Source organism: Glycine soja, chromosome 4 (genome assembly GCF_004193775.1).
Source record: "Glycine soja cultivar W05 chromosome 4, ASM419377v2, whole genome shotgun sequence".
NCBI classification, from domain to species: Eukaryota; Viridiplantae; Streptophyta; class Magnoliopsida; order Fabales; family Fabaceae; genus Glycine; species Glycine soja.
Window position 1 is genome coordinate 14,176,308 of NC_041005.1, and position 117,793 is coordinate 14,294,100.

Genomic DNA, 117,793 nt, shown 5'->3' on the forward strand with positions numbered 1-117,793 from the left:
AATTTAAAATATGCTTACTTGGATGATAGCAAAAGTTTTCCAGTAATTATATCTGCCTCCCTTGCTTATGAGCAAGAGGATAAGTTGTTATCAGTTCTCAAGAAGCATAAGAAGGTTATAGGCTGGACCCTAGCAGACATTCCTGGTATTAGCTCATCCACATGTATGCATTGAATAAATTTAGAAGATAGGGCTAAACCAGTAAGACAGCCACAAAGAAGACTCAACCCGGTGATTCTTGATGTAGTGAAGAAGGAGGTAACCAAGCTTCTGCAAGCTGGAATCATTTATCCTATCTCCGATAGCCAATGGGTGAGTCCCGTCCTGGTAGTCCCGAAGAAAACCGACCTCACCATCATCAAAAATGAGAAGGAGGAGCTAATTCCTACTCGGGTGCAGAACAGTTGGAGAGTCTACATCGACTATAGGAGGCTGAACCAGGTTACCAAAAAGGACCATTTTCCCATGCCATTCATTGACCAGATGCTTGAACGCCTGGCAGGTAAATCTCACTACTGTTTCCTTGATGGTTTTTCTGGTTATATGCAAATCACTATTGCTCTTGAGGATTAGGAAAAGACCACATTCACCTGCCCCTTTGGCACTTTTGCCTATAGGAGGATGCCTTTCAGCCTATGCAATGCCGCTGGTACCCTCCAGCGGTGCATGATTAGTATTTTCAGTAGGGGTGGAAATGAGCCGAGCAGCTTGTCGAGGGCTTTCGGCTCGGGCTATGTAAGGCTCATCTCGGCTTGACTTGTTTACTATAAAGGCCAAGCTCAAGCTTTTTAAAATGCCTTTTTAGATAAAAAGGCCAAGCTCAAACCATAAAAAAAGCTTGTTAAGTTTAACAAGCCGGCTTGTTTAACTACTAATAATAATAATAATAATAACTTTATTTTATCAAATCTTATCTTATCTAGATTTTATTCTATCTACATTTTATTTTATTCAGATTTTATTTCGTACAGATTTTATTTCATCCCATCTTATCTTATCTTGTCCAGATTTTATTTGATTTCGTTTATGGACTTGGACTTAAGATAGATTTGTAAGCTTTGGGGCTGAGGACCTATATAACAGCACCAAGGTTTTAGTTTATGAAGTTTTTTTTTCGGAGAAAAGAATAATTCTAGGATTTTAGAATTCCAGTTTTTATTACTGTCCATGCACACTGTTCACGTAGAATAAAATTCATTTTCTACAAATCATCTCTAATCCATACATTTTTTAATATTATGCTCTTTTTATTTTCTTTTGATATACTTTGTGCTTTAACGACTTGAATTCAATATGATTTTATTTATCAATTATTTTTGGATTTGTACATTACTTATACGAAATTTTATAAATTTCTTTTTTTAGTTAGTATTTCACTAGGTTTTAAAATAATTAATTAATCAAAGACGTCTTTAAGCAAACTTTTAAATAGGCTCGTGGGCCAAGCCAGGCTTTTATATAAGCCAAGCCGAGCCTTAAAAAAAAGCCTATGACAGGTAATGAGCCAAGCTCAAGCCTTACGTATTCAACTCAGGCCGAGCTCAAGCCTAGTAAAGCTTGGCTTGGCTCGGCTCATTTTCACCCCTAATTTTCAATGATTTTTTAGAAAACTGCATAAAGGTGTTTATGGATGATTTCACTGTATATGGATCCTCTTTTGATGTTTGCTTGGATAGTCTGGAAAAAGTTTTGAATAGATGCATTAAAACTAACCTTGTTCTAAATTTTGAAAAATGTCATTTTATGGTTGAGCAAGGTATAGTTTTAGGTCACAATATTTCCAATAAAGGCATTGAAGTAGATCCTACAAAAATTTATGTTATTTCACAATTGCCTTACCCCTCTTGCGTGCGAGAGGTGCGATCTTTTCTTGGGCATGCAGGATTCTACAGGCGCTTTATAAGAGATTCTAGCAAGGTAGCCCTTCCACTATCCAAACTTGTTGCAAAAGGAGGTGGAGTTTGACTTTAATGATAAATGCAGAGAGGCTTTTGATTGCCTCAAAAGAGCACTGACTACCACCCCCATCATCCAGGCACCCGACTAGACAGCCCCTTTTGAGCTTATGTGTGATGCATCAAATTATGCATTGGGGGCTGTCCTTGCTCATAAAATTGATAAATTGCCCAAGGTGATATATTATGCTTCTAGGACTTTAGATGATGCCCAAGAGAATTATACTACTATTGAGAAAGAGCTACTAGCCATAGTTTTTGCTCTTGAAAAAATTTGTTCTTATTTGCTGGGTACTCGCATTATTTTTTATACTGACCATGCAGCTCTAAAGTACTTGTTGACGAAGGCTGATTCAAAGCCTAGGTTGATCCGATGGATGCTCTAGCTCCAAGAGTTTAACTTCGAGATCCGTGATAGGAGCAGAGCACAAAATTTAGTTACTGATCATTTGAGTCGGATCGAGCGTGTGTCTAATGAGGACTCACCCATTCGGGATGATTTCCCGGATGATCATTTATATATATTGTATAGTATTTTTGATTCTCTTTCTACTCCCTGGTTTGCCAACATATTCAATTATTTAGTTGCTTCTGTTTTTCCTCCCTTAGCATCAAAGGCTCAAAAAGATAAAATTAAAAGTGATGCTAAGCATTTTATTTGGGATGACCCCTACTTGTGGAAATTGTGCAGTGATCAGGTCATTAGACGATGCATTCCAGATCATGAGACTGACTCAGTCCTGAGGTTCTGTCATTCTTCCACACCGGAAGGTCATCTGGGTGTTCAAAGGACAGCTCGCAAAGTGCTTGACTGTGGCTTTTATTGGCCCACCATCTTTAAAGATGCGTGGAAGATTTGTAGCACTTGTGAGCAGTGTCAGAGAGTAGGAAGTGCACTTACATGGCGACAACAAATGCCTCAGCAACCTATGCTATTTTGTGAGGTGTTTGATGTTTGGGGCATAGATTTCATGGGCCCTTTTCCTGTCTCTTTTGGTTATGTTTACATTCTCCTTGCAGTTGATTATGTTTCAAAATGGGTGGAAGCCAAGCCCATTAGAATTAATGATGCTAAGGTTGTTGCAGATTTTGTCAGATCTAATCTGTTTTGCATATTTGGAGTACCTAAAGCAATCGTTAGTGATCAAGGAACCCATTTTCGCAACAAATCAATGCATGCCTTGCTTAAAAAGTATGGGGTTGTACACAGGGTATCCACACCATACCACCCCCAAACCAATGGACAGGCAGAAATTTCTAATAGGGAGATCAAGAGAATTTTAGAGAAGATTGTGCAGCCAAGCAGGAAAGATTGGAGTACCATGCTTGATGATGCTCTTTGGCACAAAGCATACTGGGCAGTGAAGACCTGCAACTTCTCTATCGATCAAGCTGGTGAGGAAAGAAAGTTGCAACTGAGTGAGTTAGATGAGATCCGCCTAGAAGCATATGAGAATGCCAAGTTCTACAAAGAAAAGACTAGGAAGTTCCATGATAGCATGATAATTAAGAAGGACTTCATGGTTGGGCAAAAAAGTGTTATTGTATAATTCTAAGCTTGGACTCATGAGTGGTAAGTTGATGTCTAAGTGGATTGGTCCTTTTGTTGTTACTAAAGTTTTTCCTTATGGTACAATTGAGATCAAAAGAGACTCCACAAACAAGAGCTTCAAGGTCAATGGACACCGACTTAAGCCATTTCTCACAAACCCTTCTTTAGTGGATGTAGTGGTGGAAGAGACTTCCTTACTCCACCATGACTTAGGGAGTTTTTCTTTTCCTATCTCCTTCTTTACTTTTATTACATTTGTCCGACTCTATTTGATGGTTTAATTGCTTTTAGTCTTTTAATTGTGCCACATTAAGGACAATGTGTTGTTTAAGTATGGGGGGAGTGTTCTTTGGTTTTGCTAGTTTTGTTAGTTTTGTTAATTTTGTTAGTTGTGTTAAATTTGTTAACTTTTTTAGTTTTGTTGGGTTTCTAGTTTAATATTTTAGGTCAATTCTGTTTGCATGTACAACTTTGCATATTTTTCTTTGAATTATAGGATATGTTCAAGTAATGGGTAATTGTTTTGAAAATAAAAGTTGCTTGACATTTTGTGATTTGAAGTCCTTGTTTTTCCTCTACATGTCATGATAGTTTTGAAAGCTCAATTTGAAAGTGATAAGTTTACCTTTGTGAGAATTTGAGCCATCCATCATCATAATATTTTGGTGTGTTTTGCCCCATTGATTGCTTGCACAATAGCCTTGGCTTGATTCTTGTTGATGCTTCCTAATTCACATGCATATTTGGAAATGATTTAGGCAATTTTGTTCTTATAAGCCTCTAGCCAAATGGACTTACCTTGAATTAATTCCTTTGATAGCCCCTTTGAGCCTATGTTCCCCTTTCTTTGTTTTGAAGCTCATTACAAGCCTTAAGTGAAAAACCATGATCTCACCCTAACCTTAAGGAATTTCGGAGCTTTGGAATTGTTTTGGGAATAAGTGTGGGGGGGGGGGGGGGGGGGGTTTGTTGGATAACATGTTTTGTTGGCTATGCTTCATGACGTATTTTTGGGCCATACTGATGTACATTGTATATGGGTTAAATGTTGGACATGCTGTTGAATGATATGCTAGTTCTCAAATGCTACTGTTCCAAAAAAAGGGAAAAAAAATTTAAGTTGAATCAATTCGAAAAAAAAGAAAAGAAAAAAAAAAGCAATAAAGTTGAGTGAATAAGATCTTAGATGGAAAAAGAATGACGAGACTCTTGGCTCTACTCTTTGCGTTTAAAATTTTATCTTTAGGTTTTCTTATTTTTTTTTCTTAATATGCACTTATTCCCCATTGCTCCTCTATTCCTTTGAGATTTAGCTACTTATTCCATATTTTTCCCTACCTTGTCTTTGGCCCCATTACAACCTTAAAAGACCTTTTGATCCTCATGTGCTTGTGTTTATGGGTTGATTGTCAATTTTAGAATCTTGCCAAGTTTATGTGGTGTTGGTTTTCATGGGTGCTTTGAGGGTAAATAGCAGCCTAGACACTTGAGAGATAGAGTGCATATCTTGTGAGGCTTTATCACTTTTCATTCTTGAGCTGATTAACTATTTTGCCATGATTGGGTTGCTTGGATGATTTTCATGAATGTCTTGACTCTTTGGATCTCTTCATGTTAGATGTTACCCATTCCTTGATGTTCATTGAGAAATATGTAAATGTTTTTGTTTGTCTCTCTTTGATATCCTTGGATTTTGTTCTTTGTTTCATTTTGCCCAGGAGTGCAAAAGGCTAAGTATGGGGGGTTTTGATGTGCCATTATTTTCTCCTATTTCTTAACACTTTTTGCACCATTTTAATTACTGATTAGTCTTAATTGTCAAATTAATTATGCAGTTTTATCATTTGGGTCTATTGGACTAATTTTGTGTTTTTAATTTAATTTCAGGAGAATTATAAGCAATTGGGCTTGAATCTAGAATTGAACTTGGATTTGAAGAGAGCAGACAATTTTATCAAATCTCATCTTATCTAGATCAAATCTTATCTTATCTAAATTTTATCTAATCTAGATATTATTTCATCTAGATCTTGTCTTATCTTATTTAGATTTTATTTCATCTAGATTTTATTTTATCTTGTCTTATCTTGTCTAGATTTTATTTTATTAATGGGCTTGGACTTAAAATAGATTTGTAAGCTTTGGGGGCTGAAAATATATAACAACACCAAGGTTCTAGTTTAGTCTTCTCTCTCTCCTCTTTCGTTTTTAGTTTTTAGATTTCTCTTCTCTTTCTCCTTTTTTCGTTTTTGGCAATTCCAGTTCTGACTTTTAGTTTTATCAATAAAATTTTGTTCTTCAATCTATAATTTCGTTCCCTATTGATTAATGGAAGGCTAAGTCCCCAACGTTGTTTTCTCTTGAGAATCAAGCACAGTTCTGTTTGAGGTTCTATTATTACTGTTAAATTCTGTTCAGTTTTTCCTCTTCACTAATTACTCTAAATTTGTTGCTATTAATTCATGCATGCTTAGTGCTTGATTAATTGTCTCTACGCTTAATTTATGTTCATGCTTAATGATTGTTTATGAGTAATTGGTGTATGTGTTGCTTAATCACATAATGAATGCCTTATGTTAAATTTCGCTTAGTAATTTAATTTAGGGTTGGATTAAGTGGTTAAACTGATAAAGGATAAATTCTCGTAACCTAGGATAAGAGACTTGCTTGTGAATCAAGGGGAAGTAACGTATTTTAATTCTGATATTTTCTAATTCAATCTCTTCAACACAAAGAGGAAAAGTTCTTTCTCCTTCGTCACTCATGATTGCCTTGAAGAACACAATAAACCACAAAACACCCTCGTGTCAAATAAACGTATACATAATAAATGGATGAGCATCAGAAACTTAACCCTAAAACAAAAGGAAAGCACTTATCCAAGATACTCAAGAAAACTATTTTGACCCAAGAAACATATGTGAGAAAAAAGGAACCAAACCACAGTTGTAAGAGTGAAAATTTATTATATACCCCTCAATATAGATAGTTATCATACACCCCTCGACACGACAAGTTCACAGTCTCTAAAGCATTCACTTAAGGAATATTGTGACGGGTGAAAGAAAATGCATCGGAGAATATATGAATTCCAAGGTTAAAAATAAGAATAATAATCATAATCATTAGACCATCCACTCTTGTGAGAAATAAGAATAATAATAATCATAATCCCCAAAAGCTGGCCCAACATTCTTTTGTTCCTATTAACCATCCACTTTGGTGAGAATGGAAAGGGTTGCTATCATTATGGACCATCGTAGTAGTCCCATTGACAACTTCATTAGCCAAATCCTTTGTCTTCCCATCTTGTCTTCACTACTACAAAAGCGGTTATTTACGAAGCGCAATCTACGACGGTTCTGGAGAACTGTCTTAGAATATGGAGCGGTTGCAATTTTGTAATTAAGGGAATAAAACTTGTTTTTTACATCGTACATTCTAAGATAGTTATAAATAACCATCTTAGAATGTCTGCTGGTGGCAACCTTGTAATTACGATAAATTAAGACACCGACGATTTTGACCTAGAACCATCTTCGTATAGCATATTCATTAATTGTGACTTTCCGCTATGAAGAACGACCTAACATCACCCTCCCTCAAACATTATCCTCTGTTGTTCCCTTACGTTAGCCCTCAACCATTGTCTCCCTCAAACCCTGTTTCGCTTTGTTAGCTTAGCAGCCATCGAAAGTGTGTGTTCATGCGCCTTCGTAGTTAGGTCATCATACAGGTAATGTCGAAAACCCTCAGTCTATTTCCCGTTTTAGTTAGTACTATTGTGAGGCATGTGAATCTCCTTCACGTTAATTTTTTCATAGATTATGCGTTTTCCAAATAGTGCATGTTGTCGTCTGTGGCGCATTTTCATGTTTCATGATCTGACTGGTATTGATGTAAGTGTACTTAAAACACAGAAATTTTGTGTATGTATCTACGAAAAACAGGGGAGATTAGTGGCATATTAGGGAAGACAATTTTGCTTCAAATTCCTCTTCATCCTTTCGGGGTCTTTCAGATGTTTTGACTTTGGTTAGTATTGTTGGTGTTGGTTTTGCTTCAAATTCTAATTCACCTTTCTGAGGCCTTTCAGTTGTGCTGACTTTGGTCAGCATTGTTGGTGTTGGTTTTGCTTCAAACTCCTCTTCACCCTTTTGGGCTCTTTCAATTATTTTGACTTTTGTCATCATTGTTGGTTCTAATTTTGCTTGAAATTCCTCTTCACCCTTTTGTGATTTTTCAGTTGTTTTGACCTTGTTTAGCATTGTTGATGTTGGTTTTGACTCAACCACCTCTTGACCCTTTTGAGACTTTTCATATGTTTGCATTGTCGCTACCCTTGGTGGTGGTGTTGGTTTTAGCACCAATTCCTATTTCACCTTTTGATCCTTAATTGGTTCTAAAAGGATTTGAAAATCCATTTTTTGTTGTGCCTTTAAGTTAGGGCTTGGTGGTCAAACACTTTTCTTCTCTTTAATTACTTCTTCCACTTTACTAGTAGTTGTTGTAGGTTATGGTGGAGTGGTGTCTTGTACATTTTTTTGTGGGCTTTGGTTCACCTTTCTTTTGGGATGTTCCCACTTATTGTTGTTTAGGAGCAACTTTAGAATTTTTTTGATTTTGGCATTGTAAGGGTGAGAATTGGAATCTGAAACTTGCCCTGAAGTGCCTCAGGCTCACAATAGTCAGGAATGGGATATGATTGGTCCATTCTGTCCCATCTGTTGCCTTGAAGTGGTCTAGGAATATCTTGTTTGATATATTGCAAAAGTAGTAGTGCTTTCTGTTATTTGGTGTCTAGACCTTTCTCATTTTGCACCTCAAATATGCTATATATATATATATATATATATATATATATATATATATATATATATATATATATATATATATATATATATATATAACCTTTGGGTATGATGAATGATATCAACATGCATTTTGCACCAATATAAGTAGCTTAGTATAGGAGTTCACCTTGTTCTCAAATACAAGGCCCTCACCTACCTTTAGTTCGTAACAGATTCCGAGTTAGAGCAGTTTTAGTTGCCATAGTCACACTAGAAGTCACTTGACTATGCAGCATAGTATTTCTCCTTTGCTCCTCACTCTTGACAACAACAAATGCATTGTCTAGATTGGGAAAAGGTTTCGTATGAAGAATATCACTTCAAACACGATCATACAAGTCATCCAGACTAGCTAAAAAGATGTAAACACATTCTTCATCAATTTCCTTTTGTTGAGCTTGATTGACATTAGGCTGAGAAAATGTTATTGGCTTGCGATACTCTAATTCTTGCCATATTGCACGCAAGTTAGGATAATATATGGAAACAGGCCTACCATCTTGGCTCATTTGCATTACTCGTCTAGATAAGTCATAAATAACTGACCTATCAGTCCCTTCATAATAAGTCTGAGATAAAGCAGTCCAAATACTCTTTGGTATAGGCATAGGAACATACAAATTCATCAAATCAGGTTCCATAGCCCCAATGAGCCAACCTTTCACAATAGCATTCTCCATACTCCATCTATCATATGAAGCATTATAAAGGAATTAACATTGTAGCTACTTATGGTTGGTTATATAAATTCTCTGATGTCATCGTGATTGCAACTTTTTCCATAAGTAGTTTAGTTTTTTTTTCTATTGACAAATATTAGTTTATTAATTTTATTAAAATGTCAACGGGAGAAATTCAAATCCATGATCTCTCCCTCCCTTTTTTTCTTCACCCTTTAATCCTTCAATTTCCAAACATCAAACTAACCTTATATCTCCTTCCTAAATAGTTTACTGAGTAATTATTGAAGAATTACAGCAAGATAAAATTGAGAAAACTATTGATGGAAGTCCCGTCTAGTAAAAAATATTGATGGCAGTTGAAGGCTTTTTTTGAGGCATAATATAATGTTAATTTAATGTCCCGTTTAGGTTGAATAAGCTACCAATAAAAGCTTACCTTTTCTAGTTCTTTGGGTGTAAGGGCTCCTTTAATGTCCCATATATTTGTTATGTTGTATCAGTAACGATTCACCAGATAGCTTCTGTCATATGAAAATAAAAAAATAATGAGATTTGAGAATACTAGTAGTTGACAAACACTCAAAGAAGAAGAAGAAAAAGAAACAGTAATTATTGAACATCGCAAGTCAGTAATAGTAAGAAATACTTGAAGCTCATTTTAGTAACCCAAAACAAATATCTTAAGTGTTAAAGGAGAGCAAGTACTCATGATTGTTTTAGTACTATTATTTTAAATATTTCTTGTATGTAGCAAAGGAAGCAAGTTATCATAATTCATAAGGAAAGGAAAGCAACTACAAATGGAATAAACAGGATTTGATGCCCTGCATCCACTAAGGACTAAAAGTCTAAATTAAAACTGTGTTGTTTGTACGAGATCTATAGAAAGAGATAGATCAGAGAGATGAAAAGGTGGTAGCTATAATTGGAATTATATGCAAGACACTCTTTTTTGTTGTACGTATAATGTGGTTAGTTAGTTAATTGAGAGTGTTCTTTTTGTTCCTTCTTCCTTTTCCTTTCGGTCTAATAATTTGGAAGCATGCATGTGCAATGATCTATCCAACTTACCTGGCTATGCCTGGCCTTGTATTTGACTCAAATATTAAAAAACAACACTTAAAGCTAGATTTTTGACTATCACAGGCTTTGTTCTGAAAGAACAGTCAAAGCATCCCGAATCACGTGGCGATTTGACCATCCTTCTCAATCACATTCTTCTTGGCTGCAAATTTGTTTGTTCTGTTGTTAACAAGGTATTTTTTTCACTACTATATCCCATCATAAACACTCGACTAGGTAGGGAAAACCATGTTAATATGTTATGTTGTCATGTTTTGACATTTTCTTCTCAGAACATATTTTCATGACCGCTTTTTATTGGTAGGCGGGATTGGCAAAACTCCTATGCTGGAGAGACCAATGTTAAAGTGAGTTCTTTATTTCTGATTTCAGAAATATTCATTGATATGACTAAAATAGTGTTTATGAGTAGGGCCAATTATGACTTTTGTCTAAACTGAGTTAGGTCCAAACTCAAATTTTAATATGATATCAAAGTCTATTCTTAAGATTGTTATTAGGCTTGTCGAGACATCCATTATAAGGTTGCTATCTGCATATGCTCAGTCCTATAAACTTCTTGCTTGAGATTTCACATTGACTAGTATTATGACTAAAACAATATATATAAGTTGGACAATTGTCACTTTTTGAGTTAGATTTTTGGGATGATCTAAATACAAAATCATACGATTTGTTTTTCTATATACACTATTATATTTTAGCTTTGGTGTTTTCTCATATTTGAAGTACCTTTTTGTAGGGTGTGCAGCAAAATAAATTGGATGTGCTTTCAAATGAATTATTTGTGAAAGCCTGAATCATCTTGATATGAATTTGAGTTTGATTCATATGCAACCCTTTTGTGGATGCAGCCTTAAATTATCTAATATCATCTTCAATAGAAGATATAATATACATTTCATTCTTTTTCTTGTGATATCTAGTAAGCCAATTCACTAATGGTTCCTTTTGTTTTGAAAACTTAATTATGTGTGGCTAAATTGAAATATATCCATGCAACATGAAACTTTGTGGTTGCTTGCATGTTGTTTGAATTGATTGTGGATAAACATAAGGTTTTTGATTTAAGTTGTTAGAAATTTTCCTTTTTCTGAAATTATAAGTGGGAAAATTATATATATAGAGTCAGTGTGAGGAGCAATACATTATTAATGATTTTGATTCTATTGGTTTTGTACTTTTCAGTCTCATATCATCTTTAAACTGGTCTGGATCCCTCCCTATTGTTGTAATCTCATCTCTACACCTTTATTCAAGTTGGTCTCTATTCAAACTTGATTTTACTTTGCTTATGTGAATGCCATTAAAAATCAATCGATCAATTCCTGCTGCCAAACTTCTCCAAACCCCAACAAAATCCTTACCATTCAAACTTACTTCTACCACTGACATTTTGCTTTAAAGATAATCCAAGGCTTCTATTAGAGTCTTCGACACAGTCCATCCTTCTTCACCCTCTTGCCATTGCCTCTTGTTATTCACATAATCTCGAGAATGACAATCAAAACCCTTGAAAATGACTAGGGAAATCTTTTCAACCCATTGTGTTCTGAAATCTTCTAACTTTTTGATCTCATCATAAAAAATAAACCTTATGGAACTCTCTGCCAACAATTCACCATAATTATTTGAATTATTTTCCATTTCTGGTTGATCATCCTCATCCATTCCCATCTCAAGGAAAATGACATCCTTAGACAATTCCTTTAAAACATATTCAAAGTAATGAACAACATTAACAGAAATGGTAACTTTTATTACTTTTTCATCATCGGTTAAGGCATTCAAACCTTTAGCTTGTTGGCAGCAGATAAGTATGGAATAAAAAATATTTCATATAATATGAATACATGCAAATCTAAGAAATTTTGACCTCAAAAATACACTAGGCAATGATCGGCATCGATCAATGACAAATGCTAGATGGGGAAGAAAGGCATTAGAAATCATAGGAGACTTGTGATCCCAGAATGGTCTACCAAAGACTTAATCCTTTTGTCAAAAGCAATCATCAAATCAATAAGATGTAGCCATGATACTATAGCAGATGACTGAATTCCTGTAACTCTCTCTTCATCTACTTGACTACTGTAACTAGGGAAAATTTCTTTTGCCAAGTATGTGGTTAAAGAGCTTACCATTGTTGAGATCCATTCTCGTCTACAACTGTAACCAACCAACTTTGCTTCATCAACCAATGGCTGCAACAATTCATCCATAGAGTCAACATAATCCTTTTGGAAAACCAATTCATTTGTAGGTCAAGTTGTATAACTAAACAAATACAAGAAGACAAGTGTCAGTATCTCAATCAAGGAAAGTACAACTGGAACTATGGAGAATGTGTACAAAGACATCATAAAACTGAGGGGACCTCATTTACTTTTGGCAGCAATCTAACATTATTGGCCTAACATGATGAGAAGCAATCTTCATCATTCAACTTAGTGCATTATTTATAGGCAACAACCCATATCCCATAGAAACTTAGAAACTTGGTTTAATGAAAAGTCTAGAGTACCCCCTCAAACACTATTCCACTAGGCATACACATATGACATAAATTTAGACAGATTTAACAATATACCATACACTAAAGCAAAGAATAAGCATTTAAGTATTAAAAAAAATAAAATTCTATGATTTATTGGTTTATATAGTTGGATAAGAAAAGGATAATAGAACTTATCTGTCTAAGCCTACTAGGTAATCTTAAAAGAAAATAAAAAAATGGATCATGAAAGAGACAAACACATCCAAATAAGATGTCAAAAGAATTAACCCAAATTCTCATCAAGGGAGAGGGACATTTAACTTGGTAAATGAGATGAATCAATAGGGAAGCACCCCTGAAAGCTAAGTCAGATTGTAGATACCAGCAAATCTTCTACTGAGTGAATCTAAAAGCATCTCACCGAACCATCCCATAACAGCACAGTTGTACATAAACACTCAAAGATGCTCCTTCACACCAAGTACTTTCCAATCTATGGTTCCATTCCTGAACCCTATCCTTGGACGCCATCAATTTAGCATAACAGCTTCACCTTCTAGACCCCTTTGTCCACTCACAACCAGAAGTTGCTCTCCATAACCCTTGAAAGCCAGGCCCCATCCATTAAAAGAATCAACATGTACTGGAAGCCTTCCCATTTCACTCCAGGTGTGCCTTTCCTTGTCATATTTATTCACCATGTTCGTTAGATGCTCTTCATCATAATACAACTGGTTATCCACGACTACCACAAGTGGAGGTGCCTAAGCACCCCCATTAACATATGGTTACATACCCTCTATTTTCCACCAATTTCTAGTCTTAACATCATACTCGTCCCCACAAGTCAATGAAACAATAAGTGGATACATGCCAGGAATCACATAGAATTTTCCATCCATAAAAAAACCAAAGCACAATATACGTGGTGCATGCATGTTTGGCAATAGTTCCCATGTACCTGAATTTGAGTCATACAAATTTGTCGATTCAAGAACATTTCCATATTTATTAGTTCCACCAGGAACAGCAGCAATTGAACAAACATTGCCACATCTTTACCCAATTGCAAGAAATCAAATTGTACTTCCAAATGGCAAAATCCATCAATTCCCGACCAAAAACCACCATTTCACTCCCCATAGCCGAGGACTCCTTGTCTGGATGATTAAAACAATCATGACAAGGTATCTTAGATAATGTTATCCATCTATTTCTCTTAGGGTTAAATACCTCCCACCCTCTTGGATCACAAACCAACTAAACCAAATGTTGTATCTCCATAATCCCCAGCTTATTCCTCAACTCAGACAGATACCTCCCACCCTCTTGGATCACAAACCAACTAAACCAAATGTTGTATCTCCATAATCCCCATCTTATTCCTCAACTCAGATAGATACCCGCTCCTAATCAGCAAGTTGTACCTTTTATTTATACATGCTAGTGAAGCATAATCAAATCTACTAGCCTAAGCAAGACAATTCTGCGCAACATCATCAAAAAGACCAGGAAGAAGCGAATCATTTGCTCCACCTTTAGGAAAACCATCATTCACTCCTTCCTTTGAATCCAATTCAACAAAGCTATTATTCACTTTCTCTACATCCTCCTACAAGGAAGAATCCTTATGTATTCTCTTAGTCATGTCAATAAACCTTCGGTGAATTATAGATAGAACCTTCATAAGAAACCCACACCCACAAAGTCCATCCCAACAAAGTGCATGGCACTAATCTCTATCTCCATATTCTTTCCCTCAAATCTATGAACTTGTTTTAAAATCTGTAATCACCTTATACTAAATAATCATCCCTTCACTAGACTTACACCCATTTGGTACATTAATTGTAAAACCATAACCTCATATAAAATGAGAGATAAAAATATAGCAGAAGAAACATATATGATAGAAGAACATGCCAAAGTTGACGAGGGCCTGCTTTTGTGCGTTTAGATGTTGCTATTGCTCTCAGATGGGGACAAGCAGATGCAGAATTAGTAATTTGTTTCTGGAGAAGCCTGCAATAGTTGATCCACATAAGCTAAGGCATGTCATTAGTCCCAAGATATTTCCATGCTTGCCCTTTCATCTTAGCTCCAATGTCTCCTTCAGGTAGAGCTGCAGCACCAACTTCTCAAAAATTATATGCTTTCATGCCTTGTGAATTTACAACATGATCACTGTATTAAAATATATTTGATATACAAAATAAATTTCTGAAGCAATTTCAGATGGGATAAATTATAAAGAATAAACAACAGTGGCCATTAACACAACACCTACACCTATAGATCAAAACCAAACATAAAATATTAATTACCTATGAGCTTTCAATGATGATGGCTGTTGCTTCTTAAGTCTTAATAGCATATTTAACATACATATTAGGTTATTAATAAACATGCAATCAGTAGTTTTAGAGCCAGATTTCTTTTCTTAAGTTTAGGTAATAATAATTTAGCAAAATTACTTCCATGTGAATGAAAATTGGTTGACCAATAATTACACGCTCTTGTGTCAATGATATATGAAAGACACTACTGTTGCACCGGTTCATTCATCAACATCTATTTGTTGATGACATATACATATATCATCTGTGTGTTTGAATAAATTTTGTTTACACAATTGTACTCACTTTGGTGTTAAACATACTGTATTGTTTGTAGGTGGTACTATTAAACCCTCTATCGTCTATTAAGGATACAAGGTTTCTACTTGTTGTTTCACTAAACATTCACTCATCTAATAATCACCGGAGTTACCGCAACCTAAGTTTTTGTTTGTAGAATCTATCTAGGTATGTATGTCATTCTGACACTTATGTCGTTATTTATTAAATTTGTTGTTCACATGTGACTATTGTTTAGTATTACATTTTTGTACATTGTGAGCGAACCATAGTTCCCCATTTGAGATTGAATACAACAATTAATACGGACAATTTGTATTAATTGTTGTATTCAATCTTGAATTGTCCGTTTGGACAGTTTGAGAAGACTAATTATTTTTACTTAATTCTTACTTATAAGTATGTTGTGTTATTTTTTACTAAATTTCGGTTTAGTGCATCTTGCTTTGTTCTCTGGGTCCATACATGATTGGGGTGAATTGATGTCACTGCTTTCATGTTGTGTACTTGGAGACCAAAGTGAAATGTTGCCGAAATTTCGTCAAATTTAAGATAACCGTCTTAACTTGTTTGTTTGAATCAAGTAAAAAGTTGTCTTCCCAAATGGGATAGGGTCACACTTTTTTATGAAAAAAGAGAGGTTGTCATGCATATCGGGGAATCTACCCCGTATGACAATACACCAAAGATGGATCGAAGTTGGATGAAAAAAGCACGCATAAGTCACCAGTATGAGAACAGCATTGAGGATTTCTTGCAATTTGCCCAAGAAAATGCACCAGAAATGGGTGGAGTATATTTATGTCCATGTGTTAAATGTTTGAATGGGCGACGAAAATCATTGGATGACATTATAACACATCTTATATGTGATGGTATCAGTCCTACTTATACAAAATGGATATGGCATTGTGAGTTACCACAAATGCACCAACCCCTCTGACTGATGCAGTTGATGTACAAGTCGGTGATCGTATAGAAAACATGTTACGTGATCTTGGACAAGAGGTTTTTAGGCAAGCACATGCACCATATTGTGAAAAATTAGATATTTATTCTAAGAAGCCATTATATCTCAGATACATAAACTACACACGGTTATCAGGGGTGTTAGCTTTGGTGAATTTGAAGGCAAGATTTGGGTGGAGTGACAAAAGCTTCAATGAATTACTTTTGTTATTGAAGAATATGCTTCTTGTAGATAACATGTTACTGAAGAATCATTACAAGGCAAAGAAGATATTATGCCCCGTGGGTATGGAATACCAGAAAATACATTCTTGCCCTAATGATTGTATTTTGCATAGAAATTAGTTTGCTCAAATGTGCAACTGCCCTACATGTGGGGTGTCACACTACAAAGTGAAGTCTGACGAATGCACTGATGATGCAAGCACATACAACGATCTTCCAACAAAAGTGTGTTGGTATCTTCTAGTAATACCAAGGTTTAAGCAATTGTTTGCTAATGCACATGACACAAAAAACCTAACATGGCATGTTGATGGGAGGATAAATGATGGATTGCTCCATCATCCTGCTAATTCTCCTCAATGGAAGACAATTGATCAGTTGTATCCAGAATTTGGACAGGATCCCAGAAACCTAAGGGTTGGTCTCATTTCCAATGGAATGAATCCTTTTGGTAACTTGAGCTGCAACCATAGTTCGTGGCCTGTTTTGCTGATCATTTACAACCTTCCTCCTTGGTTGTGCATCAAGTAGAAGTACATTATGTTGTGTATGATGATAGCCAGTCCAAGACAACCAAGAAACGACATTGATGTCTATCTTGCTCCCTTGATTGAAGACCTGAGAAAATTGTGGGTAGAAGGGATTGATGTGTATGATGGGAATCTTCAGCAGAGATTCAGGTTGCGTGCAATGATATTTTTCACCATTATCGACTTTCCAACGTATGGGAATTTGAGCGGATATAGTGTCAAAGGCCACGATGCATGTCCTATATGTGAGAAAGACACAAATTACATCCAACTAAATCATGGAAAGAAGACAGTGTATACAAGACATCAAAGATTTTTAAAACCTTATCACCCATATCAGCGAATGAAGAAAGCATTTAATGGGACATTTGAGATTGATAGTGCACCAAAGCCTTTGTTAGGTCAGGAATTTTTTTATCAGGTGAAGGGCATCATAACTATGTTTGGGAACACACGAAAAAAGGAAGGGTCTGACAAGAACATTTGGAAGAAAAAGTCAATCTTCTTTGATCTTCCTTATTGGTGCGATCTACATGTGCAACATTGTTTAGATATTATGCATGTCGAGAAAAATGTGTGTGATAGTTTAGTTGGCACTCTTCTTAAGATTAAAGGCAAGACAAAAGATGGTTTGAAATGTCGTCAAGATTTGGTAGAAATGGGAATACGACAACAGTTGCATCCAGTATCACAAGGTCATCGAACGTATTTGCCCCCAACATGTCATACCATGTCAACGACAAAGAAAAAAAAAGTTTTTGTCATTGTCTTAAAAATGCGAAAGTCCCACAAGGATACTCTTCAAATATCAAGAGCCTTGTATCTATGAATGATTTGAAATTTGTTGGGTTGAAGTCTGATGATTGTCACATTTATTACTTGTAGTCATTCAAGGTATATTGTCTGACAAAGTTAGGGTTGCCATAACTCAATTGTGTTTTTTCTTCAATGTGATCTACAACAAAGTCATCGACCCTCGACAGTTGGATGATTTGGAAAATGAGGCTTCCATTATCATTTGTCAATTGGAGATGTATTTTCCACCAGCATTTTTTGACATTATGATTCACTTAGTTGTTCATCTTGTATGAGAGATACGGTTGTGCGGGCCAGTCTATCTGCGGTGGATGTATCTGGTTAAGCTGTACATGAAGGTGTTGAAAATTTATACGAAGAATCAATATCGACCGGAAGCAAGCATTATGGAAAGGTATGTCGCAGAAGAAGCTATTGAATTTTGTTATGAGTACATAGAAACTGCTACCCATGTCGACCTTCCTGAAAGTCGTCATGAGTCCACACGACAAGGTAGGTGTCGCAACCTACCCTTCGTCGAGAGGGCGACACGTGACTCGCGGGTGCATCTTCCAAGAAAGGAATACGCGCGGAGTCGCCACCAACATTTATTTGAGGAAAACGTCGGAAAAACCAGAAAAGACATGGTCTACAAACTTTAAGTGAAAGGTTCGGGAGTTGTATTTACGCACGGGGAAGGTATTAGCACCCCACACGTCTGTCACAAGAGACGGCAGCCTTTAATCAAATGTGCAAATATGACTTCAATTTTATGTTATTTTCCCTTTTCTACGTTCTTATGTCTTTTACGCACCCTTTATATTTTTTATCTTTTTATGGTCGACGAGGGTGTTTCCCTTGCTCCTACGTATTCCTCAATTGTGATAAGGAAATCAGACCTACGTAGTTCTTTGAGAACCAAACGGTGGTTGATTTGTCTTTATCTTTTTTTGCAAAATATGTTTTTATTGAATGAAAGGTCATTTAAGGCGTTGGACCATTAAACAATCTTTCGATTCATTTCGAAAGGAGAGAAAACATTAAGGCATTAGACCATTAATGATCTCTTGTTATTTTTTGAAAAGAGGTAATAAAGCTACGTGTTGATTTTAGGCATTTTTTAGAAATCTACGCTTAACCAATAAAGCGGAAAAGCCCATTTTAAGGCGTTGGACCTTAAAAATGGCTTTTTTTAGGTAATGACAAAAGTTTGATTTATGGATTGATTTTAGCCTTAGTTTCACTTTGGTTATTAGTCAATTCGATTAAGAAAGAAAAATCCCAAAGAAAAACGTCCGATTGATTTTTTTGATTATTTTACTAAAAGATATTATACTATTATTTTGCCTCTTTTTTAGTTTTAAACATGGTTACGGCATGACCGAACGGTCGGATTTCATTTTAACAGAAATTAAAGGGTATTACAATACGAATGATCGGTGCAAATTTATTTTATTTTTGATTAGGTGAGAAAATGACTTAAATAAATTACTAAAGCACGTCAAAAGGGGGTACGAAAAGTAAATGAAATGAAAATAAAAGCACGCGAAACAATTGGGGACCACTAAGGGTACATAGAATGAATTGAAAATTTTGATTTCAAGAACTTACCGGTTGAAGACCGAAGAACGACGAAGAACGAACGAAGAACGACGAAGAACGGTTGAAAATCTTCGCGAAATCACTCACGAAAACATCTCGGAAGCGTTACGGAAGCGCCTCGGCTTGGATTTTCTTCACGGAAACAATTTTTCTCACTAATTTTAAGTGATTCTGAGATACCAGGAGGGTTGAACATTTTTTTTCTTCCCTCCTTCCCCTATTCTGAGATACCAGGCGAGCTAGGTTGCTTCCTCCAGAAGGCACCGCCTTCTAGAGAACTTCCTAGAAGGCCCAAGTGGGCCTGGTTGCTATTTGCACCCCCCTATTTACTAAATACACCCTCCTTGCCTTTTTTTGCTGATTCTTTTTCTGTAACGTTACGGAATCTTACGAATTACGTAATGATACTTGTTTTCTTTCCATAATGTCACAAAACCTTACAGATTATGCAATCATCCCTTCTTTGGCTTCGGGAATGTTACGGAACTTTGCAGATTGCGCATTAACACTTCCTTTTGACTTCCTGCACGTCACGGAACTTCACAGATTGTGCAACAATGCTTCCTTTTGACTTCTGGCATGTCACGAAACTTCACGAATCGCCTAAAAATGGGTGCCGAGTACCTCGAAGTGGTCAAACGAGGGTCGCATCCCAACAAACAGATGGTCCCCGGACGAAATTAGGGTATGATAGTAGGGGAACATGAAGATTCAATGTTGTAACCGTGGATTGCCAACAGGTATCACAAGCGCATCTATATGTACTCAACAACACAATAGAGGTTATCCCATACATAGATGTTCACAAAGAAAATGTTGCAGCTAGTCACCCAAACATGAATATGATGAGGGTGTTGCAAGAGCACAATAGGACTTTCATTAATTTGTTTAGAAAAACAATATTCGCTAATGACAATGCTTCTAAAACATTAAGATTGTTAGTTGTTGGCCCAAATCTCAATGTCCACACTTGGAAGGGATATGATATCAACAACTATTCCTTCTACACAAAGTCACAGGATGATAAAAGTACCATGCAAAACAGTGGGGTGATCGTTGATGCTCATTTGGATCACTTTAGTAGTGAATTGGATAACAATTCGATTCGAGCGTCCATGCCTTATTTTGGAGTCATTCAAGAAATATGGGAGCTCTATTATGGTGAATTTAGAGTGCATGTCTTCAAGTGCCAATGGGTTAATGGAAATGTGGGTGTCCATCAAGACAAAATGGGCTTTACTTTGGTTGACCTTGAAAGGGTTTGTTACAAGGACGAGCCATTCTTCATGGTAGCACAAGCAAGACAGGTGTTTTATGTTTAAAATCTGAGTGACTCAAGATGGTCAGTTGTTCTACAGGGGAAAACAAGTGGTATCCCTTATGATTTTGATGCTTCAACCTTTGATGTTAACAAGATGCCCACGTTCTCCCCACAAATGCCTTCCACAAATGCTGAAAATGAGAAGGATGATGTATATGCAAATCGTATTGATCATGATGAAGGTTTATGGGAGAATACGGCTATGTAATTGCGATATATACCCAAATAATGTTTAACATGTTGACAAATTATACTTTACAATTTACAATTAATTGTCTTTAATTATAATTTCATACTTACATGTTGTTCTAATTAACTTGTGTTACATTTTTATTTTTATTTTTGTCAGCGGCCATGGCAACACCCCCAAGTTCCCCTCCACCTTTAGATGCTCTAAGCGCAACTACAAAAAAGAAGACTAAACAAACTACCCAGCTCAGAAGATTGACTGGAAGAAATTTCGATCAACCACGACCTACTGTCAATGTGAACCCTATTACTAGTAGAGGATCTGGCCCTCATAAAGAAAAATTCCGTAGTTACCTGGGGGTAGTAGCATGGGAGAAAATCCCTATTGTACATTCAAGTTGGAAAGTTGCCACCGAATCTCTAAAAGATCTTATATGGGATGACATTTTGGTAAGTGCACTTAAGTAACCATTTTGGTTTAGTTTATGTTTAATTAACCTGCAAAGGTCATTGTTGACGAGGTGTTTCAAAAAAATTTATTATTGTAGGGTAAATTTGACATCCCTGAAGGATCAACTACCAAGAAGAAGGTCATGTCGACGGTTGCGACGAGATGGAGGCAATTTAAGTCCTTCCTCACCACTAAATATGTATATGCTGACAAAGACGGTGAAAATAACCATGATCCATCTGCTAAGTATGGTTTGGATCCAGAAACTTGGGAACAATTTGCAAAGAGTCGACAACCCCTAATTGGCAAGTTTGAATTAAAAAAATTTTAGACAAGATTTGAGTTAGGTAAGGTTTGTTAAACTCATTATTTAGTTGATATTGTTTTCACATCTTGATAGGGAATACGGAAGTTTGTATAAGTCTTTTTTCTTGTTGTTGTCACAAGATGATTTACAGGAAGAAACGACACAGGGAAAATTTATGTCGGATAGTCAACAGGACGTACTCAATATTGTGCTTGGCCGACTAGAGCATCCTGGTCGTGTTCGTGTCGTTGGACAGGCATCGCATGGCTCCAACACTTCTTTGGAAACAATCACCCCATATCAATTGGTGGAAATCATAGGAAATCTAAAGGAAGAGTGGAGGAGAGAGGTAGAAGAGGAAAATAGACGAACTATGGAGATAATGAAAAAAGAGTTGAAGGAGGTGATCAAAATTGAGTTATCCCAAATGGCCTCGCAACACTCACCCCCTATAGACGCGCCTGACCCTGACATATTGGCTACACGTGTTAGCACCAAAGGAAGTTGTGCTGAAGCTGCTGAAAATGTTGTAGCTGAGGAGCCTTCTGCTATTGATGTCACTACTATGGGCTTATATATAGTTGGTGACAATTGTTCATGGCTAGTGGCCTTGGGAAAGGTGTTTGATAGTGTCGGCATGATACACAAATGATGTGGTCAGGGTCAATGTTATAACTATTTACGACGGTGACGCCAGGGTCCCATTTCCCATATTAAAGATTCAGTATGTCAAGGAGGCCATTAACACATTCATTGGATGGCCGACACATCTTGTGAAACCTATCTCTGATGTAAGTAAATTCATTTTCCCTCTGCTTGTTGTGGTTGACATTGCATTGGTAATACCTACTTGACAAAATAAATGTAATTGTTATTTTATTTAACCATATAGGATTCAGATCATAATGTGCTGAATCCGGTAAGACGTGTTGATGGGTGCAATGCAGGTGTTGTAGAGGATCCATTGGGATAATTGATGAAGATATTTTATGACGTGTACCAGAATCCAGTGGAACTCCCATGGAAGGCGACTAAATTTTGGCTTCCAAATGTAGAAGCAAAATTTTTCATCACACATCCTGATGTAGCTAAAATAATATCAGGTCACAAGTGTTTAAACATATCTATACTGCAGCTGTGGATGATGTAAGTCATTTCAATTACAAGCTTTCATTTTTATTACCTCGTAATGAAAATTGTTTCAATGTAATAGCTTAACAATAATCATTTGCTTCTCTTCGAAATAGGTTAATGGATAAGTGCGGTAGAAGCAGAGGTCGTGGTTTAGTGTATGGTTTCCTTGAGCCTCAGTCTATACACAATGCTAAGGATAGACATCAACAATGTGAACATTACATTCAAACATGGGTCAAGGAGTCGCAACGACAACTGTACTTAGGAGCTTACTTGAATCAATAAGTTCAACTTTTGTAGTAGATTAGGAAATTATTTGCTTGATGCGGTGGCTAATTATAATTGTCGACTTTAGGTCACATTGGAAACTATTTGTTCTATGTCCAAGGAAAAACATTTTTGTTTGGTTTTGTTCTTTGCAGAAGAAGCCTGATATTAACATAAAAGCTACAATTAACAGGTTCTATTCAAATTTATAAATGATGGTCTTTGGAATTGTTGTTTAATATATGACAATGTTTTCATGATATAAATGGTTTTTTGTAATTTTTGTAACAAGTGCAATGAAGACAATAACCAGTACTTTCGAAGGTATGTCTGATAAAGTTGTAGCTTGATGGATTGAACCAAAGGTTAGAAATTATTTAATCAATAGGTGTTTGCAAACACAATACATTTGTATCTTTATATAGATTGAATGTTAAATATATTTTCACTATTAAATTTAGAGTCATGTTCAAACTGGAGGCTATGAGTGTGGATATTATGTTATGCATTGGATGTGGTGCATAGTTACTGGCGGTTTAAAGGATGATTGGAACAAGGTATATTTACTAACACAAATTTCAATTCTTAGTTTGGTTAATATTTGTTAAGCTATGTTTGCGGTCGTTACTAATAATGTCATGGGTTATTAATTTTTTAGTGGTTTTCTGATGGATCAGTGTTAGACGTGCATGCCATCACAACACTTCGCAAGAAATGGGCAACATACTTTTTAGCTATTAGAAAAAAGGGATGTTAAAAATAATAATAGAAATATAGGACGTAATTTTTTCTTTGATGACACGCTTTGATTAATAATTGACATTTTTTTAACCTCACATTTTTGGTTGGAAACAACCCACTTCATGGTTTCGTCAGTAGAGTGTAGCTGAAAGGCACAATTTTCTTCCATTGTTTATGCTGAAATTGTTTGAGTTGTTGGTTTTATTTTATTATAAATTATAGATGTTAATAGGATTAATTCCATTATTGGTTCATTGATTCCCTTTTACTTTGTAGATGAAAATGGTATGACATTTTCCTTGGTTATTTGAAATCAATTGTATCTCTACAGTTTTGTTACTTCATTGTGATTGAACTGTGCACATTAGAGTAATTGAAGAACACGTTGACAATAATTTGTAGTAAGATCAAAATGACTTATGTTGCTTTAGTCTTTTAGCTTCACTTAAGCAAAGCTTTGGAAGTGATTCACATACAATTTTGGCTCCATTGCAGATACATTAGCTTTGGTAGCCATTCATCACAGCCAAGTATGAAGGTGTCTTATGACAGTGCATAGGGTTCATAAAGTTGAAGGAGATTTGATTGGACAGGTTGTCATTTTCAAATATTATTCGGTCATGCCACATCACTGAAAGTGGAATAGGTATTTATTACTTCAGGTTTGATTTCAGCCTACTAATATCTAATATGCAGTGCTACAGACTCATTGATTGCTATGCGGATTCACAACTAAAGGCATATGTTATTGATATAAAAAGAAGCGGGTGGGAAAAGTCATATTGTTGTACATGCATGTGTTGTATACTTCCAGGTAATTATAACGAAATATGATATATGTTTATGTTACCTTTTGTTCTAGAAATTGAGGATAATAGTCTGCTTAGTAACTGCCCTACATTCCATGAATATAAACTCATGCAACACAAGAATGGTACATCTATTTTTGTTGTTGAGAATATAGTATTTGAACATGGAATATTCTCAGTTCAAGTGGTTGGTGGACATCTTCAAAGCTAAGATTGTGGAGATCTCGCAACATTCAGTGACAATTGAGGTTATTGTTGGACAATAAACATATGTTTTAATTTTTAATTTCCATGTTTTAGTGCATGCTCTATATTCATATGTACTCACAATCAATTGGATTGTACTTCTAAAGTGGGGAAAAATATCATTGTTGTTTCATTAAGATAATTATTTACTATTGGAGGTGAATTGTGTTTTGAGAGTGGTACAGTGCCTTGTAAACAGCTCATTTTTGGAATATACTATATGTATTGATATACTCTTTCCTTTCATTACATAAATAGTAATGGTATAATTTGGTCACTAAGGTTGGAGTATGATTGTATTGTGGTTGACTTGTTGAACTGGTTGTTTTTATGTTATTGTTTTGTTCTTGATAGGAGTCTTTCATTTTTACACAAATAGGATTTTGCTCATCTTTAAATAATATCAGGAATAAATAGTGTGTTGATATGAGCTGGGTAGATATTTTTAACCTTATTGTGCAAGTGTTTCTTTCATATTTTGATTATTGTATTTTCTATCTACATACTACTTAGTCACAACCATTACCATCATTACTTGTAATTTGTCGTTAGATACTCTTGGAGATAAAATTAGGTCATAATTTTGGGTGAATTTTTCTTGCTAATGTGACGGGTCACTAGAGATCCCAGGAACATGGTTGTGGTTCAAAGAAATTTCAACAAGTTTGGAATTAAAGAGATAGCCAAAACTGGAAAGGTTGGAAGGTTCAATTGAGTACCCAACAAATTTCCTTTACTTTTGTATCTTGTCCACTTTGTTGAGCATTATATTGTAAGGTTGTGCGAAGTTTACTAATTTTTTATTATTAGATGATGTAACTATGCTTAGATTGCATTAAGAACGGAAAAGATGGGTGCATCTACTCCATTTTTCCGGTATTTAGCTACTTCTTATCCAGATCTTGAAGGAAGAACACTTGTTTTGCCATTATGGGAGCAAAAAATATGAAACCTGTTGCCAAACCTGATACACCTGTGGGGGTATGATCTTATTTACTTTTTAACCTAATGCAAAATGGTTTTAACACTTATGCATATCTCAAAGCCTAATGATATTACAGCTAATGGTCTTTTCTACTTAACACCATCTGTCCCATGTGCTTTGGATTATATTCTTGTTAGATTTATGTTGTCTTTGGCTCTTTTCTTAACATCAATGGTTCTAATATTTTGGTTTATAGAATTTCAATGATTGGATAAAGCAGAAAAAATCAGTAACTATTGCAATGAATGAAGCTAAGGTTGGCACAAATGCACTCCATTACATGTTTGATATTTTCCCTCCCTTCTGTTCTTTGATTTATTTGCTCATTAGTAAAATCAAATATAGTATGACTTGTTCTTTTGACATGTTTGCTTGTGTGAAGGGAGATGTTTATCCTATAGAGCCACCAGATGGTTTTACAGTCAATCACGTACTTGATGCTCACTGGGGTGTCCTCAATGAACAAGATGTAAATGGTTTGTAGTTGCTTATTGTTGTTAAATGTATCCCTTTTCTTATTTCCTTCTAATGCATTGTACATATACATATACTATCTTCATTTGCAGTTTCTGTTAGTGTTTTTTTGTTTAATGTTTCCCCTTTAGAGTTTGATTTAAATAGTGTTTCATTCTCTTTTATCTTTCTTCCTCCCTTAATACCTAAATCCCCAAAATTCAAACATGGTATCAGAGAGGTACCATTCTCCCTCTCCTGTGCCTTCACTACTATGTTTATTGTACATTAGCATGTAATCTTCGTCAATTTTCTGAATGACATGCTTGTGATTGTTTTATTGTTGGTGGGATAATGCCTTCAGACTAGTGGAATTCGATCACACACTTTATCCATGCTTTTGAACGATGCGCCTTGAGTTATAAACTTTGTTACAAGAGTTTTTGCTAGAAGAGGCTATAACATTACTTTTTTATTTTATAATATTTGTGTACAAATTTCAAGCACACAAGTCCAATCTTTTTTTTACCAGTGACCTTATTTTCAGCTGGAACAACTTTAATCTTTCTACTACCATAAGGTTTTAAACCATCATGCATTCATGCTTATATATTGCAAAAGTACAAAATGTTGATAAAAGGTTCACCACAGTCAACAGATGCCTGCAAGGTATTTTGGTCTTTCTTTTTTACCATGTTATTTGGAATATTATTGGCATAAATTAGTTGTATGTTATGAAATTTTTTTTTTTTTGTGGGTGTTAAAGTATATGTGTGTTGTTTGGTAATGTGGTAGGTAGAAGATATTATTCCAAAAGTCAAGAATATGCATGTTTTACAAGAAGTGTTCCCTTGAACCTCATCATATGAAAAGCTCATTTTGCATTGTTGTGGATAAGACAATGTATAACTCGTTTTATTAATCCTCATTGTGGTTATCAATTTTTATTTTTTTTATTGGGAAATGCTAGTTTGCTAGTTTTGTTAGAAATGCCAATGAAAGAGATTCGAACCCGCAACCTCTCCTTCCCCCCTTCTCCCTTCACCCTTTAGCCCCCCTTCCCAACCATCAAACCAACCTTATATCTCCTATTGTGGTTATCAATTGGTTGCAAGAACCTTGTTCATGAGAAGAAAAAAAGCAAGAAGGAAAATAATTACAAGACGAGAGTATCGAGTGATCTCTTAAGAGCTTACAGAACACTGAAACCTGCTCCATACATCAATCACTTGCCTAACCAAAATCTAAAATTGGACAAATGGAAATAGTAATATGTTTATTATTCCTTAAATTTTATCATAACAATTTATGACATAATAAAATTTTCTTTGATTCTTTTAGTTCCCCCCATCATAACTTTCAAGTATCTGTTTCTTCCTTTTTTTATTACTGACATTTATCCTAACAAAATTGATAGGAAATATTTCAGGATCACAACCTTTGCCTTGTCCATTGACTTCAAGGCTTGACTAGTTTGAAGAATTTGTACTTATAAGAAAAGAACACAGCTGGAGCTTCCCAACACTGTGTTTACTGCAATGTTTTGAAAACTAAATTCAAGATTCAATTGGTGACGTCTCTGGATCATGGTTTCATTGTTTCAAGCTGGTAATTTTTTTTATTTAACAATCTAAAATTGTTTGAGGCTGGTTCATGCTCCAACAGTGCTATTGGTTCTTTTATTTATTTTCTTCCATTGATTCTGTTATTGCTGGAGAGTGGAGAGGCTGGTCTCTTTTCAGAAAGTAATTTCACATCCCGTTTTTACCACTCACATACAAGTTATCTATACTTTAACTGGATAGAGAAGCATAAGACATTCGAAAAAGGTTAATCATTGGTCTGGAAATTATACTATCCTAATCTCTTTTTGATGGGAACCGATTAGGGCCAGTTATGATGTGGAGAGCAATTCAGTTGTTTACACCTACAAAGATGATTTTTAAATGTTGTCTCATCTGTATACATGAGTATTATTTATAATTAGACATTAGAGTATGAAGGGAATTTGTCATAAGTGTACAAATACTCCTTTTTATAAACTCATTAACAATAATGCAATTACAAGAACATTTTCAATTTCTCTCTTCGAAAAATATGGAAACAAGTAAAAGCAGTAACTGAAGGCCATGGGTTGCCAAGTTTCGTCTAGCACCTACCATATCTGACCTTAATATTAATTTTCTGCTTGAGCTAACTTTTGTGATTGAGTTAGGCTACTCTATTCTCTATTATAATTAATAAATCTCAATGTGTATGATTTGTTGTACAATTTATTTATTTATTTATTTTATAAATTATGAAACAAATCTTTTATTATCTCTAACATGACTGCATTTTAATTAAATTATTTCCATTTTATTTTTCAATGCAGGCTCTTGGTATTGTCGAAAAAATGTGTGAAGCTAGCTTTACCTTGTCAACTGAGGTGTTACAATGCATATTACAAATCTGTGAGGAATCTTATGAATATATTCTGGTATACTACATCTTCCTTGGTCTTTATGCCAGCTCCCCTGTTTCTTCTTTTTGATAATTTGCATAATAATGCATCCATGTCTTCTTAAGTTTTATAAGGAAATGTTTCATTTACAACTTTAGTTCCTAATTTTCATAAAATATGACCCATTTTGGCCAGTTATCTAAAATTGTGATCGAGGTTGCTTAGAAATGACCAACCAATATTTGAAACTACTTGTGAAAGACTTAAACTTGCTATGCTTTGTATATAAACATCAGCCTAACATGTCTTAGTTTTCCATGAGCAATAAAATAACCTTTTCTAGCATTACTACTATGATCTTAAATTTTTGTTTGATTTAGCAGGTGGCTGCTGATGTTGGTGGCTATTGTTGTTTGTGGTTGTTGATGTTATTTAGAGTGATCAGATGACTGATGCTTCAATACCTTAGACATTTCATTAGAGGATTTCATCAAATCGATAACATGTTTATCATCTTAAGACAAAGACTTTAAAGATTCTATTGTTTGTGGAAGAGGTGAAATATTTTGTTGTCCTTAGTGTCCATAATGTTGTAGACACAAACAACTTCAGTGTAGAATAAAGTAAGAAACACTTTAGAGATTAAATGTTTTTCATTCGTACAAATATGAATGACTTTGTATATCTTTTTCAGTTGTCAATAATAAAAATTGCATAGCAGAATGACCCTTAATACAATTTTAATTTCACAACTTATATGTTTCATCAATGAAATGCATCGTATAATTTATATGAATAAATATGTCTGAAACAAAAAAAAAAGGAATTCTATGACGATTACGTACAAAACCGTCCTTGAATGAACAACATTCTAAGATGACTATGCTTATAACCGTCTCAGAAGGCCTAACAATCTAAGACGGTTGGATGTATAACCGTCTTAGTATGTATTGCATTTTACGACAATTATTTGGAAAAATCATCTTAGATTACAATACACACTAAGACGATTGTGCATCCAACCGTTTTAAAATGATTTATGCACTAAGATGGGTATTGATCAGAACCCGTCTTAGTATTGTAGAAGCAAGCTTCATAATGATGATTCAAGTATGAATCAAGTAGTTTTGATAATGACAAAAGGCCCAAAAGAATGACTTCAAGATTGAGTCAACAAGTTCAAGATTCATTAGAAGAAATCAAGAAGATTCAAGATAAGTTGATTTCAAGATTCAAGAGAAGATGAATTCAAGATTCAAGAGAAAAAATCAAGAAGACTTCACAAGGGAAGTATTGAAAAGGATTTTTCAAAAACCAAACATAGCACAATTTTGTTTTACAAAAGAGTTTTTTCAAAATTTTCTAAGTTATCAGAGTATTTACTCTCTGGTAATCGATTACCAGTTCCCTATAATCGATTACCAGTGGTAAAGTTTGATTTCAAAAGCTTTTAACTGAATTTGCAACGTTCCAAACGATTTTTAAAAGGTGTAATCGGTTACCAGTGTATCTGAACATTGAAATTCAAATTCAAGTGTGAAGAGTCACATCTTTTCATAAAATGCATTGTGTAATCGATTACATGATTATGGTAATCGATTACCAGTGACAAGTTTTGAATAAAAGATCAAGAGATGTAACTCTTGACATGATTTTATCAAGGTTATAACTCTTCCAATGGTTTTTTTGACCAGACATGAAGAGACTATAAAAGCAAGACCTTGACTTGCATTAAAAAAAAAATTTGAATAACTTCTTGAACAATTTTTTAGAAACCTTTAAACCTTTACAATTCTTTCCTACTCATCTTTCTTCTTCTTCTTCCTTTGCCAAAAAGCTTTCTAAGTTTCTTCTTCAAACCTTGTTCTTCTGCAAGTGAAAATTCTGTAGAAAACAAAAGTGTGCTATATCTTTTCATTCTCTTCTCCCTTTGCCAAAAAGAATTCAACAAGGACTAATTTCCTGAATTCTTTTTGTGTCTCTCTTCTCCCTTTTCCAAAAGAACAAAGGACTAATCGCCTGAATTCTTTTGTGTCTCCCTTCTCCCTTTCCAAGATTTTTTCTCTTGATTCTTTCCTTTCCCTTAAACAAAAGATTTCAAAGGACTAACCGCTTGAGATATCTTTTGTTTCCCCTAACAAAGATTCAAAGGACTAACCGCCTAAGAATTCTTTGTCTCAACACATTGGAGGGTACATCCTTTGTGGTACAAGTAGAGGGTACATCTACTTATGTTATTGTAACTGAGAACAAGAGAGGGTACGTCTCTTGTGGATCAGTTCAAGTGGAGGGTACATCCACTTGGTTGTTCAAAGAGAACAAGGGAGGGTACATCCCTTCTAGATCCTTGCTTGTAAAGGTTTTTACAAGGTTGAAAGAAATCTCAAGAACCGGTGGTTGTTTGGGGACTGGATGTAGGCACAGGTTGTTGCCAAACCAGTATAAATTTTTGTGTTTGTTTTCTTCTTCCCTACACTTTTTAATTTCCGTTGTGCACTTTAATTTTACGCTTTACTTTTGTGTAAGTCACATAACTTAGTAGTAAAGCCTAATTAAATCTAGTAACATTAAGAAGGATAAGTTTTAATTAGTCCAAGGTACATTAATAATTAATTCAACCCCTCCTTCTTAATTATTCTGAGGCCACTTGATCCAACAAGTATGTATGGCTTTCTACGACGATTATAGGACAAAACCGTCTTAGAATGTCATACATATTATGAAGGGTTTTGATCAATACCCGTCTTAGTACATAAATCATTCTAAGATGGTTGGTTGCATAACTGTCTTAGAATCGTTGACTTTCTAAGACGAGTGGGTAACCGTCGTAGTAGCATCATTGACCAATTATGACGACCGCTTTGTTTTTCCAGTAGTGTTTGCATCAGCATGTTTAGGCAAGTTGTGACACCCTCTACCCCTCACATATATATTAATAAAGGAATAAAAATTCAAATATTAATTAAAAGTATTTTTAAAACATTTTTAAATACAAGCTTTTCAAATGGGTAAAAGGCTCACATTCACTTTCTTCTACATCACATTCAAACTTGTCCAAATAAATAATAAAGTCATCTCGACTCAAAGAAAGTCATATAAGTCTCATACAATTAATATAGAACCTATATCCTAATGTCACATCCTATCAGAGCGTGGTGTTCCCGTGTCCTCTAGCATGAGGTTCTTCATAGTCATCCACCTATTCATCTGTTCCCCCGAACACAAAGTTCAAGATTATCACATGATCCAAGCACAAACAGCAAACCGGGAGTGAGTTATCACATTGCTAACTACTAGAGAGAAACAACACAACATATAGTAGCCAAATACAATTTACTTAGCATATCTCACATTATTTCATCACTTTGTCATTCATCAATCACACCTTTCAATCATCAATCATTATACACAGGAATCACACACTCCGATCAAGACATAATAACACATCAATTTCATAATAAACAATTAGCAAGCGTATGCGACAGTTATGCTAAGACTCAAGCCTATATGCAATGTGGTACCATGTCAGTGAAAAACCACCCTGGGGCGCTTAGGAGTACATAACAAGACACACCACACAATGGGTTTGTCAGGTCACTCTCACTAAGTAAGATCATAGGGAGACCAGTCAGGGTCACGATGTTTTGCGAGAATGCTCCAACCATATGGGATCAACATAGGCTTAAAGGAGCACTCAAACCCGGTGACCCCCAAGGCCTACACTCCGAAGAGTCCGTCAGGGCCTCTCCCTCATGATTCAGGTCCAACCCCTAAAATTATTTTAGCACACAGACTCTATCTATGAACTGTACAAAACACACGACTTCTCAATTGTTCTCAAAATAATTTTAACTCGTCGCCCTTTAAGGGTCTTATCATTAACTCGTCGCCCTTAAAGGGACTTAACATTAACTCGTCGCCCAAAAAGGGACTTAGCATCAACTCGTCGCCCTAAAAGGGACTTAACATCAACTCGTCGCCCTAAAAGGGACTTAGCATTAACTCGTCGCCCTTGAAGGGACTTATGATCGTGTGATTGTACAATTCATAATTCACAACTCAATGCACATATATATCTCAATCATATACATACTCAATTTATCACATACACTTAATCCCAATCACAATGGTATAATCTCAATTTAACATGTTATCACACCTCATGAATCATGTACACTTTACCTATGAACTATGCAATACACACATCTACTCAATTGTTTTCAAAATCATTTTAACTCGTTGGATTCCCACAGTGGATCCCATCACAATACTCGTCGCCCTTAAAGGGTCTTACAATTGTGTGATTGCACAGTTCATAGTTCACAACTCAATACACCCATCTCATCTCAATACACATGTATTTCATCATCCGTCACATGTTCAATTTATCACATACTCACAGTTTGAATCATCATTTCATAACCTCAACATAACAATTTATACAAAAGATTTCATCACAACATGGGGTGTAAAATCCCTGAAATAGTTTCTCACAATTATATCACAATCAATTAATCAAATTCATGGGTTAAACACAAAGACATCAAGAGCACTCAAGTTTATCAATCAATTCTCATCAGGACATCAATTGGTACATAGAACACAATAATATTATATTTATAATCATAAAGAGAAAATTATAATTCAATAAGCATCCCAAAATAAACCCAAATTTAGTTCTCTAAGGATCCCTACACATGTTCATTCTAATCCCCAATTGCGATAAACTCATCCCTTACCTTTAAGCGGGCTCACGTGTCTTCAGTCAGCGATAACAACATCTCTAACGGTTCCCAGAAATTCTTTCAATTATTCATCCGACTGCTCCGATAGAATTCCCAAACGTCAGAGAGACGGAGAAGAGATTGAAACCTCCACTTGTACTGTCTTCATACGATTCCTTTTTCTCCCTCCACGAATATTATATCGCAAATCCCAACGGTGGAAGTGTGCGGAATTGAATTTCAAACAACATATCCAAATTTCACAATAATCCAACGGTTAACGAAATCGGGATCGTAGTTTTACAGAGACAGTTTTGGGTTTCTGCGGGAAATTAAAATGCTACAATGCGAAGGGTTTTCCTCTAAGCTCAGATATGATTTTGAAATTCACAACGGTGAGAATGCTCGGAATTGTGTTGCGAACATGATACTCAAATTTCACAAAGATCCAACGGTGAACGGGTTTGAGATCGTCATTTTTCTGAGACTGGTTTGGTGGGCTGCGGGAAAAAGAAAGGGTTTTGAGAGGAGAAGGGGAAAAACGAAAATGAGACCAAAAGGAGGCAGCTGACTTAACATAACTATTTATACCTAGGGTACTCAGCCTATTATTTGCTCTATATTTATTTATTTATTTATTTATTTATTTACTAAAAAGCTTTTTAAATTTATTTACGAAAAATTGAGATATTACACAAGTCCCCATCATCCACCTTCATTCCCAAACACAGATTAAGTTAAAAAAAACAAAAAAAAAATAAATGCATTCCTACATTTCTCCCTTTGTGGGACAAGGCATTATTAGTTTTGTTGTGAGCTAACCCATACTAAATTTGAGTTTTGAAAAAACAAAGCGAACAGCCAAGACATTATTATTAATAATTATAATACCTTAGCGACAACAAATGAAACCCTTACCACATTGACCAGAGAAACAAGATTTGCAACTCCAATAAATCATCATACGTATGAAAAAGGCAGTGTAACAAAAATCATACCTTTAAAATAAAAATAAAAAACTCTTACAATTGCTCTGGAATCTACATTTAACAATTCACGGCATTACCTAGTTACACATACATAACAAGTGCTTATTGTTAGTTGTTATTCATGAGTTAGTTTAGTATTGAATACTTGCAAAGAAATAGCGTTTTACCTCCAATTTATGGTTCTTTTAGTAGGAATTGTACATATTATTTATATCGTCTGATTATATAGAGAAGAAACTCCAATTTTGTGAATTAATGTTGAATCCAACTTAGTTTAAGGCCAAAGAAGAGAATGTTCAAGCAGCTGATGACTCGCTCAGCGAGGCAAACCCTCTCAGCGAGTGGCATCCGCTTAGCGAGGCATCCAACTCGCTTAGCGGATGGGAAACCCTAGAAGACGATAAGTCAGAGATGTGCTCACCCAGTGCACAGCTAGCTCGCCCAACGAGGTCGTTGTCTCTTCTCGCGCTCAGCGCGCCCACTCTCGCTTAGCGACATGCTCGCTAAGTGAGCCTTCGGAAGTTGAAAGGTACAAAAGCCTTTAAAACACTGAAGTTGGCAAAAATAAACAACAACATGCAATAGGGAGCAATAGAGGTGCTTAGCTCAGGAAAATAAGAGGAGACATCCTCCATCATCTTCTTCCAATTTCTTTCACCAAAAATAGTTTCTTTCTTGTAGTTTTGAGTTTTTGCTTGTAATGGAAGGCTAAGATTCTTTGTTGGGGAGTTCTATTGAACAATCTTGATGTAATACTCTTACTATCTATTTAATGCTATTTTTTGTGTTCATTACTTCTATCTATGCTTATTTTACATGCTTGTGGCTTGATCACCTATTTGTATGTGTAGTTAGGCTTTTTAGTATTGGAAAATGCTTTAAAACCATAGAACTTGGTAGAGCAAGCTAGAAATCTATATGTCTAGGAATGGAGTGCAGTGATCTAGTTCATATTATGTTGTAGGCTTAATGCAACTCTTTTAGAACAAGTTTGTTGAGGGATCAATGGCGAAGTCTAAAGAGAGACAGGCTCATTCATGTGAGGAATCATGGTTTGAGTAGTTTCTCAGCATAAGAACACTAAGATAACGTTAAATAGAGAAAAATACCTTTTAAACATCAAGAGAAAGTCAGTAGAACACCCCAACGCTTTTAACTTGATATTTTTCACTCTTTATAGCTTTAGATATTTTGTTTATGTTCAAATAGATTTTCTAGTACAGAACTTAATACTTGTCTTATTTCAATCCATATAAGATTTTACATATTGAATGTACATGGTCTAAGTGAAACAAATTCCCTGAGGATATGATACTCGGTCTTACCGTTTTATACTACTTGTGCGAATCGGTACACTTGTGACTTCCGAACAAATTTTTGGCGCCGTTGCTGGGGAATTTCTTTCCACTTAGATAGTATAATTCAGTTTGGAAACATTCATTTTTTATTCTTTGATTAATTTTTGTGAATAGTTAGAATTCAATTTTTTCTTTTGACATGGTTAACTGCTGCTCTGTTTAGTTACTTCTTGTATGCGAGGTAATTCTTCACCAGGGCATTTAGCTCCACTAGATTTGGAGATTGAAGCTACTTGCAGGAAAAATAACACAAAAAGGAGGAGAAAATCTTTACAAGAGAGGATAGTACAGCCAAGTGCCGAGAGAACATGTTCATCCGAATCATCTTCAACATTTCCAGTAGACTTGAGGGAATCCGAAGTTGGTGCATCTGAAGCTAACATCATGGCAGACGAGCAAACACAGAGGTTACTCTTGAGGACTACTCTAACTCTACCGTGCCGCAATTTTTCACAAGTATTGCATGGATGGAAGTCCAAGCACACAACATTACATATCCACATTCCTTGATCCAGCTGATTCAAGGAAATTTATTTCATGGTCTACCCAATGAAGACCCTTATGCACATCTTGCAACATATATAGAAATTTGCAATACAGTGAAAATTGCAGGGGTGCCGAAAGATGCAATGAGGCTTAGTTTGTATTCATTCTCTTTGGCTGGAGAAGCAAAGATATGGTTGCATTCTTTCAAAGGAATAACTTGAAAACATGGGAAGAAGTAGTAGAAATATTTTTGAAGAAATACTTCCCTGAATCAAAGATAGCTGAAGGCAAGGTAGCAATTTCTTCATTCCATCAGTTTCCAGATGAGTCTTTGAGTGAAGCACTTGAACGACTCATGGATTTACAAAGCCTATTTAGTTGAATATTTTCATTGATGGTTTGAGACCACAGTCCAAGCAATTATTAGATGTTTCTGCTAGGGGAAAGATCAAGTTGAAAACTCCAGAAGAAGCAATGGAACTCATTGAGAATATGGATGCTAGTGATCGTGCTATTTTGCGTGATAGAAGTCATGTACCCACCAAGAGAAGCCTGTTAGAGCTTTCTTCGCAAGATGCAATGTTGGCCAAGAACAAGCTGCTAGTTAAGCAGCTGGAATCACTCACTGAGACACTCAGCAAGTTGCCAACACAATTACAAGCGGCTCAGCCTTCTCAGTTAGCAGTTATTCAGGTTGGAGGTTGTAGTATATGTGGAGGAGCTCATGAATCCAGCTGTTGAATACCCCAAGATGATGTTGTAAAAGAAGCTAATTACATGGGGAATCAAAACAGACAAGGATTCCATTCAAGCGGTTTTTCAAGTTACCAGCAAGGCGGAAATTTCAATCAAAATCTAGGGCAAGGATGGAGGTCACATCCAGGGAATCAGTTCAATAAAGACCAAGGAGGACCTTCCAACAGACCTCTGAATCAAGGGCCTAGCTTGTACGAGAGGACCACCAAGCAAGAAGAAACTTTGGCTTAATCCATGCAAGTTTCAATATCTAATCATAAAAGTACTGAGTCAGCCATCAAGAACCTGGAGATCCAAGTGGGACAACTAGCCAAGCAAATAGCTAGAAATTCTTTTGGCGGTTTTGGAGCTAATACTAAGAAAAATCCCACAGAAGAATGCAAGACTGTCATAACTAGAAGCAAGAGGGAGGCCATTGTGGAGGATGAGAGTAGGACTAGTGAGGCGAAGGAGTTAGAGGCTGAATGAGAAAAAGACAATGAGGGAGATCAGATGAAGGAGAGAAAAATAAATGAAGAGGAGGAAGAAAAAAAATGAGAAAAATGAAAAAAAAAAAGAGATAATGAGGAAGAGAAAAAGACTAAGAGTGAGTTAGCAAGAGAAAAGAAGAAGGAGGTTGTCCCAAGTATCAGAAAGGAAGCACCATATCCCTTGGTGTCGTCCAAAAAGGACAAGGAACGACACTTTGCTCGTTTCCTTGATATCTTCAAGAAATTGGAGATAACTATTCCATTTGGAGAAGCCTTGCAACAGATGCCACTCTACTCCAAGTTTCTCAAAGATTTGCTGACCAAGAAGGGAAAATATATCCACAGTGATAATATTGTGGTGGAAGGAAATTGTAGTGTTGTTATCCAGAGGATCCTTCCACCAAAGTATAAGGATCCAGGGAGTGTTACTATCCCTTGCTCAATTGGTGTTGTGTCAGTTGGAAAAGCCCTTATTGACTTAGGGGCTAGCATTAATCTGATGCCCCTATCCATGTGTAGAAGGATTGGAGAGCTAGAAATCTTACCAACAAGAATGACATTGCAGCTGGCAGATCACTCAATCACAAGTCCATATGGTGTAGTGGAGGATGTGTTGGTCAAAGTGTGTCAATTCACTTTCCCTGCAAATTTTGTGATAATGGACATTGAAAAGGACGTTGAAATTCCACTGATTTTAGGCCGTCCATTCATGTTAATAGCCAATTGTGTGGTTGATATGGGGAAAAGTAATCTAGAGATGAGTGTGGATGACCAGAAGGTTACCTTCAAATTGTTTGATACAATGAAACAATTAATTAACCGAAATGTCTGTTCCAAGATAGAGAGGATTGAGAACGAGACAACTCAGATTGCCAAAGAAAAGGTTTTGCAAGACTCTTAGAGGTATCATACGTCAAGCTAGTGATGTTAAAGAAGCGCTTACTAAGAGGCAACCCAGCTTTTTCTTAATTTTCTTAATCATTTTTCTATCATCATTGCATGTAATTAGTTTTTGACTTATTTATGATTGCTAGAGTATGATATTAAGCATGTTTTGTATGATAGAGGAGTTGGCCAAAAGCTTCTCTGAAGCATTGGATGAGGAAAGAACTTAGAAAAAAAAATTTAGTCATCCAACTCGCTTAGCGCGCCTCATGCGCTAAGCGAGACATACTCTATGCGCTAAGCAAGTAACATCTCTCGCTAAGCACGCCAACCCCAACCATTGGCTGATGGAGTCTCGCTAAGCGAGACAGTCACGTTAAGCCCAAAAACCTCTCTGGAATTGCATTTAATGGAATAGGGCTAAGCAAGTCACCTCGTTGAGTGTGACGTAGTCTCTCGCTAAGTGTGCCTGTGCGCTAAGCGCAAAAGGCTCTCTGCCTAGACATTCATGGCAATTGGGCTAAGCGGGTCATCCCGCTAAGCCCAAAACCTTCTCTGGAATGGCATAGCGCTAAACGAGACCATCTCGCTAAGAACAACCCCACTACTACATCATGAGGCATTTAATCCGCTAAGCGAGCCATGTCCCGCTTAGCAGAAGTTGCAGACCAATCAGAGCTGCATAACTCACTAAGCGTGCACCTGAGCGCTAAGCCCAAAAACCTCTCAAGTTTCTTATTTTTCAAATTGGGCTAAGCGAGTTGGTCTCACTAAATGCATGAGTTTAAATCCTGAAAATTCAAATGTCATTGAGTGCTCGCTTAGCGAGTCACTCGCGCTTAGCAAGTAGATCGAAACTGCCAAAAATAAAACATAACTGCCTTAGGCAATTACCTTTTGCACAAAACTATAACTCCCCACACACTTCATTGGCAATCATTCGCATCTTCGCTCTGTGCTTCCATTTGCTTTTCTACTTCTTGCCTTCATTCACTTCAACTTCTCTACAATCCAAGTAAGTTTTTTAATCTTTTGTCATTTTGATTTTTTTTGAACCCTAGGGTAGAAGACATTTTAATTTCTCTGTGGGTTTGATTTATTGTTGCTTCGTGTTTACATTTTTAGTTAGTATGTCGTTAGGGCTTTAGTTTAGTGTATAATATAGGTTGATTGCAGGGTTGTGCCTCAAGCTTCCTATGCCTAAAAGTGGCTAGGGAGTTGAGGCTTCGAAGCTCCAATTTTTTCTGGAAATTTCAATGCACTCGCTAAGCGAGCCTGCTCCCTTAGCGAGTTCATCCTTTTTGGATGAATTTTTGGGTTTTCTTATGAACACGCTAAGCAGGCCCTGTCCCGCTAAGTGAGTTCATCATTTCTGTTTGAATTTATGCATCTTTGTATGAACTCGCTAAGCCACTGCACTACGGCTTAGCGAACCTTTAAATTTAAAGTTTTTGATTTCTGAATTCATATGAACTCGCTAAGCCGGCATGTCATGCTTAGCGAGTAAACTTAGTTAGGTCTGTGTCATAGAGGCTTTTGGTATTTTGGTTGCGGCTAAGCAAGCCACGCTCGCTAAGCCACCATGCCTCTAAGTGAGAATAAGCCTGGGCTAAGCGAGTCTGTCTCGCTAAGCCCAAGGCAATTTAGCTTTGTAGACTTTTGTTCATGCGCTAAGTGAGTCGTGCTCGCTAAGTGTAATTTCTTCTCAATTTTTTAATAGGGCTTAGCGAGCCTGTCTCGCTAAGCCATTAATGTTGCAGTAGTCGAGTCCCGCTAAGCACTCACTGGTGCTAAGCCTATTTAGTGTGTCGTGCTAAGCGATCCATGCTCGCTAAGTGTAATTAGCTCTCTGTTGGAGAATAAGGCTTAGCGAGCCATGCTCGCTTAGCCACTGTGTTGTTTTAGCTAAGCGAGGGGGTCTCGCTTAGCCAGAGTCTTTATTTTCCTGTTGTCGCACTAAGCACGCCTTGCGTGCTAAGCGCATGATGTTAATTGTTAAAGGCGCGCTAAGCGAGCTTGTCTCACTAAGCGCCCAGTTCTTTTTCCAGGTTTATTTTTCTGTTATCACTCTTCAATAAAACCTGTTTAACTTCCTTTCTTTTGCTTGTTTTGGTGCAAATGACTTCCAGGAAGAGACGTGCACCCACCTCCCGACCTCAAGAGCCATATGATACAACAAGATTTGTATCTGAGGTTATGTGGGAGAGGTACGAGCAGAATGTCCACTCCAGAAACATCTTCCCCGAAAGGAATATGGACCTCTACGTGACCCAGTATGACGAGTTCCGAAAGGAGCTCGAGAGGAGGAGGTGGCACAAGGCCTTGACCAGGCAGCCTGATAACCGCATTGGCGTGGCCCTGGTCAAGGAATTTTACACAAACTTATATGATCCTGAAGACAAATCCTCGAGGCAGGTCAGAGTGCGGGGGAAACTTATTAAATTTGATGCTGAGACCCTTAATGCATTCTTGGAGACCCCGATGGTTTTGGAGCCAGGGGAGAGATACTCCACATATTCCAGGTTCTGCCATTCACATCCAGACCCACAGGAGCTTGCATCCAAGCTCTGCATTCCAAGGCAAGGGTTTGTTCTGAACATTGAGGGAGCGCCTTGGAAGCTTTTGAGGAAGGACCTTACCACACTGGCCCAGACCTGGAGTGTACTATCATACTCCAACCTCGCCCCCACATCTAATACGTTTGGTCTTAACATGGACAGGGCAAGGTTGGTATACGGACTTGTCATGAAGATGGACATGGACGTGGGCTCGATAATCTCTGGTCAGATCTCACAAATGGTCTAGTCCAACTCTTCTAGGCTCGGATTCCCATCACTTATCACTGCTCTATGCATCGCCCGAGGAGTTGACCCAGATTCACTAACTTTTGAGTCTCTAAGCCCCGCCATAAATTTGGCTTATATCTGGAAGAATTGCTGGAACCCGGATGATCCCACGATCACTTTTCTAGGGACCCGCAAGGCTCAGGCTCGGGGACCTTCTGACGCTTCTACATCCATTCTTGCTCCCACTCCAGCACCAACATCAGCACATGCACCTCCCCCAGCTCCTCCAGCTACGACAACACCCTTCGGGCCCTCCGCTTCTACCATGCACGCGATCGTGCCGATGCTGCAAAGCCTCCACCATGGCTTATGCCTGGTGATGCAGAGCATTCATGATTTGGCTCAGCATCGACCCATCATTAGCATGGAAGATTTCTTGGCCCAGATGGCCTGGCCAAGAGTCCAGCCTTCTCCCGTGGAGGGAGGTGAGGCTCCTAAAGCCCAGGAGTCGGAGGCGACACTAGAGGACATGCCTGCCGCCATACCCATGGAAGTCACTGAGAAGGGAGATGGCGCTGCGGACACAGATATGATAGCAATGCAGGGCACCTAGGATCCTTGGCCTACTCCAGCACAGGACACCACTCCGATGCCAGCTCAGGATGCCCCCACTACACCTCAAGATGACCCAGCACCAGCACAGGAGGAGTGACGACAGGATTCCATTTATTTTTATGCTATTTAGACAGTTTTTCAGTTTTAGTTTAGTTTTATTTATTTACTTAGCACATGTTACAACTTTTTAAACAGTTTACTAGGTTTTGAATTATGCACAATGGTTTTTGAAACATCTTTTGGTTTTAATTTATGGTGTTTGTTGATTGGTTTGAATTGGATTGGTTGCATGAATTGAGTGAATTGCGATGCTAGATCACATGCCTTGAATAAGTATGTGGTAGTTAGAAGAGAAAGAACATGAACTTAGGGGTGTGAGTGAAAATGTTAGTTTGTTTGACAGGTAAATAGTGAAGGTAATCATTGGTTATAACCCAGTGAGATGTGTGAATCTAAATTGTGGGAGAACGACTAGCATCAAGTACTGATTTATGCATGAATCTCTGAATACTGAATGAATGCATGAGTTGGAAATGATAAAGGCCATGATTGATTGATTTAGCCACTTAACCAAATAGGCGTACCTTGTTCATGAATGATTAAACCCTTGCACCCATGTTGAGCTTGAATTTGATTGAATGAGTCTGAACCCTAAGCCTAATTGAAATTATAATCTCCATCTACCTTTCCTTAGGTAATAGGAGAGCATTATGGTTCAAGACAAATTTGTCCCAAATTTGGGGGAATGTGTTGGGTGATTTTGATTGCAGGAAGGAAAGCAACAACCATAGAAAACTTGATAAAGCAGTAAGCATAAACTGCTAAAATAAAAAAATTAAAAAAGAGAGAGAAAAGATGAAAAATTTAGAATAATTGAAGTTTTGTGTGTTGTTGCTTGAGCTGAATGTCTTTTAGGCTTGTGACATATCAATAAAAGCTAGGAATTAAAGTAAAAAGGTGATCTAAGGATGAATGCTCTCCTACAACCTAAGTTTTGCATCCTAGAAAAACCATGAATTGTTTGTAGCCCAACCTCATTACAAGTCATGAAAGTCCTTCAGATTCATTTTGTGTGTTTGTGATTATATGGAATGAGATGAAATGCAAAAGTTGAGACTTGTGTTGGTTGTTGATTTGAGAAATTACCTTAAACACTTGTGCTTATGAGAGAAACAGTGGTTGTGAGGATTAAGCTTCATGAACCTTCCTTGATACCTGTCTTGCTTGCTAGCTTATTTCATTTGTGCTACTTGATGAACATGTTCATATCTTTGAAATATTGCATATGTTTGTGAAAGGTTGTTGGTTGAAGCATTGCTAGTTGTCTCTGTTCATGTGATTGAATCATGTGAAACAAACACAATTATGGCTAACCCCTGTGATTTTTGTCACTTGAGGACAAGTAAGTTGTTATTTCTTTGCTTGAGGACAAGCAAAATTGTAAATTTGGGGGAGTTTGTTAGTTGCTATTCATGAGTTAGTTTAGTATTGAATACTTGCAAAGAAATAGTGTTTTACCTCCAATTTATGGTTCTTTTGTAGGAGTTGTACATATTTTTTTTATCGTGTGATTATATAGAGTAGAAACTCCAGATTTGGGAATTAATGTTGAATCCAACTCAACTTCAGGCCAAAGAAGAGAAGGTTCAAGCAGCTGATGACTCACTCAGCGAGGCAGACCCGCTCAGCGAGTGGCATCCGCTTAGCGAGGCATCCAGCTCGATTAGCGGATGGGAAACCCTAGAAGAGGATAAGTCAGAGATGTGCTTGCCCAGCACGCAGCTAGCCCGCCTAGTGAGGTCATTGTCTCTTCTCACGCTCAGCGCGTCCACTCTCGCTTAGCGAGACATGCTCGCTAAGGGAGCCTTCAAAAGCTGAAAGGTCCAAGAGCCTTTAAAACACTGAAGTTGGCAAAAATAAACAACAACAAGCAGTAGAGAGACAAGTTAGGGAGCAATAGAGATGCTTAGCTCAGGAAAATAGAGAGACTTAGGATTTAGAGGTTGGAAGAGACATCCTCCATCATCTTCTTCCAATTTCTTTCACCAAAAACATTTTCTTTCTTGTAGTTTTGAGTTTTTGCTTGTAATGGAAGGCTAAGCTTCTTTCTTGGGGAGTTCTACTAAACAATCTTGATGTAATACTCTTACTATCTATTTAATGCTATTTTTCTGTGTTCATTGCTTCTATCTATGTTTATTTTACATGCTTGTGGCTTGATCACCCATTTGTATGTGTAGTTAGGCTTTTTAATATTGAAAAATGCTTTAAAACCTTAGAATTTGGTAGAGCAAGCTAGAAATCTGTATGTCTAGGAATGGAGTGCAGTGATCTAGTTCATATTATGTTGTAGGCTTAATGCAACTCTTTTAGAACAAGTTTGTTGAGGGATCAAGGATGAAGTCTAAAGAGAGTTAGGCTCATTCATCTGAGGAATCATGGTTTGAGTAGTTTCTCAGCATAAGAACACTAAGATAACATTAAATAAAGAAAAATACCTTTTAAACATCAAGAGAAAGCCAGTAGAATGCCCCAATGCTCTTAACTTGATAGTTTTCGCTCTTTATAGCTTTAGATATTTTGTTTATGTTCAAATAGATTTTCTAGTACAGAACTTAATATTTGTCTTATTTCGATCCGTATAAGTGTTTACATACTAAATGTATATGGTATAGGTGAAACAACTTCCCTGAGGATACGATACTCGGTCTTACCGTTTTATACTACTTGTGCGAATCGATACACTTGTCGACTTCCGAACACTTATGCTTGACCAACGTGTGGATAAAATAAAAACAAGCTTGCAGCAATGTATTGATAGATTCACGAAAGATAAGGTTGCAAAAAAATACCTGGGTAAGGTGGCGAGGTGTCACGGTCGCGCGTTGTCACAGGAGCTGCAGATGCTGAGATAGAGTCGTGAACACGAACCTTAAACGGAGAAAAAGAGAGCGCGAGGAAAATAGGGCTCGCGTTCTAATATTTTTAATGGTACATTCAACATCGTTTTTCAATACAAAACCGATGTTAACCAAGCGATGTAAACATTAACATCGATTTTTTTGGAAAAAACCGATGTTAACTCATCAGATGTTAACATCGGTTTTGAAGAAAACTAATGTTAACGAACTTACGTTAACATCGATTTTTTAAAAACCGATATTAACGAGCTTACGTTAACATTGATTTTCTTCAAGACCGATGTCAACTAATGCACATTATTTACAATTATGTCACTGCATTTATGTTAACATGAATTTTACCAAAAACCGATGTTAATCTGATAATGTTAAATCTAAATCTACATTTTCTGATAGTGACCCTTACATAAATTAATTAAATACTTCAAATAACAAAACTAAGTATTTAATTAAATATCCAATTGCTTTCAAGTTGGATCTAGAGTTACACATGGTACACGAAACTCCATCAGGACAAACTGCAAACTGCGGTGATTGGAATATTACCAGATCCTTTCTTATCATTGGTAAATTAATTAAATATGTCACATTTTTTTATATATGTTTGTTATCATTGAATACTAAATTTCTTAAATGTACATGCATCTTTTTTAGTTAACAAACCACTTAGAGGCCACTTCTAATAGTACGGAAGCAGAAAGAGTAGTGGGTGTAATGGATCCAAGGCTGGTTAAAATAGGCACAAGCACAACTGTATTACAAATATATTGGTTTCGCTCACTACTCCTCCATGCAATGCACTGAGGATATTGCTTGGACCATGCTTAAAGAGGTTTTGTTAGCTAACTTCACTTTGCATGATATATCAATTTAGCGGTATTTGGAATATTTATGTTGCAATATTCCTTTTTTATTATTTTCGTTGATATTTTATAGTTTGAACACCTGTGTAATTGATTAGGTGAAATCCGTTTCAAACGAGCAAATCAGATTGCTTCAAGATGTCATTCATGATGTAAGTTACATAGTTTTTCATATATCTCACATGACTAAAGGTTGATGATGCAAACCAAGAATTTATAATAGTAGAGAGAAAGAGAGAGGAGTAGTCAATTTGTAGGGAAAAAATGTTTGTTTAATCTCTCTTAAAAATGTTACTTTCTAAAATAGTTGTCTAAAGATCTGATGTGAACCTGAGTAGGAGCGGATCGTTTGATACAGGCTACGAAGGTTTGGATGACGCCACTTCCGGTGAAGGAAGATAAGTCAGGGTAGACGCCACTTCCGGTGAAGGAAGATAAGTCTGGGTAGACGCCACTTCCGGTGAAGGAAGATAAGTCAGGGTAGACGCCACAAGGATTACCTTGATAAGTCTGATATTGGGTCAACAAGGAACCCAGAGAGAAACTCTCACCCAATTTTATGAAAATGCCAAAAGTTTTTTTATTCAAAACAAAAACCAATACTTATAGTGTAGCTGAACAAAAAGATAAAAATAAACATGGGCCTTCTAAACAGTTTGGGCCAAAATTACAATTATAATTAAAAACATATTTAACTTGGGCCTTCAAATTAGTTTGGGCCTTTAGCAACAATTAATTGTCTTGATAGTGTCTCTGCCTCTGGGCCTTCATCCTTCTCCACTTAGGCCTTCATCCTTCTCCACTTGGGCCTTCATCCTTCTCCACTCGGGGGCTTTGTCCTTCTCCACTTAGGCTTTCGTCCTTCTCCACTTGGGCCTTTAGCCTGTATTTGGCCAGTTTCATGATTCTCATCATTCCCTCCTTCTTGGAAAACATTTGTCCTCAAATGTCCAAGATTATCACCAGGTTCAAGTACCACTTCCTTCCTTTTCTTGTTGGCTTGCTTAGTATAACTTTCATTCTTCTTTGCAATTTGCACCTTCACTTGGTCATACAATCTTTTCACATACTCAACTTTGACTTGTGCATCCTTATGCTGAGTCTCTTGGGGCTTGCTGTTGTAAGTTGGCTTGTTAGGCAATGAAGCTTCTAGAAGGAGATCAACTTGATGTTCTATGCTTCTTGAAGGTGGCAGTCCATGAGGAATCTCCTTGGAAAAGACATCTTTAAATTCCTGCAATAAGGGTTGAACACTAGGAGAAACATAAATAGTTAACTGATTAGAATTATCACTCTCTCTCTTTTGTGTATCACTCTTTTCCTCGGGTGTATCACTCTTCTTTTTCATATTCCTTTGTGGAGCCTCACTATTTTCTTTCTCTTGTTCTCTCTTTTCTCTCATTCTGATTTGGTCATCACACACTTCTCTAGGGGATAGAGGTTTAAGAGTAAACGAGGAAGATTTGACTATTCGTCTGTAGGACTCTTCTTTGTTACGGTTCAACAAACGTTGCATTTGTGTAGTCCACGCGTCCAGAAATAAGCGCTGAGATTCGTCCAGTTGATGATATACACCACCATTGTCACCAGCTCTTGCCATGATTAAGGAACAAAGAATTTTGCAGTAAATTAAAAAAAATAAAAATTCAGGACCTCACCACACTCTACTCACGTGTTTCTCTCTTTAATGGTAGTTCACTCGTGTTTGATGCTCTCAATATAGGCTTTTGTGTGATGTTTTCACTCTTGCCTTTTACCACTCACTCCCTCTTAAGTTCCTGGATGGATCGAATTAGACACACAAGGTAATATAAAATAAAAGGAAAGACAATATAATTATCAGAGTAACAGATTTGATTTAGGATAACAACTTGGACTTGATTTGGATAGCAGATTGGATTTGATTTGGATAACAGATTAGATTTGGATAACAAATCTGATTTGGATAAAAAATTTGATTTGATTTGATTTGGATAATAGATCAGATTTGGATAACAAATTAGATTTAATTTGGATAACAGATATGATAACAAATAAGATAACAGATAGGATAACAGATAAGATAACAGATATGACAAGTAAACTTCAAATGCTCATAACTTTTGTTACGGTTGTCCGTTTGAGGCCCACTATATATCAAAACGCTCAGAATTCAGAGGAGAATCTAGATAAGGGGATTTGTTCCACGATTTTCTTTAAAAAAAACACCTCTAAATGCCTCAATTTCGTGTTCAAAGATCAAACACCCACTTTTTTTTTTCCAAAATTTTTGCAACTTTTTTTTTTGACACAAAGTGTGAAAGACACAAGAAACAAGAACAAGAACGAAACAAGAACGCAAATAACATAACACAAGACGCAAACAAGAACGAAACAAGATGTAAACAAAAACGCAAATAACAGAACACAAGACGCAAACAAGAACGAAACAAGGCGTAAACAAAAACGCAAATAACAGAACAAGGACAAAACACGAACCTGGACAAATTACAAAGAAAATAATAGGATAGGATAGAACCTGTATCAAGAGCCGAAGCTCTGATACCAGATGATGTGAATCTTACGGGGCGGATCGTTTGATACAGGCTACGAAGGTTTGGATGACGCCACTTCCAGTGAAGGAAGATAAGTCATGGTAGACGCCACTTCCAGTGAAGGAAGATAAGTCTGGGTAGACGCCACTTCCGGTTAAGGAAGATAAGTCTGGGTAGACGCCACTTCCAATGAAGGAAGATAAGTCTGGGTAGACGCCACAAGGATTACCTTGATAAGTCTGATGATTGGGTCAACAAGGAACCCAGAGAGAAACTCTCACCCAATTTTATGAAAATGCCAAAAGTTTTTTTATTCAAAACAAAAACCAATACTTATAGTGTAGCTGAACAAAAAGATAAAAATAAACATGGGCCTTCTAAACAGTTTGGGCCAAAATTACAATTATAATTAAAAACATATTTAACTTGGGCCTTCAAATTAGTTTGGGCCTTTAGCAACAATTAATTGTCTTGATAGTGTCTCTGCCTCTGGGCCTTCATCCTTCTCCACTTAGGCCTTCATCCTTCTCCACTTGGGCCTTCATCCTTCTCCACTCGGGGGCTTTGTCCTTCTCCACTTAGGCTTTCGTCCTTCTCCACTTGGGCCTTTAGCCTGTATTTGGCCAGTTTCATGATTCTCATCAAGATCATCTTATAGTGTACACTTTTTAAGATGGTTGTCTAAAAATCGTCTTAGAATGTATACTTTTTAAGATAATTTTTTTAAAAATATGTGCTTAATTTTTCAATTTTTTACATTTTTAAAATAAAAAAAATATTCTAAAACAATTTCTGTGAAAATCAATGTAAAAAACTATTTTTTAAGATGATTTAACAATTATCATAAAAAATGTTGACTTTCCATGAAAATAAATTCAAAAATAATTTAAAATCATCTTCAAAAGTGTAAAAAAACCAACTTTAAAAACCGTTTTTTAACGGTGAAACACACTCAAAAAGGAAGGAGTGATGTGATTAGATAAATCGTGGCTATACTGGAGGTTGCTACTAGATTGTAAAAATAAAGCATCCTAGTTATATAATTTTCAAAAATCTAATAAAAAGGATTGTTGCAACTAAAAACTATCACTATGTTTAAATTAATTATTTTTAAGATTTAAAACACTAACAATATTTATATCAAATTAATGGATGAACTATTTGTTGCAAATTTAATAGACAAAAATACAAACTTTAAAAGATAAAAGACCAATATAAGAGTTACTAAAACATAAACAATCAAAAAGATATTTTACTCTTTATCTAAAAAGGAAGGTAATTGAATTTAAGATACAAGTAATATATTCCTGTATAAATATAGGTGGCAATGACGAGACAATATTGTAGAGGTTTTTTTTTCTTTTTCATTTTATCGGTTTTCCTCCCAGAAAACAGTGCAATGCACGAATTGCATTTTTGTTTCTCAAAATTGATCGAGTTCTAACTCTTGTTGATGTACACAATGGTGGAGGGGAGAAGAAAGACCACAAAATCTTTTTATACGGTAAGTTAAATTATAATTTTGATTTTTTTAAAATTTTAAATTTATGACATTTTTAAATTAAGATATTTATTCTTGTTGTTATAGAATAAGTAATCTTAATCTTTTTGTCAGTTACTAGTTGATCATCTAAAGTCAAGAATTTACTTTGATGTAACATATTAATAATTACATGATACTTGATAAAAGATTAAATAAAGTAAAAAATAAAAAAATCTTAGTAAAAGTTGAACTAATAATCTTTTATTCAAAGATACAGGGTCATAAACGACTAAGACATTTGTTATATTTAGTTAATTTTTTTAAACATTATTTTTTATATATCATTAAAAAAAATTATTAATTTTTTCAAATTATAAAAAAATTAAATTAAAAAATATTTAATTTATAAATATTTTTAATTTAATTTTATATTATTTTATATATTTTTACTTTGAATAGTTTACGTATTTTATTTTGATTTATTCAATTTATTATTAAATTTCATTAATTAATATATAAATTATTTACGTAAATTATTTTGTAAATTGATTTAATATACAAATTGTTTTTACTCTAATTATATAAATCAATATAATTATATCAATCTGTATGTAAATTATACAAATTACATAAAAACTAAAATAAATTTTTTTATTCTAATTATATAAATTAATAGTATTTAATATTTATTTTTTTAGAAATCTTACATGCTATTATTTTCATTTTAACTATAAAAAATTGTTTAATAAATAAATTTTTAATACCAATTATATAAAGCTAGCAAATTACATAAATTAATATGTTAATTATTAATATAAATTATTTGCGTAATTCATAAAAATTATGTAAACTTATTTATATATGTATATATAATAAAAAATTATTTTTATTTGAAAAAGTAATAAATTATTAATTTTATAATTTTATAGATTTTTTAAATATTATTTTAAATTTATGTAATTTTTATAAATTACATAAAAAGATTTTTTAAATAATGTATATATTGGTTTATGTAATTTTTTTCAAATTAAAGTAAAATAAAATTTTTAGAGATGATAATTTATTAATATATATTGAAATAAAATTTTAAATAATAAAAATAAATACATGTATAATTATATATTAAATATTTTATTTAATTTATAAATTTTATAATTCAAAAAAATTAATAATTCTTGACTAATAATACATATAAAATAATTTGTATAAAAATAATTAAACAAAACAAGTATTTTAGTGATTTATTACATTGTCTTTTATTAAATAAAAAATTATAAGTTCAACTGCTACTAGGTGCTTTTTTCCCCTAATTTTCTTTTAAAATTAATAAACAAAAAGAAAAATGGATGAAAGGAAAAATCGTTATTATTAGTGATTATGAATTGAGATGTTGATGTGTTTATCCTATATGTTGTGATTAAAAATTAAAAAAAAAATACAAACAGGATGCTACTAACGTTGGTGATGATGGTGGTTTTGCTCATAATATCCAGGTTCCTACCTGCTACTTTTGGTTTTAGTGACCTATGATTTTCTTGCTTGCATTTAGCTGAGTTATTTATGTTATTTGTCAAAGCACCCAGCTTTTCTCTTCAACACTTCGCCATTCAAAGGTAACCAACCACCCACACGCACACTCTCTTATTCTCTATCTTTTTCTCTTTCTTGAATTTGTACTCTTTCTGAGTAGACCATTCGTTTCAAGGTATTTTCATTCTGTTAAGGATGCTTTGTCTTGGTGTACGGATCTTGATTCGAGCTGCATTACTTCTTTAATCATTGTGGAACCAATTCACAATCTTTTATGGTTTCGAACAAAATCAGGAATGTTAAAAAAGATGAGGCCCTTAATTGAGTATCATGATATAACATTAGGCGATTCTTATGCACTGTTGTTTGATTGTTATTATCTTATGAATGTAGATCTGGTGTTTGAAGAACAGGTATGAGCAAGATGTCCACTCCCTCATGTAAGTAATCCTTGCTTTAAGGATGCATTTGTTTTAGCTTTGAAAAAGCAATTTTGCGATGGTGGTTTTTTAGAACCTGTTATTTAATATCTACTATATCATATTTAACAATGTTTAATATATAGCTCATAAAAATCTGTGAAATTAACAAATTTCTTCAGTTTAACTGTGTACATGATTTATCTAGGCTGCACCCATCAACGGAAAGTAATCCTTTAATAACAACAACGTCAAATCATGCTTTTGTGTTTTGATAATTCAAAAGAAGAAAAGAAACGGTACCCAAAACTCTAAAACAAAAGAAGGTCTACCAAATCTTTCTTGCTTGTTGTAACTCCAAAATTGAAAACAAATTCTTAGAGAAGTTTAACTATAGATTTTCTTAGTCATTTTAATGTAGATTACTCATTTCTGAACTTATAACAATTGAACTCTAGGCTTCATTTATTTATTTTTTTATAAATATTTAAATAGTCTTTATAACAAAGACATATGATTCAAGTTGTAGTTGCTGCGATGCACGAACAAGAGAAAGTTGTATTATGTTAATATTTATATAGCTAGCCATTTAACTAGGAGGAAGGCAATTAAGGATGATTTTGAAGGCAAACATTTGAATTAACATGACTTGATTTGTAGAGAAATGCAGACTTTCAAAACTTGTCACTATTTACATTTGTGAAGATAGTGTGTAAGTTCAAGGACCATGACACCACCATTCTCGATTAGTCATATATTTCTAAAAATTTACTTAGTTTTATATATTTTGGCTATTTTACTTTATAAATTTCTATGGTTTTCACAGAATTTTTAATTACAATCTTATAATTTAAAATAAAAATGCTTTAAATATGTTTTTAATTTTAAAAATATGATGCCTTTTCAATCTAGTACTTATCTATATTTATTTATTTAGTCTAAAACGATAAAAAAAAAATCATGGGCTTTTAATTCCTAATAAGTAGCTATTGGTGCATGATCATACATGGAATTATATTAGTTTTGAAAAGAAAGGCCATTTATCTTTAATTCAGCCCATTTTGCAAGTTATATATGTTGTTGCTTAGTATGTTTCATTTCTTTTTTCAGTTGAATTTTTGATTTATTGTGTGCAAATCACAGTTTTCTTGGAGTTGAGGTCGGTTAAAATCTCTGTTTTATTTTTATTTTTTTTGTCTGTTAGCAAATACGTACCGCTTCATTATTTAATTGGAGTCATTTCTATGGGAAACTTCTTTGAAAGCTTAAATTAAATTAAGTAAATAGCATTGACACTATGGTGCATGTATGACATTATACATTTCGGTGATTATGAAGCGAGGCTGATATGTGAATTTGGTTGCAGCTTTCAACATAAACTGGGAGATTGCTTCTTAATTTCTTGTATATCTGCAACTTTGCTTATTCTGCAAATAATCGCCTTTACTTTCATTGCACAGAATACTCCCGTTAGTGCGGGTTTCTATACCTCATTGAAATATGCAAATGAGTGTGTAGTATAGAATTGTATAACCACAATCATTTTCGAGATTAATTTCACTAGCTTGTATTTAATGTTGGGTAGATGAATTACTTAGTTCATATATGTAAGTAGGTGTTTTAATATGTAAAAGTACATTTTCCTGAACATTTAACATCTTGTCATCATAATTTAATTTGCAGATCTAAAAATGAGAAAATTGGGGGTCATGGCAAGTTCACCTCCTATACCCCGGCATGCATGCCCCACCACGACAGCCTCTTCATTTGAAATAATAATTTTTCTTTAACGATTACATGTAGGCATGCATATGCTATTTAGACATGGTTTTACACTATTTGTAGCTTGAAAATCGATGTGTTTTCTGTGTTTGGCGGTGTTTATTTGCAGTAGCTAGCTAGTCGCTCATGCTTGCATTTTTAAAAAAGAAAAAAGAAAGAAACTATAATAGATAGCGCTTTCTAAAACAAGCGCTATTTATGTTTTAATAGAATCTAGTCGCTCATGCTTGAACTTATAGACAACACCTTTAGCAAAGATATCGCATGCAAGCATGCTTTTCAAAAGCGCTATCTATTTCGAAAAAGAAGCGCAATCTACGACCTTTTTTGGCATAGTATAATTAGAAGAGATTTTGTGACTCAAAGTTCAAGTTGATGCAAAAGCTACTTTTAATTGCTTCAATTGGACTAGTCCAAAATTAAAAATCATGTTTCTAACATTCACCCAAACATCTCGATAAATACAAAAATCGTGTTACTCATTCAAAACTCAAATTTGAAGTTCCAAATATGTCTTTAAAAAAGGAGTGGTGTGGTCAAATGAACCTTGACAGTGGAAGCTGCTACTAGATTGTAAAAATGAAGCTTTTTAGGGTTTATAATTTTCAAAATCTAATAAAAAGGATTGTGATTATTAAAAATTGTTGCTATATTTTAATTAATTATTTCAAAATTTAAAACCCCAACAACATTAATATCAAATTAACGGATGAACTATTTGTTACAAATTAAATGAACAAAAATGCAAATTTTAAAAAATAAAGGACCAAAGCAAGAGTTACTAAAAACATAAAGAATTAAAAAGATATTGTAGCTTTTATATAAAAAAGAAAGATAATTGAATTAAAGATAAAAGTAATATATATATTACTATTAATATACGTGGCAATAACAGGACAATATTCTAGGAATTTTTTTTCATTTTAATCTTTTTTCTTTTTTTCGCTTTTTCTCCAAAAAAACGGCGCAATGCATGGGTAGCTTTCTAGTTATACATAAGGTGACAAATAATATTAACTTTCATATTTTTTTTTTGACTGATATTAACTTTCATATTTAAATTAGAATAAGTCATCATTTTCATTCCTAAAATATCATCATATCTCCTAAATAGTCTTTAAAGTAAATAAATTATATATGTAATCCCTCAGATGTTAAAAATCATTCTAAATAATTTCTCAAATATTGAATATTGGGTCCTGATTGCCTTTTTGTTTCTGAAAATTGGGTTTTGATTCTTGTTGACGTACGTGATGGTGGTGGAGGGGAGAAGAAAGACAAGAGAAACTTTTTATTTTTTAAAATTATAATAAATAAACAGGTGACTATAAACAATCACTTTCTTAAAATTATATTTATTTTATTATATTTTGAAATTAAAAATAAATAATAAAATAGTTGTGATTTTTAACCTTCACTATTTGTAAATTTAAGCCATCAAAACTTATAACTTAAGGGAGGGAGTCTAACTCAATTAGATGAAAATAATTATATTGATAGGTATTTTAAAATTAAGAGATTTGATTAAACTTTTTAAAAATTAAAAGACTTAATTAAACATTTCTAAATAATGAAAGAATTAAATCAGTAATTAAGTCTTACTGTTATTAATTTCTTAAAAGGAAAAGGTCTTTAAATGGGTCTAAATTGTAAGATACACCTCAAAACAACTGTATGAAAAATAGAAAAATATATCCACATAAATGCATAAGAAAATTTCTCCGAACTAAATGATGGAGATTGAGTGGTGGAAAAGCCTATGAGAAGAGGACAAAGTCAATTAGTCAATTCTGCGCTCCGACATGCCAACTAATTAGGATATTTTTAATGACCAAAATTTAAAATACTCATTAGAGTATTTTAGAGCATATTAAATTATTTTTTATTTTTAAAAAACCTTACAAATTAATAAGTTATTTATATAAGATATTTATGTGAAAACTTAAAAAACCAACAATACCAACTAGACTTACTCTAACAAAAAAAAAATATATATATATATATATATATTATCCTAAGAAATTAATCAAATATCTTTTCAATGGAGATGACCTAAGAGAAATTAAGTTGAAGTAACATTTGGTGAAAGACTTTGAACAATGACGGGTCAATGCTCAATACTTCCAAAATCTATTGTTTCTCTAACGCGTTTTATAATGCCCACTCTACTCTTTGGAATTTCCAAGAAACTATTTAAATATAACTTCCTTTACTCTGCTTGAAGAAGTTCAACTCTTGCATTGCTATCACCCTTTTCGTTCAACATGTCTACACCAGCAGAGTACTCTCTCTTTCTCCCTCTTTCATTTTATCTTTCTCCTAATAAAACACAAACATGAAAAATTTAAAATTGCAATTGATCATATAACTTACATATAGAATTTCCTTTTATGTTTACAATATACATGGTCAACTACTATATGCTTTTTTATTAAGTTTTTGTTCAGATACTAAAAATTTCATCATAATCATCTTAATTATGCATAAATTTTCTTTCACATATACGTAATGATATTTTTATCCATGATGGTTATGTGGCTGTAACTAATAAAAATGTTACATTTGCAAGAAATTTGAGCTTAGTTGTATATTATAATACTAACAAAGTAATATTGGTATCAAATACTTCTGAGTAAATTAATTTTGATAAGTTTTCCTAGACAAATGATTAAAATTTTCTATGCCGTTTCAGATACTACCGGTCTCTACCACCTGTGAGCAAGGCCTATGGAGTGGCCTGTTTAATGACTACTGCTGCATTTTATCTGCAATTCTATGATGCATGGAACATAGCACTTGATTATGGCTCAGTGTTTAAACGCCTTCAAGTTAGTAATCCAAAAACTGCTCTAAATTATGATCCATAGCAATATAAATGTTTATTCTCACAAAGAAAAAAGTCATAAATAGTTGTGCGTTAATCCATACCATTTAATTAGAGTCATTCTAGTTAAGTAAGACAACTTTCACATTCTCAACAATCACTAAAGAAGAAAATAAAAGAAATATTGCATCATATTTCACATTCCCAACAGTCAACTTTCACATTCTAGTTAAGTTAGTTTTAATTTAAAGGAGTTTGATTCATCATATTAATGTTACCTCCTTGGTTGAATTTTTTAGTTTTAACTTTTAAGTACATAGTCAAATAAAGAAGAACAAGAGCCACTTGGATAAATTTTTCAACAAATTTTTTTTTTTTTTATATTTGTTGTAGGTTTGGAGGCTTATCACAAATTTCTTCTTTCTTGGCCCGTTTTCATTTCCATTTGCAATCCGTCTGATAATAATGTAAGCAACTCATAAAAAAACTTACATCTCATTCTGCTTTTCCCTTTGAGAAATAATGATCACAACCATGCTATATCCTCCTTTAATCCCTCATATTGTAAGATAGTTTCAATTTTTCTGTTGTTTGTAATTGTTTGAATTTTGAACTTCGTAGAGCAAAATATGGTGTTTCATTGGAAAGAGGGCCCTTTGACAATAGAACTGCGGATTATGTTTGGATGTTCATTTTTGGTGCACTCTCACTTCTGGTATGTGCAAAGAGTTACTGTTTATATATAACTTTTCATCTGTTGAGTTTCGGTAGGAGAAATGAAATATGCTTATGGCTTGTTTCGATACAAGTTAATAGAGCTTCTCTACTATAAATATGGAGTTTTTCTTTTTCCAGTAGAAAACCTCTAAAAAGCTTTTTTAACTTTGTATAAAAAATAAAAAAAATACATGCATTATCTAAACATATGTCTCGTTATTAATAAAATAGTGATAGAGACTATTTAAAAGAAAATCAAATTTATGATAATTAGAACCGATAAGAAAAATTGAGATCTAATAGAACTGACTTAGGATATTATTTAGGCTCATTTCTTCGGGAATAATTTATAATATAGTTTAATAAAACAATTAAGCGCAAATATACTTAAAGAAAATAAAAATACTAGAATCAAGCATAAATTGACATCAGTTTTGGGAAGTTTATTAATGAACAGCATTAATCAGAATAGTTTACTCCTAGTTAAACATATATTAGGGACTGACATTTTTATCCTCCTCTAAGGTGATTGCAGCTGTGCCATTTTTTTGGTATCCATTCATGGGAATTTCCTTAGTTTTCATGCTCGTCTATGTTTGGAGCCGCGAGTTTCCAAATGCACGAATCAACATTTATGGTGTTGTATCATTGAAGGTATAAATTCCAATGAATTTTCTTTGCTAATGTCGATTCTTTATTTTGATAATATCACAAAATTGATACTTGGAGTTCCTGGCACATTTGTTTTCCAACTTATTTATGTTGTAGAACATATAACACAATTTTAAGGTGAAGTTAAAAATTAAATATTTGAAAAAACACATACGCTTAATAAACATAGGAGTGTCATTAATTATAATTTATTTTTAATGAGCTTATGCTCTGTATTTTTCTCTGCACTATCAATTCAGTGCAGGTTCTAATATATTAAAGAGTGTTTCCTTTTGGTTGGTTTGAGATTGATGGAATAAAAACTGAGTTTATTGTAAATACAATTTGTTCCTTAGTGGCTGCCCAACTATTTTTTGCATGTGCTTTTCTTTTTCTCAACACAATTTTAGAGAATATCTGTAATAGAAAGCAACTTCTTTCTTTTTCTTATGTTTTTTTTACAACTAATTATGCTAATACTTTTAACATATTAATAATACTCATGAAATTTCAGTGACTGGTAAGTTAAGTCAGTAATATTGTGAGTACTTTGTGTTAGAATTATTTTACTTTAACCATTCATTAATGGAAGTGTTCATCTTTTATTAATCTTATTTGCTCTGCAGGGTTTTTACCTTCCATGGGCTTTGCTAGCTCTGGATTTAATATTTGGAGATCCTATAAAGCCAGACATTGTAGGTATGATTGCAGGACATCTATACTACTTCTTAACAGTGCTTCACCCTCTCGCTGGAGGAAAGTTCAGATTCAAGACTCCTCTGTGGGTGTATCTTTTTTTTACCAGGTTATGGCAACTGTGATTATATCAAATTGTAGTTATATTTTAACACTAGTTAGTTGTCACATTTCATTTCAAATAAATTGCCAAAATGATGTTAACACTCTGATCCGTGAAAGTGTATCACTCAAAACACATTTTTGTTGCAAGGATCACATGATTTACATTTCCTAATTCGTATTAATTGTAACCTAAAAAAAAGAACTTAATATCTAATCTCCTCTTCACCAATGATATGACATAGATTAACTCATCTCTATTTATAAGATCTATTTTTTTTAAACCTGTGTTGTTTTTTTATATAAGGCTCAATTCATATTATCTTTTATCTTAATTATTTTTAGACTAAAAATATCTCTAATTAAATGAGAGAAATTATATTTACATGTATTTTGAAGAGAGAAACATTAATAATAATGATATTTTTAAAAAAGTATATTAATTTAGGACATTTATTATTATCAAATAAATTAATTTTTTTAATTTTGATAAATTAGATTATCTCTTATAAATATTAACAGAGTTAATAACTTTATTAATGAGTCTCCTCTATTGTTATAAGTTATAATCCTTAGATTCGGTGTATGTCCAAAACTAGAGTGAGGGAACAAGATAGTATAGGTGGTGCAAATTGAACATCATTTACTATACCAAGTTCTCTTTTTGGTGCATATCATATACTATAGTCTATTAATTTTACATTGAAGCATTCTTATGATCCTTAATAATGTACCACTTCAGTCACAAAATAGTGGCATATTGGGGAGAGGGTACTCAAATAAATGCCCCTGTGCAATCTAATCCATCAGCTGGAATTGTATTCAAAGGAAGAAGCCACCGTCTTGGTGGGACTCAGACAACAACAAGAAGAACTGCAGAGCAAACTGAAGGGAATGATTCTGCTTCCTGCCCTCAACCGCAGAATCAGGGTGATGGAATTGCTTTCCGTGGAAAAAGTTATCGTTTGGATGGATGAGTTCAGTAACATGATTTGTCTATATATGTATAATGTATGAGCCTTTTTTTGTTATTTTTATTTAACTAATCGGTATGGTGTGCCATCAAAACTACAAAACTGTAAATGTTATGTTGTAATGTAATGAATTGTTTAACAGAACTTGAGGTTCTTTCCACTGCCTCATGTACTCCATCTATCATAGATTTTGTCATGAACATTTAAGAACTTAGTATGTTAATTATGTTCATCCACCACTACTTCAACAAGTGTAAAGGGTTTAGTGATTATTTAACTAGAATTCATCTCTTATTCTTGGTCCAATTAAGTTTCAAATTAATGTCTTTTTACCCACAAAATTAGATGTAGGATTAGGTTGAATTGGAATTGGAATTGGACTAACATTCGAAGGCACATTTAGAATTGGAATCACAATTCTAATTAAGTTCTATATAATTAAAATTAACCGTGTTCTTGTTGATTAACTTTTTTCTCTAAATTAAAATTCTTGCACATTATACAATTTTTTTTATTTATTTTTACTACTTGTATCACTTTCAAACTCTCATTATTATATTACCATCACTATTATTATTATCATTACTAATTATTTATTATTATTACTATCATAATTTTTATTGTTATCATCATCATTAATTATTTTATAATAAAACTGAAAAATCAACATAATAGAATAATTTTATAATAAAACTGAAAAATCAGCATAATAGAATAATTTTATAATAAAACTGAAAAATCAACATATCATTATCTTGAGTGAAACTTGATTTGATCATCTTAAGTAAGGTCTCAATTCCAAGTTTTATAAATAAAAAAATATAATTTTAAAAAGTAGATCTCACTAAAGATGATTAGGTATATTCCTAATGAAAATTAATCATCAATAAATTTAATAGATATTCTACATTATTGTCACAATAACCAATGGTATAATAATAAATATGTTGAGGAGTGAAGACATTTGTTAATATAATATTCTCCATCTTTTTTAAATGACAACTTATCAAATACAATTATAAAATTGAAAAGAATTTTTTTGGTAATATTCTACGGATGCATAAAAAAGATAAATATTTAATTTGATCCTTAAAATTATATTTGATTGTTACATTAGTCCGTGAAAAAAAAATGAAAAATTATTAATTTAAGTGACTTAGATATAAAACTCTAAAAAATTTCAAAAGATTTATTTGAATTTTTCATAGGTATAGGAACTAATGTGTTAATGAGATATAAGTATTAAATTAACTATTTATACTAATAAGAAAAGATATGAAATAATTATTTAAATAAATATGATGTGATATTATATTACACAATCATTACTTTTAATAGGTAGAATGAGTCATTCACGAATATTTAAATAAATTCATACATATTTGATTTAGTATGTTTTTAATAAATACTATTAATTAATTTTCTTAATATACGTGATTGAGTTCTTTTTTTTATACTTCAGTCCGGATGGATGAAATAGTTGTTAAAAAAAACAGTATTGTTAACTTTGAAGTTAAAAAAAATGTTCTTTCCTCTTTTCATTTTATAACAAATAGTACTTTTGGTTTTTTTTATCAAAATAAGTTAAAAATTAAAACTAACATAATGAGTTAGTCAATAAAATATGTATTAAAATGGTTGATTTTTATCACGTAAAAATATAGGAGGTGTCACATTGAGTGACATTTTATGTTTTTTGTTTGCCCCATCACTACCGGACAAAATGTTTTCTACGTCGATTAAAAGATATATTCAACATCGGATATTAACTGTCGTCGTAGGCAATGTCATAAAAAGTGAAGACTTTCTATGACGGTTTCATAAGAAAAAATTATCCTAGAAAAAGGTATCTTTCTAATATGATTCTTAACTAAAAACCGTCTTAGAATGATATCTTTCTAAGACGGTTCTTAGTTAAAAATCGTCTTAGAATGATAGATTTTCTCATATGATTTTTCAAACAACCAGAATACCTGGATCCTTAGGGGATCCTTATAAAATATCAATAATCACTCGAAACACATTATCTTAAATTATCAAGAAGAGTTTTAGAAATATCTGGATCCATAATGATTTGTCAAACAAACGCAGCGGAATCTGAATTCGTAGGTAACCGGTGATTTCATGGTTCTTCCTCAACCGGAACCTCTTTATTATAAAAGATAAATTTAAAAGAACAAAGTATAAAATAATAACTATTAATAGAAAACAAAAGAAATAATAGGAAATTCAATGGGATGAGAATGTTAGGATCTAATATGCCTTATTTGCCTAAGATGTATTATTTGTGATTTTTCTCTATCAATCAGGTGAATTTATCCTACCCACATCTGTTAAAATACTTGCCTCTGATATCTCACGATTACAAACATATTTTACCTATCTATCTCCCAAATGTCTTTACAAAGAGTAAATAGATAAAATGCATGAAGTTCTAATTCTAGATGTTTGTTTTGATGCATAGGCATAATGCAATCATTCTATGTCTAGTAATGATTTTATTTAGATACTCATTCCTTTTAGTTCTATTATAAATTACTCTCTGTCGAGCGACTAATTCCTAAAACAGATGCATGCAAAACCTTCCTTATTTTTCTATTAAGGATTACCCTTTCTCGAGCACCTAACCCCTAAAGATGATGCAAAGATGAATAATGCATGAAATTAAAAGTAAGAAAGGATAATAGGAAAGAAAACACCTGTTTGCATTGATAAATATGAAGTGTACAATACATCTTTTGACTTTTTAGGCCTGTCAAACCCTAACTAAGGGTTTGGCCTCTCATAGCCACAAGAGGCCTTACACTTGAAAAAGGGTATAGAAATTGATGAAGGAGGAGGGATGGAAAAGGACATAAAAAGAAAGATTTCCCTATTTGAGATACTCAAGCTTAGGATGTATTCATTATAGAGCTTTGAGCCTTCGGGGTGGTGTCTTTTCTCCTTGCCTTGACTCTCTTTTTATAGCTATTGGAGTGGACTTGCGTTTGACTCTCTTTCTATAGTTGCTGGAGTGGACTTGGGTCTGATGCCAAAAATCTTCTTTATTTATATTTTTGATATTTTTTGGATCATTTTTGCTTTTAATCTTTCCTTTTGATATCTGCAAGCCATAAATAAGAAAAATATCAAATCTTTATATTTAAGCCAAAAATAACTGCTAAATGAATATTTTTAAAGATATTTTTCAATATACTTTTATTATAAAAAATAACTCATATTTAGCAGTTATCAATAACTCTTCAGTTAGGGAGAAGATGAACTATATATGACGGCTCAATATATTCAGGACCATAGTCTTCTTATAGTGTATTAACCTAATAGGGTTCTCATTATCTCCTAATGGGCCAACACTGAAATCTACTCATTTGAATCCATATCATCTGATGCAGTTGTCTAACAGACTCACTTAATTTGATCACATAAAATAAAACTCACTAATGATAAATAGCTAATATAATTGTCTTATAATATTAGCCCACATTAACTATTGGAATAGAAAATTCCAACATTGATTGCAAATGGTTTTTTTAGCTTTACATTCTTTGGTGGGAAAACACTCAATGAATCTACAATATAAGGATAAGGTTTCAGCAGTTAAAGTAGAAATTCATTTCCCCTTTTTACTTTCCAAATAAATACTGAACACCCAAAGAAACCAACTGTGTACAATTAAAAACAGAAAAATAAAAATAAATGTTTACTACTAAATGACTCAAGGTGTTACAGAGTATCAAAATCAAGATGGACAATAGAGGAAAACCCTTTACTTGAGGCAGTCAACTATATCATTTCCATTTGTTCATCCTCAATAAACATTAGTTGAGTACAAACAACCACTCTGGGTTAATATTTTAAAGTAAAACTACATGTCACCTTGTGCATGGATCTCTTCCTTTGCAAGACAAGAAATAAGTAAGAAAAAAAGATTGAACACATACCTTGTAGAAGATAGCATCAGTTGCAAAAAAAAAAAAAGTAAGTGAAGCCAAGCTCATAGTGTCTTAAATGGAATATCTAACTGCGATCCAACTCATAAGGGAACAAAAAAACGTTAATCTAACCATTCGATTTTGTCTTATGTGCATAGTAACAAATAAACAAATTATGCACAATTCAAATAAAGATGTTCTTTAGGGAAAAATGCCTCAATTAAAATTTGAATGTTGTTTTTTTTTTAATTTTTTTATTTAGACTAGAAAACTAATTAAATAATTTGGCTCTAATAAAGCAAATGAGCATCATACTTGTTTACTAAAAGATGTAAAATGAACAAAGTTCAAAGATTATCTTAGATTAGGATCATATCTACTAAAACATGTCAAATGAACAAAAATATAAAACCCCAAAATTTCAGAACACACACCAAAAAGAAAAACACTACTCACATGAGGGTGGATATCTGAATGAATCATAGCTTTTAGTTTCATTTTTCCATCATTGGCAGTAAACTTGTATGGTAAGAACTTCCACCACAACCATCAAATTCATACCCCTATGGTAAGAACTTCAACTTCCCTCTTCTCACATTTCCTTCCACGGGTTTGTCATACCACATCAACTGTGGAACTTCCACCAAATCCACTGACTCCTTCAACACTACATGGCTCTCTGACGACTTCATCTCTAGTGGCTCCTCTGCCATCGTCTCCAAGCCTCTCCAATTCCCTCTCCCCTCCGAGAAAACACTCCACTTCTTCCTTCCCTCCTTCTCCGACAAGATAAATTGCTACACCTTCCCTTCCCTCCCTTCTCCTTCTCACTACCTTCTCTGCACATTCATTGTCTACAACAACTACGACGCCAAGTTCATCCGTCCCTCCTTCAATGTCGCACTCTCCTCCATCGTCATCTTCAACCGGTGCGCTCCTTGGCCAGAATCCACCGCCCGCAAAGGCACCTACTATGACCTCTTTGCCTCCCTCCCCAACACCTCATCCTCCTCTTCCTCCTCCCTCAATCACTGCTTCTACGACTTCGCCACTGATTCTCTTCTCGTTTCCTCCATTGAACTCATTCAAGTCCACCCCACCGCCTACACTAACTCCAACAACCTGCTCCTCATCAACTATAGCCGCATTTCCTGGGCTTCCACCAAACCCTGGGGCACCGGCTTCACAAACCACACCGAGGGAAGGGTTTGCGAGGAGTGTTGAAACGACGTTGGGGTTACTAAGAGAGAATGAGAATGTGTGTATGGAAAGTTTTGTCTTGGAAAAAATAGAGACAAAATGAGAAAGTGAGAGAGTGTGTGAAAATCCCGATGAGATAAAATGACCCAATTAAAACATCCCATGTCAGCATGAGAAGTGGAAAAACACATGCTTTCGAAGACGTTTTTTGAAAACTAACATCGTAAAGTATTTTTAAAAATGGTTTTGAGAAAACCGTCTTTAAAAACTTGTAATTATTTACAAAAATGTCACCGCTCTACTTACGATATCGGTTTTTGTACAACCGGCATCGTAGAAGGCAAATTTTCCCGTATAATAAGAGGCATCACCTTAAAAGATATTTAGTGTTGGCATTACATGTTTAATAATTACATATTTTTACCCAATTTAGTGTTGACCAAGTTGATGAAAAATACAAAACAATTATAATTGAATTTTCAATTGTATTTCAATTATTGTTTAACCTTTTCCTACTTCATTGTAAACTTTATATTTATAATTATAATTATAATTATAATTATAATATACTCTTCATTTTTTACTTATATTTTATAATCTTAACTAAAAATTAAAATAAAGATTAACAAAATATATAAGAATGAAAAAAAAATGTGGGTGATTTTATTTACACTTATTTTTAAAAAAAAATTAATAAAATAATGTTTTTATATTTTATATTATAAAATAGATATTTTGAGTCGGCTTGAGTAACGTTAAATTGAGAGTGAAAATGTGCATAAGATCATTAAACATGACGATGCTAAATATCTTATTGACCAATTCATTATAATAATTAATTTTACTTTTTAACTCATTTTGATAAAAAAAAATAATCTATTACCTTTTATGGTACAACTGGTAACGCTCAAAAAGTATAAAAAAATTGCCGTTTTTTTCTCTGTTATTTGATCGTAGAAAGTTCCTTGTACAAGCAAGAACAATGTAAATTCATTATCTTATGGGAAAAAATCATTATCTAATTGGAATTTTATCGAATAAGGTATAAAGGTCAACCTAAGTGGGGTTTCGGTAGGTATGTTGGTGCAGTTCTAACAATTTTCTTTCGTCATTTTCTTTTATTTATTTTTACGTTATTTTCATCCCTGTCAATTGACAAAACAGTGAATCACACAAGGAAGACGAAGAAGCTAAGTTGACCAATGGTAGATCCCACCAAAAAAACAATGATACAAAGATCCTTCTTCTAGAACTAGTAGTTAAATTTTTATTTTCTATTTTTTTCTTGATTTAAGATTTAGTCATTAAAGTAGGATCTATTGTGTTACACTTTTTGAAATTATAATAAAATGTTACATATTAAGTAATAAAATTTACAAACTAAATAACAAAAATGATAAATTTAAAATTTCATAAAAAAAACAAAATTCAAACTAATAAAAGTTACTTTCAAATAAATATACTCCACGAGAACATTTTATAAGAGCCACCACGGCACGACTTGTGAAAAATCCTGCAGAGGTCCGTCGACAAAAATGATACTAATAAAATTCAAACACAATATTTTTTATTAAATCATTGAATTAGTTTCTAAAATTACAATCACTGGATATTTTAGTTTTTGAAATGATACAAAAGGAGTTTTAATTAAAAAAAAAAACAATTATATGTTATTCTATCCTAAACAAAATTATACTACTTTCCTTCTTGTTTATAAGCCACGCAACAATTTTTTATTTTTTTATTATAAGACTCTATGTCTCTTGTGTATTAATTATTTTTTATTAAAATACTTTAATTTTTTGTTAACATCCTGAAATTTGTCAAATTCAAAACCTAAATTTGTAACATCCTGAAACTTTTCATTAAATATAAATGAATGTTTAAATGTATTTTTTGTGTTATTTGATTATGTGATTAACTTTGATGAGTTGAAGTATTGTGTGAATTAGTCATGTGTGATTTGCTTGATGTGGATGTTGAGTTATGTGAAGTTTTATTGACTTAAAACCGTGATCCCGAATTTGTTAACTGTTGGATCGCCTTCAAATTTTTATTGTAGGTTCATAACCCACATCTTCACATTAACCATTGGGATTTGAAAAATAACAATTTTTTACATCTCTTTTAGTGCGTTTCACGCGCTAAGTGAAATTCCAACCCGAGAAGGAATTGTGCTAAGTGTAAAATGTCGCGCTTAGCAGAATAGGAATTGTGTTGAGCACAAATTGTTGTGCTCAGCGCAAATCCCAACCCGACAGGAATTTTGGCTCAGTGCAAAAAGTTGCGCTTAGCGCCAAAAGTGGATTCTCACTTAGCGAGATGAGCTCGTTAAACGAGATCTACAAATTATAAATACGTTCTTAAGCGTAAAAAATACAATTTTCACACCTCCTTCTCTCAAAACTCCACCAAACCACCCTAGAAACTCCTCCTCCACCACCCACGACCACTAGTGGTCACCACGAGTCGCCATTGTTTGCCGTTGAACCACCATAGGAGAAGAACATTTTAATCGGAGTGAAATTCTTAGAATTCACCTCAAGGATTCAGTGGAAAACAAGCTCTCAATCCTTTCTTTCGTAGTTTGTATGAGGTGATCTTGACTTCTATGTGTTTCTCCTAGTTAGTTTGAGCTTCTCTTTGTGTCTCTTGTGTTTTGGGTACCGTAATAGGATGTTTTTACAGTTTCTTTGAAAAACCCTTCAAAATGAGGCGTTGTAAAAGTTATCTTTTTATAAAATTAATGTTATTTTTGTGACCTTCGTTGAACATCGGTCACATTAGCATGGTCAGAATTTCAAAATGATGTCTCCTTATAGTAGAACCCGAAACACCCCTTAGCCCATTTTGTTTTGACGCGGGTAATTGACCCTAAATGTTATTATTAACCTTGTTTTTGAAATCTAACTAAATTTTTTTCGATGTGGTGTATAGAACCTTGTGCTTGGACTAACAAACATGAACGAGAGAGACCTCTGAGCAACGCAGAGAGAAGTTGAGTGAGAGCTTGTGATAGGTGAAGGGAGTTTATTATAATTTTATGGATTTGATACCATAATTGGGGTCAGGGAACCCAATTATGGGAATATATGTCTATCCCTATGTATGTTGGTTTTCAAGAAAAATAATGTTTTTGACTAATGGGATGCGATACATCTATTATTAATAAATGACATTATTGTTTTTATTAGACTTATGTTGTTTGAAAACCTGGGGAGTGTGAATCTCAGACATGAACTATATATGTATGTATGCGCAAAATGTGATTTACTAATGATATTATTGATTATATTAATTGATATGAGGTGACATTGATGCTTATGATACCATTGATAGAGAATGATGTTGTTATTGATAATGTCATTGAGATGAGATGATGTTGATGTTGAGAATGACATTGAGATGAGATGTTGATGTTGAAAATGTCATTGTAATGATGTATGTCATGTATATACATGGGGGGTGCAGTGACCATGATGAATATCCTTGGTGGGGGAAATAAAGTGGTTAAAGAGTTTTAAGCATCTATGGAGGAAGATGGTTTAAAATATTTAATTATCCACCGCCAGTGTATTGATGGTGTCCATGTTTCATACTTCATATTGCATGGAAATAGTATAAACTTTGTCAGTAAATATTTGTAGTTTTTCATTAGGGAGAATATTTTTACTTGAGGACATGTCATTCGGTTTAGAACTCCCTTGAGACTCAAGATGATCACCATGGAAGAGGAGTTGTCTATGATGCATGATAGGATGACCTCGACACTTGTTGCCTAGTTTTCCTAAGTGAGAACATCACGTGCGACACCCTCCATCCCACACATATATGTACTAATAATAAGAGGAATAAGAATATGGAATTAATTAAAAGTTTTTAAAACACATTTAAATAAAAACATTTCAAAAAGGGTAAAAGACTCACATTTACTTTTCTAACATCATAATAGAATGTGTCTAAATAAATAATAAAATCATCTTAGCTCAAAACAAGGTTGCCTAAGACTTCATACAATAAATATAAAAATTTATGCCTCAATGTCACATCTTATCGGAGTATTGTGTTCCAGCGCCATCTAACATGAGATTCTTTAAAGTCATCCACCTATTCATCTGCTCCCACAAACACAAGGTTCAAGATCATCACAGAATCCAAACACAAATAGCACAAAGGGAGTGAGTTATCACATTTCTAAAAAAAATACAAATAAATTATGGAAGTATTTATAACATAGTTCAACTTAATACAATCCACGTTACTTCACCACTTTATCATTTTAAATTCATTTTTCAATCACCAATCACATTACACATGAATCACACACTCGGGTCAAAATGTAATAACACTCATCAATTTCATAATAAATAATTAGAAAACGTTATGCAACAATTATACTAAGATTCAAGCATATATGCAATGTGGTACCATGTCAGTGAAAAATCACATTGGGACGCTTTGGAATACATAGCAAGACACACCACACAATGGGTATATTAGGTCACTTTCACTAAGTAAAATCATAAGGTGACCAGTTAGGGTCACTCTGTTTTGCGATAATATTCCAATCATATGAGATCAACATAAGCTTAAAGGAGCACACAAATCGAGTGCCTTTACCCCCAAGGCCTGGACACCAAAGAATTCGTTAGGGCATCACCTTCCTGATTCAGGTCCAACCCCTAAAACAATTTTTGCATGTAGACATTGCTCATGAATTATACAATACTCACGACCTCATACTAGTGTTTCAGACGCGTTTAACACACTGCGTTACAATTTAACACTTTAGGTTTCTAACTAGGAATCTTACACTTTTCCTTTAACACTGCACATAAACACTTTTCTCAAGGTAAACACCAGTCGGGTTATTGTATAATTCACAGCTCACAATACAAGTATTGTTATATCAAGTGTTAACCACACACTTATTCACAACCAAATTTCATAATAAACAATTTTAACATATCACAACGTCACAATCCACCATCACATGTTTACGTGTATCTCACAAATCAACGCATGTTCAACTTTGCTCTTATACTCAATCCCAATAACAATGTTATGATCTCAAAGCAATATGTTATCTCACAATTCATCACATATTCAATTTATCACTTAGGCATAATTTTAATCACAATTTCATAATCTCAATATAACAATTTATCATCACAATCTAACAGATCTTGTCCAAAGTACAAATAATTTGTACATAAATGTTTCTCACAATATGAGGAGTAAAACCCATCAAACAATTTCACACAATCATATCAAAATCAATGAATCAAAATCCTAGGTTAAAAACATGAAAACACCAAGAACACTCAATTTTATCAACCAATTTGCATCAGGATATCAATTGGTCCATCAAACACAACAATATCATATTTATAATCATAAAGGATAATTTATAATTCAATAAACATCCCAAAATAAATCCCAATTTGATCCCCTAAGGATCCCTATACATGTTCATTCTAACCCCAATTGTGATAAACTCATCCCTTACCTCTAAGCGGACTCACGTGTGTATTTCGGCAGTGATAGCGGCATCTCTAGCAGTTGTATAAGATTTCTCAAGCTTTTCTCTGGTTGTTCTATTAGGGTTTTCAAGTGTTAGAGCAAAAGATAAGGGATTGAAGCCTCCATTTTACTATCTCCGTGTGAGGAACGTTTATCTCTCTATGAAATATATTTCACAAATCCAAACGGTGGAGATGTTCAAAATTGAACTTCAAACCCGGTGTTTAAATTTCATGAAAATCCAACGGTCAATGAGTTTGAGATCATAGTTTTACTAAAACAGGTTTGAGTGTATGTGGGAAAAAGAAAACTATAATGTGAAGGGCATGTCTCTCACCTCAGACATTGTTTTACTAATTCCAACGTGAGAATGTTTCAAAATGAGTTTTGAACCTAATTCTCAAATTTCACAATGATCCAACGGTTAACAAGTTTGTAATCATCATTTTACTAAGATAGGTGTAGGTGTATGCGGGAAAAAGAGATGGTTTTGGGAGAGGAAGAAGGGAAAACGAAATTGAGAGGAAGAGGAAGCATAGAGACGTATCGTCAGTATGAAAACTGACCTAACATGCTAGGGTACTTTCAACCTATTATTTACTCTATTTTTTTAATTTTTATTATTTTATAAACAAGAACTTTATTTTATTTCTTATCAAATGAATCAATAAAATATCCTTTTATTTTCTTTCAAACCATTATTTTAACAAAATTATTTCTTCTTATTTATTTAATTATAAAAACCTAATCATTTTTTTAAAATTCTATTTATTTTTAAATAAAAAAACATTTTTAATTTATTTTACAAAAAAATAGAGTGTTACATCACGTGGACATGCTTAGGCTATTTCCCGATGAATTGTACTACATTGCATTTGAGAGTTGAGATCGAATGCATATATCATACTAAGCATGATTGATTAGAATTATGAAAGGTTGATAACTATTTGTTGAGTGTATGTTCGACTAATGAATGTTTTTGTATAATTATGATATTTGTTAATATTTTCTTACTAATCATGGTCATTTGATTTTTGTGTTGATTTCTTTTATAATGAACTCATCATTGCAATTTTTGTATCGTGTGGTTGATACCTATGATGGTTGCAAATCTTCGTTCATAGGAGCATATGGATAGCAGTAGAGTATGTGAAGTGAAATTTTTTTTTGGAGCCGTCAAGCTGATGTGAAGATGTTAGAATTATTTTGGGAGAGAATTGTGTTTTGTTAATCAACTCTTCCGTAGCCGATTCTATAATTCTTTTTTAATTGAGGATGTAAATCACATATTGAATGATGTTGTAATGAGTTATTATATATATATATATATATATATATATATATATATATATATTTAAGTAATTGTTGGTTGTTTGAAGAATGTATATTGCGAAAAATTACTCTATTTTTTTATAAATAAATTAACGGAATTTTTATTTAAAAATTAAAATTTACATCATCTAAAACAGTGATATCATAATGACAAGGAGAGTCGTAACAAAATTAATTGATATTTATAGAAACTATTTTTTCTTATTTTTTTACTACAATTTTAACTAAATTAACATCCCACATGATTCCAAATATTCCATGTAACACATCAACTAGTTTTGGCAGTCAGCACAAGACAAGAAATTATTCTATATTTACACAAAGTATCACTATTACATCTCTAATTTTCTTTGGGTAAACTTATCTTAAACAAAAGCAACATGTCTGAGGCGGCTAGAGGTTTGACTAAGTCGACTTGTGAGTTAGCTTGCCTTGAAAATTAAAAGCCACAGACCGAAATGAAAATGTTCTCAAAAGTCAAAGTAGTTGTACTCTTTTTATATTGTAGGAAATTATAATTGAACTGTTTAATTGCATGAACAAAAATCTCAATATGATAGTGACCGTTTCCTTTATAAGATAGAAATTGGCTGAAGGCATGGTTAGGTTGATGCATTTAAATTTAATTTAATAGAAAGTGTGATAGGGCCATGAATTGCTCTGTGTTTCACGTTATTTGTTGTTTTATGTGAGACGAACTTCTAAGAAATGTTGGAGTACCCTGCTGGTGTTTTTGTTTAAAACTTGGAAATGGTTTCACATAGGAGAAGAGTGGTGGGAGTATCTTCTTTCCCAGCCAGAACTTGAGGCACTTCATAGTATCAACATTCAACTAAGTGGTTAGTTAAAATCCTGTTATGGTGGCTGTTTTGTTTGTTTGAGTTTTGTTTTGTTTCGTATATTAAGCATATGGATTTCTGAATTTCTCCCTCCCTCTCTCCCTCCCTCCCTCCCTCTCTCTCTCTCTCTCTCTCTCTCTCTCTCTCTCTCTCTCTCCCTTTGTCCATGTAGTTGGATCTTTGAAATTTCCCTTTTTCATTTGAAGTTAATAATTGTACACTAGTTTCTTTCTGGGGATTGTTATGCAAAGATGGGAATTGGGGGAAAATGGTGTTTTTTCCCTTTCTGGGGATTAGGTTTTTTGTCTCATGCATTCAGATAAAAAGCTTGCCCCATGAAATTCAGGAATTCAATTAGGCCTTATTTGGATAAAGTTTAAGGTAAAATGAAATTAACAACTTCCATAATCTAAGATTAGATTATACATAATCTAATTCGTAGAATTTCTCTCATTTAGCTTCTCCAAAAGCTGATTTTAACTTGTGTGTAAGCTAATTTTAGCTCATAAGAAAATCTTATTTCATTTTCTTTTATTTTCTTCTTCTATTAGTGCTTATGGAGAATATCTAAATTTGATTCTTGAAATCCTTTTCCTCGATTTAGCTGGTTATTTGTCCAGTCACCTGGGATTTATTTTTCTCCTTTTCTCATCTTTTTAAAGAAAAAACTTTGTATAATACTCATTTCTTCATATGTCTTCACTGTATTTCTGCTTTTGTTATGATTCATATGTGGTAGTACAGGAGCAAAGGATAGTTTGGTTTGAGAAATTTGTGTTGCAAGTGTTTTAATATGATGTTGTTATTACACAGCTTGAGCTTTGTTATCTTTAGTAACTTGCTGTTCTGATGGAACACTTTTCTTTTTAATTGTTTATTTTCAACTACTAAGATAATTTACTTTCTTCTTTGTAGGGAAGAGAGATGGATAAGATTCTGGAGGCCGATGCAAATAATATGTCTCAGCATTCCTCGTCTTCAGTTGTTGCTCTAGCAATCAAGGGTAACAAGAAAAGCAAATATGTGGTACAATGGGCACTTAATAAGTTTGTTCCTGAGGGAATGATTATCTTCAAGCTGATTCATGTCCATGGTGGTATAAAAGGAGTTCCAACGCCATGTAATATATTATTATGCTTATTGTGTTCAATAAAGTAGAAATTTTATGCATTTAAAATTTGCAAAACGTTTTCTTATTACACTTAGAAACATCTAAATGTAATGAAAACTGCAACAATTACACTTGTATCCTAAAGAAGTTGGTTTATGAGGTCTGATCTATTTGTAAAAGTTTTAAGGAATATTCATTTAGCAGTCTTGCATTGTATCTTGAAGTTAGTGAATTTTTATACTTGCATTACTACTTTTGCTAACATGACAAAACTTTAGAACATAATTTTAGGCCATGTGCCTTATTCTGTTTTCTTTTTAATATTTAAACATTACTAGCATAGTAACTTATGTGGCTTAATGTTGAGATTTTCTATATAACAAGTAATTTGATTATACATAAGTGAAAACTGGTAGGAGGTGGTTATGAATTAGCAGAAGATTATTCATTAGGATAATACAACATGTTTGAATTTCCAGTGGGAAATGTGATCCCTCTTTCACAAGTGCGTAATGATGTAGCAACTGCATTCAAAAAGGAAGTGGAGTGGCAAACAAATCAAATGCTTCTACCTTTCAAGAGAATGTGTGAGCAAAGAAAGGTCAGATATTATTGATCATGGGGATTAATTCGAATAATTAATGCAATATAGGATTTATATTGTTATATTGTTGTTGCAGGTGCATGTGGATGTTATAGTGATTGAATCAGATGATGTGGCAACTGCAATAGCAGATGAAGTTGCTAAGGGTGCTATAACCAAACTTGTTGTTGGAGCTTCATCTCGTGGCTTATTTAAAAGGTATTTATTGAAATGCTGATTTGTTTAATAATTAAAAGAAAGTACTTATATAATGAAAAACAAAATCATTCTACCTTTTTCCTTGACAGATGATTCATTTTGGTGAAAATCATACACTCTAGGCACCAAACGAAAGTACTAATCAGTAATCTCCCATTGGATATTGGGATTTAGGAAGATCTTTATTTTTTAAAATTACTATTTGTTGGCTTCTCACAAATGGTATTTCATTTGTTTCTTATTTATTCTTTGTGAATATGAAAAGACATTGCTTCATTTTGTGAACCTATATCACTGCCATAGTTGATTACAAAACAATTGATTATCAATATTTCTGATATGAGAAATACTAACAACACATTCTTTTCTATTACTGGAAACTTACTGGGAATCACAAAATTATGTAGATCCCATATCCTATTGAATGAGTCTCATTCATGATTTTATGATTTTCAATAAATTTTAACCAATAATAAAGAGTGTCTCTTTTTTGAAGTATGATTGGAACACTCGAGGTTGCTTTATCATAAAAAGTCAAATGAATGAAATCTTATCTTACGTAGACATTTTAGTACAGAATTAGGTGAATACTCCTGGCTAAATAGTGATCTTGTATTATTTGGCAATTTTGTTTAAAATGTGTGATCTCCTAGAGCATTATTGTAAGTTTACAATTTTAAGATCTGCTTAAAATGTTGACTCGTTGTAAAAGACTTCATTTTTGTTCAATTGTACTTTTTGGTTTGGTCCTTCTAGTTTAGATTTTGGTTTCCCAAGTTTCTGTTTTTGAACAAATCAAATCCCTCTATTTTTAAAATTAAATAAATTTAGGCCGTTGACAAATTCAGGAGTCCTTCCTTCTTGTTTCTTTTTGATATGCCTTGAAAATCCAAATTGAGTAGTTTGAAATACTTGAACTACAACTTCAACTTAATTAAAAATATTCATGATAAAAACCATTTCTGTTCCTCTCTTAATACTTTGAGCTTTTAGGATGAATTGGTCAATATATGAACATATAGAGCGTTATATATTTATGGATTTTTAAACAGAAATTAATGATAAGCCTGTAATATTTTCCATTTTGTAATAGTTTCAATTATATAACGTTTCACTTCAAACAACAAACAGCTTTTTCTTGTGGTCTGTATCTGATCATATTCACCCTATTAATAATGTATTGTTTTCAGTAAACAGAAGGGTATGTCTACAAGAATATCAGTATCCACTCCAAGATTTTGTACAATTTATGCTATTTCTAAGGGAAAATTGTCCATTCGGCCATCAGACATGCCTATTGATGGAAATATTATAGATGACGCTAGTGAAAGTGAAACCAGTTTGTCCACCAGCAGCTCATCTAACTACACTTCCACCTCTCAGACAGGTATAATACTGATAGTAACTTCTACAATACAATGGTTTAGAAAATTGTAAACCCTAAATAAATGTCAACAGCATTGCTAATAAAAAATGTTTTCCAAATGTCTTAGTCTATATATTAGCATTGCTATTATCATTGGTAAGGTACTTATCCAATACCTGAAACTTTCTAATTCAACATTCTTCATGCTCCTGTAAATGGTAGACTTTCACGTGTATTCTTCAATTCATAATTTCCCTAGCAGTTCCCACTGGGTTATTGGAATAAGGAAATATAGAAAAAATTCATCTGCACTTATGACACTGTATTTACGAGTTCTACTATATAATGTTCATATTACTCATTTATATTGCTAATAAAGGTAACAATGTTGTATGCTTGGTTTCCAAGGATCTGTTTACCTTTTCTCTGAAAATTCTAGCATTTGTTGCATCCTGGAAAACATCAAAATTTACTACCCAGAGTATAATTATTTTTGTTTTTTGATGCATACAGAATCTGCCTCAGTTTCATCATATGCTGCTTTACAGTCCTCTTCCCTAACAACACAACGATTTCAAGCTCTTTCAAGTATAAATAGTGCCCTTCTTAGCACAAATCCAAGTTTTGCTGACACTAACCATTCTAGAGGCCAATCTCTAGATCTTGGGAGAGAAAATACTGCTTCAAGTTCTGCTAGAAACTCAGACATTGATCATGCCTTAAGTCGAGTCTCTAGTTGCAAAAGCTTCATTTCAGATACTGAATCTTGGATGTATGATCAAAATTCTAGCAAGGATGTGCAACTAGCAACTACACTTCCATCACCTAATAGGCAGGTAATTGAAATTCCTTTCTTCTGGTTTGATGAAATGATACTTATTCCTTTATTTTAATTCCTTTCATCAGGTGGTGGTACCCTCTTAGAAAAAACAGTCATATATATACTTATGATATGAGTTAACGTTGGGGGTAGAGAATTCATATCTTTTTTGGTTTTCATTGTATCATAAATTTGACAAGTCTCCGGCAACACAATAAAATTTTCATCTTGACTAGAATCATTGTGTCACTCCTGTTTCATGCAAATGCAAAATTGGAAATATGTTTGTCCAAGTATGTTGTGCAAAAGCCCTACTTCTGATTAGAAAACTATGTGTAGTTTGTCTGACAGCTATTGCTTCAGCAAATTCTGGTTAGATACAACTCCCATTTGCAAGTAAACTTTCTTTGTGGTTATTTATTTGATCAGGCAAAATATAACCTTGAGCTGGAAAAGTTGAGAATTGAACTAAGACATGCCCAAGGACTGCATGCAGTAGCTCAAACTGAGAAAATTGAAGCATCCAGAAAGGTAATATCTATTTTCTTTTGGCCAGAAACACTTTCTGCTACCTAACAAGTACAGTGATTTTAAGGAACCCCTGCACCCTTTCATGTCTCAGTTTATTCCTTGCTAGGTTCTCTTTCCTTTATCTCCAATAAAGATACATTACCTTATGATAGCAATAGGAGGATGAATTCACCTTTCATATGCCTGCAATTGAATTCTTTTACTGGCATTCTCAAATAGAGTAACATGCTATATTACTTTGAACAGCTAAATGACCTAAGCAAGAGACGATCAGAAGAAACCATGAGAATGAAAGAGATCATTTCTAAGGAGGAGAAGGCAAAAGAATTAGCAAAACTAGAAAGAGAGAAATATCAAGATGCATCACGAGAAGCTGAATATTTGAAAGAATGTGCTGAAAGAGAAGCGGCAGAAAAGAAAGAAATGGAGTTGAGAGCCATTCGTGCTGCAAAAGAGAAAGAAAAGCTGGAGGATGCTCTCAGTGGTTCCACGCCCCAGTACCGGAAGTTTACATGGGATGAAATAATCTTAGCTACTTCATCTTTCTCCGAAGATCTGAAAATTGGAATGGGAGCGTACGGAGTAGTATACAAGTGCAATTTGTATCACACAACTGTTGCTGTGAAAGTTCTCACTCTCAACACTAACGTAAACAGCAAAAGAAAGCAATTCCAGCAGGAGGTATGGAAGTTATATAAATAAAATGGTTATGCAAAATAATGCTCCATAATATAAGACAAAGGAATAAGTATATAGTGCTTGATTTATTGCTGAAATTTTTTAGCATTTTAGATGGTAAGTTTTTATATTCTCATTGATAGATCAAAGTTTATAATCCTAATTCAAATATAATGCTTTATTGTTAGATTGACTAATGTAGTGTTCTTAAGATTAACCAGCTCTACGTATGTTTCCCTTTTAAAAATGGTTTAGATATTAATTGTTTCTTTCATTCTTTTTTATTATTACAAGATACCCACTAATTCAATGAAGTTGGTGGAGATCATTGTAAATAATGGTATTTAATATACTCAAGAAATATTATGTTCATGTATCTCGTGTTTATATGCATTTAGTGTTCATGGATAATTAGTGTCCAGGAAGTTGAATCACTCATAACAATGAGTATAACACCAGAATTGAACCAGACAACAGGACTAATTTACATCTTTTCTTTTATCCCAGTTAGAGATTTTGAGCAGAATTCGTCATCCAAACTTGCTTCTTCTTCTTGGTGCATGTCCGGATCATGGATGCCTTGTGTATGAATATATGGAGAATGGTAACTTGGAGGACAGACTACTACGAAAAAACAACACTTCCCCAATCCCATGGTTTGAGAGGTTTCGAATAGCTTTGGAAGTTGCATCATCTCTCGCCTTTCTTCATAGCTCAAAGCCAGAACCTATCATTCATCGTGACTTGAAACCGGCAAACATCTTGCTTGATCGTAACCTTGTCAGCAAGATTGGTGACATCGGCCTTTCTACAGTACTTAATTCAGATAATTTGTCTATCATGTCCAAAGACACTGCACCTGTTGGGACACTCTGCTACATAGATCCTGAGTATCAAAGGACCGGGTTGATATCTCCAAAATCTGACATTTATGCTTTTGGAATGGTGATCTTACAGTTATTGACAGCAAAACCAGCAATAGCACTTGCTCATAAGGTTGAAACAGCTATTGATAGCGGGAATTTAACAGACATACTGGATCCAGAGGCTGGAGCTTGGCCATATCAAGAGACACTAGACTTGGCTTTGCTAGGATTGAGCTGTGCAGAACTTCGGCGAAGAGACCGGCCTGATTTACAAGATCATGTCCTTCCAACACTAGAGAGATTGAAAGAAGTTGTTGATAGGGCCCAATGCTCAGCTTCAATTGTTACTATTAAATCCAAACCTCCTAATCACTTTATCTGTCCAATACTTCAGGTAATTAAATACCCCATAATGGCAATATGTTGATTTTCTATGCCACAATAAATAAATAAATTGGATAATCTATCCTTTTGGGTAAAGATATTTTAGATTATAGTAACAACAATAACAAACAACTGAACAAGCCTTTTTCTACTAGGGTAAGTCAGCTACACAGATCATACAATGTCATAATGTTCCATTGTAAATCATGTCTGATAACAAACTATTAACTTATAAATCCTTTTCAATGATTTCACCTATAGTTTTTCTCAGTCTCCACAAGATTCTGGAAACATCCTTGGCAGAAACATAGTGAACATTCTTTCCATATTAACTAGTTAACATCATGGCTCATGGCTTGAGTTATATTTTACTTTTCAACTAACATGTTAATGTTCTTGAAGATTTTTGTTATACTTTGTTTGATGCAGGATGTGATGGATGACCCTTGTGTTGCTGCTGATGGATATACATATGATCGCAAAGCAATTGAAAAGTGGCTTGAAGAGAACGACAAATCACCAATGACGAACATGGCTTTACCTCATAAGCATTTAATTCCTAATTACACACTGCTCTCAGCAATTTTGGAGTGGAAGTCCAGAGAATCGTGATATCAGCATTATCTTTCTCCATGTTAATATTGAGACCAATGATTTCTCTGATGTAGAGAGTGGCTAGAAAGTTTGGTGGGTATGACTTTTAGCAGTGTCTTGGATGCAGATTTTTTTTGTAGTTGTACCATTCCAAGCATGCTGTCTGGTTAATTTAGGTAGAGCGATTTCAAGTGTAGATAAATTTGATTCTATTGTCTGATTCTGTGTATACATACATATGTCAAATCTTGTTCTTACTATAAATAAAATAAGAACCATGTATACATTCAAGGCAAGCTAATGTATAAACATTCATGTGTACTCTTTTATTTATGAATGATATATCCTCCTGAATACATACCTTAGTTTTAGAAAAAATATTATACAAACAAAGAGTACTAGTACTTGTACTCATGCAACACCATGCAAGACCATAACTAGCATTTCACATGTACCCTAAATCCCTATATATAGATATCTGAACAAACTCAAGATATGTTCCGTCTCCCGTCTCCACACACCTATTTGGAAACTCATCTGCGTTGATACTTTACTTCTCCAAATATTTCAAAATTGATTAGTGAAGAAGTTTATTATAAGTGGTATAGTGATTAATCAAATTCAAAATATTATGACTAATAATCATGCCTTGAAAAACCTAATAATCATGGCTCCTATTTGTACAATCAATCAATTCAAAAACAATTTGATATCGAAATTTAAAATTGATATCACCAATAATATAATATAGTTGGTCTTTTTTTTTTTAATCTAAATTACATGTATCCTCCATTGGAGGCAATTTTGCTTGAGCCGAATACTGGTTAAGCTGAAAAAATCTTATGTAAATTGATTCACGGGGTTGGTAGTTAATTTAGTTAGTCATTATATGTTGAGAAAATTTATCTGGAAAATTAATTTGATCATTGAAAAATGTAACCAAATTGTGTCCAAAAAACATTTGTGCTCCAAATTATTAAAGGACAGAACTTCTTAGCCAATTATTTTTTGATCTCCTTTTTTGCTATCTCTCCACCCAATTTCTTCAAATTTTATTCCAATAGTATTCTTATACACAAACTTGGTTTTATTGTTTAGGAATTTAAATTCTAAAAGTTTGTAAGAACGCTTTCGAAAATTAACGTTCAGAACTGTTCTTACATGAGTACTTTATAATATAAATTGCAGAAATCATTATTATTTTCATTCTTTTTGGAAATATATACATATAATTTTGAAATCTTATTTTCAGAATTGTGCTTAACACATAATTTTCGAATTGTGTTTCAATCACAAATCAATTCCAGAAATAAGATTTTTAAGCACATACAGCATTAGGCAAAAAACAATTAAAATAGATGAAAGGACCTAAGGCCGTAGAGAGAAGAAAAAACACAATGAAGGAGGGAAATCAAGCTCGAGCTCAAGGCTGAGTGAGGTAGAGAAAGTGGAAGGTAGCAAGAAGCAACAAGAGTGAGTTTTTGGAAGTTAAAGGAGGCAAAGGGAGGGAGTGTTTATAGAATAAAGGGTATTTTTGGAAGATGAAATTGTGAAAAATGGGTGTAATTAGGGGAAACGAGGTGTCAATAGTATGACCCAACTTTTAGCTACATATATTAACGAACTACCGTTCTGCTAGATCCAAAATATTTAATAAGATAAAGATAAAGGGTTAAATATGCTTTTAGTATTTTAAATGTAGCTTATTTTTTTTAGTCCTCTGAAGTTGTTTTTCTTAGTTCCTAAAATCTGTAAAATGTTGTTTTTAGTCATTTTGTATATGTCAGCCAAACAGACTAAGAAATTCACAATTTGTGATAACATTGAACACCAAAATTTGATTTTTTATTTTATATTTTAAAGTATGATTTTTTGATAGTTAAAAACTCCAAAAAAATCAAGTCATTAAAAAATCTATTAATTGTATTAAAATTTACTTAAATTTTTTTATTAACTTAATTATGACATTTTAAAATTGGAAAAAACTAAACAATCAAATTTTGATGATCAAAATTATCACAAATTGTGAATTTTTTATTTCTTATTTGACTGTGCTAAAGTACTAAAATAATATTTTGTAGATTTCAGAAATTAAACAATTTCAAAGGATTAAAAAAATAATTTATATTAAAAACATATTTAAGTTTGAATATATTATACAATTTTATCCGTTGATTTACTATCACTACTCTTAGCATCGTCTATATATTTATATATATATATATATATATATATATATATATATATATATATATATATTAAAAATACAACATCCATGACTTTGCTAAATATATAAAATAACTACAACATCCATGCAAGATCACATCCTCTTACTGAAAAATATTAAGTAGCGTGCATTTGAATATTTGATGTTCATGGTATAAGGATTCCTGTTATTTATTTACTATCATCTATCATGATACAAACAAGGCCCTGACAATGTTGGCGTGGCATTGCCAGGACTTACGTGTCGCAATGCTAGCAACCCATCTTCCCGCTCAAAAATGTCTTTTTAGTATACATTAATTACTTTTGTCGTTTTCTGTGTTGGCCGTTCAGTTATCAATGCATTTTTTAATTTTTCACGTTTTTCATTGTTTCACTTTTTCCATTGCTACACGCCTTCCCAATTATCTCCACAATTCTCTATCCACTGTTTCTCATTCCTATTCTCTCTCTCTTTCTCTTTTTTTTTTCCTACCACTGTTCTCTCTATTTCACTCTCCCCACCTTTTCTCATTATCATTCTCTCTCTCATTCTCTCTTTTTTTTTCCTACCACCGTTCGAAGACGATGCCTTGGTGCTGTTGTTCTCCAAATGCCAGACAAAAATGAGGGAAATGCCGGACGAAAAACTCAAAGGTTATGCTTCGTTTTCCCTCTCTATGTGCTTTTTTTCGATTTTTTTCACAGCATGTTCATTGTTTCTTCTAAAGCTACCTTTTTTTTTCCTACCATCGTTCAAAGACGATGGCTTGGTGCCGTTGTTCTCCAAATGCCGGACGGAAATGACGGAGATACCGAACGAAAAACTCAAAGGTTATGCTTCGTTTTCCCTCTCTATGTGCTTTTTTTTTCGATTTTTTTCACAGCATGTTCATTGTTTCTTCTAAAGCTATCATTTTTATCTCAAAAAGCTTCGATTTTTATCTCCAAACTCCATGAATGTGCTTCGTTTTCCCTCTCCATGTGCTTTTTTTTCGACTTTTTTCACAACATGTTCATTGTTTCATCTAAAGCTATCATTTTTATCTCAAAAAGCTTCAATTTTTCTTTTCAAACTCCATGAATGTGCTTCGGTTTCCCTCTCCATGTGCTTTTTTTTTCACAACATGTTCATTGTTTCTAAAGCTACCTTTTTTTTTCCTACCATCGTTCGAAGACTATGCCTTGGTGCTGTTGTTCTCCAAATGCCGAACGGAAATGACGGAGATGCCGAACGAAAAACTCAAAGGTTATGCTTCGTTTTCCCTCTCTATGTGCATTGTTTTTCAATTTTTTTCACGGCATGTTCATTGTTTCTTCTAAAGCTATCATTTTTATCTCAAAAAGCTTCGATTTTTATCTCCAAACTCCATGAATGTGCTTCGTTTTCCCTCTCCATGTGCTTTTTTTCCGACTTTTTTCACAACATGTTCATTGTTTCTTCTAAAGCTACCATTTTTATCTCAAAAAGCTTCAATTTTTATTTTCAAACTCCATGAATGTGCTTCGGTTTCCCTCTCCATGTGCTTTTTTTCGATTTTTTTCATAGCATGTTCATTGTTTCTTCTAAAGCTACCATTTTTATCTCAAAAAGCTTCGATTTTTATCTCCAAACTCCATGAATGTGTTTCAGTTTCCCTCTCCATGTGCTTTTTTTCGATTTTTTTCACAGCATGTTCGTTGTTTCTTCTAAAGCTACCATTTTTATCTCAAAAAGTTTCGACTTTTATCTCCAAACTCCATGAATGTGCTTCGTCTTCCCTCTCCATGTGCTTTTTTTTTTCACTGCATGTTTATTGTTTCTTCTAAAGCTACCATTTTTATCTCCAAAAGCTTCGATTTTTATCTCCAAACTCCATGAATACAGATTCATTTTCTTGTTTTATCCCAAAAAGCTTTGATTTTTGCCTCCCTGTCTTCTTCTACGTTTTCTTTATACCTGTATTTGCATTTGTATGCGTTTTTTTGGATTTTTTTTTCACTGCATGCAGTTTAAATGTTCTAAAGCTTAGAACTTTGGTTTTTTTTGCTTTCGTTTCAGATTTGTGTCAATGTAACCATTTTTGGTTTTTTTCGAAAGCAACATTAACTATGTCCTAATATATTCCTTGGAATAGTTAGTCACGCACGGGGGAGTAGCCACGATGTCATCAGGATGATATTACCGGTTTGCAATTTTCGCATGCATTCTATTTTTTATTTTGTTGTTTGGTTAGGGGTTATTTTGAACCAATTTGCTTAACTTCAATCCTTTTTTTGTGTGACATCAGTGAGATTGACTTCTATTTGTTTTTCACTTCATCAAGCTGAAGATTGACCAGTAATTCAATTAGGCCAAGAAAAGCTACTTCAATGGGATCACTCAACAGTTCATCACAAAATACTTTTTACCTGTTTAGTGAATTTGTAAAATAGGACATTTGTGTTGTAATTCTAATTTCAAGTTTGTTTTTAATAAGCATCTGAATCTTTTGTATATAAATTGTCCAGATCACTCATAAAAATATTCACAGCCTAGATACTATGTTGTAATTACAACAGCCAGTTTTACCAATGAATATTTACTTTTTATTTTCTATTTCCCTTTCTTTTTTTCTTATTGACCCTTAAGTTAAAATTTGTTGGTTTTTTTTTTTTTTTCCAGTTTATATCCGTGTCACATAAATGAAAAAAACTTAAAATCAAAACAAAGAAGATGTACACTTTAAAATTGAAAATGAAAGGAAGGGATTATACAAACAAGGCCATGGATGGCCTACACGTCAAGTTGTGGTTCACCGTAATTCCTGCCTAAAAATGTCAATTCGTGATATAGTGCTTTATTAAACGACGCATTTTCAATAAATAAAATGATGTGTTTCAAATTAAAAATAAATTAAATAATAAATTAAACATTTGAAAGAAAGATGTGTTTCCAATACTCATGTTTTTCGAATACCAATATCCATGCTTTTGGATTACTAATGTTTTTCGAAAACCAACAACAATTATGACCACATGACAAGACGTTTGTCCTTTTTTTTCTTTTGTAATTAAATGTCACAATATTATTGATGTACTTTTTTTAAAAAACGTAATTAATACGCTTATTGATGCACTTTTTTATATTTACGTTTATCAATACACTTTGCTTTTGCACTTCCATTTCACGCTTCCCCATATTTCCTATTTTTTAATTATTTAATTGTTTTTGTCCTTTTTATTCATTTATTGCATTTCTTCTTTCCCGATATATTTGTATTTTCATTCCTATCATGACCATTTTAAATGAAACAAATTCAAAAGTATTGACTAATTTTTTAGTCAACTTAAGTTATATTCGACAAAATATTTTAAGTAGTTTTTAGTTTTTTTATTAGTTAAAAAACTCATTTAATTGATTATTCAGTAAATAAGTTCTTTTAGTAACTTCTAACTTTCATTGGAATGTTAGTTTTTAATTTTTATTTTTTTATATTTTCTTATACTTTTATCATTTAATTGGTATATCTGGGTCACATAATCTAGGACCAGTTATGGAAATTAATTTATGAATAATAAAATCAATTTGTTTTGTTTAACAGTCAATTAAAAATATTCTGTTAAGATATGAAAATAATCATAATTTTCTAATTAATAAACATATTTTGGTAGGAGATGGAAACAATGAATCTTAAATATGACACTATTAATCTTCAAATTAGTATAGACATTGAGTTATTACTAATTAATAGGTTCTTAACAATTAATTTTAAATATTATCATATCAATTTTAACATATTATTAAAACCAGGTTCACTTTTGTAGGAACTTAACATATTATTCCTAATTAGTAGGAACTTAACAATCAATTATATTTAAAAGTATGTTTTGTGAATTTAAAAATTAAACAAAATGTTAGACAAATTTAAAAGACCTTTTCATTAATAGGTACTTAACAATCAATTTTAAACATTTTGTTAGTATATTAAAATAATCATGATTTTCAAATTACTAAACATATTCTGTTTGGATAGGTAAATAATCATAATTTAGACGTTGAATTATTCTTAATTAATAGGTTCTTAACAATCAACTTAGAATATTACCATATCAATTTTAACATATTATTAAAACCAGGTTCCCTTTTGTATTTATTTTTGTCTTAATCATCGCCAATTTAAAAAATTTAATCATAATATCATTTTACTTAACAATCAATCTTAAATATTACACTATTAATCTTAAAAAGTAATTTTGGCGTTCAGTTATTCCTAATGAATAGAAACTTAACAATCGATTATATTTAAAAGTATGTTTTATGGATTTAAAAATTAAACAAAGCGTTAGGCAAATTTAAAATACATTTCCATTAATAGGTACTTAATAATCAATTTTAAATCTTCTGTTACTATATGAAAATAATCATGATTTTCAAATTACTAAACATATTCTGTTTAGATATGTAAATAATCATAATTTAAACCTTTCCATTAATGGGTCCTTAACAATTAGTTTTAAATATTCAGTTAGTATATTAAAATATTCATGATTTTCTAATTAATAAACATAATAATTTAGCAGTTAAGTTATTCCTAATTAGTAGGTTCTTAACAATAAATTTTAAATATTACCATATCAATTTTAACCAATTATTAAAACCAGGTTCACTTTTGTATTTATTTCTGTCGTAATCATTGTCACTTTATAAAAGTTTGATCAATTTTAATAAGCATGTTCTGTTAGGATATCAAAATAATGATAATTTAGACATTGACTTATTCCTAATTAGTTTGAACTAAACAATCAATTTTAAATATTACATTATCAATTTTAACATTTTATTCAAATCAGCTTCAATTTTGTATTTATTTTTGTCAAAGTCATTTTCAATTTATTAACATTTACTTAATAACCATATTTTATTTTTATTTTGGTTATTTTTCATTTCATTCTGAACTACTTAACAATTTTATTAGGATATCGCAATAAACATAATTTGCACGTTGACTTATTCCTTTTTTATTTTGTTTTATCTTTAGTAATTAAAAGCAATATAAGACGATTTATAATAACCCATACTGTTCAACCAAACGTATTTCCATATGAGATATCCATTCTTTTCTTTGTGTGGTCTTATTTCGGTTACCATCTATTATGTTCTATGAATTTTAATTGTAGATTAAATTTGAACGAAAGATTTATGCTCTGTAATTTTTGTGTGTATTACTTTCTTTAATTTATGGTGGAGGAGATTCAATTAAAGAAAAAAAAAATGCAGTCAACAATTTTAAGGCACGGGCTAATACTACTAATACTTGATTTTAGTCATGTACATCCCAAAGGTTTTCTAATCAAAAAGAGAGAAAAAATATAGCCAATAATTTTAAGGCACGAGCTAACACTACTAATATCTATTTTTAGTCATGTCCATCCCAAAGATTCTTCAATAAAAAAAAGACAAAAAAATACAGTTAACAATTTTAAGGCATGAGCTAACACTACTAATATCTTATTTTAATTATGTGCATTCCAAAAGGTTATTCAATAAAAAAAAAAGAAATACACCCAACAATTTGAAGGTCCGGGCTAACACTACTAATGTCTGATTTTAGTTATGTGCATTCCAAAGGTTCTTTCATGTGCCTTTTTCTCATACTTTTATTAATGTTGTAAGTTCAATACCTTTGGGTATCGAACAATTTTTCAATTCCATTTTAATTTTAACTGAATAGTTTATGGTTTGTTTTAATTAATTATGAATTTATTTCGTTGACTTATATTTTTATCATTTCTTTTTCCTGCCCCTTGATGTTTCATAACTTAGTGTTCTTGATGATTCATAACTTAATGAGGTACATATTATTCAATCATGTAATCGTTTGATTCATATATTTTTACTATACATCCTTTCTTTTATTCCAAACAATATCAAACAATATATAATATTTACACATTACCTTAAAATTATGTTTTATTACCTACATGTAACTCAATATTAGTTTCAAATTCATATTTTATTTAATGTATTTTTTTATGTCAATACTTAAACATTATTATTATCCAAATAAACAAAATTATATAAGTGTGTACATGTAGTAATAATTTATATTTATGAAATATCTCCTTCTGATTCTCTATGGTCATTCAAATTAATAGGAACGATGACTCAAACTAAGAGGAGATATTCAAATTCATATTTTATTTAATGTATTTTTTTTGCCAATACTTAAACATTATTATTATCCAAATAAACTAAATTTTCAGTCATTTCATAATGAATTTTAACACTATTGATAAAAAAAATTAATGTTTATACCAAAAATGAGTATGTCTCCTTTTGATTCTCCATGGTCACTCAAACTAATTGGAACGACTTCATTTGCAATAGCATTAACAAGTCTACGGTACAGGCCTTGACACATGTTTCAAATTCATATTTTATTTAATGTATTTTTTCTGCCAATACTTAAACATTATTATTATACAAATAAACTAAATTTTTCATCATTTCATTATGAATTTTAACACTATTGATAAAAAAAAGTTAATGTTTATAACAAAAATTAGTATGTCTCCTTCTAAGTCTCCATGGTCACTCAAACTAATTCGAACGACTTCATTTGTAATATCATTAACAAGTCTACGGTACAGACCTTGACCCATATTTCCAATTCATATTTTATTTAATGTATTTTTTTTCTACCAATACTTAAACATTATTATTATCCAAATAAACAAAATTATGTAAGTGTATACATGTAATAATTTATATGTATGAAATTTCAAATATTAGTATGAGCCCGTGCATTGGCACGGGCGTCTCTCTAGTTATATAAAAGTATGTCTTTTGAAGACAGATGTCAAAACTGTTTTTTTACCACGTTATCATTTCCTCTTTCTCATTTTTCCTCTTTCATCTCCCACTCCGTTTTTTTTTTGCTTTTCCTTCTTCATCTCTCCCACTCCCATAGTCTCACGTACCCCTCCCTTCCTTCACACCCTTTCATACTTTCTTTCTTTTTTTTTCTTTTTCTTTATTACTTCATCACTTCTCAGTTCTCACACACTCTCTCTATCTTAAAAAAAGATATTTTTCTTATTAAATTTTGTTTAACATATTAGTTGAAACTTATTTTTTTACTTTCATTTACTATTATAAAATGATATTATCAACTCTTTCGTAACTTGATAATAAAATATTTCATTTTATATTTAATATTATAAAATAAACTTTAAAAAATATAATTTACAATTTTTAATCATTATTTAATAAATATAATTTTATAAAAAAATATATTACTCTTAATTTGATGTAAATTTTATTTTTTTAAAATTATTTTAAAAAATTTAAAAAAATATTTGATTCTATAAAATAATTCAAGTAAAACATTTATTAAGATAGTTTAAATATAAATTAAAACAATTAATTAACAAGTGCCCAATAAAAAATACATTTATAACATTTTTGAATAATTTTTTTTGGAAATAGTGTTATTTTTTGTTGTGTTTAATGTGACACCCTCTACCCCGATATATATAAATAAATAAAACATAAAAATATCGGTAACCAAATTCACACGGGTAAAAGGTTCACATTCACTTCACTATTATCAATTAAAACTTATTAAAAATATATTCGGCTCGAAACAAGGCCGTCAAAATTTACAAAAGTATTTTGTAAAATTAGTGAGATAAAATAAAATAGACTAACATCATGCAATTAATATAAAACTCATGTCTCATTGTCACATCCTATCAGAGCATTGTGTCCCGACGTCCTTCAGCACAAAGTTCCTTAAAGCACTTCACCTAGCTATCTGCTCCCTCGAACACAATGTTCAAGATTATCACAGGATCCAAACACAAACAACACACAGGGAGTGAGTTATCACATTCCTAACTAATAGAGAAAAATAAAACAACATATAGGTATAAATATTGTATAACAAAATACAATTTACTTGAGCATAACTCACGTTATTTCACCACATGCCTCATTCGTTTTCACAACATTCGCATACTCAAAAGTCAAAACACAATATCATCAAATCAATTAATATAGAACAATACACAAGCGTTATGCAACAGATACACTAAGACTCAATCCTATATGCAATGTGGTATCATGTTAGTGAAAAACCTCATCGGGCGCCTAGGAGTACATGACAAGACAAACCACACACTAGTAGGTCAAGTCACTCTCACTAGGTAATATCATAGAGAGACCAGTCAGGGTCACAGTGTTTTGCGAGAATGCTCCAACCATATGGGATCAACATAAGCTTAAAGAAGCACTCAAATCGGGTGACTCCCAAGGCCTACACTTCGAAGAGTCCGTCAGGGCCTCTCCCTCATGATTCAGGTTCAACCCAGAAAACATTTTAGTACACAGACTCTATATATGAACTATACAAAACACACGACTCCTCAATTGTTCTCAAAATAATTTTAACTCGTCGCCCTTTAAGGGTCTTATCATTAACTTGTCTCCCAAAAATGGACTTAACATTAACTCGTTGTCCAAAAAAGGACTTAACATTAACTCGTCGCCCAAAAAGGGACTTATAGTCGTGTGATTGTACAATTCATAGTTTATACTCAATGCACACAACATCTTAATCACATACATACACAATTTATCACATACACTCGATCTCAATCACAATGGTATAATCTCAAAATAGCATGTTATCACACCTCATGAATCATATTCACTTTACCTATGAACTATGCAATATACACAACTACTCAATTGTTTTCAAAATCATTTTAACTCTTCGGGTTCCCACAATGGATCCCATCATAATACTCGTCGCCCTTAAAGGGTCTTACAATTGTGTGATTACACAGTTCATATTTCACAACTCAATACACACATCTCATCTCAATACACATGTATTTCATCATCCGTCACATGTTCAATTTATCACATAAACACAGTTTGAATCATCATTTCATAACCTCAACATAACAATTTATACAAAGGATTTTATCACAACATGGGGTGTAAAACCCCTGAAATAGTTTCTCATAATTATATCAAAATCAATTAATCAAATTCATGGATTAAACACAAAGACATCAAGAGCACTCAAGTTTATCAATCAATTCTCATAAGGACATCAATTGGTACATAGAACAGAATAATATTGTATTTATAATCATAAAGAGAAAATTATAATTCAATAAACATCCCAAAATAAACCCAAATTTAGTTATCTAAGGATTCCTACACATGTTCATTCTAACCCCCAATTGTGATAAACTTATCCCTTACCTCTAAGCGGACTCACGTGTCTTCTGACAGCGATAGAAACATCTCTAACAAGTTCCTAAGATTTCTCTGTTTGCTCTGATAGGGTTCCCAAACGTTAGAGAGAATGAGAAGGGATTTAAACCTTCATTTGTACTATCTTCATGCAATTCCTTTTTCTCCCTTCACGAATATTATCTCGCAAATCCCAACGGTGAAAGTGTGCGTAATTGAAGTTCTAACAACATATCTAAATTTCATGAAAATCCAACGGTTAACGAAACCGAGATCGTAATTTTACTGAGACTGTTTTGGGTTTTTGCGGGAAAATAAAAGGCTACAATGCGAAAGGTTTTTCTCTAAGCTCAGACATGATTTTGAAATTACCAACGTTGAGAATTCTTGGAATTGGGTTGCGAACGTGGTGCTCAAATTTCACGATGATGCAACGGTGAATGAGTCCGAGATCGTCATTTTTCTGAAACAGGTTTGGTAGACTGCGGGAAAAAGAGAGGATTTTGAAAAGAAGAGGGGAAAAACGAAAATGAGGAAAAGAAGAGGCGCTGTCAGTGTGAAAACTGACCTAACGCTATTTATAGCTAGGTTTACTCTATTTATTTATTTATTATTTTATAAAAACAAACTTTATTTTATTCTCTATCAAACAAATAAATAAAATACCCTTTTTATTTTCTCTCAAATAATTATTTTAAATAATAATTATATCTCCTTATTTATAAAATCTCATCATTTTTTTAAAACTCTATTTATTTATAAATAACAATCCTTTTTAATCTAGTTTACAAAAATTGGAATGTTACATTTAAAGCTAAATTTTTTATACATCTGTTTCACTATTTAGTAATAGGGATGAGGATGACAAGGTGACGAAGTGGATATAGGTAATAACTACCCATCCCACTAAGTAAATATTCGTTTCATACTTGCGTGGGTACCCATAATTAGATATCTATAGATTTTTTTGAACATTCAGGAGTATCCATGGATATTAAAATAATTTTAAAATATAATTAAACTATAATTTTTATTTATTCTAACATTTTCTTTTGAAAAAACAGGTTAAAGATCAAAACAAAATTTATTCAACTATTAATTTTATACAATTACTTTACACATTTTTTAAAGGATTTTATTCAAATTATTCAACAATTTAAAATGCTTCAATCTCATAAGTCTAAATAAAAGATAATAAACTAAAATAGTTTGATCTCATAAGTCCAACAAAACTTTCTAATGTTCAATACTTCAATCTCATTAGAAGTCCAAAAAAAATTATTTAAATAGGAACATTTCAGTAATTTTATTATAATGAATATTTAACGAGAACCCGCAGGACGAGTATCTTGATTTTCATCTTTGTCCCATTTATTAAAGGTTAGCGCATATATCCGTCTAAATTATGCACGAGTACCCATTAATGAATCCATCTCCTATCTGTCGGGAATTTTATGTGCGGATACATGTACTTTTGTCATTCCTATTTATGATACGGGATAAATTATATATATATATATATATATATATATATATATATATTAATTTTAAAATAGCTTTATTAAGTATAAACTACTTTTGTTTATGATTTTATTCATATAACATTTTAAACTTATTATATTCTTTTTATACATCTATTTTTATAGATACACATACGAATAATATTTTAACAAATTATAAAATCCAAAAATACAACCCCTGCAATCGCACGGTATCCTGCTACTAAATATAGAAAACCATGATCTACATTCAAGCCTTCTTGCACTTCGTTGGATCTACAATAGTAAATCATGTACAAATCACAAAAAGATATACATTCAAATGTAGCAAATTTCCCCTCCATGATTACAAGTCCCAAACCTTCCACCTAATTGGTAGTTAGGAATTGGTAAATAGATACATTATACGCAATTCCTTGGAGCTAAATAAGCTTCATCACGGTTCCTGTTAATGGCATAGCCAAAACAATTTACACAAAATAGCTATGTTCACAATTAAACTTCAGGACCAGATGCAAACATGCATACAAGGCCTCTAAACACTTGAGCTGAGAGTTGGTGTGCCTGAAAAATCTCTCCATCCACATTCCATACACTTTCATTGCCCGAAGAAGTAAAAGTAAACGCAGGGGTCTGCGAAAGTTAAATAAAATTAGTAAATTATACGTGGTCCTTGGATAAGGTGGTGTGGGTAAGAGAAAAACTAACCTTATGATGCTCCACAAACTTAAAATTCAAGGGACTTCCCCCTCTTCTTGTAAGTTGAGTCAGATGCCTGTATCATTCAATAAGGAAACAAAAAATGATATTGTTACTAAATGTGTAAGCTATATTTGATTTTTGTGAAAGATAGGTGGTGTTTACCATAAATAAGATACATGAGGACAGTCTCTAATCAATATAAGATGAAGGAAACCATCTGACAGGTGTGCATCAGCCACCAATCCATCCGGTGCTTTTTCATTTCTGCAAGAGATTACAGCAGCTCCTACACTAAGAAAGCGTCCTTTGGATCTTGCCCATCTTGTTTCTTCTGAATTCAGATGAGGTGTGAGGCTGCAAACTCCAACGGATGCATGATTTGGCTTTTCATTACAAACCTTGCAATTAATTCGGCAGATACATCTTTCTGATTTTTGTGGAGACCTTATTGCCTGTAACAGATTACCCTCATGATCCCTTCTGGAAGTCAAATTGGTTTCATCTGATTCAACATCTAGGTATGTTATTTCTGCCTCATATGACCTGAATGATCATGCAAAAGAAAGGCCAAGTTAAATAAGCAAGATGCTAAATGTCAAAAATTGAAATAACACAACCATTAGTTATGCATAAAAAAATGTAATTTATTCCCACAAGAGCCCTGGACCAATTTTTTTATGATCCTTGCAGAGAAGATATATATACATATATATATATATATACATATATATATATATATATATATATATATATATAGAGAGAGAGAGAGAGAGAGAGAGAGAGAGAGAGAGAGAGAGAGAGAGAGAGAGAGAGAGAGAGAGAGAGAGAGAGAGAGAGAGAGAGAGAGAGAGAGAGAGAATCAGGACTTGTATTACTGAAGATGAAGAAAATACAAAGCCACTGAAATCTCTTACAAGAGCAGTCTTTATACTGCTGAGATTCAGTTATAACTGTCAACTAAGGCTAACTGTTAACTGATTAAAGTTGAAACCTAACCAGAGTTAGTTATTCATATACACTTACACCCCCGGCAAACTCAATGGGGCTGAGAAACCAAAGGTAGCTCAGCTACATTGAGTTTGGAACTCAAATAGGTAAACCTTGTAGAAGATAAGGGCTTGGGTAAGTAAATCTGCCCACTGATCTGTCCCAGGTATATGCTAAACCACTAGCTGCTTGGTGAGGACCTTTTCCCGGAAAAAAACGCATCCAACTCCATATGTCTATTTCTAGCATGTAGAACTGGGTTATGAGCTAGCTGCACTGCACTGGAATTGTCACAAAGCACGATAGGTGTAGTGTGAGGAACTGGAAGTTCCTGGAGGAGAGTCTGAATCCAGAGAATATCAGCTGGGGCAGCAGCTAAACTTCTATATTCAGCTTCAGTGCTGGTCCTGGAAACCACATTTTGCTTTCTAGACCACCAAGATACCAAGTTAGGACGAAAATACACAGCTGCACCAGAGGTAGACCTTCTGTCATCTGGGTCTAAAGCCCAGTCAGAGTCACAAAAGCATCTAATGGAAAGGTCTTGATTAAGAGAAGCAGAATACAGAATAAGACCAGAATGAAAAGCACCTTTAAGATACCTCAAAAATTCTCTTTACAGCTGTCCAATGGGATTCAAGAGGAGAGGCCATAAATTGACATACTTTGTTAAAAGCAAAACTGAGTTCAGGATGAGTGATTGTAACATACTGCAGAGCTCCAAAAACAGATCTCTAAAGAGAAGGATCTTGCCGTAAATCAGACCCATGTTTGGAGAGCCTGAAGTTGGAGTGCAAGGGGGAAGAATGGGCTTTGCTTCTAGCATATTGGTCTTCTGCAACAGATCTCGAATGTATTTAGACTGAGTCATTAAAAGTGCTCCACTGGATAATGAATGAACTTCAATCCCCAAAAAATAGTCTAGAGAGCACAGCTGCTTGAGAGAGAATGAGGCATTTAGTTGTTGAATTAACTTTTGCATCGGTGCATATGAATTTCCAGTGATAATAATATCATCTACATATACTAAAATGTAAGTAATGGGAGAGGAAGTCTTGGAAATGAACAGAGAAGGGTCACATTTGCTGTCAGTGAACCCAAACTTCAGTAAAGTAGCTTAAGTCTCTCAAACCAAGACCAAGCTCTAGGAGCTTGTTTGAATCCATAAATTGCTTTACTCAGTTTACACACAAGGGATTTATCAGAGGACTCAAACCCTGGAGGTTGAGTCATATAAACTTCTTCCTCTAACAGTCCATTAAGAAAGGCATTATTTGCATCCAGCTGCTGCAAGGACCACTTGTGAGTAATGGCAAGAGTTAAAATCACCCTAATGGTCACTGGTTTAATCACTGGAGAAAGTGTCTCTTGAAAATCAAAACCAAGCTTCTGATTAAAGCCTCTAGCCAGTAATCTAGCTTTGTACCTATTGATACTGCCATCAGAGTTTTCTTTAACTCTAAAGACCCACTTACATCCAATTGCATTTCTTTGAGGTGGAAGAGAGACTAGGGTCCAAGTGTTGTTCTTTTGGAAAACCTGAAATTCATCAATCATAGCAGCAAACCACTTTGTGTCTTGAAGAGCTTGTTTAACTGATTTGGGTTCAGTATGAACAAGAAGCAAGGAAGGATGAATCCTTGGCTACACTATTCCAGCTTTGGCTCTTGTAACCATAAGATGCACATTTTCTGGTCTGACAAGAGCAGGTTGTTGGGGATTGGAAGATTCAGTTGCAGACAACTGAGGTTGATCATCAGACAGTAATGTATCAGTATGAACAGAGGCAGAAGAAGCCTGACTGGGAGATTGTGCAGAATCAGATGACGGCGAGGCAACATTATCAGAACTGGGAGCCTCAACAGAGGGTGAGGAACTGGGAGCCTCAATAGAGGGTGAGGAAATCTGACTTTGAGGGTGACAAAGATTAGAAGTGGGAGGAGGATGAGAAACTGACTCAATAACAGGTAAGGTGGTGGAAAGGGACTCAGTAGGTATAGAACTGGAAGGAGAGGTAGAAAACAGTGTAGGATAAGGAAACTGATGTTCATTGAAAATAACGTCTTTTGAAATGAAAATTCTCCCAGAAGAGGACAGGCACTTATAGCCCTCGTGACTGGGTGAATAACCCAAAAACACATATTCAGAGGACCTAAACTCAAGTTTATGGGCATTATAAGGATGCAAGAAGGGAAAACATGAGGAACCAAACACTCTTAAAAACTGATAATAAGGTTCAGTTTGAAAAAGAACAGTATAAGGAATGGCAAACTTAAGTGGAGCTGAAGGCAATCTGTTTATGAGATACACAGCAGTTTGAAAAGCATGATCCCAAAAGGAAAGAGGAAGAGATGACTAAGAAGGCACAGACCCAATTCAACTATGTGACGATGCTTCCTTTCCACTACACCATTTTGGTGATGTGTATGTGGACAATTCAGCATATGAATGCTCAATTCTGACAGAAAAGAAGAGAAAACTTGAAATTCCCCTCCCCAATCTGTTTGAATAGCTTTAATCTTTTTGTTAAATTGCAATTCAACAAGAGATTTGAATTGTTTAAAAACAGATAAAGCATCAGACTTATTCTTTAAAAAATATATCCAAGTAAACCTTAAATAAGTATCTACAAAGGACATATAATATCAAAATTGAGAATGAGAATTCATAGGAGCAGGACCCCACAGATCATTGTATATTAATTCCAAAGGAGAATTATACACAGTTTGAGAAAGATTAGATGGAAATCTATGAATCTTGCCCATACAATAAGCAGAACAGCAGGGCAGTTCATCTTTTACAGGAAACTTGAAATTACAATGATTGAGTACAAGCTTTACAGCCTGAGAATTGGGGTGTCCTAGCCTAAGGTGCAAATGTATAGAGTTAGGCACAGTGTTATTACAAGCAACAGAAGAAACAGTGTTTATACAAGCTGGAGAAGACAGCAGAGAAGAATTGAAGATTGGGAAACTGATACGATCCATCAGGTCCAACATCTCCTTGTAGAAGGATCATATTGGAATCCTGGGATTTAACAAAGCAATGATTAGCATGGAATTCAAAGAAAACATGATTATCTTTGGCAAATTTACTTACACTAATCAGATTCTTGGTGATTTGAGGAACAAGAAGCATGTTTTTAAGAATAAGTTTGACATTAGGACTGAAAGGAGAAACAAAATTGGAGTGACCAGAAGCTGAGATATTCAGACCTTGTCCATTACCAATGAAGATCTGATCTTCAAAAGGAGAAGTTTGCTGGATATTCTGTGAGTTATTGGTCATATGAAAGGATGCTCCAGAATCTGGAAACCACGAAGATGAAGCATTGGAGTCAGAACTTGCCACCATAGCCAGTGGAGACCTGGAATTAGCACTCTGATAATTATGATTCTGATTTTGACTTCGCTGCAAACTCCAATTGGAATTAGAGGAATTGTTCCAGTTGTTGTTTTGATTCTGATTCTGACCCAAATTTTGATGACTATTCCAATTGTTCCAACTGTTGTTCTGACAACGATTGTTGTTACTCCCATAATTGCTGTTGTTACCACTATTTGCAGCTTAATACTGAGGGTTGAACCTATTGTAGCAGGTCAGAGCTGTGTGATTATACTTGAAACAAACTTGACATTGAACTGAGCTCTGACCGCCATGACCACCACGGCGTCCTCCACCAAGGTTGAAACCACCTTCTGCATGGTTATTATGACCACCAGAACCTTGCGAATCTGAAGAATACTGATTCGTATTCACAGCATTGGTGTCTGAGTATGAATTTGAGTTGTCATTCTCGAAAGAATGCGATGTACTCGTTTGAGTGAGATTAACGGTTGGCATGAAGGAATTACACAAGTACTCAAGTCTGGTAAATTTGTGAAGCTGCAACACCCGTGCAAAGATGTATCCTTCAGCCTCTACAATGGTGATTTGAGGGATGCGACTTTCGATCAAAGTAGTAACAAAATCAAACTCTCAAGGAAGACCCTCAAGGATCAAATCCATGTGTTCATGATGGGTAGCAGCATCCCCAACAGAAAAAACCTCATCGATGAGAACCTTAATGCGAGAAAGAAAATCCAAAACAGGACAATCGTCAAGAGTAGTGTGACGAAGAGCCAATCAAAGTTGATGAGCTTTCGTCCGTGTTTAATGATGGAAATAGGTGAGGATCTTATCCCATACCTGATACGAGTGAGTTGATCCAAGAACACGTGCAAGAATCAATCGAAAGAGTAGATTGAAGCCAAACAACAGAAATTTATCTTGCTTCTGCCACAATGAAAACAGAGGATTAACACGATCAAGATCACGATCAGCATCCGAAAGGTATCATGGAGGAATTTGAGGACTAGCTACGAAGCAATTGAGACCAAGAGCAGAGATCGCTGGCTCAACTTGTCGCCAAAGAAGAAAATTCTTATCATTCAACTTTTTGATGATTTGATGTGAAAAATTTGTCATGACTGAAGAAACTGGAACATCTTGATTCATCGGAAAGGAGTTGACTGGAATCACGCCGAAGTTGTTCAGAACCGCACCAGAATTGATCAGAATTTCAGAGTAGAACAAAAAATTAGAGTTAACCGGAATCTCGCCGGCCAGAACTTTGCCGGTCAGAACAGCACCTGCGCCAGTGTTAACCGGAGTAGCACCAGGATTTGCGGAAGCCATGAAAATGGATCAGATAGCTCTGGATACCATGTAGAGAAGATATAGAGACAGAGAGAGAATCAGGACTTGTATTACTTAAGATGAAGAAAATACAAAGCCACTGAAATCTCTTACAAGAGCAGTATTTATACTGCTGAGATTCAGTTATAACTGTCAGCTAAGGCTAACTGTTAACTGACTACAGTTGAAAAACTAACCAGAGTTAGTTATTCATATACACTTACAATCCTTAGATAAAAAGATTCATTCTATTCTTAGAAAATAGGAGGTAGAACCAACAGAGTGATTTTTCAATTAATCCTTGGAGTTGAATAATTCATTCAAGAAATGCTTTTGATGCCAATCAGAGGAATCAATAGAAAACAAAACCCTTATGATACACCAACAAAAAATGATTCCATGATTACAATTTTATATCCTAAGAGATGAGGAAACTGCATATTTCATCAAAGACAAGGTTATTTCCTAAGAGATTGTAAGAAAATAAGGAAAGTAGTCCTAAGAGATAATCTAAGGTACTCTAAATTATTATAAAATACAATTAAGATATTATTGACTATTTTTCATATATTCCAACACATTAATAATGGAACGTATGAGGAAAAAAACATATTTTTATGAAAATGGCACCTCTGATGGTGGTTAAAAACTAAGAAAGCATTCACATAGCATAGTCCACCATGTAACAACTGAATAAGAGTGTAAAATAAGAGAAGTATGGAATTCAAGAAAGGACATTTAAAACAGAGGTAATCAAAGCATGATATCACATCCACTTAGAGATTACCTATGCTTTAAAAATACCATTGTTCCAGCGTAATCATAACGTTTGGGACCCATCCAGCGATACTTCTCACTCTCTGTGATGACATCACCATAAAATCCGTACCTGAGGTCAATAATGTAGGATATAATACTGAAGAAATCTATATAATAATTAAGGATTAACATGTAGCATACGCAAGATGACTATACCAGTACATGTCTCAATGTGTATAAATTGAATAGAGTTTCTTGATGGATCATGAAAAATCCCAATTAATATAGGCTTAAAACTACAAAGCAAAGGCAGAAAAAATTTCACATTTACATCTCTGTTTGTAATGTGAAAAGAACTGTGAACATTGGCAAAGTGAGTAGGAAAATGATGCACATTTGAAGATGAATATAGATAAACCTTTGATTAGTTATCAAAGCAAAAATGTCATTCAAGATGTAAGAATGCAATTAGGCTGGCAGATTAAACGTGCTTTTATTATATTTTCAGAAATGTTCTCCACTCTATTCTCACATTTTTCGATTATTTCAGATTCATTGGAATCAATACAAATCAAATAGATGAAACTACAAAAAAAAAATTGGACGCAATTCTCAGATAGTAGAAATCAAATATATATTTGATTTTTACTATCTGGATTACGCACAGCTAGTGATCATGTGTTAGTCAACTCAAGACCCAACCAAAAATTATATTTATAAAAGAGGAAATTGGTTGAGATAAAAAGAGAAGATTACAATAGATTGGAAAATTCAACCAAAAAAAGATGACAAAAAAAAATCAATTAAGTTACCCAGTCCTAAACATCTCTGTAAGGGAAACCCCTTCAAAAAGACCATGAGCTTTACAGCAAGTAAAAGCCAATAACTAAGAGAGAGCTTAGGACTCCCAAATAGGTTTATTTAGATCAAAACTCAAAGTATAATTAGTAAGCTGAATTTCTAAATTTTTCATGAATCAGACTAAGTGACTAACAAAAGCTTGTAAGTTTAATTTCTTCATCTTCCATACAGAACTTGGTTGTGAACACTTAATATATAAACGATGACAGTTGAACATATTCGTTTTCCCTAGGTGTCCCAATCATGTCTTCCAGTTCAGGAAAGAGAGAAGATCTAGTTTCTAGTTACTGTTAATTTTCTTTAACTGAAAATAAATATTGACAAAAAAGCAAAGCAGCAAAGCAAATTCCTTTGGTGAACCTTCAATAACACCAACTACAAAGAGCTAAAGACATTGAGAAAGTTTGAAAATAAAGCCAAAAAAGATACTACCTTTGTCCCTAAATATAAGACTCTTTTATTCAAAAAGTTTGTCCCATTTTATAAGACTTTTAAAGTTGTCTATTGTGTTAATTATTTTTTGACAAAAATATCCTCAACTACTTTACAATAATTGCTATAAATTAATAAGATAAATTCATTCTCTCTCTTATGAGGATTGGAGAAGATAACTAGCACACATTTATTAATTAGGTAGAATGTAATTAAGTGGAAAGAGTGAGATGGTGAGTCCCAATAATTTTAAGGGTAATTTTGGCAAAATAATACAAATTTAATTCTACTAACTAAATTAACCAACTTTCTTAAAGGGTGTGAATTAGTTAAAATAGTCTTATATTTAGGGACAGAGGTAGTACTTGAAAGACAAACATTTGTAACTAATGTAAGCTTAAAGCAAGAGTTTGGATAGTATTGTTTTGACAATTAAAGAAAAGATAATTTGCTTTCAACAGATAATATAACAGATAGAAATTACCCTGAAAAGGAAGCTGCATAGCGCACATGAGGCTCAACCTCAGATTTAGGAGTTCTTTTCCACCGTACAACTTGAGCTATGTCAAGGTGCACCCTTTTACCAAGGACAATATGCAATGCAGAAGTAATAGGGTCTCGAGTTCCAGTTGTACTACAAAATACAGTGTGAATTCAGAATTTCATATAACCCATGTGAATTGTATCAGAAAACTATTAAGGATACACTGAAAAATATTGGCAACACAAATTTAAATAGCATGTAATTTTCAAAAGTATACATTAGAATATTTACAAAAAATCTAGAATATATTTAGTGTATCTTAGAATATCATAAAAGATCTTCAGAATATAATGAGGAATAAATTAGTTATCTAATTAAGGTATAAAACTGTTTCCTAATTTTATTATGTTTTTTATTTATTACCTCCTTTAATTAGGATTATTAGTTTTATTGTATTGATAGGCTTCGGCTTGCAATAGTAATACTACACTAGTACTTGTGTTAGGTACCAGTTAGTTATGATAGGTTAGTTACCTATTAATTAATAATTAGTTAGGAGTTGCCTATAAATAAGAGGGGTTAAGAGGGAAAAGGTTGTATTTGGACTTGATTTGGGAAGTCCTTGGGAAAAAACCAGGTCTCTCAAATACTGGGAGTGTAACATTTTCCCAACAATAAAGATCATTTCCATCTACAATCTGATCCAGTTTCTATCGACTTGACCTAATTATTATATTAGAATATATAGGACCACTAGGACAATATCTAGTGACTAGGATCTTATCATTACAATATCATATCAATCTAGCATCAGTATTCAGATTGTCCTTTCTTTCTTTCCTCTTTCCCTACCTAAACTTTATAATCTCAACAGTATGCAACTTTAATTTATAGATAGATCATCATACAACACCAATATGCTGTTACAGGCATATGTGCAATCAGTGCACCATCAAGAAATTTAACGTCTACATTCAATGTATGTACTATGTAGTGAGTAGTCAATCCCTTAGATTTAATTACTGTAATTAGGCTTCCTTGATTATAGCTGATATATATATATATATATATATTCAGCTCCCATATGTGATTGAGACACTAGTTTTGCAACTGTCTCCATTTTTTTCTCTTTCAACATGGTAGCTAGTGCTTTATAAAGGTAACCCAAAATGAAAGAAAAAGCATGGATAACCAATAGATCCATTATGCTCTACTGAAATTATTTTGTCCAGGTTCAGTGCATGCAGTCAGTAGTCAATCCCTTTCATTTAGTGACCATAATTAGGCTTCCTTGATTATAGCTTGTATTTATCATATGACTAAAATATACTCAGCTCCCTGTGTGTGACTCTGACACTTAATTTCTGCATCCATCTATTAAAAATATAATTGTAACAATTGAATGTAATTAATGCAGAACAAGGCATAATGAAATTTTTGATAGAAGATATTGCAAAAATGGTTTTGGTTTTTAACACATGCAAATCAAAGCAGATTATACTGCAAAAGTAGTTTCTTTAAATTGATTTTAGATTACAAATATATCTTCTCTCGTGCAGAATGGAAAGTAGGAAGGAAAAAAGTTACCAGATTACAATTGCATCAGTTGAACCTGCAGGAATAATCCCAAATCTAAACCATTCATTAGGAAGAGGAAATTCAGCAGCCTTATCTTCAGAATCTTCAAAAGCCACATAATAATCAACCATTAAATTGCCATTTCTCTTTCTCCTTTTCCTATTTATGGGGGGGGGGGGGGGGGGGGAAGGGTGATTGCAGAAACTAACATTTCACAGTAGTTACTAAAGTATGGAAAAACCAATATATTTACTGATTGAAATGATAAAACGCAATTGATGAAGTGTTAGAATGATGACTGTAATTAATGCAGCATTAGAAATACTGGGTGATAATGCAGCATTCAAAATATTAGGGGCATTGGAAATTGTTAAGATTACATATTATTCTGTTATTTGCAATTAGATATTAATTAGTGATTTCATCTTTATTACTCATTATTAGATTGATCCTACATGATTAATACTGATCCTATTTGCTCATTATAAATAAAGGCTTAGTGCGTCATCCACTCATCCTTGACCCGGAACATTACACAGTAAAATACTGTTTTAGAAATATTAGGTGTTGATGTAGCATTGGAAACATTCGGATCTTAGAAAGTATCTCAATGCTTATTTAATGTCTTTTGTGAATAAAAGTAATGAAGTATGGATAAACTGAACTCACTTGAATTTGAGATTCTAGACCCAGATTGTTTTGGACTTGAAATCAGAGGAAACTGGTCTTCATTTCGACTTGAAGTCTCATCAACTATTTCATCTTCATCAAGAACCAAGGAATCATCATTATCTTTAACCAAATGAACAAAATCTGATGGAGTTGGTGGGTAGGGAGCTTTAAACCTGGGAGAAAGAAACCCATTAAGGATTTCATTGAAAAATCCATCACCACCCTGGAACCACCACAGTTAGAACATAACACTTGAAAGCAACAAGGAAACTTGAAAAGTGATTACATCTAAAATATAAAGGTTTGAAACTCTACAAACATAATGTCTCATAAACATATCAAAAGAATGATCGCAGAATTAGATTTACAATGTTGTGCAAGACAGTATAATAAATATCAAATCCAAATGCCAAACTTAATATTGCATATGCTCATCATATCAAAGAAGACATCTTATGATGCTGCATCATTTAGTAGAGTATATTAGATCAGAAAGCTAAGTTATTCATATTCATTTATGGTTTCATAGTTTAGACAACAAACAAAAGAAGACATTTTCCTTCAACTCATTTTATTTACTTATTTTTTTCAATTGTTGAGGTAAGATGCAAACAGAAAGTGATAGAACTGGATCGGGACAGAGAAGAAAGTGGAGAATATAAATGAAGAAAGGTGATGAAATGAGTATTATTCTCTAGTACAACTCTCTGGTAATAGAGCAAGAGATGAACTACAGTAGTACTTAGGGTATTCGAGTGACCCTGACCTCTCCCCACTTTTTAAGAGTCCAATCCAATCCTTTGCAAATGAAACGATAGATTTCCTTGTCAAACTCTCTTATTTATAGGTAATATGGCTTAGTTCTTATCTATCTCGTCCTAACAACTAACTAACTCTCTCACATGCAGATATTAATTGTCAGACAGACAGACATCTAACCAAAAAGAAACTCCAAACATCAAAGTATTGTCAGAAAAAAGAAACTATAGTATAATCATACAATGTTAAACTCCGCCTATGACATTTGGAGTCAGAGTCTGTTTCTTAAGTACTAGCTATTCTGTGTCTCACTCACCCCTGGTAGTTCCATCTACTTCTATCCCAAACAAGTCAACTCCATCATCTCCATGACAGCCTCCTAGTCCTTGTCTCCTGAGAAATTACCAGTGCCATTTGCATCATATCTCCACTGACACAACTGCGGAAAGTTCAAGTGTCTCGTATCTTGTCCCTCTCCCTTCTACTCGAAATTCTACTGAGTCGTCAAACTTCCCGTTGCACATCATAAAAGATAGGTAAAATATGTTCTTAGCCCCTATACTTTCATTGAATCTTGTTTTTAATCCTTGAACATTCATATCATTCAATTTAGTCACTGAACTTTATAAAAAACATGTTTTTAGACCCTCATCACAACCTGAAGTTAAAAAGCATGCAGAAATTAGGAAGTAGGCCCAGGGACCAAAAACACTTTTTTTATAAAGTTTAGGGACTAAATTGCACGATATGAAAGTTCAAGGACTAAAAACAAGATTCAACGAAAGTATAGGAACTAAAATCATATTTTTATCCTAAAGGATATACATTCCTCAATCATCACCATATATTTATTCCTCTGTCTCTATTCTTCACAAGAATCTCTTTCTTACCCAGGTTGGTAATAGGCTATGATTGATAAGATGACAACTTTAGAATCTAACTAAACATGGACCTTTCTTGCTTCTCTGATATGGCCACAAATTAGAGATCCTGAATTATTTAATGTGTTTGGATTAAAGTTGGTGAACTTAAGTTTGAATCAAAAGTATGTTGGAAACTTAAGTTTGTTAAGAAATGAGTTTACACAATGAAATTTATATTTGGGTATTTCTTTGCCCAAATGTATGTTTGATGAAATGAAATTTGTTTGGATAATAGTAAGAAGTACTTTTAAATGTGTAATTACTTCAAAGGGTAAAGTTCATAATTCATAATATATTATTAAATATGAACTAGTAATATATTGTTAAAAATAATCAATAAATCACTAAAATATTAATATAATATTATTAATAAATAATAAGACTAACAAAGATTTTACTATTTTGGTAATGATAGAGACTTTTGGTTTCATATTATATGTGAAGACATGGCTGTTTTTGTTTTTGTTTTTTGTCTCAGTAGTGGAATAGGGGGTGCATTTAGTAATGTTGTGTTTGTGGTTGGGCATTTTCATGTAACAGCTTTATATTGACTAGTTGAAAAACAGGCACTCCGTTCCTTGTGCCTTAACTGCCTTTTTTGTTTTTTTAGTTAGATGTAGTTGTAATAATTGTCATGTTGAAAAACTATTAGACAGTAACTACTTGTGATTGTGAGTGGTTTTTAAAAGTAGTTGAAGGGTAAATTAGGAATAGTAAATTTGTAGACCAAATGGGACAATTGCATTTATTAATAGTTATAGATAATAAATGTCATGATGAAAAGCTATTAGACAGTAACAACTTGTGATTGTGAGTGGTTTTAAAAGTAGTTGAAAGGGTAAATTAGGAATAGTAAATGTGTACACCAAATGGGGTAATTACCTTTATTAATAGTTATAGACACTGATTGGAGTGCGCAACATTTAAAATTGGGGCACACCGCACATGCATCTTAAATAAGCATATACAGACTAAACGATAGAACGAAGGAACAATAATGAAAGATGAGTGAAGAAGTGGGGGTTCAAGTTGGAAGTTAAATTTCATAAAGAGCCCCATCGGAAACTGAAGAAGCAAAAAGCATGGCATCACTTGCTTTTGTGCCAAACCTGGGTTGGAGTCAAACGTAGGTGCTGAAACTGTTTTATGGGAACCCAAACATATCTCAAACTCAGTAATATATTCTCTTTATTTTTATTTTATCAATTAGGATAATTGTTAGGATATTTTTGTAGCCTATTTAAAGGGTGGACTTGATGGAAATCAATCAAGAAGAAATATTCAGAAAACTTGTGTTAGTTTTGGAGGGGATCTGTCAAGGACAAGTCTGCTTCTCACTCTCACTAAAATGTGTGTTAGTTTAGGAGGGGCTCTTTCAAGGATGAGTCTACTTTTTGCTTTCACTATAGGTCAAAAGAAGTCTTCCCTGTCTAGGCCAGTGACTCAATCCTATGCTAAGGTTCATAACATTCTCCTCCTAGAATATCTATTGTTGGATGTTAGGTCTATATTGTCAAAGTTGGTCCAGACAAGCAGATTGATAGACTGAAAGCTCGCTTGGTGGGTACAGGATATAACCAAAAGTTTGGTCGTTGTTAATCTCTTTCTTTCTATGGCAGTCATGCAGTATTGTCGATTGCACTAGTAAGACATCAAGTAAGCCTTTCTTCATGGAGACATGGAAGAACTGTATATGGAGCACTAAAACGTGTTTCATACATGCTCCTCTAATCAATATATTTATTTGGTTGTCTATATTGATGATATAGTTATTTCAAGTAATGATCATGAAGTGATAGCAATACTAAAACAACACTCAGTCTGCCATTTTCAAAAATGGATCTAGGATGGTTGCAGTACTTAGAATTAAGGTAGCTCAACAAAAGGCAGGAATTGTCATATAACAGAAAAAACACTTCAGATATGATGGAGGAAACCAGTATGCTGCATTGCAAGCCAATCGATACTCTTATGGATCCTAATGTCAAGCTTCTACCTAACTAGGGGGAGTCCTTTACAAATCCAGGAAACTATTGAGACCATGATGCGGCTAGATATTTCATTTGATGTGAATGTTGTCAATCAATTCCTTAATTTTGTGATAGCCACTGGGATGTTGTGGTTAGAATTTTGAGATACATTAAAAAGGATCCTATAGAAGAGGTTTAGTATAAGATAGAGGTCATTATGATACTGTTTCATACACAAATGCAGATTAGGCAAGTTGTTCAACCGACAGACAACCCACATTAGGATAGTGTGCCCTAACTGGAGGTAACTTGATTTCATGGAAGAGGAAGAAGTAGAATGTTATTGTCAGATCCAATGCAGAGACTAGTATCAAGCTACAGCTCTCACCACATGTGAGCTCATATGGCTGAAACACCTCCAAGAATTGCATCTCTGTGAAGTAGGCTCAATGAATCTCATTTGTAATAACCAAGCAACCCTGCACATTGCCTCCAATGTAATCTTTTATGAGCATACTAAGCATATTGAGATCGATTGCCATTTTATTATGAGAAGGTTATGTCTGGAGAAATTACCACTTCATTTGTTGGTTCTAATGAGCTGTTAACAGATATTTTCACCAAGTCTCTTCAAGGACCTAGAATAACTTACATATGTTGCAAGCTTGATGCATACAACCTATATGCTCCAGGTTGAGGGGGAGAGTTGAGATATTATGTAGATTACAGAGATATATATTAAGAGACATGATACGAGTTCGATTTAGTTGACTTTGTTCGTATTTATATCAGATTTGATTTGTATTTATGTAGATGAGATCTTTTCTATAGTGTAATTAGGATCATATTTCTAGTGCCATTGTATCTTTAGATTTACCTCTATTCATGTATCCTTTTTACAGTTTAATCAATCCGAAATATACATACTTCTTCAATTATTTCCTCCAGTCTCAAATATACCATGTTGAGTGTTATCAGCAACAAATTTTCAGTATAATAAAGTATTACTAGCTATTTCCAGTCCAGTTCTATCAGAATGTAAAAGAAGGGAGTTAAGTTCTTACAACAGCAACAACACCATCATATGAGTTAAGCTCCACATTTGTCAAAGAAGACATCACATCAAATGCCTCTCCTGCTCTCTCTGTCACAATCACCTAGTAATGAAAAGCAAATTTATTACTAGGAAACAGATCAACAATCGTATTTAATTATCTGTTACTACTTGATATTATCATAAAGCTAAGTTGTCCTGCTCTAATTTGCAGTATCCTGAGCAAACAAAAACAGTTGTGATATGAATAGATTTATGTTAAACACATATACTTGCAGTTGCAGATCCAAAAGTTGGACGGCAACTAAGCTGAGCAAAGTTAAAAGACAATCACCTCAAGCTAATTCAATCAACATATATCAATCTTGAGCAAAAGCTCAAACATAAGATATCAATCTTTCTTGTGCTTAAACAGATAGAGCGCAAGTCAGTATGATCATTTGAAGAAACAGATGCACATAAAATTGCTCGCCACTTGATTCTCCCCTTTCCTCCAAAACATTAATACACATTTTCATCTAATACATTTCCTTTTGTTAATTATCAACAAAATCAGGTCATTTTTGTTATTTATATTCTTAATTCTTAAATATACATAACAAATCTGCATCTGTTTAATCAAGCATCTAAATTGACCATGTTCTCAATCAATATCTACCAAGATTCATATACTTGTTTTTTAAACATTTATAAAATGCAATTATAACTCAACTTTTCATGAGACAAGCTCAAATAGATAACTATTGGTTTTATTTGTTAATGGCACCAGTCATAAGCAGTAGGATTGACTAGCCAAGACAAGTATAACAAAAAACAACATATTATCATAAAAATGAATAGAGACAATAGAATATTCATCCTTGTGAAGTTCAGAAATTAAGAAAAAGGACTATTTATTAAACTCCATAAGTTAACAGCATGAAAAATAATGGAAATGGACTTGTTTATTTGTGATACAATCACTGCCCGCAGTCCAAAAATAAGATTTTAAAAGCTATTGTGCAAGGAGTTGATGGCACATTTGAAGACTTGGTTATCTTCTTAAGCAAAATATAGTAGATAGGAGTTAAGCATACATAAACTTAACATTGAAAGTTTATCAGTAGCTATCCATTTAGGAAATTTCTAGAGAAGCTAAAATTACACCTTTGTTTCTACTTTAGCACGAGAGAATATAGGAGCCACAGCTTCCCAGGTTCTACACCCATTACCTTTCCCGCTCCTTGGATGAACAAAAACCTAGTGAATCAGAAATTATATCTGGGAAAAGTTCATTTTAATTAATCATTAAAAGGAAAAGGAAAAATATAAATGTTTGACCAATACTAGAGCATACCAAAAGATTCTTTGGTCTTCCAACTTCATGTTTCAAGGAAGCATTAAGTTGATTTACCCACATCTGACATGTTGGCAAATTTTTATGACCAAAAGTATATTCAACCAGGATGCATTGAGAAGGTTGATTCTTGTTCCTTATAAAACCATGCACAGTAAAGCTGTACATCTGCATAATTGTAAGATAAATACTATGAAACATTATAAAACTATAAGGAACAAAATTGCATAACCAAGAACAAGAGCAAACCTTTATGTCTTGACCTAAAAGTAGACATTCAGTAGCAGGAGGGAGACTTGATATGTGAATTGAACCATGATCATTTAACTCAAAAGCATATATGTCAGAAAGTTTGATCCCAGTAGCAACCTTAGAAAAATATTTAATGCCTAAACAAGTTGAAACATCCTGTTCCATTAAAAATATAAGAAGAATAGTATTAGATGAAACCCAAACTATATGCTCATTTTAGTAATTATTAGTTTAAAAATTATCCACAGCCTATAAGGTCATATTATTGCAACTTCTTATAAAGATATATGAGAATGAACGTGGAAAAATATAACATAACCAAGCAAGTCATGACAGTGATGAAATTCTATAAGAAATTTAAAGACAAGGGAAACTCTGCCATTTTTAATTTGAATATGAAAAATAATTGGAAAATTTCTTTTTATCAGAAAATGATTGAAAAATGATTGTTATTACTTGACAATGGTAGTATTTCATTCTGTTCAGCAGCAAAGAGGGTGGCCGTTTGGTTGTAGTAAAAACTTACGCATGGCCAAATCTAATATAACATGACTATAATGCTGGCCTAGTTTAATATATACCAAACTCTATGGAAGCTGTTCTATTTTAATGAGAATTACAAGTTATATAATTTGCTTAGAACTACATATGAATCTGTGAATATTTAGCTATCTATTGAGATCACTGCTCATATGGAATGTATATGTTCCTTCATCTTTACGGATTAAGGTTTCAGTTTGCAACAGAGAAAGAGGAATGTGTTTGCCTGATTTGCAGCATGTTCATGGTTGTTTTTGTTCACATGCTTTCTAGTATAAAGATCTATAAAAATTCTAATCATGAAAGTGGATGTATGTGTTGTGTTGTCTTGAACATGGATGGTCTTACATTGACAGTTCTCAAAAATAATTTCGGATGCTGCACTTTGTCCCTCCTAGTATTATCATGTAGCATGAAATGACTCCCTTAGTGGTTCAAACAAGCTTCATGGTAGCTTAAACTCAAACTTGCATTCCATAAAAACAGCCAAAAAAATTCATCCATCACCCACAAATTTAGCTCCTCACTTAAGCTCTGCCTTCAAAGCTCACACCCCATTCAGCATGAATACATTTTATCAAACATGACAACTACATCAAACACATTCACATGCAATTCAGAATCAAAAGTGATATTCAACTCATAGTTACCAAGAACATAGTATGGGTACTATTTGCGATGGTCCATCACTTTTTAATTATTATTACAAGACTTCCTTCAAAGAAAACCTGGCACATAGTACGGTGAATTCGATACACAGGGTTATTGAGAGAATTCTGTAACCATGATTCAACTCAATCACCACATCCATAATCTAATTATCTAAACTTGGGGTGAGATCAATCATCCACCCCATTTGACAAAATCCATAATCTAAACATGGGGTGATATCAATCATCCATTGCCACCCCATTTGACAAAATCAAAAGACAAGCCAGACATTTTCACAAACACTTTAAATGCAATCCAATGGGACTTACATTATCCAATGGTTCAACCAATTTCCAAGACAGCCTATCTGAGTGAAAGGTGAGGGTGACCTCCCCAACGTGATCCAACAAAAGGGTGGAACTCAAAATGGAAGCTTCACCATCAAAAGGTGAAGCTGTGAGAGACGTGTCGCCCACAACACAATCGTTTCCTTCTCTCTCCATTCACAACGGAAGAAGAGTCAAGGAAACGAGATGGTGATATGTTTACCCGAAAATTAAAATTTCAAAGTTCTGGAAAAGGTTGAAAGAGGCTTTCAACCCAAGGTGAAAAAAGAGGTTCGAGTTTGTTTAGCGTTTGGAAAGTGCAAGGAAGGTGCAAAGGAAAATATTTTATTGTGGTTTGTTTGGTATTCTATTTTTTTTTTGGAACATAACTTGTGGGAGCAGAAGCATTGACTCGATTTAGCGCAAGACCACAAATTTTGACACCAAAATTGAACTGAATATTCTTTTTACCGAACATTGCCTTGGAAATGTGAATGGTTATTATTTTGTCGGCTAAAATGTGACTTTTGTTCCTCTAATTTTTTACAATATGTATTTTTGGTATTTTGTTTTAAAATTGATATATGTAATTCTTTTATTTAAAAAATCAGTAATTTTAATTCTTCTGTCCAAATTAAGATGTTAACTCACATTATTGGAAAGAAAATTACTCTTCGATCATTTTCCATTAATGTTCTTCGCACCATCCAATTTTTTTATCAATGTTCTCGCCTCTTTATTATACCTTTCCTCTATTTTCATCCTCTTTTTCCCTTCCATTTATATCTAAATCTCCATTTTTCTGGTTGGAATTGTAATTCACCGGAACCCAAATGGTGCAAATAGTCTCCATCACAAAAAATACCAAGAAATCATATTTGAAGATATATGCTACGAAATCACATTTAAAATGTGAGAAGAAGAAGCGTTCGGAAGGTGATGGTGTAGTTTTGAAACCTTATACTTAAACACTTTTATTTCTCCTTTTTTGAACCCAAAAAATAATGTGAAATAATGTAGGTTATGTATTACTGTTACTATCTTTTTCATTTTCATTTGGAAAGTGTGTATACTTTGAACTCCTCATTGTATAGATTGAAAATGAGAGTCAGAAAAATTCTTCTGCGGTGTCATAAAAACTGCTTCATGATGTTAGACATAAAACATCAGGCTTTTTGACCAATGTGCACTTTCTCTCTCCAACAAATTCTCAAAGTACACCACTTTGAGAAAAAAAAAATCCCCCACCTGTTTTATTTCTTATAGGGGAGTCGGGTTTGGGCACCCCGACTTCCCTTCGTGTCCTTTTTTTTAAATTAAATATTGTATTATATAAAAATATTTTTAATTATTTTTAAATTTATTTAATTACTAAATTATTTTCTTAATATTGATTAAATTAATTTTTTATTAACAAAAATATACATATAAAGAAAAATATAAAAATTGAATAAAATTATAGTATGATTTTTTATTTATGTTATATGTAATTGTGTAGTTAAATTTATGTTTTGTTAATTTTTGTATGTTGTTATAATTAAAAAAAATAATAAAATTAGTTAATAGTATTAAAATACACTAAAAAAAACACCGCGAAAAAATATATGACACATATGTCTTATAAATTAGATAAAATACTCAAATTACAGTAACTAAAATGATATTCGACAATAATGAAACATATTAAAAATTACAATTACAACGCAAACATAACAAAACTAATGAGGATCTAAAATATGTTGTGCATAATACATGTCTTCTTCTATTTGGATTACTGGTTTGTTATTGTGCATAATCCAAAATTTCTATTGTGCATAATCGTTTCCAATATTTGGATTGTGCTAACACTCTTAGCACGTCTTCATTTTTCAATTCTGTTATCTCATATTCAATCAAATTTTCGGAATACTTAGAATGACCTGGTTGTCGAAAGAATAATCGTCTAACCAATTGTGATCCATGAATTCCATTAGGGGGAACCCCTATAAGTGCAACTTGCTTGATTAAATCTTTGAGTTTCTCCATGCCACATCCCGAAAGAATGCCAAATCTTATTGGATTAGTTCCAGTAAAGGAGTAACCCAAAAACTCACATTGACGTGTTGTAATACATAATTGCATCATAAGTAGGAGTGATGATTGATTGAAGCAGGTTGAGTATAACATCCGGTGTTCTAATAATGGTACATAATAATTCTATAGGACCAACACACGAGTATTGTTCATTGCACATTAACATTGTGTAAACATCATCATCATTTTTCAATTGTAGAGATTGAAAAAAATATTGTTGACCTGCATCTATGAATGGTTGTCGGTAGTAGATTTCATCCAGTAATTGATCGTTGGTTAGTTGAAGGGTGTTATGCATTCTACGCTTGAGTGCATCAAAAGAACAGTTGTTAGGAACTCGCATTGGTGTTGGAGTGAGACTTTGAAAATAAACACCAGTTTGGTTGTGAGTGATTGATCCATTTGAAAAAATGAAAGCTAATCTGGAGTTAGCAATGGTCTGACTGTTTGTTTCTCCCAAAAATGACATAGTAATAAGATTGAATTTGGTTTGTGAAATTATGTTGTGTGAGATTGTGTGTTTGTATTGTGTATGTGTTGTGTTATTTATAGTTGTATGAGTATTCTGCTATATTGATGTGTATTGGAATCCAATGTTTCTTTTTCCTTAATAAGTGATGTAGCAGACGTCCATTATAATTTCAGAGTGACCGAAGAGATTATGAGTTGTCCATCTCATGTCAGTTTTGCACACGTCTCTAAAAATTAAATGTCTCACCTACAAAATTGACATGAAATGGACAGCTCATAATGCAAAGTGTTGTCAATTTGGACTGTGATTTTTCTCATGTAATTAAAGCAGCAGACGTTCATGATGATTTTTAGAGTGAACAAAGAGATTATAAGTTGTCCATTTCATGTCAGTTTTGCAGGTGAGACATTTAATTTTTAGAGATGTGTGAAAATTGCAGAGTATTGTCAATTTGGACTGTGATTTTTCCCTTGTAATTAAAGCAACAAACGCCCATAATTATTTTCAGAGTGAACAAAGAGATTATGAGTTGTCCATTTCATGTCAGTTTTGTCGATGAGACATTTAATTTTTAGAAACAGTGTAGTGTAAATGACAAAGTATTGTGAATTTTGACAATTATGTTACCATGTCAACTACTGCAGTAAAAGTGGGTAAATTGAAAATTGCTAATTTAAATTTAAAGGAAAAATTATTTCAATACGTAAAGTGATAACTGAAGACGAGCATAAGACATTACATGAAAATGTCAAAGAAGAAATAACTTAGACATGAATGATCCGTAGATTACCAATCCTGTTTGAATATAGGTTCGTGGGATGTAGACAGGTTACTTCCTTCAGGCCCGGAAGAGGAGCCAGTATCACTATCATGGTTTTTGACCCAACAAGTCTTGTATTCATCTGATAAGTCCTCAAGATTAGAGGTTGAACCATGTTGGTTGCGTGGTGGGTTATTATTGTGACAGATTATGGCAAATAACTCCACAAATGGTAGTGATGGGTTGTTGTAAAAAATGTTGAACATTTGTCGAACATCAGCATCATCTCGCAGAATAAAAGATGTGTACATATAACGTTGTCCTGACTCAAATATAGGGCACCGAAAGTGGAGATGTTGGATATGTTGTTCTGGGTCAATGTTTAGTTTTTGGTGAACAAGTTCAAGCAATTGTGTAAAGGTTATGACCTTGTCAACCATGAAAGTTTTTGTGTTGTTACTAATGAAGGTGGTGCCCTCATTAGTATTGCAAATTTGGTCGTCGTAGTAAATACAAACATACGCAGTTAGGTGACACATTGTGGTAGGGATTGAGATGAAAATTTGAAATTGTTACGAATGTCTTTAGTTGTAGTGGTATTTATAGAATTTGGTTATAGTTGAGTGAGTCACTAGTTAACTGTGCATTTTGATGAACGGGTAAATGAACATTTAAGCATATTTACAAGGGTCCATAATGTGCAAATTGTCGAGTGAAAAAAACAACTGAGTGAAAAAAATTGAGTTGTCCACGTCATGTCAGTTTTACTGGTGCGACATTAATTTTTTTAGAGATGTGTGCAAATTGCCGAGTGTTGTCAATTTCAACTGTGATTTATTCCTGGTAATTGATGGAGCAGAAGTCCATTATAATTATCAGAGTGAAAAAAAATTGAGTTGGCCATGTCATGTTAGTTTTACTGGTGCGACATTTTTTTTCGAGACGTGTGTAAATTGCTGAGTGTTGTTAATTTTAACTATGATTTATCCCTGGTAATTGATGGAGCAGAAGTCCATTATAATTATTAGAGTGAAAAAAAAATTGAGTTGTCTATGTCATGTCAGTTTTACTGGTGCGACATTTATTTTTTTAGAGACGCGTGCAAATTGTTGAGTGTTGTCAATTTTGACTGTGATTTATCTCTGGTAATTGATGGAGTAGAAGTCCATTATAAATATCAGAATGAAAAAAAATTGAGTAGTCCATGTCATGTCAGTTTTACTGGTGAAACATTTATTTTTTAGAGACCTGTGCAAATTGTCGAGTGTTGTCAATTTCGACTGTGATTTATCCCTGATAATTGATGCAACAGAAGTCCATTAAAATATTAGAGTAAAAAAAATTGATTTGTGAAAATTGCAGAGTGTGTCACGAATATTTTGTTTTGGATTTTTTTGACGTTATTACCATGGAAAAAGTGTCCAAATCATAGTTTTTTTTATTTTGTGCTTGTATTTTGAGGTGATATCCCATGGAACTAGTGCACGAAATAATTTTTTTTGGATTATTTGACTTTCAAAACATAGAAAAATTGTGTGATGAATATCATTAATGTGTTCGACATAATTTTAAAAAAATGTAGAACATGGGCACTTAAGCATAGGTGCAAGGGTCCAAATCATAGTTTTTTTTTTATTTTGTACTTGTATTTTGAGGTGTTATTCCATGGAACTGTTACACGAAATAATTTTTTTTGGATTCTTTGGCGTTCAAACCATACAAAAAACGAGTCACAAATATCATTAATGTGTTCGATATAATTTTAAAAAAATGTTGAACATGAGCACTTAAGCATAGTTGCAAGGGTCCAAATCATAGTTTTTTTTATTTTGTACTTGTATTTTGAGGTGTTATTCCATGGAACTGGTGCACAGAATAATTTTTTTTTGGGATTATTTGGCATTCAAACCATACAAAAAATGAGTCACAAATATCATTAATGTATTTGACATAATTTTAAAAAAATGCAGAACATGGGCACTTAAGCATAGTTGCAAGGGTCCAAATCATAGTTTTTTTGATTTGGTACTTGTATTTTGAGGTGTTATTCCATGGAACTAGTGCAGGAAATAAATTTTTTTGGATTCTTTGATGTTCAAACCATAGGAAAAACAAGTCACAAATATCATTAATGTGTTCGACATAATTTTAAAAAAATACATAACATAGACACTTAACTATAATTGTAAGGGTCCAAATCATATTTGATGATGCCATTACAGGGGCACTTAAACATATTTGATCCCATTATCACAACATTTTATACTTCAATGACCAAGACGATGAACAGTCCCACAAGGTGGTGGACGCCGATTACGTCGCGAATTTCTTCTTTCCAGTATGACTGGTTCTCCCACGTCATGATGATGTTGTTGTTCTATGTTAGTATTTTCAATGTTGGTTGTTGCAGCTGAAGAACTTTGACCTTGTTCTCCAAACGAATGTGGTGCATCGAATTGTTGTAAAGTAGCTAAATATGATGTCGCTGAATTTGGTGTATTGAAATCGATGCCAAATAAATCGATTATCCATTCATGGGTGGTTGCGGTGACTGACTCGCCAGTGTGGCCAAAAGTTTGATGAACATGTGAAGGAGTAGAATACATTGACTGGGGATGTGGAATTTCAAAATGTGTTTGTTCAACACCTGACCCTGCAACATTTTGGGTAATTGTTGTGCGTGGATCACGTAGTTGTTGTGCAACAGACAAGAACAAAGTAGTGTTTTTCCTATACCATTCCATGTACGCTGGTGTATGTGTCACTATTCCTTCAACCCATTGTCCAGCTAAAACATCGTTGTGTTTGTTTTTCCAGATATTAATCCAATCTGCATGATATTCCATCCAATCAGTGTAATGATCGCCTCACAACATGCTTAGCAACCATGTCAGCTTCAGTGCAGCTCCTTTACGTGCATTTTCGGGAGGGACTTCCCCTAGTAACTCGTGGCATAACTCATCCCAATGTAAGAAGTTAGGTCCAACCACAACACAACCATCGACTCTAATGCCTAGATGAAGTGCAACATCTTCGAGTGTGATGGTGCACTCTCCCCATGGCAGGTGAAAGGTATGTGTTTCAGGCCTCCATCGTTCAACCAATGTAGTGATCAATACAAGATCAATTTTACACTGTTTGATTAGGGCAATATGTTGGAACCCGGTACACGATAATGGTATAATTTATGGTTCTGGTTCAGGTATTGTATGGTAATAGGAAGTGATTAACTCATTAATCGTAGTACGTGAACGATGAACGTGTTGATGATGCAATAGAGGTTTATCATCCATGAGAATGATGTCAAATGGTAAACTGAATAC

The 117,793-nt window shown here is 33.5% G+C and overlaps 4 protein-coding genes, 2 long non-coding RNA genes and 1 pseudogene across 12 annotated transcripts; 5 read left to right on the top strand and 2 right to left on the bottom strand.

The window, feature by feature from the left end:
- Positions 1–12,985: 12,985 nt before the first annotated feature.
- Positions 12,986–14,372, bottom strand: LOC114410584 (annotated as a pseudogene).
- Positions 14,373–25,769: 11,397 nt separating this feature from the next.
- LOC114408125 lies at positions 25,770–26,691 on the top strand. The gene is made up of 3 exons (XR_003665821.1): positions 25,770–25,826; positions 26,213–26,299; positions 26,648–26,691. It is a non-coding gene; the product is annotated as an uncharacterized LOC114408125 (long non-coding RNA).
- Positions 26,692–37,792: 11,101 nt separating this feature from the next.
- LOC114410585 lies at positions 37,793–38,410 on the top strand. The gene has a single exon (XM_028374551.1). The coding sequence runs from the start codon at positions 37,793–37,795 to the stop codon at positions 38,408–38,410; it is 618 nt and encodes a 205-aa protein (XP_028230352.1).
- A 17,092-nt stretch (positions 38,411–55,502) lies between these two features.
- Positions 55,503–59,533, top strand: LOC114409386 (derlin-1.1-like). 2 transcript variants are annotated; one of them, XM_028372824.1, is made up of 7 exons: positions 55,503–55,608; positions 56,020–56,155; positions 56,545–56,618; positions 56,773–56,866; positions 57,394–57,522; positions 58,146–58,324; positions 59,060–59,533. In XM_028372824.1, exons 1-7 carry the CDS (start codon positions 55,592–55,594, stop codon positions 59,292–59,294), a joined length of 864 nt encoding a protein of 287 aa, XP_028228625.1. In that variant the 5' UTR covers positions 55,503–55,591; the 3' UTR covers positions 59,295–59,533. The 2 variants fall into 2 exon arrangements, with proteins under 2 accessions (XP_028228625.1, XP_028228626.1); XM_028372825.1 differs by having other exon boundaries at positions 58,146–58,306.
- A 12,317-nt stretch (positions 59,534–71,850) lies between these two features.
- On the top strand, positions 71,851–79,627 carry LOC114409387 (U-box domain-containing protein 35-like). 3 transcript variants are annotated; one of them, XM_028372826.1, is made up of 10 exons: positions 71,851–72,117; positions 73,033–73,237; positions 73,708–73,829; positions 73,909–74,030; positions 75,221–75,417; positions 75,910–76,232; positions 76,646–76,747; positions 76,994–77,428; positions 77,933–78,685; positions 79,105–79,627. In XM_028372826.1, exons 2-10 carry the CDS (start codon positions 73,042–73,044, stop codon positions 79,285–79,287), a joined length of 2,433 nt encoding a protein of 810 aa, XP_028228627.1. In that variant the 5' UTR covers positions 71,851–72,117; positions 73,033–73,041; the 3' UTR covers positions 79,288–79,627. The 3 variants fall into 3 exon arrangements, with proteins under 3 accessions (XP_028228627.1, XP_028228629.1, XP_028228628.1); XM_028372828.1 differs by having other exon boundaries at positions 73,750–73,829; XM_028372827.1 differs by lacking the exon at positions 71,851–72,117 and adding an exon at positions 72,299–72,498.
- A 2,264-nt stretch (positions 79,628–81,891) lies between these two features.
- On the top strand, positions 81,892–84,052 carry LOC114409388. The gene is made up of 2 exons (XR_003666062.1): positions 81,892–82,723; positions 83,516–84,052. It is a non-coding gene; the product is annotated as an uncharacterized LOC114409388 (long non-coding RNA).
- An 8,341-nt stretch (positions 84,053–92,393) lies between these two features.
- On the bottom strand, positions 92,394–111,547 carry LOC114409389 (ceramide kinase-like). 4 transcript variants are annotated; one of them, XM_028372833.1, is made up of 13 exons: positions 111,169–111,272; positions 110,537–110,726; positions 109,646–109,804; positions 109,397–109,564; positions 109,207–109,299; positions 108,071–108,163; positions 103,352–103,577; positions 102,692–102,785; positions 101,105–101,254; positions 99,356–99,457; positions 93,067–93,447; positions 92,911–92,977; positions 92,394–92,835 (listed from the first exon to the last, which is right to left on the bottom strand). In XM_028372833.1, the coding sequence occupies exons 2-13, from the start codon at positions 110,600–110,602 to the stop codon at positions 92,698–92,700; spliced, it is 1,737 nt and encodes a 578-aa protein (XP_028228634.1). In that variant the 5' UTR covers positions 110,603–110,726; positions 111,169–111,272; the 3' UTR covers positions 92,394–92,697. The 4 variants fall into 4 exon arrangements, with proteins under 4 accessions (XP_028228634.1, XP_028228633.1, XP_028228631.1 ...); XM_028372832.1 differs by having other exon boundaries at positions 110,537–110,778; positions 111,169–111,264; XM_028372830.1 differs by lacking the exon at positions 110,537–110,726 and having other exon boundaries at positions 111,169–111,547.
- Positions 111,548–117,793: the final 6,246 nt, after the last annotated feature.

Coding starts and splice junctions, on each gene's coding strand:
- LOC114409387 (XM_028372826.1), top strand. CDS start 73,042: ATGGATAAGATTCTGGAGGCCGATGCAAATAATATGTCTCAGCATTCC. Junction 75,418..75,909: donor CACTTCCACCTCTCAGACAG/GTATAATACTGA, acceptor TGATGCATACAG/AATCTGCCTCAGTTTCATCA. Junction 76,748..76,993: donor AAATTGAAGCATCCAGAAAG/GTAATATCTATT, acceptor TACTTTGAACAG/CTAAATGACCTAAGCAAGAG.
- LOC114409386 (XM_028372824.1), top strand. Junction 56,156..56,544: donor CAGTGTTTAAACGCCTTCAA/GTTAGTAATCCA, acceptor TATTTGTTGTAG/GTTTGGAGGCTTATCACAAA. Junction 56,619..56,772: donor GCAATCCGTCTGATAATAAT/GTAAGCAACTCA, acceptor TGAACTTCGTAG/AGCAAAATATGGTGTTTCAT.
- LOC114409389 (XM_028372830.1), bottom strand. CDS start 111,342: ATGGAGAGAGAAGGAAACGATTGTGTTGTGGGCGACACGTCTCTCACA. Junction 108,164..109,206: donor GTGCTAAAGTAGAAACAAAG/GTGTAATTTTAG, acceptor TTTCATTACTAG/GTGATTGTGACAGAGAGAGC. Junction 92,978..93,066: donor CCTCATGTATCTTATTTATG/GTAAACACCACC, acceptor TGAATGATACAG/GCATCTGACTCAACTTACAA.
- LOC114410585 (XM_028374551.1), top strand. CDS start 37,793: ATGCCACTCTACTCCAAGTTTCTCAAAGATTTGCTGACCAAGAAGGGA.